This window comes from Lithobates pipiens, unplaced genomic scaffold, assembly GCF_037356315.1.
Source record: "Lithobates pipiens isolate NorthernLeopardFrog02 unplaced genomic scaffold, aLitPip1_a1.2 Scaffold_1, whole genome shotgun sequence".
In the NCBI taxonomy this organism is placed as follows: Eukaryota; Metazoa; Chordata; class Amphibia; order Anura; family Ranidae; genus Lithobates; species Lithobates pipiens.
Genome location: NW_027507685.1, coordinates 234,518,964 through 234,663,142, shown reverse-complemented (window position 1 = coordinate 234,663,142; position 144,179 = coordinate 234,518,964). Strand labels below are relative to the sequence as shown.

The window sequence follows — 144,179 nt, the reverse complement described above, 5'->3', positions numbered from 1 at the left end:
CAAGTCGCAAGCCGATTGGCCGATTTTCAAGTTGCAAGCCGATTGGCCGAACTTCAAGTCGCAAGCCGATTGGCCGAACTTGAAGTTGCAAGCCGATTGGCCGAACTTGAAGTTGCAAGCCGATTGGCCGATTTTCAAGTTGCAAGCCAATTGGCCGAACTTCAAGTCGCAAGCCGATTGGCCGAACTTCAAGTCGCAAGCCGATTGGCCGAACTTCAAGTCGCAAGCCGATTGGCCGATTTTCAAGTTGCAAGCCGATTGGCCGATTTTCAAGTCGCATGCCGATTGGCCGATTTTCAAGTTGCAAGCCGATTGGCCGAACTTCAAGTCACAAGCCGATTGGCCGATTTTCAAGTTGCAAGCCGATTGGCCGATTTTCAAGTTGCAAGCCGATTGGCCGATTTTCAAGTTGCAAGCCGATTGGCCGATTTTCAAGTTTCAGCCGATTGGCCGAACTTCAAGTCGCAAGCCGATTGGCTGAACATCAAGTCGAAAGCCGATTGGCTGAACATCAAGTTGCAAGCTGATTGGCTGATCATGTCGCAATGACTTGATCCGATGACTTGATGATCAGCCAATCAGCTTGTGACATGATCAGCCAATCGGCTTGCGACTTGATGTTCAGCCAATCAGCTTGCGACTTGACGATCAGCCAATCGGCTTGCGACCTGAGGATCAGCCAATCAGCTTGCGACTTGATGTTCAGCCAATCGGCTTGCGACTTGAAGTTCGGCCAATCGGCTTGCGACTTGAAGTTCGGCCAATCGGCTTGCGACTTGAAGTTCGGCCAATCGGCTTGTGACTTGATGATCAGCAAATCGACTTGCGACTTGAAGTTCGGCCAATCGGCTTGCGACTTGATGATCAGCCATTCGGCTTGCGACTTGATGATCAGCCAATCGGCTTGCGACTTGATGATCAGCCAATCGGCTTGGGACTTGAAGTTCAGCCAATCGGCTTGCGACTTGATGATCAGCCAATCGGCTTGCAACTTGAAGTTTGGTTAATCGCCTTGCGACTTGAAGTTCGGCCAATCGGCTTGCAACTTGATGTTCAGCCAATCGGCTTGCGACTTGAAGTTTCGGCCAATCGGCTTGCGACTTGTTTCGGCCAATTGGCTTGCGACTTGAAGTTTCGGCCAATCGGCTTGCGACTTGACGTTTTGCCCAATCGGCTTGCGACTTTGGCCAATCGGCTTGCGACTTGTTCGGCCAATGGGCTTGCGACTTGGAAGTTTCGGCCAATCGGCTTGCGGCTTGAAGTTTCGACCAATCGGCTTGCGGCTTGAAGTTTCGGCCAATCGGCTTGCGGCTTGACGTTTCGGCCAATCGGCTTGCGACTTGATGTTCAGCCAATCGGCTTGCGACTTGATGTTCAGCCAATCGGCTTGCGACTTGTTGTTCAGCCAATCGGCTTGCGACTTGATGATCAGCCAATCATGGCTGATCTTCAAGTCGCAAGCTGATTGGCTGATCATGTTTGCAAGCCGATTGGCTGATCATCAAGTCGCAAGATGATTGGCCGAACTTGAAGTTGCAAGCCGATTGGCCGATTTTCAAGTTGCAAGCCGATTGGCCGATTTTCAAGTCGCAAGCCGATTGGCCGATTTTCAAGTCGCAAGCCGATTGGCCGATTTTCAAGTTGCAAGCCAATTGGCCGAACTTCAAGTCGCAAGCCGATTGGCCGAACTTCAAGTCGCAAGCCGATTGGCCGATTTTCAAGTCGCATGCCGATTGGCCGATTTTCAAGTCGCAAGCCGATTGGCCGAACTTCAAGTCGCAAGCCGATTGGCCGAACTTGAAGTTGCAAGCCGATTGGCCGAACTTGAAGTTGCAAGCTGATTGGCCGAACTTGAAGTTGCAAGCCGATTGGCCGATTTTCAAGTTGCAAGCCGATTGGCCGATTTTCAAGTTGCAAGCCGATTGGCCGATTTTCAAGTTGCAAGCCGATTGGCCGAACTTGAAGTTGCAAGCCGATTGGCCGATTTTCAAGTTGCAAGCCGATTGGCCGATTTTCAAGTTGCAAGCCGATTGGCCGAACTTGAAGTTGCAAGCCGATTGGCCGAACTTGAAGTTGCAAGCCGATTGGCCGATTTTCAAGTTGCAAGCCGATTGGCCGATTTTCAAGTTGCAAGCCAATTGGCCGAACTTCAAGTCGCAAGCCGATTGGCCGAACTTCAAGTCGCAAGCCGATTGGCCGATTTTCAAGTTGCAAGCCGATTGGCCGATTTTCAAGTCGCATGCCGATTGGCCAATTTTCAAGTTGCAAGCCGATTGGCCGAACTTCAAGTCGCAAGCCGATTGGCCGAACTTGAAGTTGCAAGCCGATTGGCCGAACTTGAAGTTGCAAGCCGATTGGCCGATTTTCAAGTTGCAAGCCGATTGGCCGATTTTCAAGTTGCAAGCCGATTGGCCGATTTTCAAGTTGCAAGCCAATTGGCCGAACTTCAAGTCGCAAGCCGATTGGCCGAACTTCAAGTCGCAAGCCGATTGGCCGATTTTCAAGTTGCAAGCCGATTGGCCGATTTTCAAGTCGCATGCCGATTGGCCGATTTTCAAGTTGCAAGCCGATTGGCCGATTTTCAAGTTGCAAGCCGATTGGCCGAACTTGAAGTTGCAAGCCGATTGGCCGAACTTCAAGTCGCAAGCCGATTGGCCGATTTTCAAGTCGCATGCCGATTGGCCGATTTTCAAGTTGCAAGCCGATTGGCCGAATTTGAAGTCGCAAGCCGAATGGCTGAACATCAAGTTGCAAGCCGATTGGCCGATTTTCAAGTTGCAAGCCGATTGGCCGATTTTCAAGTTGCAAGCCGATTGGCCGAACTTGAAGTTGCAAGCCGATTGGCCGAACTTCAAGTCGCAAGCCGATTGGCCGAACTTCAAGTCGCAAGCCGATTGGCCGAACTTGAAGTTGCAAGCCGATTGGCCGAACTTCAAGTCGCAAGCCGATTGGCCGAACTTGAAGTTGCAAGCCGATTGGCCGATTTTCAAGTTGCAAGCCAATTGGCCGAACTTCAAGTCGCAAGCCGATTGGCCGATTTTCAAGTTGCAAGCCGATTGGCCGATTTTCAAGTCGTATGCCGATTGGCCGATTTTCAAGTTGCAAGCCGATTGGCCGAACTTCAAGTCACAAGCCGATTGGCCGATTTTCAAGTTGCAAGCCGATTGGCCGATTTTCAAGTTGCAAGCCGATTGCCTGATTTTCAAGTTTCAAGCCGATTGGCCGAACTTCAAGTCGCAAGCCGATTGGCCGAACTTGAAGTCGCAAGCCGATTGGCCGAACTTGAAGTCGCAAGCCGATTGGCCGATTTTCAAGTTGCAAGCCGATTGGCCGATTTTCAAGTTGCAAGCCGATTGGCCGATTTTCAAGTTGCAAGCCGATTTTCAAGTTGCAAGCCGATTGGCCGATTTTCAAGTTGCAAGCCGATTGGCCAAACTTGAAGTTGCAAGCCGATTGGCCCATTTTTTTTTGAATAATGTGAAAGATGAAGTTATGCCGAGTAAATAGATACCTAACATGTCACGTCGCAAGCCGACTGGCCAAACATCAAGTTGCAAGCCGATTGGCCGAACTTGAAGTTGCAAGCCGATTGGCCGAACTTGAAGTTGCAAGCCGATTGGCCGAACTTGAAGTCGCAAGCCGATTGGCCGAACTTGAAGTCGCAAGCCGATTGGCCGAACTTGAAGTCGCAAGCCGATTGGCCGAACTTCAAGTCGCAAGCCGATTGGCCGAACTTCAAGTCGCAAGCCGATTGGCCGAACTTGAAGTTGCAAGCCGATTGGCCGAACTTGAAGTTGCAAGCCGATTGGCCGATTTTCAAGTTGCAAGCCGATTGGCCGATTTTCAAGTCGCAAGCCGATTGGCCGATTTTCAAGTCGCAAGCCAATTGGCCGAACTTCAAGTCGCAAGCCGATTGGCCGAACTTCAAGTCGCAAGCCGATTGGCCGAACTTCAAGTCGCAAGCCGATTGGCCGATTTTCAAGTCGCATGCCGATTGGCCGATTTTCAAGTTGCAAGCCGATTGGCCGAACTTGAAGTCGCAAGCCGATTGGCTGAACATCAAGTCGCAAGCCGATTGGCTGATCATGTCGCAATGACTTGATCAGCCAATCAGCTTGTGACATGATCAGCCAATCGGCTTGCGACTTGATGTTCAGCCAATCAGCTTGCAACTTGATGATCATCTGTGAGTTAGAACATTTCCATTTTTATTATATTGTGCTCAACAATCAAAATCCCCAATAAAGAGGACCTGTCACAGCCCACCTGTCACAGCCCATCAGGACCTGTCACAGCCCACCTGTCACAGCCCACCTGTCACAGCCCATCAGAACCTGTCGCAAGCCCATCAGAACCTGTCGCAGCCCATCAGGACCTGTCGCAGCCCATCAGGACCTGTCACAGGCCAGCAGGACCTGTCGCAGGCCAGCAGGACCTGTCGCATCCCGCCATTAGCACCCCCATCGGTACCGCTATCAGCACAGCCACTGCCATCAGCACCACCACCGTTACCGCCATCAGCACAGCCACCGCCATTAGCACCGGCATCAGTATCATCTGAATCTGACAGCCCACCTGTCACAGCCCACCTGTCACAGCCCATCAGGACCTGTCGCAGCACATCAGAACCTGTCGCAGCCCATCAGAACCTGTCGCAGGCCAGCAGAACCTGTCACAGCCTAGCAGGACCTGTCACAGCCCAGCAGGACCTGTCACAGCCCAGCAGGACCTGTCACAGCCCGCCATCAGCACCCCCATCAGTACCGCCATCAGCACAGCCACCGCCAACAGCACAGTCACCGCCATCAGCACAGTCACCGCCATCAGCACAGCCACCGCCATTAGCACCGGCATCAGTATCATCTGAATCTGACAGCCCATCTGTCACAAAGCCCGCCATTGGTACCACCATCAGTACCATCTGGATCTGACAGCCCACCTGTCATACAGGCCACCATTAGTACCACTAACAGTACCGCTATCAGTGCCGCTATCAGTGCCGCTATTAGTACCGCCATCAGAACCATCTGGATCTGACAGCCCATCTTTCACACAGGCCCGACATCACTACCGCTTCACAGTCCCGCTATAAAGTACCATCACACAGGCCATCAGTAACCTGTCAGTACCATCACACAGGCCCGCCATCAGTGAGCTGTCAGTACCACCACCAGTTTTGTCACAGAAGCCCGTCAAAAGTACCACCATGTCCCAAAGAGTTTACACAGCTGAGGAGGCATATAACATCCTCACCATGTCGGATGATGAGAGCAGCGGGGAGCTCTCATTATTCAATTCTGGTTCGGAATACGAACCAGTGGAGGATAGTGGATCGGAGTCCGAGTCAGTGGAAGAAACCGCCCCTCCTACAAGAGTAAGGCAATCAGGACCAAGATCAGAACACCTGCCTACCACCAGCAGCGCCAGACCCCAAGAAGAGGAACCCAGTACAAGTACTGGAATTGCACATCGAGCCCAAAGAATCCAGGCCCAGTCCTACCTTCCCGATGCCCTGGCAAACCCCTTATGGTTGCCTGCCAACTCAGGATCGGCTACAATCCCCCCTTTCACTGCACAGCCAGGTGTGCAACCCAACACTTCAAATTTTTCACATTTGGACTATTTCTATTTGTTTTTCCCCGAAGGTTTGTTGCAGTACATGGTTGACCAAACAAATCTCTATGCAGAGCAATTTATTGCTGCCAACCCCAGTACATCCTACGCCCGTATGTTCCAATGGCGACGTCTAACACTAGACGAATTAAAATTGTTTTTGGGCCTTGCTTTTAATATGGGGCTTACAAAGAAAAACGAACTGCATGCCTACTGGTCCACCCACCCCATCCAACACATGCCCATATATTCTTCTGTTATGTCCAGGTCACGGTACGAGAAGATTATGCGCTTCCTACATTTCAATGACAATTCGCAGTGCTCTCCCCAAGATCATCCCAACCACGACAAATTATATAAGATTCGCCCCCTAATAAATTCTTTTACCAAACGATTTTCTGAAGTCTTTATCCCTGACCAAAATATTTGTGTAGACGAATCCCTTATCCACTTTACTGGCCGGCTACATATGAAGCAGTATATCCCAAGTAAGAGAGCCAGGTACGGTGTGAAATTGAATAAATAATGTGACCGAGCCACTGGATACGTGTACACATTTCGTATTTATGAGGGAAAAGACTCCCAGCTCCAGCCCCCTGAGTGCCCCACATATATAGGAACCAGTGGTAAAATTGTGTGGGACCTTGCATACCCCCTGTTCAAAAAAGGTTACCATTTATATGTAGATAATTACTACAGCAGCTTGCCCCTTTTCCGTCACCTGTATCATGAAAAAACCCTGGCCTGCGGTACCTTCCGAAAAAATAGGAAGGGCTTCCCACAAAATTTATTATCAAAACGGCTACAAAAGGGGGAAGCCGCATTCATGAGGAATGAGGAGGTGTTGGCCATGAAGTGGCGGGACAAGAAGGATGTTCATATGATGAGTACCATTCACAATGACACCTTGGTGGAGATTCGGAGAAGACGTGGCCCCATAGTAAAGCCTGAATGTGTCAATGACTACAATCTTTATATGGGGGGGTGGATTTAAATGATCAGATGCTGCAACCGTATTTATCAACCCGCAAGTCCAGATATTGGTATAAAAAAGTCGCATTTCATCTGTTTCATATGGCCATGTTCAATTCATTTGTCTGCTATCAAAAGTCACCCCAAAACCAACCCATCAGCTACCTCAAATATATTGAAAACATTATCACTGCCCTTATTTACCAGCAAGGACCCACCACAGGAAGCATTCGCTCTGACTGTGTGAGTCGCCTACATGAGCAACATTTTCCCTATAGCATTCCCCCCACAGAACCTGGAAGAAGACGCCAAAAGAGATGTCGTGTATGCTCAAATAGAGGAGTTAGAAGAGATACAAGTTATTATTGTCCTGATTGTCCCTCCCAACCTGGCCTGTGTATCGGTGATTGTTTCAAAAAGTATCACACATCCATCCGATATTAGTTCCCCTTATTAGTAACAGACTGCCATTTCCCCATTTCAATTACCTCTGTGCATCATTTTCCTGCCACCATGTTTACTGACCCAGGCCTGTTTACCGACAATGTCTTTGCCTGTCGTTTTGAAACCACGTTTCTGGACTTCCACGTGCACCAACCTCAGCCTGTTTACCAACGATGCCTTTGCCTGCTGTTTTAACCATGTTTCTGACTGCCACGTGCACCAACCTCAGCCTGTTTACCGACGATGCCTTTGACTGCCGTTTTAACCATGCTTCTGACTGCCACGTGCACCGACCTCGGCCTGTTTACCGACCATGCCTTTGCCTGAAGTTTTAACCACGTTTCTGATTTCCATGTGCACCGACCTCGGCCTGTTAAATCGACCATGTTTTTGCCTGCCACTTGGACTGATCTTTTGCCCTTCTACTTCAGTATGCAGGGGTCTCACATATGTGAGGGGCTTCAGAATAGCGTTCTGAGTAGGGAAAATCAGTTTTTGGTTTTCTGTGCTCCTAGAACAGGGTCTGGTTGCCCGGAGGCTTCAAAGAGAATTGGGTGGGAGAAGCCTCTACCCCTGCCCCCCTGGCCCTAAGCTTGATGGCCCTTCCTGCTGCCTGGACCAAAACTTTGGCTGTGCTGACCATATTGCTGCCTGTAATGACCCAGGACTTTATGGACTGTGTTTCTTTCTGCTGCCTGGACCAATAATTTGGCTGTGTTGACCATATCTCGGCCTGCTGCCTCTACTAACAATAGACAGTATTTCTGCCTGGACATCTCTGCCTGCTACCTGGACCAATGCTTTGGCTGTGCTGACAGTATCTCTGCCTGAACTAACTATGGACAGTATTCCTGCCTGCTGCCTGGATGATTGCTTTTGCTGTCGCTGACCACATCCCTGCCTGGTGCCTGGACCGATGCTCTCTTCTGTGGACCACTACACTACTAAAACCCAAGGTAATCTTTTGTTATTTGGTATGTACAGGTTATGTGTTAGAAATATGAAGAGCCTTCAAAAATTTGATTGGTAGTCAGGAAATTATATGTGTAATTTATGCTCCTAGGACGACTGGAGGTGCTATTTGGATGTTAGGCCTCTGTATGTGGCCAGGCTGTGTAAAAGTCTCACACATGTGGTATCGCCATACTCAGGAGGAGTAGCAGAATGTATTTTGGGGTGTCATTTTTGCTATGTACATGCTATGTGTTGGAAATATCTTATAAATGGACAACTTTGTGTAAAAAAAAATGCATTTTCATTTTTTTCCCACGTTTTCTGAAAACTTCTGGAAAAAAATGAACCGTTAAAAAGACTCATTATGCCTCATAGATTATACGTTGGGGTGTTTGCTTTCCAAAATGGGGTCATTTTGTGGGCGTTTCTATTGTCCTGGTGCTCCAGGGCCTTCAAAAATGAGCTAGGTCATCATGAAATTATATGTGTAATTTTGCTCCTAGAATGCCTGGAGGTGCTACTTGGATGTTAGGCCTCTGTATATGGCCAGGCTGTGTAAAAGTCTCACACATGTGGTATCGCCATACTCAGGAGGAGTAGCAGAATGTATTTTGGGGTGTCATTTTGGCTATGTACATGCTATGTGTTGGAAATATCTTATAAATGGACAACTTTGTGTAAAAAAAATGCATTTTCATTTTTTTCCCACGTTTTCTGAAAACTTCTGGAAAAAAATGAACCGTTAAAAAGACTCATTATGCCTCATAGATTATACGTTGGGGTGTTTGCTTTCCAAAATGGGGTCATTTTGTGGGCGTTTCTATTGTCCTGGTGCTCCAGGGCCTTCAAAACTGAGCTTGGTCATCATGAAATTATATGTGTAATTTTACTCCTAGAATGCCTGGAGGTGCTACTTGGATGTTAGGCCTCTGTATATGGCCAGGCTGTGTAAAAGTCTCACACATGTGGTATCGCCATACTCAGGAGGAGTAGCAGATTGTATTTTTGGGTGTTGTTGCAAGTATGCGCATGCTGTGTTCAAGAAATAACCTGTCAATACAATAAGTTTGTGTAAAAAAAAAAAAAAAAGTCTTAATTTTGCAAAGAATTGTGGGAAAAATGACAACTTCAAAAAACTCACCATGCCTCTTACTAAATACATTGGACTGTCTACTTTCCAAAAAGGGGTCATTTGGGGGGTATTTGTACTTTCCTTGATTGTTAGTGTCTCAAGAAATGAGATAGGCCTTCAGTACATCAGGTGTGATCAGATGTGATCAATTTTCAGTGATTTGCACCCAAAATTGTAGACTCTATAACTTTCACACAGACAAAATAATATCCACTAATTTGGGTTATTTTTACCAAAGATATGTAGCAGTATAAATTTTGACCCAAATTTATGAATAAAAATTACTTATTTGCAAAATTTTACAATAGAAACGAAAAAAAAGTGTTTTTTTTTCAAAATTTTTGCTCTTTTTCCGCTTATATCGCAAAAAATAAAAAACTCAGCGGTGATTAAATAGTATCAAAAGAAAGCTATAAGTGTAAGAAAAAAATGATACAAATTTTGTTTGGATACAGTGTAGCTTGAAAGAGTAATTGTCATTCAAAGTGTGAGAGTACTGAAAGCTGAAAATTGGTCTGGGAGGGAAGGTGTTTAAGTGCCCTGTATTGAAGTGGTTAATAAAACACACACACTCACCTGTCCCACGATCCAGCGATGTGGCTGCCCAAAACTTTGGTTCTCTCCCCCACCTCTCCCCAGCATCACTAGTTTGGGCACCTGGCTGTGATATCTTGCGGCTCTCTACAATCTTCTGGGACACATCACAGGTCCCAGAAGATTGCACAGCTACTCGGGACACGCAGAATGACTCACGCATGCGCACCACACTGCACATGCATGACTCGCGCTGCGCGTCCCACACATGTGCAGTGCACACCAACACTGCGCATGCGTGACTCACGCTGCGTGTCCCGAGTGGCTGTGCAATCTTCTAGGACCTGTGATGTGTCCCAGAAGGTTGCAGGTTGTTGCAGGGAGGGAGGGGGTGAGGAGAACTTCCGCTCGGGTTGCCAAGCGGTGAGCGGAAGTGGGAGCTGGGTACCTGTCAAAACTAGCTACCGCCCCCCCAAAAAATAAATAAAAAAAGACATGGCAAATATAATCATATATCAATTTTACAACATAATTCATAAGTATATAATAAATATATAGTGTGTGGGTTTCCTCCGGGTACTTTTTCTAGCACACTCCATGATTGGTCGGTTACTTGGCTCTTAACTAAGGTTGTACCAATACCTATTTTTTAAGTGTGAGTACCAATACTTGTGACCAAGTTCTCGCCCATACCAGTTACCTTCATGGTGCGATCTGAGCCCACAAACAATGAATGGGCTCAAATCGCACTGCATAGAATTGCATTCAATTTTATTATTATTCAGGATTTATATAGCGGCAGCAATTTACGCAGCGCTTTACAATATAAAAAGGAGACAATACAGTTACAATACAATAAAATACAAGAGGATTAAGAGGGCCCTGCTCAGAAGAGCTTACCATCTAATAGATTTGAAGAGGAATGCGCCTATTTATTTAGTATTAATGCAAATTGCACTGAAAAGTATCGGTACTCGGTATTGGCGAGTACCTGACCCAAAGTATTGAAATCCGTACTTGCCGATAAAAAAATAAATAAAAAAATTAAATTAAACAAAATTAAATAAAAAAGCGGTATTGGTGCTGCCCTAGGAATAAATAATAACGTTTTCTTTTTCTATTTATTATAATGGCTTTTATCCTTGGGTTACTATAGCGTGGTTCTCGTGGATCTTGGGCTATTTTTAGACATGACACTTGGTAACCCCCCCATATGACATATTAAAATTCCCGAAGAGCCAAACGCCAAAAGCAGGCAAAAGTATCAGAAGAATGTAAAGGGATTACAGAATGATGAACGGACACAAAGCAGGATGAGAGGCGCTAATTGTCTTGTAGCTGGGCTCTCGTCTCTGACCTCCGATGGTGAGAAGCTCTCCGGCTATAATCACCAATTAGCTGCAGCAACACAAACAGACATTTGTCATCTGACAATCCGCAGACTCCCAGCGCAGGATTCCTGTACACAACACACGGCCTTCCTAATGGGAAGAGAAAGTGAACTGGGACATAGTTATAAAATAATTAAAAATACAATTAACCACTTCAGCCCTGGATCAGTTAGCTGACAAAACACCAGAGCACTTTTTGCGATTCGGCACTGCGTCGCTTTAACTGACAACTGCGCGGTCGTGCGACATAGCAACCAAACAAAATTGACGTCCTTTTTTTTCCCCCACGTACAGAGATTTCTTTTGGTGGTATTTGATTACCTCTGTGGTTTTTATTTTTTTTGCGCTATAAACAAAAAAAAAAAATTTGCGACAATTTTGAAAAAAAACAAAACAACTCACTCTTTTTTTACTTTTTGCTATAATAAATATCCCCCAAAAATATATTTTAAAAAAATGTTCCCCTCAGTTTTGGCCGATACTATTCTTATTATTATTATTCAGGATTTATATAGCGCCAGCAATTTACGCAGCGCTTTACAATATAAAAGGGAGACAATACAGTTACAATACAATTAAATACAAAAGGATTAAGAGGACCCTGCTCAGAAGAGCTTACAATCTAAAAGGGTGGGGCAGGTGGTACAGAAGGTTATAAGTGTTGGGAATGAGTTTATGGAAGTGGTAGGAGATTAGTTGGAGGCGTGATAGGCTTCCCTGAATAGATGAGTTTTCAGGGATCGTCTGAAGGTAGCAAGAGTAGGGGATAGCCAGACCGGTGGAGGTAGCGAGTTCCAGAGGATTGGAGAGGCTCTGGAGAAATCCTGGAGACGAGTGTGGGAGGAGGAGACGAGAGAGCTTGAGAGTAGGAGGTCTTGAGAACGTATTCTTCTACATATTTTTGGTAAAAAAAATAAATAAAAAAATGCAATAAGCGTTGATTAGCTTGCGCAAAAGTTATTGCGTCTACAAAATAGGGCAGTGATGGTGAACCTTGGAACCCCAGATGTTTTGGAACTACATTTCCCATGATTCTCATGCACTCTGAAGTGTAGCTGAGCATCATGGGAAATGCAGATCCAAAACATCTGGGGTGCCAAGGTTCTCCATCACTGCAATAGTTTTATGGCATTTTTTTTTTAATTATTATTAGTAATGGCGGCAAACAGTGTTTTTTTTTTATCATGACTGCGACATTATGACAGACACATTGGACACTTTTGGCGCTATTTTGGGACCATTCACATTTATACAGCGATCAGAGCGATTAAAAATGCATTGATTACTGTGTAAATGTGACTAGCTGTGAAGGGGGTTAACCACTAGGTGGCACTGTAGGGGTTAAAGTAAAACATTGCATTTGCCTTAAGTAAATCATAGTTACATAGTAAGGTTGAATAAAGACACCAGTCCATCCAGTTCAACCTGAGTGAGTGTCTACAATTGTCCCTATCCCTGTACATTGCATCTCATTAAGATGCTCATTATATTATTATTTATTTATTTAACCGGTTCCCGCCCGCCCTATAGCCGAATGACGGCCGTAGAGCGGGTGCTTTCTTCCGGGTGGCCTTCCCTGGACGTCCTTGTGTTTACTTCCGCAATATACGCCGCCACGGGCTCGCATCGGGGAAGTTTTGTGTTCGCCTTGTCTCCCGGAGACAGGCAAACACAGATCGCTGTGAACGGCCAATCAAAGCTGCCGTTTACAGCGAGATCGCAGCTGCCAATGGGAGATGATCTCAAATGTAAACATATGAGATCATCTCCCATTGCCCTGTCTCTCTCTTCTCACACAGAGACAGCGAGTGAGGAGAGAGAGGATCTGTGAGTAGTAAAGCGATACAGTGTATCAAATACAGTCAGCCCCAGTGCCATCTGTCAGCCCCAATGCCATCTGCCAGTGCCACCTGCCAGTGCCAGCCCTAGTGCCATCTGCCAGCCCCAGTGCCATCTGCCAGCGACATCTGCCAGCGCCATCTGTCAGCGCCATCTGCCAGTGCCATCTGCCAGTGCCATCTGCCTCCAGTGCCATCTGCCAGTGCCACGTGTTGTCAGTGCCACCTGTCGTCAGTGCCACCTGCCACGTCAGTGTCACCTGCCACATCAGCGTCACCTGCCACATCAGCGTCACCTGTCAGTGTCATCTGCCAGATCAGCGTCACCTGTCAGTGCCATTTGTGATCAATAAAAATGTCAGAAAGATTGTATTCAGCTGAGGAGGCATATGATATTCTTGCAGCCGACGAGAGCAACGGGGAGGTTTCCGCTTCGGATTCCTCCTCATATTCAGATTGTGACTCTGACGTGGACTACGAGCCTGTCCTCAGCAGCGGTACCATGACAGCCTCAGAGGAGGAAGATGATAGTCCGCCCGTCAGACGAAGGCGCACTGGTGAGGAGGCGGTACCATCCACCAGCACCGCAGAGCCATCCACCGGCAACCCAGTGCCATCCACCGGCACCACAGTACCTCGGCAAAGGCCAAGTACCAGTGTGTCAACTCGGCCCCAAAGGGTTAGGTTCCATGCCAGCCTTCCCTATTCCCTCCAGAACCCCTTGTGGCTTCCTCCTAACTCAGGAGAAGCTAACGTTCCCCCTTTCACTGCCAACCCAGGAGTCCAGGTGGACACACACAATTTTTCCCTGATGGACTTTTTCCACTTAATTTTTACAGGGGACATGCTTGAATCGATTGTGTCCAGTCCAACCTATATGCCCAACAATTTATTGAAAGCAACCCAACGTCCTCTTATGCCCGTCCCTATGAGTAGAGAGCCCTAACAGTGGAGGGGTTTAAAATTTTTTTGGGCCTCACATTTTGTATGAGACTAAACAATAATAATGAAATATGTGCTTATTGGTCATCCCGCCCCATCTATCACATGCCCATCTTTTCCTCAATAATGCCCCGGACCAGATATCTAATGATAATGAGATTCCTACACTTTAACGACAATACCCAGTGCCTTCCCCGGAATGACCCAAATTTTGATAAACTTTACAAAATTTGGGCGCTAATAAATTATTTTTCTGAGATCTTCCCCCAGTTGTTTACCCCAGACCAACACATATTTATTCCCTCCAAAAGGGCCCGCTATGGGGTGAAAATGTATAAATTGTGTGATCGAGCCACAGGGTATACATATTCCTTCATGGTATACGAAGGGAAGGACACACCGCTACATCCCCCTAATTGCCCCGAATACATCGGATCGAGTGGGAAAGTTGTTTGGGAACTCAAAAACCAACTCCTGGAGAAAAGCTACCATCTTTATGTGGATAATTTTTACACAAGTTTACCCCTGTTCCACAACCTCCATAGAAAGCAAACTACAGCTTGTGGCACCGTAAGGACGAACCGGAAGGGCTTTCCTCAAAGCCTCATCAACAAAAGGTTAAGGCGAAGCGGCAAGTTTACGGAACGAGGAAATTTTGGCTGTGAAGTGGAGGGACAGAAGGGATGTCTACATGCTTTCTTCGATCCACAACAACACTTTTGTTGAGTTCACCAGGAGGGATGGCCCAATACAAAAACCCACTTGTATCCATGAGTACAACATGTTCATGGGAGGTGTCGACTTGAACGACCAGATGCTCGAACCCTACCTTGCCACGAGAAGAACATACAAGTGGTATAATAAAATTTCAATTTATTTCATATTTCTTTAATTTGGCCATATACAACACGTATGTAATCTATCGTAAATCCACAGAAAGACCCATACCCTTCCTTGGCTACCAGGAGGAAATCGTCACTGCCCTTTCTATACCCCAACGGCCCACCAGAAAACATTCGATCCGATGTAATTATCACTCTCTGAACGCCACTTTCCTGATAAAATCCCTCCCAGACCAACAGGTCGAAGACATCAGAAAAAAATGTCGGGTGTGCAGCAAACGAGGATTGAGAAAAGACACCACTTATCATTGTGCCCAATGCCCTTCCCAACCAGGCCTCTGCATAGGTGACTGTTTCCGCCATTACCATACTTCAGTGAATTATTAGTGAAGTATGGTAACCATAACCCTCACTTCCTGCCATTTACCTTCATACCCCTTATGACTCTGCTTGCTCTGTAACTGACCCTGGCTTGTTATTCGACCACGCTTCTGCCTACTCATTCTGTTTATGCCTCTGCCTGATCTGGAATGGACCCTGGACTGTTATTCGCCCACGCTTCTGCCTACTGATTCTGTACATACCTCTGCCTGATCTGGAACTGACCCTGGACTGTTTGACCATGCCTTTTGCCTGCCTCTTGGACTGATCTTGTACCCTCTCAGTGGACTAGTGGGATTCATAACAGGGGTCTCACATATGTGAGGGGCTCTTTTTGGATGAAGAAGACAATTTCATTTGTTTTCTCATTCCTAGATTAGGGTCTGGAGACTCGGAGGCTTCAAAGAGATTTGGGTGGGAGAAGCCTCTACCCCTATCCCCATTCTGTCCTGAACGAGGCCCTACTTCTGCCTGCTGCCTGTAGAACCTATACCAGTGATGGCGAACCTTGGCACCCCAGATGTTTTGGAACTACATTTCCCATGATGCTCAACTACACTTCAGAGTGCAGGAGCATCATGGGAAATGTAGTTCCAAAACATCTGGGGTGCCAAGGTTCGCCATCACTGACCTATACCATCATGCCTCTGCCTGTCGCATGAACTGACCACACCACATGGATGGACCATGTTCCTGCCTACTACCAGGACCAATATTTTGGCACTGCTGACAATCTCTGCTTGCACTGACCTTGGACCGTATATGGACAGTATCCCTGCCTGCTGCCTATATTGACTATGGACAGTATACCTGCCTGTTGCCTGGAAAATTGTGTTCACTTTTGCTGACCAAGTCCCTGCCTGCTGCCTGGACCAGTGCTATCATCCCGTGGACAACTGCGCTGCTAAAACCACAGGTAATCTTTTATTTACTCTTTTCTCAGCAGAATGTATTTTGGGGTGTAATTCTTGCTATGTGCATGCTATGTGTCCCTGGAACACCTGATGGTGTTCCTTGCATGTTGGGCCTCTGTATGTGGCCAAGCTGTGTAAAAGTCTCACACATTTGGTATTGCCATACTCAGGAGGAGTAGTAGAACGTATTTTGGGGTGTCATTTTTGCGATGTACATGCTATGTGTTGGAAATATCTTATAAATGGACAACTTTGCGTAAAAAAAAAAAGCGTTTTCATTTTTTTTCCACATTTTCCCAAAACTTCTGGAAAAAAAAATAACCATTCAAAAGACTCAATATGCCTCATAGATTATACATTGGGGTGTTAGCTTTCCAAAATGGGGTCACTTTGTGGGCATTTCCATTGTCCTGGTGCTCCAGGGCCTTCAAAAGTGTAATAGGTGGTTGAGAAATGAGATGTTTAATTTATGCTCCTAGAACGACTGATGGTGCTATTTCAATATTGGGCATCTGTATGTGGCCAGGCTGTGTAAAAGTCTCACACATTTGATATTGTAATACTCAGGAGGAGTAGCAGAACGTATTTTGGGGTGTCATTTGTGGTATACACATGCCATGTGAGAGAAATAACCTATTACATTGAAAATTTTGTGAGGAAAAAAAAAAATCTTCATTTTGCAAAGAATTGTGGGGAAAAGATGACAACATCAAAAACCTCACCATGCATCTTAGTAAATACCTTGGAATGTCTACTTTTAAAAAAGGGGTCATTTGGGGGGTATTTGTACTTTCCAGAAAAGCCCGGCGCCGCAGGGGTTAACAAAACCCCGTAGGCAGAGGGCTGGCATGACTGTGTGAACAGTGCATGTCAGCCCTGAATGATAGGGGGCGGGGGATTGGCCAAGGGGAGTAGGGTGGGAGTTACTCAGTGCAGAGAAGTTGATCCCGCCCCCTCCACGAGGCAGCATTCAAGAAAAAAAGTTTCCCACCTCCCCTCCCTAAGCTTGGGTTGTATATGTCGAGGTGTGTTTTTTTTTTTTTTCCTGTGTTGTGTTTTTCTCTTTCAGGACTAGAACGTGGACTGTCATGGCAGTGGCTGGTGTTTGGTCTTTGTGGGTGAGGAAGAGAGTTCTGAATGAAGAGTCAGGATCTGCCGGTGGTACGGATCCTGTGGGTGGTACTCCAGTTAACGGAGGTTATCTGGTAATTGGTTATGGGGGCATTGCGGTAGGTGGGTGTCTCTGAGTCAGCCTGTCGGCTTGAGGCCCAATAACCCACGTCAGAGGGACCGCAGTGTCATAATTTTTGGATATAACCTGAGGGTTATTGGTGTACCTGCAAAGACCAACACTAGGGGGAGCTGATGTTTTCGTCATAACTGATGTTATTGTTTTGTTACTGTTTTTATTATGGTTTATGTTATTTAAAGAGTTATATATTTTTGGATATTTTATACAGTTTAATAAATTAATGGCTGCTACAGCCTATTTTACTCCAAAAGTGGTATGGTCTTATTTATTATATAATGGGGAGGTAAATGGAGTATAGGTTGGTAGCAAAATGCATATATGTTATACACTAGTTATGGCTTGTTCTGGTCACAAGAAATGAGATAGGCCACCAGTACATCAGATGTGATCAATTTTTTATGATTTGCACCACAGCTTGTGGACTCTCTAACTTTCACAAAGACCAAATAATATCCACTAATTTGGGTTATTTTTACCAAAGATATGTAGCAGTATAAATTGTGGCCAAAATTTATGAAAAAAAATTAATAATTTGCAAAATTTTATCACAGAAACAAAAAAATATGCGTTTTTTTTTCAAAATTTTCTGTCTTTTTTCATTAATAGCGCAAAAAATAAAAACCCCAGAGGTGATCAAATACCACCAAAAGAAAGCTCTATTTGTGGGAAAAAAAGGACACAAAATTCATTTGGGTACAGTGTTGCATGACTGAGTAATTGTCATTCAAATTGTGAGAGCACCGAAAGCTGAAAATTGGTCTGGGCAGGAAGGGTGTTTAAGTGCCCAGTAAGCAAGTGGTTAAGGTACCCATATAGCACCATCAATTTACACATAGATCACACACTCACATCAGTCCCTACCCTCAAGGAGCCCACAATCCAAGGTCCCTAACTCACATTCATATACTAGGGGCAATTATGGACAGAAGCCAATTAACCTACCTGCATGTCTTTGGAGTGTGGGAGGAAACCCACGCAGGCACAGGGAGAACATGCAAACTCCAGGCAGGTAGTGTCGTGGTTGGGATTTGAACCAGCGACCCTTTTTACTGCTAGGAGAGAGTGCTACCCACTACACCACTGTGGTTGAGTGTGTCCTAGGGAGTGATTCTGGGGGGGGGGGGGGGCTGTGTGTGACATGACACTGATCACCCCCCCTGATTACAGGGAGCTGTGATCAGTGTACTGTCACTAGGCAGAACGGCGGAAATGCTTGTTTACATCAGCATTTCCCCGTTCTTCCTCTCCGTGAGACGATCGTGGGACTCCTGGCAGACATCGAGTCTGTGGGACCCATGATTACACTCACGGAGCTCGCAGCGGGTGCGCTTCTTAAAAGGACAACGTACAGGTACATTAATATGCCTGTACGTGCCCTTCTGCCGACGTATATTAGCGTGAGCCGGTCGGCAAGCGGTTATAGAGGAAGCAAGCCCTGCAACGTAAAAGCATAATGGGCTGGTATGCATTGCATACCAGCCCATTATGTGCCATTTACCTGCAATCAAAACCTGTAATGTCCCCACTGCGGGCTGCATCCATCTTCGCCCCTCTTCCACTCTGGTGTATGCGCTGCCAGTCACGGCACTCGCTCAGGAAGAAATGGCATGGAGGGCTGTTTTTTCACAGCACATGCACTGATGACATCATCGGCGCACTACAAGGTAAATATCTTTTAAACGGTGCATGGGTAGAAGATGTTTACAGTACCTATAGGTAAGCCTTATTATAGGCCTACAATTTCTGAAAAAAAAAAAAAAAAGGGGGGGGGTGAATACAATCACTTTAACCACTTGCCGACCGCCGCACGACGATATACGTCGGCAGAATGGCACGGGCAGGCATATTGGCGTATATATAAGTCCCTGCCTGCCCGCGGGTGGGGGGCCCGATCGGGCCCCCCCCCGGTGCCTGCGGCGGTCGGCATTCGTTCGGGAGAGATCAGGGATTAGGGGACGGCCATTCATTCATGGCCACCCCCTCGCGATCGCTCCCGACGAATGAAAATCCTCGGTGACATCACTTCCTCTCCTGTATTGTAAACACAGGCAGAGGAAATGATGTAATCTCTCCTCGTGTCGGTCTTTTTCGTTCCGGCACGGAGGAGAGAGGATCGGTGAGTTGCACCTAACACTACACTAACAGTAGAACACGCCAGGCACACTTTTCACCCCCCTGATCACCCCCCAATCACCCCCCCCAATCACCCCTGCCCCCCCAGTCACAGTGACACCAAGTGCATTTTTTATTATTTTTTTTTTTTTTTTTTGCATTGGTGTCATTTGTGACTGTAATAACTGTTAGGGCAGTTAGGGTTAGCCCCCTTTAGCTCTAGGGTGCCCCCCTAACCCCCCCAATAAAGGTTTAACCCCGTGATCACCCCCCGTCGCCAGTGTCACTAATAAGCGATTTTTTTCTGATCGCTGTATTAGTGTCACAGGTGACGCTAGTTAGGCAGGTAAGTATTTAGGTTCGCCGCAGCTTTTTATAGCGTCAGGGACCCCCATATACTACCGCATAGCCCCCTGATTGCCCCCCAGTTAACCCTTTCACCAGTGATCACCATATAACTGTTACAGGTGACGCTGGTTGGTTAGTTATTTTTTTTTTGTTTCAGGGCACCCGCCATTTATTACCTAATAAAGGTTTAACCCCCTGATCACCCGGCGGGTGATATAAGTTTGAGGGTCAGATAAGGCCTGCGTCGCCCCAGCGTCAGGTTAGTGCCAGTACCGCTAACACCCACGCGCAAAGCATACACCTCCCTTTAGTAATATAGTATCTGATCAGATCTATATTAGCGTTGCCTTCATTTTAGGTTTCCCAAAACGCATTGTTAGCGGGATCAGCCCAGATACCCGCTAGCACCTGCGTTTAGCCCCTCCGCCAAGCCCAGCCCAGCCCACCCAAGTGCAGTATCGATCGATCACTGTCACTTACAAAACACAACACACATAACTGCAGCGTTCGCAGAGTCAGGCTTGATCCCTGCGATCGCTAACAGTTTTTTTTGTAGCGTTTTGAAACAGTCGCTGACAGGCTAGGTGCTTTTTTACCTGTGAGTCTCACTAGTGTACCCCTAAATTTAGAGCCCAAAATGGCAAAGCGAAGGTACACTAGTGAAGAGGCCTACACGTTTCTGAGCATGACAGATAGTGAAGAGGACGTCACTCATCTGTCAGATTCAGGCTCAGAATACGATCCTGTAGAGGACAGCGGCTCCATGACAGATAGCTCTGACGACGGAGATGAGGCCGCTGCCAAGAACAGGTGTGCCCAATCCCGTATGTATTCTGTTGTTGAGGTGCAGGAACCGCAGGTCACTCGTATGGAGCAGAGACGTACTAGAGCCGCTCAACCTTCTGGTGAACTGGCAAGCACCAGCGGCCTAGTACACCCTGGACGTACATCCAGCACTGCAGTAACACGTGGTGACGTGGCGAGTCCCATAAGTGCAGTTCAAGCTGGCGAGGTGGCAAGTACAAGTAGTGTCCCGCTGCCACCAAGAAGAAGACAAAGACAGGCCCGTCGTACCCATAGTGCCCTTCCTGCAGAATTCGCCAATCCTATTTGGGTGCCCACATCTTCTGCAGAACCCGTACTTCCCCCATTCACTGGCCAACCTGGCATTAACGTGGAAACAGTTGATTTTACGACACTTGACTTTTACTCACTGTTTTTCACCGAAGATCTCTATAGATCTATTGTGGACCAAACCAATTTGTACGCTGCTCAACACATCGCCACTATTCCCCAGTCCGCCCTTGCCAAACAATGGAAACCAGTTACGGTTTCCGAATTTAAAATCTTTCTGGGCCTCTCCCTCAACATGGGCATAACCAAAAAGAGTGAATTGCGGTCATATTGGTCCACTGACCCAATTCACCATATGCGCGTGTTCTCTGCTTCCATGTCCAGGGCACGATACGAGATGATTTTGCGGTTCATGCACTTCAGCGACAATGAACTCTGTCGTCCTCGTGGAGACCCTGAATACGATCGGCTCTACAAAATTCGGCCCCTCATAAACCACTTCAACCAACGTTTTGCAGACATGTTTACTCCCCATCAAGTTGTCTGCGTTGATGAGTCCCTGATTAAGTTTTCTGGTCGCTTGTCATTCAAACAATACGTCCCCAACAAGCGTTCCAGATACGGGGTCAAGATGTATAAGCTCTGTGACAGGGCCACAGGCTATACACGTAGTTTCATGGTTTATGAGGGTAGAGATAGTCACGTAGAGCCGGAGAACTGCCCTGATTACATAGGAAGCGCTGGCAAGATAGTGTGGGACATGGTGTCACCCTTATTCGGAAAGGGGTACCACTTGTACGTGGACAATTATTACACCAGCGTGCCACTGTTTAGTCACTTGTTTGATCAGCAGATTGGAGCATGTGGCACCGTGCGACCTAATCGCCGGGGCTTTCCCCAGCGGCTTGTAGAGTCCCCTCTTAGGCTGGGGGAGAGAGCCTGCTTGCGCAGTAATAATTTGCTCGCTATGAAGTGGAGGGATAATAAGAATGTTTTCGTTCTTACCTCCCTTCATGCAGACACGACGGTCCAAATTCCTACGGCGACTGGTATTGTGGAGAAACCCCTCTGTGTCCACAAATATAACCTTAACATGGGAGGGGTGGACCTCAATGACCAGTTGTTGGCGCCGTATCTAGTTGCCCGTAAGGCCAGACGCTGGTACAAAAAAGTGTCTGTTTATTTATTCCAATTGGCTATACTGAATGCTTATGTACTACACAAAGCTTCAGGACGGACTGGATCCTTCCTCAAATTCCAGGAGGATATCGTCAGAGCCCTTCTGTATCCAGACGGTGCTCCACCTCACCTTCCCCTACCAGATGCAGTAAGCCGGCTGCATGAGAGGCATTATATTTATGTCCTCCCGAGTACCCCTACCCAACGAGCCCCCCAAAGAAAATGTCGTGTCTGCAGAAAGCGCGGATTTAGGCGTGACACCCGTTATTGTTGTCCCCGCTGTCCTGACAATCCTGGTCTTTGCATTGGTGAATATTTTGAACGCTACCATGAACTAGTTGAGTATTAGCGTAGGGTACAGCATTGCACAGGCTAGGCACACGTTCACAGGGTCTCCCAAGATGCCATCGCATTTTGAGAGACCCAAACCGCTGGAACCGTTACAACAGAAGTGTTAAAGTTACATAAAAAAGTGTTTAAAAAAAAAAAAAAAAAAGTAAAAAAAACAAAAAACCAAAAAAAATATAAAATAAAAAAACCAAAAATAGTTGTCGTTTTATTGTTCTCTCTCTCTCTATTCTCTCTCTATTGTTCTGCTCCTTTGTACTGTATTCTATTCTGCAATGTTTTATTGTTAACCATTTTTTGTTTTCAGGTACGCCATTCAGCTGTAGCGTGGATTTATTTACCTTGACAGCAACAGCGTTTGCTCCCACGATACGTAAAGCCACGACTCCAGCGCTGTCGGAGGTGATTTCACCACCACAGTTAAAAAAAGAGCATATATGCCGAAGCATGGGGGCATAAGGGGTGGAGGAGCGATCTGCTCCTACCTTTTGCGGGAGGATGCCCCCATGCTTCGGCATATATATATTTTAGGCACAGATTGTGTTAAATGTGTTATTTTTTGCGATTTTTTTTGTATTTGCTTTGCAGGTATGGTAAGTCCTACTGTTATACTGTAATGTTACTTTGTTTTATTGTTAACCATCATTTGCTTAGCAGGTACGCCATTCTGCTGCAGAGCGGATTTATTTATCTTGACAGCAACAGCGTTTGCTCCCATGATACATAAAGCCGCGACTCCAGCACTGTCGGGGGTGATTTCACCACCACAGTTAAAAAAGAGCATATATGCCGAAGCATGGGGGCATAAGGGGTGGAGGAGCGATCTGCTCCTACCTTTTGCGGGAGGATGCCCCCATGCTTCGGCATATATAAATGGTGCATGTATGCCCACCATTAGAAAGTGGGTGGATGAAGGGTGGTATCTAATGGTGGGCATACCCACCGATCAATATTTTTTTTTCGTTCAGCCCACAGGCTGCATGAAAAAAAAATTACAATATATGCCCAACCAGTTCCAGCAACATACTGGTATGTTGCGGGACTTTGAGTGCTTATACCAGAATGATGCCTGCAGGTTTAGGTATCATCTTGGTATCATTCTTTTCAGCCAGCGGTCGGCTTTTATGTAAAAGTAATCCTAGCGGCTAATTAGCCTCTAGACTACTTTTACAAGCAGTGGGAGGGAATGTCCCCCCCCCCGCACCATCTTCCATGGTTTTCTCAGGCTCTCCTGTCCCAACAGGGAACCTGAGAATGCAGCCGGTGGTTCCGCCAGCTGACCATAGAGCTGATCAGAGACCAGAATGGCTCCAATCATCTCTATGGCCTAAGACACCGGAAGCTACAAACATTTCATGACTTAGATTTTGCGGGATGTAAACAGCGCCATTGGGAAATTGGGAAAGCATTTTATCACACCGATCTTGGTGTGGTCAGATGCTTTGAGGACAGAGGAGAGATCTAGGGTCTGATAGACCCTAATTTTTAAAAAAAAGAGTACCTGTCACTATCTATTGCAATCATAGGGGATATTTACATTCCCTGAGATAACAATAAAAATCATAAAAAAATATATATAAATGAAAGGAACAGTTTAAAAATAAAATAAAAAAGCAAAATAAATAATAAAAAAAAAATTAATAAAAAAAAACACCCCTGTACCCCCCTGCTAAGGCGCAACGTGGAACGCAAGCGTTGGTCTGGTGGCATATGTAAACAGCAATTGCACCATGCATGTGAGGTATCACCACGAAGGTCAGATCGAGGGTACTAATATTAGCAGTAGACCTCCTCCGTAAATCTAAAGTGGTCACCTGTAAAGGCATTTAAAGGCTTTTAAAAATGTACGTAGTTTGTCGCCGCTGCACGTTTCTGCGCAATTTTAAAGCATGTCATGTTTGGTATCCATGTACTCGGCCTAAGATCATATTTTTTATTTCATCAAACATTTGGGCAATATAGTGATTTTTAGTGCATTAAAATAAAAAACAGTGTGTTTTTTCCCCAAAAAATGCGTTTGAAAAATCGCTGCGCAAATACCGTGTGAAAAAAAAAAATGAAACACCCACCATTTTAATCGGTAGGGCTTTTGCTTTAAAAAAACACTTCATGTTTGGGGGTTCAAAGTAATTTTCTTGCAAAAAAAAATATTTTTTCATGTAAACAAAAAGTGTCAGAAAGGGCTTTTTCTTCAAGTGGTTAGAAGAGTGGGTGATGTGTGACATAAGCTTCTAAATGTTGTGCATAAAATGCCAGGACAGTTCAAAACCCCCCCAAATGACCCCATTTTAGAAAGTAGACACCCCAAGCTATTTGCTGAGAGGCATGTCGAGTCCATGGAATATTTTATATTTTGACAAAAGTTGTGGAAAAAATACATTATTATTATTTTTTTTTTTTTTTTTGCACAAAGTTGTCATTAAATGATATATTGCTCAAACATGCCATGGTTATATGTAAAATTACACCCCAAAATACATTCTGTTGCTTCTCCTGAGTACGGGGATACCACAAGTGTGAGACCTTTTGGGAGCCTAACCGCGTACGGTACCCCAAAATCCAAGCACCACCTTCAGGATTTCTAAGGGTGTAAATTTTAGATTTCATTCCTCACTGCCTATCACAGTTTCGGAGGCCATGGAATGCCCAGATAGCACAAAATCCCCCCAAGTGACCCCATTTTGGAAAGGAGACACCCCAAGCTATTTGCCGAGAGGTATGGTTAGTATTTTGCAGACCTTCATTTTTGTCACAAAGTTTTGAAAATTGAAAAAAAGAAAAAAAATATACATTATTTTTTTTTCTTCATTTTCAAAAACAAATGAGAGCTGCAAAATACTCACCATGCCTCTCGGCAACAGTGACAACTTTGTGAAAAAAAAATAAAAAAAAATAAAAGTTTGTAATTTTCCCGCAACTTGTGGCAAAATATAAAATATTCCATGGACTCAACATGCCTCTCAGCAAATAGCTTGGGGTGTCTACTTTCTAAAATGGGGTCATTTGTGGGGGTTTTGTGCCATCTTGGCATTTTATGGCCTTCAAAACTGTAATAGGTAGTGAGGCGTGAAATCAAAGATTTACGCCCTTAGAAAGCCTGAAGGCGGTTCTTGGCTTTCGGGGCCCCGTACGCACCTAGGCTCCCAAAAAATCCCACACATGTGGTATCCCTGTACTCAGGAGAAGCAGCAGAATTTATTTTGGGGTGTCATTTTACATATGCCCATGGCATGCGTGAGCAATATATCATTTAGTGACAACTTTGTGAAAAAAAAAATAAAAAAAAAAAAGTTTGTAATTTTCCCGCAACTTGCGGCAAAATATAAAATATTCCATGGACTCAACATGCCTCTCAGCAAATAGCTTGGGGTGTCTACTTTCTAAAATGGGGTCATTTGTGGGGGTTTTGTGCCATCTTGGCATTTTATGGCCTTCAAAACTGTAATAGGTAGTGAGGCGTGAAATCAAAGATTTACGCCCTTAGAAAGCCTGAAGGCGGTTCTTGGCTTTTGGGGCCCCGTACGCAGCTAGGCTCCCAAAAAGTCCCACATATGTGGTATCCCCGTACTCAGGAGAAGCAGCAGAATTTATTTTGGGGTGTAATTTCACATATGCCCATGGCATGCGTGAGCAATATATCATTTAGTGACAACTTTTTGAAAAAAAAAAATAAAAAAAAAAAAGTTTGTAACTTTCCCGCAACTTGCGGCAAAATATAAAATATTCCATGGACTCAACATGCCTCTCAGCAAATAGCTTGGGGTGTCTACTTTCTAAAATGGGGTCATTTGTGGGGGTTTTGTGCCATCTTGGCATTTTATGGCCTTCAAAACTGTAATAGGTAGTGAGGCGTGAAATTAAAAATGTATGCCCTTAGAAAGCCTGAAGGCGGTGCTTGGTTTTCGGGGCCCCGTACGCGGCTAGGCTCCCAAAAAGTCCCACATATGTGGTATCCCCGTACTCAGGAGAAGCAGCAGAATTTATTTTGGGGTGTAATTTCACATATGCCCATAGCATGTGTGAGCAATATATCATTTAGTGACAACTTTGTGAAAAATTTATAAAGTTTGTCATTTTCCCGCAACTTGTGGCAAAATATAAAATATTCCATGGACTCAACATGCCTCTCAGCAAATAGCTTGGGGTGTCTACTTTCTAAAATGGGGTCATTTGTGGGGGTTTTGTGCCATCTTGGCATTTTATGGCCTTCAAAACTGTGATAGGTAGTGAGGAGTAAAATGACATATGTATGCCCTTAGAAATCCTGAAGGCGGTGCTTGGCTTTCGGGGCCCCGTACGCGACTAGGCTTCCAAAAAGTCGACCACATGTGGTATCCCCGTACTCAGGAGAAGCAGCAGAATGTATTTTGGGGTACAATTCCACATATAACCATGGCATGTGTGAGCAATATATCATTTAGTGACAACTTTGTGTAAAAAAAAAAAAAAATTTTTTTTTTGTCATTATTCAATCGCTTGCGGCAAAAAAATAAAATATTCAATGGGCTCAACATGCCTCTTATCAATTTCCTTAGGGTGTCTACTTTCCAAAATGGGGTCATTTGGGGGGGTTTTGTACTGCCCTGCCATTTTAGCACCTCAAGAAATGAGATAGGCAGTCATAAAATAAAAGCTGCGTAAATTCCAGAAAATGTACCTTAGTTTGTAGATGTGACAACTTTTGCGCAAACCAATAAATATACAATTATTGACTTTTTTTTTACCAAAGACATGTGGCTGAATACATTTTGGCCTAAATGTATGACTAAAATTGAGTTTATTGGATTTTTCTAATAACAAAAAGTAGAAAATATCATTTTTTTTCAAAATTTGCGGTCTTTTTACGTTTATATCGCAAAAAATAAAAATCGCAGAATCAGTCAAATACCTTTAAAAGAAAGCTCTATTTGTGGGAAGAAAAGGACGCAAATTTCGTTTGGGTACAACATTGCATGACCGCGCAATTACCAGTTAAAGCAGCGCAGTGCCAAAGTGTAAAAAGACCTCTGGTCATTTACCAGCAAAATGGTCCGGTCTGAAAGTGGTTAAATTATATACCCCCATCAAATCATTCCCTGCATCTGTTACCTCCGCCCTCCCTTTAGAATGTAAGCTCTACAAGCCGAGCCCTCCTGATCCTTCTATATTGAACTGTACTTGTGCTGCCCCCCTCTACATTGTAAAGCGCTGCGTAAACTGTTGGCGCTCCATAAGTGCTGAATAATATACTCACTATAATATTGTGTGTGTATATAATTATATATATACACTACCATTCAAAAGTTTGGGGTCACATTGAAATGTCCTTATTTTTGAAGGAAAAGCACTGTACTTTTCAATGAAGCTAACTTTAAACTAGTCCTAACTTTAAACAAATATACTCTATACATTGCTAATGTGGTAAATGACTATTCTAACTGCAAATGTCTAGTTTTTGGTGCAATATCTACATAGGTGTATAGAGGCCCATTTCCAGCAACTATCATTCCAGTGTTCTAATGGTACAATGTGTTTGCTCATTGGCTCAGAAGGCTAATTGATGATTATCAAACCCTTGTGCAATCATGTTCACACATCTAAAAACAGTCTAGCTCCTTCCAGAAGCTACAAAACTGACCTTCCTTTGAGCAGATTGAGTTTCTGGAGCATCACATTTGTGGGGTCAATTAAACGCTCAAAATGGCCAGAAAAAGAGAACTTTCATCTGAAACTCGACAGTCTATTCTTGTTCTTAGAAATGAAGGCTATTCCATGCGAGAAATTGCAAAGAAATTGAAGATTTCCTACAACAGTGTGTACTACTCCCTTCAGAGGACAGCACAAACAGGTTCTAACCAGAGTAGAAAAAGAAGTGGGAGGCCGCGTTGCACAACTAAGCAAGAAGATAAGCACATTAGAGTCTCTAGTTTGAGAAACAGACGCCTCACAGGTCCCCAACTGGCATCTTCATTAAATAGTACCCGCAAAACACCAGTGTCAACATCTACAGTGAAGAGGCGGCTGCGGGATTTTGGGCTTCAGGGCAGAATGGCAAAGAAAAAGCCATATCTGAGACTGGCCAATAAAAGAAAAAGATTAAGATGGGCAAAAGAACACAGACATTGGACAGAGGAAGACTGGAAAAAAGTGTTGTGGACGGATGAATCCAAGTTTGAGGTGTTTGGATCACAAAGAAGAACGTTTGTGAGACGCAGAACAAATGAAAAGATGCTGGAAGAATGCCTGACGCCACCTGTTAAGCATGGTGGAGGTAATGTGATGGTCTGGGGTTGCTTTGGTGCTGGTAAGGTGGGAGCTTTGTACAGGGTAAAAGGGATTCTGAATAAGGAAGGCTATCACTCCATTTTTCAACGCCATGCCATACCCAGTGGACAGCGCTTGATTGGAGCCAATTTCATCCTACAACAGGACAATGACCCTAAACACACCTCCAAATTGTGCAAGAACTATTTACAGCAGAAGCAGGCAGCTGGTATTCTATCGGTAATGGAGTGGCCAGCACAGTCACCAGATCTGAACCCCATTGAGCTGTTGTGGGAGCAGCTTGACCGTATGGTACGCCAGAAGTGCCCATCCAACCAATCCAACTTGTGGGAGCTGCTTCTAGAAGCGTGGGGTGCAATTTCTCCAGCTTACCTCAATAAATTAACAGCTAGAATGCCAAAGGTGTGCAATGCTGTAATTGCTGCAAAAGGAGGATTCTTTGACGAAAGCAAAGTTTGATGTAAAAACAATGTTATTTCAAATACAAATCATTATTTCTAACCTTGTCAATGTCTTGACTCTATTTTCTATTCATTTCACAACGTATGGTGGTGAATAAGTGTGACTTTTCATGGAAAACACAAAATTGTTTGGGTGACCCCAAACTTTTGAACAGTAGTGTGTGTGTATATATATATATATATATATAGCGCCCTGCTCCTGATGAGCAGATGCTATTGTTTTTTTTTCAAATTTAATTGTCTGAATCTGTAGTTTGGCTCTAAAAGTTCTGGTTTCTGTACCAGTCCAGTTGGGTTGCACCGATTCCCACCTGACCATAGGTGTCGCTGTCACAGTCGGTGGGTGTGGAACAGCAGCAGGCTGGATGCATTGAATGCCACCTCTTGCTCGGAAATGGTTCACTGGGTGTGGTTTCCCTGCTGTGCATTCTGGGAGAGGGAATTTAAGGTACCGGGGTCCGTGATCCTAACCCCAGGGCCCTCCTGGCCTGGGGTCTGTGTAGCATGGCCTTGCACCTTGGGGCCAGCTGGCCCGAGGCTTCGCAACTGAAAGTGTAGGCCCAGGAATGTCTTAGGGCCTACTAATCCAGGGGTGGTCCTGTGCTGTCTCGCCTGCGGGGAGAAAGAAAAGCTGGAGGATCCAGGGGAGGACTTTTCCAGTGGAGGACCGAGCGCAAGGCTGTTGTCTCTGGAGGAGCCTGGAAACTCAGTTTGAGGACGCAACCCGGATCAATATCCTTAGGCCGCGTACACACGGGCGGACTGTTCGCCCAACTAAGTTTGTCAAACAATCCGACAAACAGTCCGCTCAAAATTAGCATGAACAGACTTGACCACACACAATGAACGAACAGTCCGCTGAAAGCGTGCGCGATGACGTGAACGGCACGTACGACGGGACTAGAAAAACGACGTCCTATACACTGCAATGCAACCTTCGCCGTGTAAATCCTTTCTGAGCATGCGCGAAACTTAGTTTGTCGAACAAGCCTACACACGAGCGGACTGTCCGCTCAAACCAAGTTTCAGCGGACTGTCTTACGGAAATTCCGAAAAACTTTGTTCGTCAGACTGTCCGCTGAAACTGTCCGCTGAAGCCCACACACGAGCGGACTGTCCGCTGAAACACTGTTCAGCGGACAAAGTTGGGCGAACAGTCCGCCCGTGTGTACGCGGCCTCACAGTATCACTGGGTCGGCTGAAAGAATCTGGTACTGTATGGTAGTTCTTCCTAAAAACTCTCAAAAATCTCTAAGTTCAAGTAACAAGTCTGTAGCAGAGACTTTGTTGTGCATCTACTCTCAAAACCACTACGTTCAATGAACAAGTCTGTGGCAGAGACATGGTTTGGCATCTCATTGGGTGCTAGGTCAAGTGAGAGGGGCCTATCCGGTGACTGCTGGATCCAGTGTGTGGAGCTGTTTGTCCTCTGGATCTGACGAATACCTCTAACCCGTAATTACTAGGTGCCTGAACTCCCCCTTATCCTCTAACCCTCTATTGAAGGACGTTATCTTGTGTCTTTCTTTGGTGTTACCCCTAAATAAATCTTCAAAAAGGACCACGTGTCTGATCTATCATCATTTGGGCTACTTTCCACTGGACCCCCCTAAGATGAATAGGCGAGCAGGTGAGGTAACCGTACGCATTAATAAAACCGGCAGCTCCTTCGGGGGTTAGTGCTACATATATATATATATACATACATACATACACACATATATATATATATATATATATATATATATATATATATATATATATATAGATATATATATAGATATATATATATATATATATATATATATATATATATATAGCGCCTTTGTATCCCAACTGGTTGCTTCTTTATAGAGGACTAGAACTCTGGAAGCTGTGCCTAGAGACAAAGATCTAGCCACAAATATTGTCTGTGGCCTCCCTGAAGCTGATCTTTTCCCCATTGCTAATTTACGATACCTTGTTATACACTGTGTTCCTGGAAGGGGGTACTCCTCATGGTAGACGGGCAGGGCTTTGCTTCCTTGTTGGAGCTTCCTCCTTTTATGCTGGTTGAATTCCTGCCAGGAAAAGATTGAGAGCAGGTTCTCTATTTTTCCGACCGGAAATTCCGATTGTCTGTAACAATTCCAGCGCAAAATTCCTACGCATGCTCTGAAACAATTCGACGCATGCTCGGAAGCATTGAACTTAATTTTGTTGGCTCGTCGTTGTGCTGTATGCCATTGCGTTCTTGACGGTCGAAAGTTCCGAGAACTTTTGTGTGGCTGTGTGTATGCAAGGCAAGCTTAGCGGAATTCCGTCAGAAAAATCATCCAAGGATTTTCTGATGTAAAATCCGATCCAGTGTACAGGGCATTCGATGATTTCATATAGAAGATATACAGCTTTGAGTCTACAGAACATGAATCCTTAGGCACAATTAACATTTTCTAGATATCCCCTGTAACAAGGCAAAATTACATTCAGTTCAGGTCCAATATACTGTAAGTCAGGATAGCTGAAATCAAGCCCTGGGAGTTGGAGGAGCAATACAAGGAGCCAATAAGTTGTACAGCACAGCCATAAACATGATGATAGGGGAGAGAGCAAAGAGATAAACTCAGATGTGCTGCTTCTTCTTTCACTGCCCACTCACAGACTTGGTGAGGTGCAAGACCTGTAAGTGTTATTTAACTGAAAACAAAAAAAATCAAGTGTCAGGACTGGGATCTGGGCCACAACCTCGGCTGTCTCTGGTAATCACTCTTCTTGCTGAGCCACCTGGGATGTTGGACAGCTCCCTATCTGATCATTTGGACAATCTTGCCTTGTCTCTTTTTTCTGGTGAACCTCTTTGCTGTTCCCATGAACTTCTTGATTACTGTTTGCCAGATTATCGTGCTCTCTCCAGCCAATACCATACCATGCTCTTGTTGCTCGTGCTGCTGTCAGTATCTTCACTACTGCTCATTACCAACCTTTGGCTTGTTCCTCGACTACACTTCCGCTTGATCCTAACCTGCAACCACTTGTTACCGACCTTTGGCCTGTTTACTGACTACACTTCTGCTTGATCCCTACCATATCTGCTACTGAACCCCAGCTTGCCCACCTCCTGGGAGGGTGATCCTGAGGACCACAACCTGGCACTAAGTAGATAATGCACACACTGGGAGTCATGAAGATAATATACCATGAGGTCACCAACCCAAGTAAATAGCCAAGAATAATATGAAAAGAAACAAAGCAGATGTTCTAAGGGTTGGCCTGCTGGTATTTACAAAAAAACAACCTCATATATAAAAATACATAACCAGACATCTCAAGTCTCCCGGAAGGTGCGGGAGACTCCTGCATTTCTGCGGCGGCCCCCGCACACACGCAAGCGCCTCCCGATCGCCTGGGAATGATCGGTGCGGCAGGGATCAGCTGTGATCACCGATCTCCTCTGTATAGGTTTTTAGCTGATAGCCGCTTCTCCTTCTCTTCTTCCCATGGCTGTCAGCTAAAAAGCTATACAGGGAGATTGGTGAGCACTGCTGTCCCTCCAGCCACGCCAATCATCCCCAGCTGCGCCCCCGTTCTCCTCCAGCCCCCTCCATGTCCTTCTCCGCCCCCATTCTCCTCCGCCCCCCTCCATGTCCTCCTCCGCCCCCGTTCTCCTCCAGCCCCCTCCATGTCCTTCTCCGCCCCCATTCTCCTCCGACCCCCTCCATGTCCTTCTCTGCCCCCATTCTCCTCCGGCCCCCTCCGTGTCTTTCTTCGCCCCCATTCTCCTCAGGCCCCCTTCCACGTCCTTCTCCACCCCCATTCTCCTCCAGCCCCCTCCATGTCCTTCTCCACCCCCGTTTTCCTCCGGCCCCCTCCATGTCCTTCTCCACCCCCGTTTTCCTCCGGCCACCTCCATGTCCTTCTCCCCCCCGTTCTCCTCTGGCCCCCCTCATCCCCCGCAGCCGGCTCTGCTCCTCTCCTCTCCTGCCGGCTGCGAGGGGAACTAGTTAATGGACACAGCGAGCGAGATCGCTCCTGTGATAAATGAGCAGAGTAAACTGTGTTTACTCTGCTCAGTTTATGAATGAACAGGAGCCTCTGTCTCCTGTTCATTCATCTTTAGTGCCAAGAAAGGAACTAGGGAATGTGTGTCCTCAGTCCCTTTGTCTGTCTCAAAGGGGAGACCCCTGACATCTCACCAAAGCCCCCCAAAAAATATTTAAAAAAGATCGTAAAAAAATTCAGAAAAAATTAAAAAGTGTAAAAAAATAAAAATAAAAAAACTGCTGACACCACTCTCCCCTGCCCTGCCAACACTGTCCACTTCCCCAACCCCCTCCCCCCAAAAAGCATTGTGAATTTTTTTTTGAAACAAATTAAATTGTAAAAAAAAAAAATTATTTAAGAAGCCCGACCGGGTATTTTTTTTTTAAAGTAGTTGAAAAAGAATGAAAATAACATTTGAAATTACATCACCATGTTAAAGCTTATATGAGACTTCAGTAACTTCAGTAAGATTAGAGGAACCAAATATATTGAGGAGACTTAGTGATGAGTTATTCACTGTAAAGTCATCACAGAGGACAAGGGGACACTCTTTACATTTGGAGGAAATTAGATTTCATCTCCAAGTACAGAAAGGTTTCTTCACAGTAAGGAGAAGTTTGGCGTGTTGACGTCTCCACGTACCTGGTCTCTTGGATGGGCGTTCATATACAGCCAGTCGGCTACTTTGCTTTTTGTTTTACTTTTTATTGTAAGTGCAATTCTTTTTTTATTTTAATAAATGTCATTACGATATTATGCCATGGTGAGCTCTTTTGGGTTTCCCGTGACTGCTTTGGGGTCTACTTGTGTGCTCCGTTGAGCCGGCTGAATATTTCCCATTGCTGGAGAAAGGTGTTCAGTTGATTCCTATTGACTGTGTCCTGTCCCAGGGAGAGGAGGTCCGAATCAAAGGCACTTGATACAAAATTTAAGGCTGTAAGCCCCAAAGGCTTGTTAGTTGATAAGTCTCCATTTTTTTACGGTGGTCACATTGGTGGTGGATTCACATGGACACTTAATTCCTTTTTTTTCTTTTCACGATTGAAGGTGTTTTGGCATTATTACGGTTACTTAGAAGTCACTCTAATTGGACCTTTTCTTCACTTGAATTGGATTGTTTTCAATTGAATTGGACTTTTTTATGATTTTTTTTTATTTATTTATTTTCCATGTGATATATATATTGGACATTTTTATTCATATTTAATCTTAATTTGTGATACCCACTTACTAATTATTAATTTATATATTTTTTTTGTCATATTCACATATCATAACTTTGTTGGTTATATATTTATAGGGAGTAACACTTTTTCACACCAAATTATTTTTTTGGTATTACCGTATATACTCAAGTATAAGCCGAGATTTTCAGCCTCTTTTTTGAGGCTGAAAGTGCCCCCCTCGGCTTATACTCGAGTCGTCACCGTCTGCCTGCCCGATCAGCGTGTCGAGCAGACGGCGGCCATTCTACCTTTCAAAAGCCGCGCCTCCGTCTGTGATAGGTGGAACACTCAATTTCCCAGCAGTCAGTGGTCCGCCTATCACGGACATCCGCTCATCCTCATACTACGGACGAGGATGAGAGGATGTCCGTGATAGGCGGAACACAGACTGCTGGGAAATTGAGTGTTCCGCCTATCACAGACGGAGGCGCGGCTTTTGAACAGTGGAATGGCCGCCGAGGCGCCGACAAAGAGCGGAGATCCTGGCATGGCAGAAGGACGGAGGCTCGGGACGGGACGGAGGCTCGGGACACAGGTAGGCTGGACACACAAGGCTGGACACACAAGGCTGCACGGACACACACACAGGGATGGATGGATGGACACACACACAGGGATGGATGGACACACACACAGGGATGGATGGATGGACACACACACAGGGATGGACGGACACACACACAGGGATGGACGGACACACACACAGGGATGGACGGACACACAGGGATGGATGGACACACAGGGATGGACGGACACACAGGGATGGACAGGCATGTCTCACCCTCGGCTTATACATGAGTCAATAAGTTTCCCAGTTTTTTTGGGGTAAATTGGGGGCCTCGGCTTATATTCGGGTCGGCCTATACTCAAGTATATACGATATGTGATTTGACCATATTTTTACTATATGAGTTGATTTTTCATTTTTTATTCACTTTGGGTTCACATATAGTTTTTTGTTAGCGCTGCTGCACTTTGTTCATTTCTTCACAGTAAGAGCTGTGAAAATGTGAAATAGACTCCCTCAAGAGGTGGTTCTAGTCACCACAGTAGATTGCTTTAAAAAAAAGGCCTGGATTCTTTAATAATTGCACATAATATAACTTGAAATTAATATTTAAAGGTAAAGTTGATCCAGGGAACATCCAATTGGCTCTTGGGGGATCAAGAAGGAATTTCTTCCCTTGCTGGAGCAAATTGGACCATACTTTGCTAGGGCTTTTTGCTTTCCCCTGGATCAACTGTGGGTATGGGATTGTAAAATAAAAGTTTTTGTTTGTTTTCCCTTGACTATGTAACTACTGTAGGTTTAGGCCCCTTTCACACAGGTTGTCTGATCGGGTCCACCTATCCGTTTTTCAAGTGGACCTGATCAGACCCTCCATTCAGCCCTATGGAGCGGCAGATGTCAACAGTGGCATGTCGGCTGACATCCGCCGATATCCGATCCGGTGCGACAGATCCAGACGGATGGTGGTCCAATTTTCCATCCATCTGGCGGATCAAAATTAGATAAAAATGGACAGGCGGTCCATTTTCATCCAATCTCCCCATAGAAGAGATGTCATCCGAGATCAACGGAGTGATCTGTCAAAAATGCATCCCCTCCCTCGTGTGAAAGGGGCCTAATTGATTAAAGACGCATGTAATCCATTCCGTGTTTCCATTTCCATGTTTATGAGGTTTATATTATCTATCTCCAGAAGAACATGAACAAGGATGTAGAAACTGATATTAATAAGTTTCAAGGAACACTTTATTATTTGGTAATAGGCAACCATCAGACAATTTATCAAGTAGATAATCTAAGTAATAAAAGTTTCTTTGTTTCTTACACTGCCCAGCTGTCCTTGTGTAAATTAATAATTTGTTATCTTTTTGTAGAACTTAAAGTGGTTGTATACCCACTTTTTTAACTTTTACCTACAGGAAAGCCTATAATAAGGCTTACCTGTAGGTAAAAAAAATATCTCCTAAACCTGTACGGTTTAGGAGATATTCCCCTCGGTATGCGCCGCTGACTGCAGCGGCGCATGCGCACAAGGGGTTTCTCGCCGTCAAAATCCGGCAGCGGCCGAGCGGCCGGACTGAAATCTCCCGCGCGCATGCGAGGGAGTGACGATATCGCGGCTCCGGCCACTCACAGCGCCGGAGCAGCGATACCCGGAAGAAACGCAGAGGGAGCATGTCAGCTCCCTCGGCGTGGATCGGGCCGGATGTCGGGGCCTCGTTCTAAGGTAAGTATTTCATAATGAGCTAGTATGCGGTGCATACTAGCTCATTATGCCTTTTGCTTTGCAGGTCAGAAAAAAATAAATAAAAAATGTGCGGGTTAACTACCGCTTTAAGCAGAATCCATTGAGAGTGCCGCCCCACTTGGCACCATCTAAGCCCTGACTAAATGCATCACATTATTTTCCTCACAAAAGCCTTCTTCTCAGTTAATTCATGCTCTTTGTTCTTCTCAGGACCTCATGCTCTCTAGCTTCCTCGTCATCTTCTCCCATGTTTGCCTCCAGGACCTTTCCAGAGCCTCTCCAATCCCATAGCCCTTCCCCGACTATGTTGTACATGTGCAGGTAGGTGCGTCAGTGTCAGATGCACATCATTGGACTGGCTTCCTGATAGTGACAACAGTGAGCCATGCCTGTGAAATGCTATTTGCCATCTGGAACATGTGTGATAGAATGACAACACTGGAGAACAACTGGGACACAGTTTTCACCCTTTGACAGGAAATACCCGAACAAGGACCTTTAAGAAGCATGACCGGGTATTTTTTTTGATAGTAGTTGAAAAAGAATGAAAATAACATTTGAAATTACATCACCATGTTAAAGCTTAGATGAAACTTCAGTAAGCTGTAAAGTCATCACAGAGGACACGGGAACACTCTTTACATTTGGAGGAAACAAGATTTCATCTCCAAATACAGAAAAGGTTTCTTCACAGTAAGAGCTGTGAAAATGTGGAATAGACTCCCTCCCTGACTAAATACATCACATTATATTCCTCACAAAAGCCTTCTTCTCAGTAAATTTGTTCTCTTTGTTATTCTCAAGACCTCCTGCTCTCTAGCTCCCTTGTCACCTCCTCCCATGTTCACCTCCAGGACTTTTCCAGAGCCTCTCCAATCCTATGGAGCTCCTTACCCCAAACCGATTATCTCCTACTCTATTAGCTTTTAGACGATCCCTGAAAACCCTTCTCTTCAGAGAAGCCTACCCTACCCACACCTAAAAACTGTATTTTCATTTTCTCCATCTGATCATCCCCCACAGGTATTACCTATTGTTCTACTTGACCCTCCCTTGTAGACTGTAAGCTCTAACGAGCAAGGCCCTCTTATCCCTCCTGTATTGAATTATAACTGTACTATTTGCCCCCATGTTGTAAAGCGCTGCGCAAACTGTTGGCGCTATATAAACCCTATATAATAAAAATAATAAATTCTTGACTATTATACCTTAGGCAGTCCATAGATTATGGACCACGGGTGGAAGGAAAAAAAATTGCCGGATTCCCCCATCAACACAGTTAGTGCTGATAAGGGAATCCTTCCCATTCCCACAGCGCTCTTGTGTTCTGCTGGCGAGTAGCCTTCCCCACTATCAGAATACAATGATCAGTGTTACTGGCTATAGCCAGCAGAACTAATCCTTCAGGAAAAACCCAACATGTCAGTTGTACACAAGTTAATCGATAGAGTGACGTGTACATCCTGGGTGCCCATACATGGGTCAAAATTTGGCCAATCCCTGCTGAACTAGCTTAATTTCAATCCACAGGATTCTTCGCAGAATCAAGCAGGAGGGGAAGCCAGTAATTCTCGTAGCCCCAGCATGGTCCAAAAGATCATGGTATACAGAAATCATAAAGGTGGCAATAGGAGAAGCATGGTCTCTTCCACTGCGCCAAGACCTGCTCTTGCAGGGTCCAGTATTCCATCCTTCTTTACAAACGCTAAATTTAACGGTTTGGCTATTGAAGCTCATATTCTAAAGAATAAGGGGCTTTCAGGTTCAGTGATTTCTACCCTGATTAAATACTAGGAAGCCAGCTACCAGAGTAATTTACTATAGGATCTGGAAAGCCTATGTCTCTTGGTTGCGAATCCGAGAGATGGCATCCCCGAAAGTATGTCATAGATAGAATTCTTACCTTTCTACAGCTGGGAGTAGAAATGAAGCTGCCCTTGAGTACTATCAAGGGTCAAATCTCGTCCTTATCAGTGTTCTTTCAAAGGCCGCTTGCTTCACTTTCCTTAATTCTGCCCTTTATACAAGTGGTAATGCGTATAAATCCACCAGTTAGGTCCCCTCTGTGCCTATGGGATTTAAATCTAGTTTTATCAGTGTTACAAAATTAGACTTTTGAACCGATACATCATATTCCATTGGTCCTTTTGACAAGGAAATTGTTTTTTCTGGTGGCTAGCTCTTCGGCTAGAAGAGTATCAGAGTTGGCTGTTTTTTCTTGTAAAGAGCCATATTTGATTGTTCATAAGGACAGGGTGGTGTTGCGACCTCACCCATCCTTTCTACCTAAGGTAGTATCAGGTTTTCATCTGAATCAAAATGTTGTCCTACCTTCCTTTTTTCCAGAACCTAGTTCTGCGCAGGAAAAATCTTTTCACTCACTTGATGTAGTGATGGCAGTCAGAATCTATCTGAATACGACAACTCAGATACGTAAAACTGATGTTTTGTTTGTGCTGCCAGAAGGTCCCAGGAAGGGCCAGGCACCATCGAAGTCTACTATTTCTAAGTGGATTTGGCAGGTTATTATCCAGGCTTATGGTTTGAAAGGGAAAAATCCTCCCTTCCAGAGCGCACGCTACCAGAGCAGTCAGTGCTTACTGGGCAGTGCATCGCCAAGCATCCATGACTCAGATCTGCAAGGATGCAACTTGGTCTTCGGTCCATACATTCACCAGATTCTATCAGGTGGATTATCAGGAATTGGTAAAACCAGATTGTGTGGACTGCACAGAGAGAACCAAAAATGCATGTAAGTGAAATAGAAACGTTTATTAAGGTAAGTGAATAATATGAATACAACCACCTCCACCCACAGTCCCACAAATAAGAACAGACAGATATGTACCATAAATGGGAAATAACAGGATCATAAACGAGGCCAGCAATCATCAGCCGCTTATTTATGTGAATGCCTGTGATTGACTTCAAGTGACACCTGAACGTAGGAGGTGTTGTCTGCTCCACAGTGCCAGGATTCATCCGCTGGTGGACGCCAGTACTACGGCTCAACGATGACATAACGCCATCAGGGAAAAGCTCCCCTGACAGTTCTGAACTGCCAGGAGACACCTGCTGGTGGACTTCAGTAGTGCACACCAAATTATAGCTATTACCAGGGGATGGAACCTTTCCTGACATGGATGTAAAAGGATGCTGCCTTTGGGCTCAGTGTTCTGCAAGCAGCAGTATAAATCCTCATGTCTGATGGCAGCTGGCTTTTTTCTGTGTCTCCCTCCCCTCAAATGGCATTGCTTTGGGACATCCCATGTAGTAATTATTATGGCTCTGTGCTCCGTGATGTACGATTAAGAAATTAGGATTTTTATAACAGCTTACCTGTAAAATCCTTAACTTGAAGCGCATCATGGGACACAGAGGTCCCGCCCCTCATTCTGGGATATATGTATATTGCTTTGCTACAAAACCGAGGTGCTCCCTGTAATGGGAGGGGTTATATAGGGAGAGGGACTTCCTGTCTTGGGTGTGCCAGTGTCCATCACCTGAAGGTGGCCTATAACCCATGTAGTAATTATTATGGCTCTGTGTCCCCGTGATGTACTTCAAGAAAAGGATTTTACAGGTAAGCTGTGAAACGGATATTTTGTAGATAGGCAACTCCTATCCTAATATTGATTAGTGGCTCCAAATTAATAATAACTACTGCAGTAGGGAACAGACACAAAAGATACGCTCAGCATCTTTCCAATAACCGTTCTTCTTTATTATGACGCATTTGAAGGTTTTTATACACATGATTACGTAGGTATTACATTAATATTACAATTGTACGTTTATGGTAACAAAGGGCGTTACATAGGCAGGCTAATTCTAATCAGGACTTGGAAGAATGCAAAACATGTACTGAAAACATTGTTAGTGCCGTGTGCACAGTGAGGGCATTGTGCAATACATATAATACAATTAAATACAGAACCTACAAATTTCCATTACACTAAGTAACTATAGGTAGTTTAACTTCTATAGTCAGGAAGATACTGGAGAGTTTAATAGAAGACCATATTAGGGATGAGCCTAACACCCCCCGGTTCGGTTCGCACCAGAACCTTCGAACGGACCAGAAATTCGTACGAACTTTAGAACCCCATCAAAGTCTATGGGATTCAAACGTTGGAAATCAAAAAGTGCTAATTTTAAAGGCTAATATGCAAGTTATTGTCCTAAAAAGGGTTTAGGGACCCGGCTCCTGCCCCAGGGGACATGGATCAATGCAAACATTTTTTTTCAAAACTGCAGTTTTTTCGGAAGCACTGATTTTAATGACGCTTAAAGTGAAAAAAAGTGAAATATTCCTTTAAATATCGTGCCTGGGGGGTGTCTATAGTATACCTGTGAAGTGCCACGTGTTTCCAGTGTTTAGAACAGTCCCTGCACAAAATGACATTTAAAAAAATTCATTCAAAACTGCTTGCGGTTTTAATGTAATGTCTGGTTCCGGCAATATGGATGAAAATCAGTGATAAAAATAGCATGGGTAGCCCCTCCCCCCGCCCATTACCAGCCCCCTTGGGTCTTGTACGGATATTAAGGGGAACCCTGTACCAAAAAGTAAAACAAGGAAAGGCGTGGGGCCCCCAGGGCCTATATACTCCGAACAGCATTATACAGGCAGTGCAAACAAAACAGGGACTGTGCAGGTTTGTTGTGTTAAGTAGAATCTGTTTGTAATTTTGAACTGGAACATTTTTAAAGTGTAGCTCCAGTCCAAAAATCTATTTTTAAGCTTTTTGCAAAACATAGGGAAGGGTTATCACCCCTATATAATTTTTTTGGCTGTCCATTTTTTTTCATCTCACTTCATGTTGTCTCCTTCCGTTTCCAAGTAGGAGACATTTGTAAGTTGGATGTTTGAAAGTAGGGGCCTGCCCTATATGCTCTGCAGAAATGTAGCCCTAAGGTGTTGGTATTACCACTTTAACACTGTAAGCCCTCAAAGTGACTCTTGGTGGGCGCTGGAACGCCCTGCTGTGAACTATTATATCTAGAATTGTAATTACATGCCATTGTTGAACAGTGGTATAAAAATTGGGCCTTTGGTGGTTGTGGTGGGGCTGCTGCCACAACACTAAGTCCTCACAGTTACTCTCGGTGGGCGCAGGAATGGGCCCTGCTGTTAAATATTATATCAAGAATTGTAATTACATGCTGAAAAATTGGACCTTAGGCACTGGTGCCACAACACTAACACCTCACAGAAACTCTAGTTGGAGTGCAGGAATGAGCCCTGCTGCAAAGCATTGCATCAAAAATTGTAATTGGGTGCCCCAACAGGGGCTGAAAAATTGGGCCTTAGACACTGGTGACGGTGTCTAGAACCAAAAATGTGCTTCCAAGCTATCAGCAGGATCATTGAGGAGGAAAAGGATAGACAATCAACATAACAGGATAGTCACTCAGCATCAGCATAGGCAGTCTTGTTGTGGCAAGACTGCCTATGCCTAGGTCACAGGGATGTGACATTTCAAAAAAAATTATTTGGTTACATCAGCTTCAGGTGCTTGGTAGCTGGTGGTGATCCAAGACTGATTCATCTTTATGAAGGTCAGTCGATAAACCGAGTCGGTGGACAGGGGCACCCTGTGATCGGTTACAAAGCCACCAGCAGCACTGAAGGTGCATTCCGAAAGAACGCTGGATGCAGGACAGGCCAGTAGCTCAATTGCATACTGTGCAAGCTCTGGCCAGTGATCCATCCTCAAGACCCAGTAAGCCAGAGGATTTTAGGTGGGAAAGGTGTCCAAGTCTGACCTTGCCCCTAGATATTCCTGCACCATGTAAATCAGACGCTGACTATGGTTGCTGGAACCGATCATACCTTAGGGCTGCGGACTAAAAAATTGTCTGAACGCATCGGTCAGACGGCCACCTCCACCGCTCCTTCTGACCGAAGCCTCAGCAACACGTTGTCCAGGACCAGGAGTTTGTAACCTCCCAGTCTCTGGGAACGCGTTGCACAGAGCTTTCTGCAAGGCCTCCCGGAGATGTCTCATCCTCTGCTCCCTCTGCGATGGCAAGATAAGGTCGGCAACCTTACTCTTGTACTGTGGATCAAGGAGAGTGGCCAGCCAGTAATGGTCCCTCTCCTTGATCCGAAGAATACGAGAATCCTCCCGCAGGCTTTGCAGGATCAGGGACAAAAAACAAGAAAAATAGCCCTGGGACTTTAAATGAGGTGAGAGGCGTTTAGCCAATGTCCACAGCAAACACTGAGACAAAATCAATTTATTTGTTTTAAAGTGTTCTGTAACAGAGCGGCAATTGATTGTGAGTTACCTGGCATAATAGCCAATGTACACAACACAGATGAAAGTAAATCTACAAAGATTTATTACAAATGTTGTACATCCATGAGCGACATTAAAACTTAAAAATTGGCCTGGTGAGGAAGGGGGGGGGGGGTAAATCTTCCGGAGGTCGAGTGGTTAGAAGCAGTTGTCTTTACAACATTGCACAAAGGGTCAGATTACAATCTGGAATACGGAAAAAAAGCTTTTTACATTTCTTTTGTAAAATAAACATATCAGTGCCTATGACACCCCAACATAAGAAAGGCCCATCTGTCTGTATACGATGATATAACATTGATTGTATGGTGGAGTGATTGTCAATCCAACTATCAGATCCCTGTATGGTGAGAAATGGTTTGGTAATGGAGGAGGATTACAGACTGGTACTGGACATTTACTATATAACCAGAAATAGGACCCCCTCCCCCTAAATAACTGATATGTGTTTGTGAAATTTAACCCCTTCACGCCGACCATATGGAAATATGCCTTCTCGGCGTGAAGGGGTTATACCGGGGTGATATGCAGCTGCAGGCATCACCCCAGTACGGCTATTTAGAGCCATCAGTTGGCTTTCTAGTGATAACAACCGATGCGGCTCAAAGCCGCTTGGCTGTTATCCTAAGGAGCAGGAGGGGACGCCCCCCCCGCCATCTTCCGCGGCTCTCCCGTCCCACCGGGATGCCCAATCCATCAACCGATACGTCCGCCGGCTGGTCAAAGACCCAAAAAAAGCTAAAATCAGCTTTGGTTCTCCGATCTAGTAACCCGGAAGCAATGTAATGACAATGGCGTCCCCAGATCCCTCCATAAAGAGTACCAGTCACTGAATATTACTGTTTACATTTCTTGTGACAGCAATAAAAATTATCAGATATTTTTTTTTAAAGAGAAAAAAAAAAAAATGTAAAGCTCCCCGTCCCTCCGTGCTCGTGCGTAGAAGCGAATGCATACGTAAGTCACGCCCGCAAATGTAAACGGTGTTCAAACCACACATATTACATATCCCCGCAATCGTTAAAGTGAGAGCAATAATTCTAGCACAGGCCCTCCTCTGTAACTCTAAACCGGTAACCTGTAGACATTTTTACATTGTCTCCTATGGAGATTTTTAAGTACCGTAGTTTGTCAGCATTCCATGAGTATGTGCAAGCATGACATGTTAGGTATCTATTTACTCATTGTGAAAATGAAATATGAAGTACTTGTGCGCTGCTATGGACCACACAACCAACCAAAACTCATATACAAAATAAATACCAAAGAATAATATATCACCCTAAAAATACACATGAAAAACTTGCAACCATTAGAAAGTGACCTCAACACTCTAAAACAAATAATGATAATAAAAATGGTGCGCTAATTCAAGTAGCTATGCAGCAAAAAAAGACAAAGATGCTGTAATAAGCAACAATGTGCGATAATGTAAAACAATGATAAAGTACACTAATCAACAAGTTATGCAGCACAAATAAACAAATATGCATGAATGATTATCAATAATATAAAAAAAAATAATAAAAATGCAATAATATGCGATATTAAATGAAACAGTGATAAAGTACACTAATACAAGAAGATATGCAGAAAAAAATAGACAAAAATGCATCCCTAATTTAAATAATAAATAAATAAAAATGCAGCGATATGCAATAATATGTCATAATATGTGAAACGGTGAAAAAGTGCACTAATTCAAGAAGCTAAGTGGCAAAAGTAAAAATAATAAAAGAATGACTACCCCTAATTAAAAAAAAATACAATGTATAAGATAATATGCGATAATATATGAAACAATGATAAAGTACTCAGATAAAAAGCAGATATTCATCTGATTTTACATAATAATATTAGGATATGTCCCAAATATTAAGATGCATGTGCATCAAAAAAGTAATGCAATGTGAAGATCAAAAAAACAATATTTAAATAGTGTAACATCATCTTCCACATTATACAAATAATTGGGCTAACTACTGTTTTGTTTTTTTCATTCATGAAAGTGTCTTTTTCCCCCCCAAAAAATTGCGTTTGAAAGGCCACTGTGCAAATACCGTGTGACATAAAATATTGCAACAATCGCCATTTTATTCTCTAGGGTCACTAGTAAAAAAAAAAAAAAAAAAAAAAAAAAAATAATATATATATATATATATATATATATATAATGGTTAGGGGTTCTAAGTAATTTTCTAGCAAAAAATATGGAATTTATATTGTAAATAACAGATGTCAGAGAAAGGCTTAGGCATGAAAGGATTAAATAATTGAAAAAAAAATGTCAGTTATTTTTTTGGCACACAGCCAGAGGATTTGAATTCCAACTGCCAGAGAGCTAAAAATAGCTCAGCTCATACTGCTATGGCAGTTTTGTGAATGGAGGTCCATATGACAGTCTGTGGCTGGAGGTGAGGTGTATGTTGTCATGGCAACGCCAACTGCCTTGAGACGGCCCTATATAAAGGGATCTCCCGGCAGTTTCAGCTCAGACAGAATTTGGAGGTTGGAGTGAAAGGAGCTATTCTGTTTTCTCTGTGTTTTTTCAGTATTTTCTCTGGTTGCTAATCATTTGATAATGATGCGACTTTTTGGGAGAAATAAACTGTATGAGATGCGAGATTCCCTGAATACCATCACAGAGGAATCTGTTTTATTAATGAAAGTGGGACCTTTAATAGAGGATCACCCACTTACCATCCAGCCCATAATGCCCACCCCCCAGAAGGGTGGGTTTTGGGCCATTAGACAACTACTGAAGAAGTGGAAGGGAAGATACAATGTGAAGAATCCTCTGATCACCAACAAAGAGGACAACGTTGTACTTCTCAGCGTAAACCCCATAACAGAGGACCGCCAGCCTGAGGACACCGCCCCTCCAAGGGGTGAGGAGAGGGTAACTGGGCGGGGGGACGAGGAAGCTGCACCCAGACTGCAGCCCATTCCTCAACCAGAATCCACAGACAATGAGGTCATTGGTAAGTATTATAATAGAGAATTATAATCCAAGTACTACAGGAAATTATAATGTATATCACCTACATATAAAACAGTACACAGACACACATATATACTATATACACTGGGGTTACTGCAATATACACCAAGAGAGGTCACTACATAGAGTTTTTTTTTTTTAAATGATTTAAAAAAAAAAAAAAATTCCAAAATGATTTTTTTTTCCAAAATGATTTTTTTCCCCAAATTTTTTTTTCCAAAAATTTTTTTTTCAACATTTTTTTTTCATGGGGTGGTCATAAATTATTTGGCTGATCATGAGGGGGGTCATAATGTTTTGGCTGGTCATGGGGGGGTCATAAGGTTTTGGCTGATCATGGGGTTGTCAGCTTTTGTCACCTCCCACTCTAGTTTTGAACATTTCGGCATTCATTCCTATGGGACAAATTTTGCTGCAAAAATGACGATATTTCGTGAACCGTTCTACAAAGTAATAGCACACCAATCGTGCGTTTTTACTGCAATTTTGCTGCGATATTGCCGCGATTTGTGTTTTTAAATCTGCTCAACACATTTCCCCCCCCACAAAAAAAAGCATATAAAACGCAAAATGCAAATCACGTCAAAATCTTTTCAAAAAACATAGAAATTAGAGCAAAAAGCACTGCAGAAACGCTGAAAAGCCACATGCATAGATGTGAATGGAGCCTATGAGCCCTTTCAGACGGGGCGGATCCGCTGGATGGACTCCGCTAGCTCAGTGGGGGATGGCTCCATTGATCCCCGCTGAGCAGGTGGATCTTCACTCGCTGTGCAGAGACGGACCTGTCAGAGCCCCGCTGTTCTCTATGGGGAGATCGGATGAAAACAGACAGCCTGTCTGTTCTGATCCAATCCCATTCAATCGAATCCGCTGGACGGAGATCGAAGGTATCACCATCCATCTGTTTTGAGCGGATCTTGTTGGATGGGATGGCAGGCGGGTGTCAGTCATGTGGTCAGACGTGTTCTGGGCTCTGTATGGGGGCTGCAGGAGAAGATTCCTTCTATTTCATCATATAGTGTCCAGAACATAACTGCCCACAGGACTCCCCCCTCCCCCGCAGACCCCCCACTCTGTATTGTTCAATTGTAACATTTTAATGAGATCACTATATAGATTTCTGTCTATAGAGCATCACTAGAGTTCAGGTGGCCCCCTTGTTGTACAACTGCTGAGATAAAGCCAATATAGATTATTGTAATGATTATTAATTAGGATAAGCAGAATGATGTGATTGCAATGAGAGCAGGACCGGATAACATAGGGGCTATTGGAGCTGCGGCTCCAGGCCCCTTTCTCAAGACCCATCAAGGCCCATTTCCCCATGACCCCTGGTAGCTCCTCGCTGACCAGGGGTCACAGAGACCCCACATTTGGGGGGTAGGTAGCCAAAGACCTACCCCGCCACTGCTTAAAATGTGGGGCTGCTATCAGCTATGGTTGCGGAGATACGGAGCTGCTTGCACAGCTGGTCAGAAGCTACATTCAGAGCGGCCAGTTTACATACAAACTGACACCCTCTGCAGCAGACTGAGAGGATGAGCTCACAGGGCTTATAATAATTATTTGTATATTACTTATGGTAATTAACCCCTTGTCACCCAGGCCCATTCTGACACTTCTCTCCTACATGTAAAAATCATCTTTTTTTTGTTTTAGCAGACACCCTATGGAATAAAATGGTGGTCTTTGCAACTTTTTATGTTACACGGAATTTGCGCAGCATTTTTAAGCGTGTTTTTTTTTTTGGAAAGAAACTGTTTCATTCATTAAAAAAAAACTAAAGTTAGCACGATTCTTTTTGTATACTAAGCGATGCTTTACATTTTTTTACAGGTTACATGTTTAGAGTTACAGAGGAGTTCTAGTGCTAGAATTATTGCTCTCGCTCTAATGATAGTGGCATATGTAACCTGTGTGTCTCTGGCTCTGATACTAACCAGTGCCTTCCCAGGGACTGACTAGTATCTCTCCCCAGCCTGTCCCCACACACCCTCTCACCTGCTGGCCTGTGGATGGGGGAATCACTCCCGCAGTGTTATTGTGTTCTGCCTGTGAATACAATGATCATTGTTGCCAACTATAGCTGACAGCACTGATTGTTTTGGGAAAAACTTGACAGGCTGGTTGTACTCAAGTCGGTTAATAGATTAACTTGTGTAAAACCAGCTAGCCCATACATAGATCGACTATGGCTAGTCTCTACTTAATTGGCTTAATTTCAATCCATGTATGGCCCGCTTAACCACTACGCAGGACCTAAACATCCTTCCACAAACCTTTAAATTTTTCCATCCCAGATTCCTTCATCCTGCTCACCTGTACATAGTGCCCACTGTCATACTCTCCACACTCCTCTCCTGTACATATTGCTCACCGTCATACCCTCCACACTCCTCTCCTATACATAGTGCCCATCGTCATACCCTACACACCAGGGCTGGACTGGGACAGAAATTTGACCCTGGAATTCATCCAGACCGGCCCACTTACATCAAAGTGTCCCATGAGCAGCCCTTACATCAGTGTCTCATCACCAGCCACCTTACATCAGAGAATCCCATGAACAGCCAAATTACATCAGAGTGTCCCATGAGCAGCCTCCTTACATCACAGTGGCCCATTACCAGCCCCCTTACATCAGAGTGTCTCATGAGCAGCCCCCTTACATCAGAGTGTCCCATGAGCAGCCCCCTTACATCAGAGTGTCCCATCAGCAGCCCTTTTTACATCAGAGTGGCCCACTGAGCCATTGGCCCACCGGGAAACTCCCAGTAGTCCCGATGGCCAGTACATGCCTGCTACACACTCCTTTCCTGTATATAGTGCCCACTGTCGTACCCTCCACACTCCTCTCCTGTACATACTGCTCACTGTCATACCCTCCACACTCCTCTCCTATACATAGTGCCCACTGTCATACCCTCCACACTCCTCTCCTGTACATACTGCTCACTGTCATACCCTGCACACTCCTCTCCTATACATAGTGCCCACTGTCATACCCTCCACACTTCTCTCCTCTACATAGTGCCCACCTTCATACCCTCCATGCTCCTCTCGTATGCATAGTGCCCACTGTCATACCCTCCACACTTCTCTCTTATACCTGCTGCCCACCGTCATACCCTCCACACTCCTCTCCTGTACATAATGCCCACTGGCATACCCTCCACACTCCTCTGCTGTGCATACTGCCCACTGTAATACACTTCACACTCCTCTCCTGGCATTCTGCCATACCCTCTGCACTCATATCCTGTACATAGTGCCCGCTGTTAGACCCTCCACATTCCTCTACTTCGCCTGCACATACTTCCCACTTTTATACCATCCATACTCCTCCCCTATGCCTCTTACCCACAATAACAGTTCTTTAAAATTGTACTGAATATCTTCAATGTTACCAGCTCTAGAATGGGCACACTTGTTAGTTCAACTAAAGGAAATCTTCTCAGTCCTCACATTTGTTCGGCCCCATCATTAGTACTTATTTAATTTTGTGATTACTATTGTGATGTATAGAGGGATTTCAGCTACTCTAAATATAGCACTTGTAAAAAAAAGTGTCCCTGAAAATATTTTTGAAATGTTGGCAACTATGCACTTAGGCACTGCCCAAGGGCCACCGGGTCAGTAGGGGGCCCCATGAGAGGCTCCTGGGATCCTATGATATTAAAGCAGTAGTAAACTTTGCTAACATTACTACTTTTTAGAGGCCCTGAGGTAGGTTATGCCACAATGTACAAGAATGCACAGCATATTAGCACATTAGAGTACACTTAAATTGTCAGACTGAGCCTTCCAGTGCTGTGATCAATCCGGCGGGGCCCGGGTGCTCCCATCTCTACCCGGTCTTCCTACTGGGTTCTGTACCTTCAGTCACTTGCCTTGCCCAGGCTGCGTTGATGTTATTCCCACACATGCTCATGTGCATCCTCTCTCTCCCATCCCCCGCTTTCTCTCTCATCCTCTCTCCCTTACCCCTCACTCTTCCCCTTTCTCTCTCTCATCCTCCTTCTCTCATTTTAATTTAATTTGTTATAACAAAAAATTGTTTTCATTATTTATTTATTATTTATAAAAGGCCCCACCAAAATCCTCAGCACCAGGCCCATGATATCTTAATCTGGCCCTGAATGAGAGGAAGGAAGAGTAAATCACAATCATACTAAGCAGGAAGCACAGCCTGAGTATGTAATGTAGCAGATCGGTGGTCTTTATCACCAAGATCTCAGCGCAGTCAGAGATCACATTAGGAATTCTATCTCTTGGTGGCCACAAACTCTAAATATCGTTTGAGGTTCACAATCATTTTATGTCCACAGATTCTGTGTAACATCAATAAATGATGTGTAAATAGAAGGAATATAAATAATTGCTTTCTTTTTTCTCCCCAGAAGCAAAAAATGACCCAACTGCCACTGAAAGTGAGCACATAGTCCATGGGACTTTATCATCGGTCCAACCCAGCATGAAGGAGAAGCCCAACGATGAGATGTCCAGTGATGAGGAGACGTCCAGCGATGAGGAGTTGTCCAGTGATGAGGAGAAGCCCAGCGAATTTTCTATGGAAGATTTTACAATCCTTGATGAACTTGGAGAGGGGTCCTATGGGAAGGTGCTATTGGCCTCCCATCCCTCCTTTCAACAGAAGTTGGCGGTGAAGATGGTTAAACCAAGCAGATATCAAGGCTTCTATATTCCAGAGCGCTACATACTGGAATCAGTAAGGGACCATCCGTATATCACTCATCTGTTTGGAACATTCCAAACAGAGGTAAGTCTTTTTATCTCCGTCTTTTCATCCTATTCCTGTACTGCTCCCTCTACTGACCCAGACCCTCTAAAATCAATGTTATGCGAATTACAACTTTTTGGCAGTCAAAACTTTCATGAGGATAAGCCTCTCCCTTCCCCCAATGACAGTCTTTGGGTGTATCAATTGGTCCTTTGACCAATGACTGTTAAATTGTGAGAGGCAGAAGGGAGCCCCATTTGTATCCCACACCAGCTTTTTCTATGGGCTCTGACTGTAGTTGGGGAAGCATTATAGGTAAGAGGAGAACTCTAGAGTGCTTCCTGCGAGGCTGGAGGTTGGTGAAGTCATCTGTACAAAGTAGAGGTTTTCTTTATAGAAATGAGGCTGTCACTGTGAACCTACTTCTGAAATTGCTAGTTGCCTGGCTGCCTTTGGCCTCAAACATTGAAGCCACTGAGCCAGAACCAGCCTGCAGCTAGGGGGACTGGAGAAGTCAGGCCTCCTCATCTACATGAGACTTCCAGAATGGTGACCAAAGTAATGAAGTGACTGGATCACCCTAAGCCCCTGTACACACGGTCTGAGATTTCGACAACCAAATCCGTCGGATTTTGTCCGAAACTGTTGCATACACACGGTCGGACAAAGTTGTCGAAAAATCCGATCTTTCAGAACGTGATGACGTAATTTCGTTGGGACTACGATGGGACTACGTTCAGGCTAGTAACCAATAGCTTTGATGTAGGAATTTGATCTGAGCATGCGTGGCACTTTGTCCGATCGGAATTCTCTACACATGATCGGAGTATGTCCTATCGGACCAGTTGGTCGGAAAATATTTCCAACATGTTGGAAAATTTGGTCCGACGGATATTCCGACGGAATCAGTCTGATGCAGACCACACACAGTCGGATTATCCGACAACACGGTCCGATAGGACACATTCCGACGGATTCTCCGACCATGTGTACAAGGGCTAACAGACAGAAAAGACTAGTATTGTGATCAGGATAGTCCAGCCATGGTGGCCAGTGTATCTTCTCTTCTCTTGAAGGAAGATTCCACATTGCACAGTCTGCCGGTGTGTGTGCCTTCCTATATTCCCCCACAAAGTGAAATCTTACTTGTCTCTAATGTAACCTTTATCTCTTATTTTCACACAGACTGATCTCTTCCTCGTTATGGAATTCCTGAGTGGCGGCAATCTACGGGAACTTATAGAATCTTCAGCTCCATTTGGCTACGACATGATAAGGTAAGTCCAATGACAGGGTTGTGATGGAGTCGGGGGTGGGTGACCACGGAGAACAGTCTGTGACACAACCAGGCCCCTCCCACTGAGCCCTGCCCATCCACACCCCTATGTACTATAGGGGGAAGTCACTTTATCTTTACCTTTTATTGGTCTGTGATGATTTTATATGCTAATCCATATTTTTCTTTCTCCTTCAGGCGTATCACTTCTGAGATTGTTTGTGGCCTGCAATACATCCATGCTCAGGACGTCGCCCATTTGTAAGTATTGAATTTGCTGACTAACAATCACCCCTTGGCTTCTGGTATGTTTTATTGAATCAGGAAGACTTTCCGCCAGAGTTCCCAGTTGCGCTGTCTCCTTCCATCTGCTGCAGAAATCTCCCTGCTCATGCCATATTCTGCTTAATGTACAATTTATACAAAATCCAGCAAGAGGAGTGAGACCACCTCATGATGAATATAACAGGTGGGCGGAGCTGGAAACTCCGGAACAAAGATCTTCCTGTGGGCGGATATAAAAGAAGCCAATGTCCACCCATCAATCTTCATTCTTCTTTGTATAAATATTTATTGGTTCACTTCTTTTCTTCACAGAGATCTCAAACCAGAGAACATTCTGCTGGACAGCGAGGGTCACGTCAAGATTGCAGACTTCAGCGTCTCACGGAGTAGAATCAAAGACACCACAAGGATTTCAGGAACTGTGGGTACAGACGGTTACATTGCCCCAGAGGTAAGATTCCCGACATCCTGATATTAGACAGAATTGTAATATTTACTACGGATATAGAGAAGAGATAAGGGGGCTCCCCTTTCATTAAGGCCACATTCACACATGGGGGTTTTGAATCTTGTCTAACAAATACCCCGGTGTGAAGGACAAATCGCACAACGCACATTTCAGTTGGCATTCATTGGAATTGCACCTAAAAAAGCAGTGCGGTTCTACCGAGATTGTCACATGATCAACTGTGCTGCAATCGGGGTGAACCGCATTGCATGAAGCATGTTTCCTAAAAGAAGCTCCTGAACTGTTTTTTGGGGGGGGAGGACAAGCTTCAGGCAATGTGAAGCTCAAAACGGCCATGTGTGCATGCAGCCTAAATGGATAGGGTTAGACCCTCTGTCAGGTTTTTATTGGTGTCCTCATTAGGGAAATCACACTCTTTATGTGTATTGGTAATCATTGTGAGTGAGAAAGAAAATGCAGCAGGATGCAAAATGTTACAACTGTCCCCAGAACATTAATATAGGGAAAGTCTTCCAAGGGTGACACCTGTTTGGGGACAAGATCCTAAGAGTAGTTTCTCTCACTTTTGGGAGAATTCCTTTGACTTCCTCTTGAATCTCGGGGACAGGAAGTGAAGGCAAATTCCCCCGATGGCACATAGACAGCAAAAATAAGCTGGCAGGGGTCTCAACCCTTCCGTACTCTATCCAAAAACTTAGAAAACAAAAGTTTTGACTATATATAACATTCACAAGCTCCGCCTTAGTTTGATGTATTTTGAGCTCAATTTTAGGACTCTTGGGAGGCTTCATACATCACACATGTCAGCATGAAGTCATCTGTGTCCTCTGCCCGGTCTAGGAATGTTCTCATCCTTTTTTTATCTCCTTATGTTTCTACAGGCCATGGGTGCTGGCTCATACAACAAAACAGCAGACTATTACTCCTTGGGAGTTCTATTGTATGAGATGGCCGTTAGCCCGGATCAATTCAGAGAGATCAAGGAAAACCAGAGTGGAAGTTTGTTCATGACAGTCATTTCCCAGTTCAAAACATGTATGGACATAGAACTCTTTGAACTCATATCTATGGTGAGTATAAGCAGAGCTTTACCTTCTCTTTACAGACAAAACCCTTTCCAGGTTATACAGACCTTGTTAGGAGTTCAGAACACACAACCGTACATTACTGGTGTTGTCATCAGGAAGAAAACAATCATGGCAGTGGCAGATTTGATAGAAAGATTGTTTTATATATTCATCATAACGTATCATTGCAAAATATCCTTAGTTGTGTTTTTAGTTTTCCTTTAAATTGGTTGTAAACCCTTACAACACACTTTGACCTACAGGTAAGGCCTAGATTAAGGCTTACCTGTAGGTCCAAGCAATATCTCCTAAACCTACATGGTTTAGGAGATATTTGCTGAAAGACAGGCAACGCTGTCTATGGCACATGCGCCGTAGACAGCGGCGCGCAGGCACACTGAGCACGGCATCGTCAACGACGAAGATGCCGCGCGTGTCGGCTCCCGTATACATGAGTGGGAGTGACATCATCGCGGCTTCGCTGAATTACAGTGGCGGAGCAGCGAGACCCCACCGAGAAGATGGATGCGCCGGACTACAGGGGACAGCGGTGACATCGCTGGCTCCTGTGTCAGGTAAGTGACACATAATGGACTACTATGCATAGTAGTCCATTATGCTTTACCTTTGTAGGGAATGAAAGAGGAAGTAAACTCATCAGGGTTTACTTCCTCTTTAAAGCCTCTCATGAGAGAACATGACACAAATAAGGTACCACGCTCCGACCCGATCCAATCATCCCATAGTGGCGGGTTTACAAGCAAAATCAAGGAAGCTGAAATACGTCACTGTCAGAATCAAATATTACAATGGGGGGTTCTTTTGTTCACATATTGTTATTGTTCTCTCAATGTTTCTTATTATAATTCTTTCTTCTTTACAGCTCTTATGGGAAGAACAGGATACACGGGCATACCTGGTACGTGACATCAGACGGCACCCATTTTTCCAGTACTTGGACTGGTCTAAGGTAGAGAAAAGACTGTCACCCCCAGCATTTAAACCAAAACCGGTAAGTATATGAATAATGGAGGGGTCCATATATATTGGGGGAGGGGAGATTTTCAGCAACATCTAGGAAATATTTTTGTACAGAATTCTCCCATTTGTCATTTTGTGGTTATTGCACAATCACATTGTCTGGGGACTTGTCTAAAGGAATTTTGTTTATTATTGGTAATAATTATTGTGTATGTGTCAGGTGCACAGCTTAGACCTGCTTTATGCTGGAAATAACACCAGAAACACACTTCCTGTTATGAGGTGACAACCAGTGTTGGTCATCCTACTTTAAAAAAGTAATTAGATAAGTTACAAATTACTTTTCCCAAAAAGTAATTGTGTTAGTAACTCGGTTATTACATTGGAAAAGTAATTAATTATTCAGCAAAGTAACTGACTTTTTTTTAATATTCTAAGGGGCGGGTCTAGTATTACTGTAAGCAAGGGGCACGTTCCCCCCCTGCATGTCTATTTCCCCTCTGTACCCCCCCTGCACATCTGTTCCCCCCACACATATATCTGTTTCCCCTCTGTAACCCACTACACATCTGTTGTCCCCCATACACATATATCTGTACATCTGTCCCCCCCCAAACTCACAGGTCAGATCGTTCCTCGGATCAGAGTCACAGATCGGATCCTTTTTCGGATCAGCAAATAATAATTGAATTTGCAAAAACCTGTGAAAATTCCACCACCATATAGTCCCCACTGTAATATCCACAATCTCCCCCACTGTAATATTGGCCGAGTATGGCTGGGTACAGCTGAGCATGGCTGGGTATTACCGAGTATTGACAGAAAATTGCAGAGTATTGGCAGGATATTGCAGAGTATTGGCAGGGAATTGCAGAGTATTGGCAGGGAATTGCAGAGTATTGGCAGGGAATTGCAGAGTATTGGCAGGGTATGGAGGGGTGGCTGTGACTACAATTGTCACAGAGCAGCGCTGTGGGCACTACAGATGCAGCCCACAGCGCTGCTGCCATCCAATCTCTCCCCTCCACTGCACAGATCTCAAACGCCGGTTTGTTTACAAGTGATCGCTCCGTCATTTGACGAAGCAATCACATTGTAAATGGTCGGAGGCTGCACCAAGATTGCTGCCACTCCCAAGACAGGCCAAAGCCATGGCCTTCCCTAAGGCCAAGGCCACGGAGTGCTCCACGGATCGCGGCGGGGACTCCCCTAGTGGCGGTAGATGTAATTGCGGTAACACCGCCCAAGTAGTGGGAACGGCATTACCATGAGGGGGAAGAGTAATCATTTAGATTACTCGTTACCCTCTAAAGTAATGACGTTAAGTAATGCCGTTTACTTTAACTCCATTAGTTACATCACTGGTGACAACACAGACTCACTGAATTTATGGAGACATGTTGGCACCCTATTGTGATTAGAACTACAATCTCCTCCCCCTCTCCTTATCTCCATTACAAAGAGGGGTGTTGCTTTGTAGTACACTGACAGAAGCTGAGAAAGTGGATAACACTGAAATCTCAGCTCAGGCCACAGGAACTTACAAGGTCACTGGAATTCTGACAGGATTAATAGGTATTTTTCTGTACCTGCTGAAAATTTACTTACCGAAATGCAGCCTCCACATGTAAGAACCTTGCTGGAATAGATGACCTTTTTGTTCTTGGGTTTATATTTACATAAAGGTTGTGTTAATGCAGTGCTCCTTCTAACCACTAGAGGGAGCTAGGGTTGAAGGATCCCTCTTGGGGTAATCTTCTGCACATTGGGGGTTGGGTTCACCAAGCTTTGTCACCATTTTCTGTATCAATCAAACACTGACGAATGTCTTTTTTCTCTTACCAGACTCTCACAGAACCTGAATATTTCAATATGACGGTAGAGGAATATTTGGCTCATGAAAATGAGTATTCCGAAGATTCTTCCCTGATCAGCGAAGAAGGCTCTGTAAACTCAGAGGACCTGGAGGATTCTGAAGGTTCTTCCATAATATGCAAAGAAGCCTCTGTAAATCAAGAGGTCCTGGAGGATTGGGAAGAGTCTTCCACCACAAGCGAAGAAGTCAATGTAAATGTGGAGCCCATTCCTCATCTAAAATCCACAAAAGATGATGTCATTGGTAAGTATTATAATAGAGAGTTATAAGGCAAGCACAGCAGGGCAATATAATATATGTCACCTACATATATACTATATACACTGGGGTCACCACTATATACACAGACACTCACATATATACTATATACACTGGGGTCACTGCTATATACACCAAGAAGGGTAACTACATAGAGTAAGTAGGTGTTAGAACCCCTGGCAGGTTTCCATTAGGGAGATTCACCATCTCCATTTGATCACCAATGTCACCAGGATGGAAAGTGATGGAAGATCCACCAGGACAGAAATAAACCTTCTGATGGGGACAATGGTCTAGGAGGGGACTCAGATATTTCTTCCTAAGTCTTTCTGTGTTTACAGAACAGAAAATAATTAAAGGGAAATCTCTCCATTGGGACCCTTCCTGTAGCAGTATAGGAACTACAATAGGCAATAGCTTGGGCAGCCAATCAGATGGTGTCCGGTGTGAGGCGACAGGTATCAGGTATGAAGGAGATGCATAGACCTGCCAGGCAACCTGGTTGTAAACTAAAGGATTGCACATAACAGACTGACAGAGCTGCTGCCATTATCCCCATCATTGCCACTGGGAGTAGTCATGCGGACAGACGTGTTCTGGGCTCTGTATGGGGGCTGCAGGAGAAGATTCCTTCTATTTTAACATATAGTGTCCAGAACATAACTGCTCACAGGAATCATTCCCCTGCTCCTGTAGAGCCCCCCCCCCCCCCCCCACTATGTATTGTTCTATTATATCATTTAAATGAGTGCACTATATAGATTTCTGTCTATAGAGCATCACTAGAGTTCAGGTGGCACACTTGTACAACTGCTGAGATAAAACCATTATAGAATACTGGAATGATTGTTATTTAGGATAAGCAGAATGATGGGATTGCAATGAGAGGAAGGAAGAGTAAATCACAAACATACTAAGCAGGAAGCACAGCCTGCATATGTAATGTAGCAGATCGGTGGTCTTTATCACCAAGATCTCAGCGCAGTCAGAGATCACATTAGGATTTCTATCTCTAGGTGGCCACAAACTCTAAATATCGTTCGAGGTTCACAATCATTTTATGTCCACATATTCTGTGTAACATCAATAAATGATGTGTAAATAGTAGAAATATAAATAATTGCTTTCTTTTTTCTCCCCAGAAGCAAAAAATGACCCAACTGCCACTGAAAGTGCGCACATAGTCCATGGGACTTTATCACCAGTCCCATCCAGCATAGAGGAGAAGCCCAGCGATGAGGAGATATCCAGTGATGAGATGTCCAGCGAGGAGGAGATGTCCAGCGATGATGAGATGTCCAGCGATGATGAGATGTCCAGCGATGAGATGTCCAGCGATGAGATGTCCAGCGATTAGGAGAAGCCCAGTGAGGAGGAGAAGCCCAGCAAATTTTCAATAGAAGATTTAACAATCCTTGATTAACTCGGAGAGGGGTACTATGGGAAGGTGCTATTGGCCTCCCATCCCTCCTATCAACAGAAGTTGGCGGTGACGATGGTTAAACCAGACAGATATCAAGGCTTCGATATTCCAGAGCGCTACATACTGGAATCAATAAGGGACCGTCCGTATATAACTCATATATTTGGAACGTTCCAAACAGAGGTAAGTCTTTTTATCTCCCAGTCTTTTCATCCTATTCCTGTACTGCTCCCTCTACTGACCCAGACCCTCTAAAATCAATGTTATGCGAATAACAACTTTTTGGCAGTCAAAACTTTCATGAGGATAAGCCTCTCCCTTCCCCCAATGACAGTCTTTGGGTGTATCAATCAGTCCTTTGACCAATGACTGTTAAATTGTGAGAGGCAGAAGGGAGCCCCATTTGTATCCCACACCAGCTTTTTCTATGGGCTCCGACTGTAGTTGGGGAAGCATTATAGGTAAGAAGAGAACTCTAGAGTGCTTCCTGCAAGGCTGGAGGTTGGTGAAGTCATCTGTATTCATATGCGAGTACAAGACTTTACATGGCCCCAGAGGTAAGATCCCTGATATTAGACTGAATTTTATTGTTTATTATGGGATATAGAGAAGACATAAAGGGGCTCCCCTTTCATTAAATGGAGAATTCCTCCACTGGGGCCCCGGTTGTTTTCAGTGGATCTCCAGGCCAGAACTATATCCAACAAAATGAGGGATTCTGAGAGTTGCAGCAGTGTTGGAGCTTCTTTGTGGAGGACATTGAGTCCGGGGTGTAGATGGCGGGATCTGTCCGCTCCGATTCACACATACAAATGGGATAAAAGTTTCAGGCTCACCTGCTGAACTCCTACTCTATGCCATGGTGAGAGCTTGTGAACATTGAGCTATTGGGGTCCATATTCCTTTATCTATCCCCTTTAATATGAACAATTAAAGTGTACCTCAAGGAAAAATGGTCTTCTTTTAGTTTTGGATAGAATAAGGAAGATTTAGACCCTCTCTCTGGTTTTTATTGGTGTCCTCATTAAGGAAGTCACACTCTTTATGTGTACTGGTGACTGTTGCTCATGAGAGAGAAAATAAATGAAATGCAAAATGTTACAGCTGTCCCCAGATCAGGAATAGAGGGAAAGTCTTCCAATGGTGACACCTGTTGCAGGGACAAAACTCTAAAAGAAGAATTATTTTCACTTTGGGAATTGTCATTTGACTTCCTCTTGAGTCTCTGGGACAGGAAGTGAAGGGAAGTTTCCCCAACAGCACACAGACAGCAGAAATAAATTGGCAAGGGCCTTAACCCTTCCATACTCTATTCAGGACCTGTAGGCGGCATTAGAATTATCTGGAATAGATGTTATTGGGATTAGATATACATCAATGGTGTGTTAATGCAGTGCTTCTTCTGACCATTAGAGGGAGCTAGAGGTTGAAGGATTCCCCTTGGGGTAATCTTCTGCACATTGGGGGTTGGGTTCACCAAGCTTTGTCACCATTTTCTGTATCAATCAGAAACACTAATGAATGTCTTTTTCTCTTTCCAGATTCTCAACAAACAGGAATATTTTAAAAACGGATATGGAGACATTTATGGCCTGTGAATACCGACACATTGCGATAAAGAAGCCAGAACAGGAGAACTTCAAAAACTTTTCCTACATCTGCAATAGTCTGAAGCCGAAACTATCGCCATTTCTCCCCAAAAGGGAAAAAAATGTCCACCTGCAAGGTGATTCTATAATGTGCTAGTATCCATCGCATGGCACATTATGAAGTACTTACTATAAAACCAAGCCCTCCAGAGGCACATTGTCACCGCTAACAGGGCTTCCATCTTCACCCACTCTTCCTTCGGGTTCACAGACTCCGGCCATTTGAATGGCCTAGCCACGATGATGTCACTCCCACGTATGCACATGGAAGTCACGGCTGTGACACAAAGCTCTAGAGGGACGCCACGAGTATGTGTTCCTTTCAAAGCACATGTGCCGGTGACGTCACCAGCTGCAGCAACATCGAATATCTCTTAAGGGCCGGTTCACACAGCGAGGCGAGGCGACACGGCTCGCCTCGCCTCGCTCCCGCAAGTCGCCCCCGTTCTGTACTATGGAACCGTTCTGAGAGGAGCGACTCGAGTCGCTCCGACTCAGAAAAAAGGTTCCTGTACTACTTCGGGGCGACTTCGGGGGCGACTTGCATTGACTTCTATACAGAAGTCCTCTGCAAGTCGCCGCTGAGCTCCCCGCAAGTCGCGGCGAGGTAAGTCGGAGACGCCTCGCCGCGGCTCGCTGTGTGAACCGGCCCTAACCGATTCACTGTACCTATAGGTAAGCCTTATTATAGGCTGGAGGTACAACTGAAAAAGCTGACTTTACTACCACTTTACACCACTGATACACCCTGTGTAGTGTCAATATTAGCCTTTACTATTAGCACTTTAGATTGTGAACGTCCCATAGACTTTAATAGGGTTCTAAAGTTCACATGAAGTTTAGGTCTGTTCGCAGGTTCTGGTTTGAACCGAACAGGGGGGTGTTCGGCTCATCCTTAAACCTGTGTAAATGTGGCCTAAATGCTAAACAAAATATCGAATTTACGGTCTTGATTTGTGAACCTTAGAAACCCAAAACTGATGATTCAGGGACAATCCGATCGCCTTAGGGGGTCAGGAAGGAATTTTTCCCCCTTTGGAGACCATCTTACCAAGGGGGGTTTTTGCCTTCCTCTGAATCATCGTAAGGTTTCGGGGTCTGAAAAGGCATCATTTCTGAGGAATCACTGACCGATCTCCAATTGATAGATAGACAGATAGCTCAGGATTGCACTACGCACAGAGCTCAGGGTTCAGGATTGCACTAAGCACAGAGCTCAGGGTTCAGGATTGCACTACGCACAGAGCTCAGGGTTCAGGATTGCACTAAGCACAGAGCTCAGGGTTCAATAGTCTGAAGCCGAAACTATCGCCATCTCCCCAAAAGGGAAAAAAATGTCCACCTGCAAGGTGATGCTATAATGTGCTAGTATCCATCGCATGGCACATTATGAAGTACTTACTATAAAACCAAGCCCTCCAGAGGCACATTGTCACCGCTAACAGGGCTTCCATCTTCACCCACTCTTCCTTCGGCTTCACAGACTCCGGCCATTTGAATGGCCTAGCCACGATGATGTCACTCCCACGTATGCACATGGAAGTCACGGCTGTGACACAGAGCTCTAGGGGGACGCCATGAGTATGTGTTCCTTTCAAAGCACATGTGCCGGTGACGTCACCAGCTGCAGCAACATCAAATATCTCTTAACCGATTCACTGTACCTATAGGTAAGCCTTATTATAGGCTGGAGGTACAACTGAAAAAGCTGACTTTACTACCACTTTACACCACTGATACACCCTGTGTAGTGTCAATATTAGCCTTTACTATTAGCACTTTAGATTGTGAACGTCCCATAGACTTTAATAGGGTTCTAAAGTTCACATGAAGTTTAGGTCTGTTCGCAGGTTCTGGTTTGAACCGAACAGGGGGGTGTTCGGCTCATCCTTAAACCTGTGTAAATGTGGCCTAAATGCTAAACAAAATATCGAATTTACGGTCTTGATTTGTGAACCTTAGAAACCCCAAACTGATGATTCAGGGACAATCCGATCGCCTTAGGGGGTCAGGAAGGAATTTTTCCCCCTTTGGAGACCATCTTACCAAGGGGGGTTTTTGCCTTCCTCTGAATCATCGTAAGGTTTCGGGGTCTGAAAAGGCATCATTTCTGAGGAATCACTGACCGATCTCCAATTGATAGACAGACAGATAGCTCAGGATTGCACTACGCACAGAGCTCAGGGTTCAGGACACATACTCTCTCCCAGGGTTGCAGCAAATGGTGGCACATGTGTTTTGGGATTTGTAAACATCAATATTGGGAGTAGCTTTTTAATTTAATAAATTGGATGTTTTAAATATACTACACTATGGATACGCCTCTTTCTTATTTATCATCTGAATAACGCATTCACATTGAGGAAAGTAAAGTACCTGGAAAAGCATCATAAAGCGACACAGGGGCTCACACTGTGAAGGCGTTTTCACCCCTGCAGGGGCAGGGGATCTGGTGAGTGCAAAACCATCACGTGCACAAAAAAACGCACCGGGGTTTTCATTTTCAGGGATTAAGAAATTAACCAACTGTGCACAAGTCACCTTTATCACGTTTTTGGACTATTATATTTTTTATTATTTTATTTTTTATTATTTATATTATTATTATTTTTTTTATATATTTTTCATATATTTCCATTTTTCATATATATTTTTTATATATTTAATGCTGGGCACCAGTCACTTATATTGGAGTTACAACCATTTACTTATTTATTCACTGCCACTTTTGCTTCTCTGTTGTGCGTTTTTTTTTCTAACATATATGCAAGTGTAGAGATATATATATATATATATATATATATATATATATATATATATATATACACATACACACACACATATATGTATGGTTTTTTGTATTAAGACTTTACTGAATTTCTAACACAGATTGGTGGACCCAACACTACACAGAGGTTCTAACACTTAATCAATTTTTCACTTCTATTTTTATCCAATTTTTCACTAATTTTATTTATTCCAATGACCGATCTCACCGAACACCCTTTCTATGTTTTTTATATAATTCTTATAGTTTATTATCAAATTAGGATAAAATTCATTTCTGGTGGTCAAGGCACTACACAGATTCTGATGTAGTTGGCCTTACAAGATTTTGGATAAAGTCACCAACAAATATATCTTAAGGCCCAACGGTTCTTTCTTCCTTAATATTAGTGGATAAAACGTAGCTTTTTGGTTTGGGTTTATATTCTGCACTTTTTGAGGTATAGCGCCACGTCTACCTACACCTTTCCCATTTCAGGATTGCACTAAGCACAGAGCTCAGGGTTCAGGATTGCACTAAGCACAGAGCTCAGGGTTCAGGATTGCACTATGCACAGAGCTCAGGGTTCAAGATTGCACTATGCACAGAGCTCAGGGTTCAAGATTGCACTACGCACAGAGCTTAGGATTCAGGATTGCACTACACACAGAGCTCAGGGTTCAGGATTGCACTACACACAGAGCTCAGGGTTCAGGATTGCACTAAGCACAGAGCTCAGGGTTCAAGATGGCACTAAACACAGAGCTCAGGGTTCAAGATGGCACTAAACACAGAGCTCAGTGTCCAAGATTGCACTAAGCGCAGAGCTCAGGGTTCAGGATTGCACTAAGCACAGAGCTCAGGGTTCAGGATTACACTAAGCGCAGAGCTCAGGGTTCAGGATTGCACTAAGCGCAGAGCTCAGGGTTCAGGATTACACTAAGCACAGAGCTCAGGGTTCAGCCCCTTCTCAGCTCTGTAAGTGAAAAAAAGTTGTGCTACTAATAAAATGTGATAGACAGAATGACTCAGCAGCTAGCATCAACAATCTATTGAAATTCTATAGAAAAAGCGAAAAATAAATAAAATGCAGCGCTAGTGAAAAAATGTAGTGATCTCCAAAACCATATCACAGTCATATGAGTTAAAATAATCCCCAATAATTTTAAACCACTTTAAAGAAACACCATAAACAGCGGAAATGTGCGGTGACACAATGTAACTAGTTCCAAACTGAGGGGAGAGGCAAAACTTAAACCGGACCTTTGAAGGCCCGTAATAGCAAACTGCTTCTCCAAAGTGTGAAAGAAATATATATATATTTTAAGATAATAAAAGCTGACTTCAAACAATTAAAGGAATAGTCCGTGAGTATATATAAAGAATGAACTTGCTCCCTCGGGAGGGCTGTAGTCCTATTAAATAAGTAAGGAGTACTGTCTCTTCAGACTGCTGCTACACCATAAAGCCTGTATACATCCATACGTCACCAATAATAATCCATATGTAGGTAATAAACAGATAAGGTAAGCTTACCCCATAAGATGGACACACAATATATAGCGGTGAGTCAAATGAGCGTTTGGACCGCCAGATTCAGCAGGTCTTTCAACGGAGACGCTGGCAATATGGAGACGTATTCTAACTACTTCCAAGAGGAACAAGCAGTGGATGGCCAGTACTGCAATCACTCCAAAAGGTAATCGAACCCATGAAGCAAGCCAATCTCTGGATCTCTGGATGTATGCAACTCTCAATGGTATGCAATGGTCGATTCCCACTCATAAAAAAGGGGAGAAAAAAAGGCTTCCACATAACCCTCCAGTAAGTCCATATAAAAATCATAAAAAACACATAACGCGGTAACAAAAAAGAGTGAGTTAAAAACCCGACATGTTTTGAAGGTCCTTCTATTGGGGCATCTGACTCACTGTTGGCCACCACTCTGAATATATTACCCTTTCAATTACCCAGAAAAGAATCAGCTGTGCTTTGCTGACAAGCAAATCCCTCATTCACCAAATCTCAAGTGTTTCCCACAGGTTTACGCCTCCCGCCACATATAATTAACCAATCTACACCACTGAGAACATGACTCCTCATGACTCTTTAATCACCTGACCAAACCTCAGCCGCCAGCGTCATTGCGCTCCAGCTCTGTGCGATCCAAGCCTCAAATGCGCTGTTAACCAGTCAGATCGGAGATGCAAATTACACATCTCCCTTCCGGAAATTCTCATTGCGCTTCCGGAAACGCGCTCCAAGCCTTGCGGTGATTCCGGCAAAAAACAGAAGTCCCCCGCAATAGGCTGGACGGCCGGTCAGGGAGAGTCACCACAATGAATAACGCGGCCAGGTCAGGAGGAAAGGGGAGATCACTGCAGTGGGTTAAACGGCCAAATCGGGGGGGGGAATTTAAACCAAAAAATTGTTATATATAACAAAAATAAAAGAAGGTGGGCATGCCCTAATCCACCTTTCAAATATATAAAAGGCGACCAAGGATGAGTGCAATACCCCAGCTCACAAAATGAGAATGGCATTACACCTAAAGTGCAAGCTTAGCCAAAAAAAAAAACTTTTAAAAAAATTTTGCATACAAAAACTTCATTCATGAAAAATACAGATCCAAACATGACAATATCATGATTACTAGAGACCACCTACAATTACTAAACTTACAAAGACTGGAAGAAAAAAAAAAAATAACCACTTCAAGATTTGTTAATAAATTCATTTATGTCCCACTCAATGTTTATCCCATGGGGAGAGTACAACTTGAGCTGGTATATCCAGAATGTTTCAAGTTTTAAGACTCCCCTAACACGGGACCCCCCTCTCCAATGAGGGACCAATTTATCTGTAGCACTGACCCCCCCGAAGGAGTGGATGATTTTATTGGGCTTACCGTTACCTTCTTTACATCGTGCGTGTTTAGGGGTTTCCCGAGGTAGATGACCCAAGAACTGTAGAGACTGACGCCAGATCCACTTAAAGCAGGGCTTGACAAATTTTCTTGGAATCTAGGAGCCAGCTAAAAAAGTTAGGAGCCAGGTCCGTAACGGCAATCCGGACTTGTCCCTGGCCTGACATGGAGACAAGTGAGGGGAAGATAGCGCAGCCCCCCCACCTGTCTCCAAGTCATTGCCCATAGCTCTTAGATTACATTTTATTTTTTATTTTTTTTAAATGACAATTGATTGTTTTTGTTTTTTAAATTGCATTTTAGTGTAAATATGAGATCTGAGGTCTCTCTGACCCCGGATCTCATATTTAAGAGGACCTGTCATGCTTTTTTCTATTACGAGGGATTTTTACATTCCTTGTAATAGGAATAAAAGTGACATTTTTTTAAAAAAAGAACAGTGAAAAAATAAAAAGTTAAAATAAGAAATACAATAAAAATTTAAATGTGCCCTGTCCCGCCAAGCTTGCGTGCAGAAGCGAACGCATATGTGAGTAGCGCCTGCATAGGAAAGTGGTGTTCAAACCACACATGAGGTATCGCCCCGATCTATAGAGCGAGAGCAATAATTCTAGCCCTAGGCCTCCTCTGTAACTCAAAACATGCAACCTGTAGAATTTTTTAAACGTCGCCTATGGAGATTTTAATGGACAAAAGTTTGTCGCCATTCCATGAGCGGACGCAATTTTGAAGTGTGACATGTTGGGTATCAATTTACTCAGCGTAATATTATTTTTCACAATATAAAAAAAATTGGGCTAACTTTATTGTTGTCTTTTTTTTTTTATTATTAAATAATTAATTTTCCCCCAAAAAAGTGCGCTTGTAAGTCCGCTGCACAAATACGGTGTGACAGACAGTATTGCAACGACCACCATTTTATTCTCTAGGTTGTTAGAATAAAAAATATAATGTTTAGCAGTTCTTAGTAAAGGGGAGGAGATGGGCGGGCAGTGAAAGCTCCATTAGCATTGCTGGCTGTCATACTAACAGCCACCACTAGAGGGCGCGGGATTCCAAAAGGAAACATAGGACCGCAGAAGGCCTCAAAGCCGTGGCCTCAATTACCGGCCAGCGGCGGCGCGGCCCGACGCGATCACGCCGGGGGGGTGCACGGAGACAGGATACCCCCAGCTGTGCTGCCCATGTGCCAGGTTGCTAATTCTAGTTGCAAATGTTACCTGGCGCCCGGGTTTTGTCGAGCCCTGACTTAAAGGGATTTTTATCTGCGAAAAATAGTTAACAACACAGTCTCTAAACGTAGGGTTAGAGGGTTTGGGTAGAAAAGTCATTCACAACTGGATCCTCACCCTTATTTGATAGTCCTTCTCTCACCAGGCCTAGCAGCCAACAGGGTGTTTAAATCAAGAACAAGTCTCTGCCACAGACTGTGCTATAGAACACTTGAGTGAAAGTTTGTAGAACCCTTGTATGGTACCAGTATCCGGCAGCCGGTCTGGCGATACCAATCAGTGTCTGCCAACCCTCTCCTCCAATCCCTACACTGGCTCCCATTCAGCGTCTGCCAACCCTCTCCTCCAAACCCTACACTGGTCTCCATTCAGTGTCCTCCAACCCTATCCTCCAATCCCTATACTGGCCACCATTCAGTGTCTGCCAATCCTCTCCTCCAATCCTTACACTGGCTCCCAATCAGTGTCTGCCAACTCTCTACTCCAATCCCTACACTGGCTCCCAATCAGTGTCTGCCAACCCTCTCCTCCAATCCCTACACTGGCTCCCAATCAGTGTCTGCCACCCCTCTCCTCCAATCCCTACACTGGCGCCCAGTGTCCACCAACCCTCTCCTCCAATCCCTACACTGGCTCCCAATCGCCCAGCAAATTAAATTTAAAATACTAACCGCAACATACAAAGCCATTCACAGCTCTGCCCCTGAGCTACATCACCAATCTCATCTCCAAACATCACCCAAACCGTCCTCTCCGCTCTTCTCAAGACCTCCTACTCTCAAGCTCTCTCATCTCCTCCTCCCATGCTCGTCTCCAGGATTTATCCAGAGCCTCTCCCATCCTCTGGAACTCGCTACTTCCACTGGTCCGGCTATCCCCTACTCTTGCTACCGTCAGGCGATCCCTGAAAACTCATCTCTTCAGGGAAGCCTATCACCTCTCCAACTGATCTCCTACCACTTCCATCAACTCATCCCCCACAGTTATAACCTTTTGTACCACCTGCCCCACCCTATTAGATTGTAAGCTCTTCTGAGCAGGGCCCTCTTAATACTCTTGTATTTTATTGTATTGTAACTGTATTGTCTCCATTTTATATTGTAAAGCGCTGTGTACATTATTGCCGCTATATAAATCCTGTATAATAATAATAATAATCATTTTCCTTCTACTTCACAATTATGTGGCACTTTGTGTTGGACTATCACATAAAATCCAATCCCAATAAAATACATCTATGTTTTTGGCTGTAACATGACAAGATGTGGAACATTTCAATGGGTATGAATACTTATTCAAAGCACTGTATATATATATATATATATATATATATATATATATATATATATATATATATATATATATATATATATTAGTTTACATCACGCAACGGTCTATGCCTTGTGAGATGGTGGAGGAGGAATGCTGGATCAGTAATCTGTATATGAGGTGAACATGCTGCTTTTCCCCTCATTTTCTATCCAAACAGGTTTTGTTTAGAGGGAATATTCAAGGAGGAATTATGGTCAAAAACAGAATTCTTATAAAGAACTATGAAATGTTTGCCATTTTTTCTGTAGAATGGTAGGATAACTGTGCAATAGAAAGTGCAGACAACCCCCTGCTCTAAAATCTACTGAGATTAAATAAATTACAGGATATGTGTGAGGAGTTTGGTGTCCACTTTCTCAGGTTTGTTGAATGTTGCTGTGGCACTATTCAACTTTAGTATCCACCTTTCCGGAGAGGAAGAAGAAGGGGACTGGTACATGAAGATGAAGGGCCTGCAACAAGAAGAGGAATACGTGCTTCCATTGTGAAGAAAAAATAAGGGCTTGCAACATGAAGAAGAAGAGGGACTTGCAACATGAAGAGGAAGAGTGACCTGCAACATGACGAAGGAGAAAGGCCTAGAACATGACAAAGAAGAAAGGTCTGCAACAGGAAGAAGAAGAGGGACTTGCAACATGATGAAAAAGAAAGGCCTGGAACATGAAGAAGAAGAAATGTCTGCAACATGAAGATGAAAGGCCTGCAACATGAAAAAAGAGAAAGGCCTGCAACATGACGAAGAAGAAAGGCCTGCAACATTAAGAGCAAGAGGGACCTGCAACATAAAGAAGAAGAACTGCAACGTAAAGGAGAAAGGTCTGCAACATGAAGAAGAAAGGCCTGGAACATGGTGAAAAAGAAAGGCCTGGAACATGAGGAACAAAAGGGACCTGCAACATAAAGAAGAAAGGTCTGCAACACGAAGAAGAAGAGGGACCTGCAACGTAAAGAAAAAGAAAGGCCTGAAACATTACAAAAAAGAAAGGCCTGGAACATGAGGAACAAGAGGGACCTGCAACATGAAGAAAAGCGAACTGCAACATGAAGAAGAGGAGCGGCCTGCAACATGAAAAAGAAGAAAGGCCTGGAACATGAAGAAGAAGAGGGACCTGCTACATGAAGAAGAGGGACCTGCTACATGAAGAAGAAGAGGGACCTGCTACATGACGAAGAAGAGGGACCTGCTACATGACGAAGAAGAGGGACCTGCTACATGAAGAAGAAGGGCCTGTAAAAAAAAAAAAATAAAGTCCTGCAACATGAAGGAGAATAAGGACCTGCAGTTTGATGTAGAAAAGGGCCAGATAAAAGAAGGTAGAAGCATGCTGTCAGGAAATGTTCCATCCGCTGATAATATCTGTCTCTTGGCGTGCAGTACTGAGGTCCACCAGCAGGTGTCTCCTGTCAGTTTTGAGCTGTCAGGAGAGCTTTTCCCTGCTGATGCTATATCATCTTTGGGCCGCAGTACTGGCGTCCACCAGCGGATGGATCCTGGCAGTATGGAGCAGGCAGCACCTCCTGCAATCAGGTGTCACTTGAGGCCAATCACAGGCCTATAAATAGCTGGCAAGCAGTCATATGTTTGCCTCGGTATTGTTCCTTGTGCCCTGACCTGCTGCTTGCGATCCTGAACCTGTTCCTGTACCCTGAACCTGTGACCCGTGGCTCTGATCCTGTTTCCCTGTCCTGGTCCCAACCCTGTCCCACCTGTTACCATTATTCCTGTCCTGAAGTCTGATCCATCCATCCTCTCCCTGTCCTGTGTTCCTTACCCCATTTGCTGATCCTCTGTGTATGACCCTGGCCTGCCTATCGTTTACGGTACTTGCATTTCCCATTTATTGTACATATCTGTCTGTTGTTGTTTGGGGGTCTTTGTTGGTTGGTTTATTGCACTGTGTGGTTGTATTCATATTATTCACTTCCTTAAATAAATCATATTTCACTTATACACGTTTGGGTTCCCTCTGTTGCAGTCCACACAGTTCTGGTCTTATCTGATACGTGACACATGCCTTCCAACCATCTCTGATTCAGCGGGACATTCCCGCAATTGGTAACTCTGTCCCGGGTCTCGGGCACCCTCATTCCAGGACAATACAGTGTCCCAGAATTGCTCCTTGGCCCTGGACCGATCTGATGCCCCCTAAAATATCCCTCATATCGCTGATGTCACTCACTGACAGCCTGTGGTGGACCCCCTGGCTGGCGAGACCCCCTTTTACATGAGCCACCGGCTGAGTGCCCAAATGGTTGCTAGCCGCTGTCCGCCTGGTGTCTAGCAACCAGTGACATCATGAGGAGGAGAGAGGCAGAGACCCCAGCATTCACAGCGGGGGGGGATTTAACTTCCTCCTTCTCCACGTCTACTGATTAGCTCCACCCACCTCCTCCCTGCATCGTCCAGCCAGCAGCATGCAGAAGTGCACAAAGGAGAGATGAGTTTTATAGAAAGGCAAGTAAATCCAAAGCACTCACCATGGACAGATCAGGCTAAAATCCACAGTCAGATCTCCCCCAGCCATTCTGTGCTGAACTGCCAGCACTTTACAGGAGCTCCCAGTAGCTTGGAGCTGGGACTGATAAGGGGAAGGTAGGCAGATAAGGGGTCCACAGAAGAGGAGAGGACACTGACAGATGAGATTACACCCTCCAAAGGATGGAAGAGGACACATTCTTAGATTTAAGGGCAGGGTTCATGCTGGGATGTGACCCCACCCAAAAGATGACGGACTACAGGTCCCAGAAGATGTGACCCCCACTAATTACTGGAGAACTACAGGTCCCAGGATTAGCATGAGAAATCTATGGGGTCACACCCTTAATTCTCATTGGTCCATGCTGGGACCTATAGTCCTTCAATTTGGGGGGGAATCACGTCCTTAGATATGAGGGGTTTATGGTGGGACTTGTAGTCCTTCACTTTTGGGGGATGTAACCCCCCCAAAGTGAAGGACTACTAGTCCCAGCATGAACCCCTCAGAGCTGAAGTGACATTCACTGGCCCCTGTGTGGGAGGAGTCACATCAGGAGCCAGCGGCGGGAGGGGCATTCACTTTCCCGGGGCTCCGGTGTGTCGGACTGGTCTGCAGGGCTACATGCCCTTTATTATCCATTATGTTACAGGCCCTTGTTCTTTTTCACCAGTTAGTCTACAGCAGGGCCAAACAGACACGCAGAGGAGAAATGGTGGTGAAGCCTGCTTTCAAACTGGTCCGCAGGTGCAGAGAAGTGCACCTAAGGGTTACCTGCACTGAGCCATAGGGCCCCCTTTTCACACGGTCTGTCCGACCCAATTGAAACCTCCATTCACCTCTAAAGAGTAGCAGATGTAAATGGACTTGTGTCTGTTTACAAACGCCTAACTCCAATCCGATCCACGAAAAAAGTAAGTAGAGTTGGCTGTCATGCACCCGCTCTGCTCATTGCGGCCCGCAGCCGGTTACCAAGTCGCTTAGGTGGCCCTCGCTCTTCAAAAGGTTGGGCAACCCTGCTATAAATAGTCCACTTAACGGCATAGTGCGCCAATGCACATGGTATGTGTAGCGCCGGCTCCTGAAGAGCACGCGCTACGTGTTTTTCAAAATTAAGGTTACACCTGAAATGCAGTTTGGTTTGGGTACAATTGTCTAAATTTGGATTTCAGCATCAGTCTGACTGGACTGTGAGATGTTCAGCCTGGCCACATGGGGCACTGTCTCTTCTGGCAGGCATTGAACTATGGTCTGGTTGGGTGCCTAAGTTAATCTCTTGGAGCCCACCCAGTGGGAGTGACGCTCTCGCTGTGCTTTCTGGGAGAGGGTATTTAAGATGCGGACGTCACGTGGTTCGGGGTTCCGGTCCAGAAGGATGCACTGACTTCATGGTCCTCCTGACCAGCCCCCGGGAAGGCTATGGCCTGGGGTGCAGATCCACCCGATCTTGTTGTCTCGGGGCTGGCTAGCCCGAGGCAAGGAAATTAAAGGAGGATTCTGAGGTGTTTGGGTGCCGTCTCCAGTTTGGGAGAGACCCAGTGACTTCAAGCATTCCAGGGGAGGACTCTTCCGAAGAAGGCCATGTACAGGTTGGTTTCTTAGTAAGAGCCTGGAAGGGCTGAAGTACCCAAGAGAATCCGGTCTTGTGGATTTTGCCAAGCTGGCCGAAAGATCCAGGTATCCTACTAGTGTTCTACAAGTTTAGTTTCCCTACGTGTTCTACAACAACGTCTGTGGCAGAGACTTGTTCCTAAGTTAAGCACCTTGTTGGCTGCTAGGCCTTGTGAGAGAGGGGCTGTCCAACCTGAGTGATCATCCAGCTGCGAATGGCTATTCTCTGGATGCAGTGAAAGTAAGCAAGTTCTTCAATATTGACTTTGACACTAATGCCGCGTACACACATAGCAGACTATCCGGCGGACTGTCCGCTGAACTTTGCAAACGAGCTACCTGCCCACACATGGTACTTTTACGGCGGACTAATACGCCGTACTTTTGAAATGAACGGACTCACCCACACACGCAGAGGAAAGTCCGCTCATTTTGTCTCCAGGTAGCCGGGACCAGCGAAGGAGGCGTCGCTGGCCTCGTCACCTGGTATGGACTTAAAGGGGAATCCCTACGGTGAAAAATCGGCATGGGGGTCCCCCCCGGTCCATATCAGACCCTTATCCGAGCACGCTACCCGGCCGGCCAGGAAAGGGGGTGGGGATGAGCGAGCCCCCTCTCCTGAGCCGTACCAGGCTCAACATGGAGGGTGCCTTGGGGAAGGGGGGCACGCAGCCCCCTCACCCCAAAGCACCTTGTCCCCATATTGATGAGGACAAGGGCCTCTTCCTGACAACCCCGGCTGTTGGTTGTCTGGGTCTGCGGGCAGGGGGCTTATCGGAATCCATGAGCCCCCTTATAAGGGGGCCCACGGATCCTGGCCCCCCACCCTATGTGAATGAGTATGGGGTAAAATGTACCCCTACCCATTCACCTGTGAAAAAAGTAAGACCCAGACCCCGACAACCAATGGCCAGGGTAAGAAAATAAGAATAACCCGAATAACTGAATAAGAAAAATCCGGGGGGGGGGGGGGGGGGGGGTATGGGGAAAATGGGGAAGAGGGATTGGCCAATTTATCCTCCTGCAGGGTAGTCATGTGACTACAAAAGCAAAGATGGGGGGAGGTTGCGCTATGGAGCAAATTGGTATATTTATGGTATGAGCAGCCTCTATTTAATTTCCCACCCTATTGTGGGTGGAAATGCTTGGCGCTATACCTTTAAATTGTAATATTAAATGGTGAAAGGCAAAATTTAGGTTTTATAAAAAAATATATAATTTATATAAATTTTCCAGCGTGCTGGTAAGTGATAAAAAAATATAAACAATTCTATTTATGACAACCAGTAATCTCTAGTGGTTTTTTAAAAAGGAAAACCACATGCACCTGTGTAAATACCGTGAAAGTGCTAACCTTATTATACAAAACAAACCATCAATAAACATACAGTTACTATGATTGGTAATGAAATGCAAGTGACAACCATGCAAAGTCCCAAGTGAAATTTGAGCATAAAATATAAAAAGCAATTGGAAAAAGTATTCCTAAAAATTAATTTATATCAAACTAATATCAAATTCAGAAAATATTGATTAGTGAAAATCCCACTTTTTCATAAGCAGTGTACTGAGTGCCACATCCTAAATAGCATGTGAATAATAACAAGTGAGAAATAATAATATGATGAACAGTGAAAAATCTTCTGTGAGTGTCTTCAAAACTGTGTCTGCAAACGCTGCTCCCAGTGCACAGTGAATGCGAATGTGATTGCTCTCACCAGAGGTTTTACCCCATCCGGGGTGGATCAGCCTCCACAGTATAAGCCACTGTGCTGCTCTCTGGCTTTAATCAGCTGTTGTCCTGGGAGACCCCCGTTCCTCCGTTGGTGTAGCGTGCCACGTTATATGTAACAAGGAAGAAGCATATCGATGGTATAGCATGTATGGAAAGAGGTTTTATTCGAAAAACAAATGAAATTACTCACAAACGTTCGGTGATCAATCGCATTGTTGTGGTAACAGAGTTTTTAATACTTTAATACCGCACGAGATACAAAGTTGCAATGACCACCATTGTATTCTCTAGGGTCTTTGCTAAAAAAAAACATATATGATGTTTGGCGACTTGATGTTCAGCCAATCGGCTTGCGACTTGAAATTTGGCCAATCGGCTTGCGACTTGATGTTCGGCTAATCGGCTTGCTTGGCCAATCGGCTTGCGACTTGAAGTTCGGCCAATCGGCTTGCGACTTGAAGTTCGGCCAATCGGCTTGCGACGTGACATGTTAGGTATCTATTTACTCAGCATAACTTCATCTTTACATTATGCGGAAAAAAATGGGCTAACTTTATTGTTTTTTTTGTTTGTATTTTGTTTAGCAAAAAACTGTTTAAAAAAGAAAACTTGTTTGAAAAATTGATGCGCAAATACCGCACGAGATACAAAGTTGCAACGACCGCCACTGTATTCTCTAGGGTCTTTGCTAAAAAAACATATATAACATTAGGGGACTTGATGATCAGTCAATCAGCTTGCGACTTGATGTTCGGCCAATCGGCTTGCGACTTGATGTTCGGCCAATCGGCTTGCGACTTGATGTTCGGCCAATCGGCTTGCGGCTTGAAGTTCGGCCAATCGGCTTGCGACTTGAAGTTCGGCCAATCGGCTTGCGACTTGAAGTTTGGCCAATCGGCTTGCGACTTGAAGTTTGGCCAATCGGCTTGCGACTTGAAGTTCGGCCAATTGGCTTGCGACTTGATGTTCGGCCAATCGGCTTGCGACTTGATGTTCGGCCAATCGGCTTGAAGTTCGGCCAATCGGCTTGAAGTTCGGCCAATCGGCTTGAAGTTCAGCCAATCGGCTTGCGGCTCCGACGGCCAGAGCTACAATGGAATGGTTTACATCAAAGCATATTCCTGTGTTAGAATGGCCCAGTCACAGTCCAGACCTAAATCCCATTGAGAATCTGTGGCAAGACTTGTAAATCGCTGATCACAGACGCTCTCCATCCAATCTGACAGAGCTTGAGATATTTTACAAAGAAGAATGGGCAGAAATGTCCTCTCTAGATGTGCAAAGCTGGTAGAGACACCCCCAAAAAGACTTGTAGAGAAAGGGGGTTCTACAAAGTATTGACCCCAGGGGGCGCCATACAAATGCCCCCCCCCCCCCACACTTTTCACATATTTATTTGTATCATTTACCATTTTCCTTCCACTTCACAATTATGTGACACTTTGTTTTGGTCCATCACAGAAAATCCCAATAAAATACATTTATGGTTTTGGTTGTAACATGACAAGATGTGGGGAATGTCAAGGGGTATGAATACTTTTTCAAGGCTCTGTATCCCAATACAATCATGTCGGCTGTAAAACCATGCCGATCTCACACAAAAAATAAATAAAATCACCAGCAAGGGAGACGTCACTTACATTATATACATACAGAATAATCAAACGTATCCATCCGTTTACACAAAACCTCCGGGGGGTTCCGGCAGGACATGGTGTATAATAAAATGAAGTCTGTAATATTAACCATCTGCCACTAGATGGCGCCGAGACCCCTTCTATACAGAATCCCCATTAGGAGTACAGGAGACAGCCTGCAGGTCCCCAACACCTGGCAAAGATCCTGCGCAATGGGGCCAGTGCTACATTTTTTGGGGGGGAGGGGCGTCAATCAACCCCCCGCCAATCCGGTGTTAAGACCCACCTCCTGTCCTGATTGGCCGGGAGGAGAAGCCGGAAGACAGTAGCGAATATTATTATTGATTACGCAAGTGGGTGGGCTCTGCGCCCCGAGCCCACCCTTCTTTGAAGCCAATTACAGTCTCGGGCTTTAATCGTGTGCTTCAAAAAAAAAAAAACAGTAGTAGAAATCGAAGTGTCCAGCACCATACATGGAGATTAGGGGGAGCGGAATATGGAGATTGGGGGGCAGAATATGGAGATTAGGGGGGGCGGCGGCATATGGAGATTGGAGGGGTGGCATATGGAGATTGGGGGGGTGGCGGCATATGGAGATGGGGGGGTGGCGGCATATGGAGATGGGGGGGTGGCGGCATATGGAGATGGGGGGGCGGCGCCCCTACGGCACCTCTCTGCATGTGCGGGATATTTAAAAATGGCTGCTCAGAAGAGGAAAGATGGGTGGGGGGTTTTGGCGAGGTGATGTTGCTCCTTAAGGCTTCATTCACACAAATGGTGGATCACTTTTCAGAGGTGGTTTTGAGCCAGTTTACAGATGTTCAGAGGGCAGTAATGCCACCTCCTGAATTTACTTTTTTTTATTTTTCTTACAATCCTGAGGATTTTCTATTGAAGCCACGACTGCCAGCCAAGCCTATGGCATGTGGTTGCGGAACGGTCCCATTGACTCCAAAGGATGTCCTTGGTAAGCGGCACCGCCTGCCAAATGTAGGGACCGCCTCAAGGTTTATAATCCCGAGTGGCTGCTGGTAAGAAAATGAGAATGGACAGCCTGTTTTTACCAACCCCTTGCCACACATGTGTGAATGAGGCCTGAGATCGGGACTGGAATAAAGGAGGTTGTATGGTAGACGTGTCTGTGGTACTTATCACACGTTTTATGGCCTCGCTTAAGTCCCAATGCAAGACAAAGCAAAAATGCCTTTTTTCTTATAGGGCCACTTCACCACCACTGCCAACAGTGGTTACAGCTTGGACTGGCGCGTTTCATCTGTTTTTTGGCCACAAGAATTACACTAGTTGCAGAAAGAAGTAAACATGGCAAATAACACAGGATAGCATTGTATATATTGTTTTTAGTAATGTAACATTTTATTTATTATTATTATTATTATTATTATACACGATTTATTTAGCGCCAACAGTTTACACAGCGATTTACAGTGTAAAGGGGAGGGGACAGAATAATTACAGTATAGTTCAATACAGAAAGGACAGAAGGGCCCTTTATATTTATAGTTTATTTATTATTATTATATTAATAACATATAATTTTTAAATATATATATATATATATATATATATATATATATATATATAAATGATATTAATAATAATAGTAATAATAATAATATATATATATATATATATATATATATATATAGTTTATTATTAATAATCTATATATATATATATATATATTTATTTATTTTTTTTATTAATAATAATAATTTAAATAATAAATATATTATTATATTATTATTACTTATTAATATATTATTTATTATTATTTATTTATAGAAATGTATAGTTTCTCATTAGTCTGCATATGGGGAAAGGTGCACATGGGGTGTTGGTAAGTAAACAGTCTGGGGGGTGGGGATCTGCTAAGCACTGGACCCCATTTATATATATAATATTGATTTCTGGTCACATCAATCTATACATTGGGATTGACTTATTAAAACTGAGAAGTGCAAAATCTGGTGAAGCTCTGCATGGAAACCAGTCATCTTCCAGGTTTATTTTTGTCAAAGCTTAACCACTTCAGCCCCAGAAGGTTTTAGCCCCCCCATGACCAGATAATTTTTTTGCGATATGGCGCTCTGACAATTGCGCGGTCGTGCAACATTGCACCCGAATAAAATGAATGTCCTTTGTTTTTTTCCCCACAAATCAAGATTTATTTTGGTGGTATTTGATCACCTCTGCGGTTTTTATATTTTGCACTATAAACAAAAAACACCCACAATTTTGAAAAAAAAAAAACAATAATTTTTTTACTTTCTGGTATAAAATATCCAATAAAAAAAACAGGAAAAAAAATCTAATTTCTTTATCAATCATTTCAGTGTATATTGATTGGTTTGCACAAATGTTTTGGCGTCTATAGACTATGGGATATTTTTATGGCCTTTTTATTGAGTTTTTGTTTTTACTAGTAATGGCAGCGATCAGCAATTCATAGCGGGACTGCGACATTGTGGAGGACAAATTAGACACTAACTGACACTTTTTGGGAACCAATGACACCAAAATCCTTGTATGAAGTTTGAGGGGGCGGGGCTGAACTTTGGGAGGGGAGGGGCCTCTCATGGACCGGCCACCACTGTATTGTGCACTGTCCAGTCTTAGTAAATCAGCCCCCCCCCCGTATACTGTTGTCTGTCTCTTGCCTGTTCCATGCAGACGTTGCCGTTCTCATCTATGGTCCCCGTTTCATCTTCTTGCAGAGATCTGCAGCTGTTCCTTTTCCTCAGGCTGACTACGGACAGGGCGCCAACGACGGCCCCAACCCCCGGCTGGGGGAACCGGTCCTTCACCTTCAGGCGTCCGCAAGTCAACTACGGCTATGAATGAGAAAATAAGAAACGGTCATCTCTGGGACCTCGGCCAGTGTACTAGGACCCCTGGCACAATGGGAATGAACTACTGATTTACAGATCTCAAACCATCGCTAAAAATATCCGAGAAGGACGATTGTTATAAAGAAAATATTTTATGACTGATAAATCCAAATCTAAAAGTTTATTTGTAATGAAATGTGGGGACCCAATTCTGAAAAATAAAAATTGTGGTAAAAATCCGGCATTGAATTATAAACGTCCAAACCTGTTTTTGGAGAAATCCCCGAGCAGCGGGCACCCAAAACAATCACTGGAGGACACAATGCACACTACATTTATGGGGGTCACCGGGTGACACAGGGGGCTCAGAGTCATAGGGTGACAAAGGGTTTTCTGGGGTCACAGGGTTACACAGGATACTCTGGGGTCATAGGGGTTACACAGGATGTTCTGGAGTCATAGGGGTCACAGGGTGACAAAGGACACTCTGGTTTCACAAGGTGACACAGGATACTCTGGGGTCATAGGGCTCGCAGGGTGGCATAGGATGCTTAGGGGTCACAGGGTGACACATGATACTCTGGGGTCACAGGACGACAGGATGCTCTGGGTCATAGGGGTGACACGGGCTGTTCTGCAGTCATAGGGGTCACAGGGTGACAGGATGCTCTGGGTCATAGGGGTCATAGGGCTTGTGTAAAAAAAAAAAAAAAAATCCCACAAAATTGTCTCTGGTAGCGAAAGGGTTAAAGGATAAGTTCACCTTCGGGAACGTCTCACATCTTCTACCCGGAAGCTTTGTTAGTTAAAAAAAATGTATTCATTATATTAATATAGTAAAAAATGCCCCCTCCTCCACCCCCATACGAGAGCTCCATCTGTCTATAAAATGATATAAACTTCATTGTTGCATGGCCGAGTGATTGTCAGTCCAACTATCAGAGCCCTGTATAGGCACTTCCAGGAACGCCCACTGTATATATACCGCATTACCGCAATACCGAGGGGGGGAGGTTACAGCAACAGCTAGCCGTCATAACCCCGGTATTAATTTTAAACAGAAGCCAATCCGGTGTCCAATAAAAGTGGCCCCAGCGCGGCGGATTTGCCACTGGATCATTTTTATGGGCAGCAAGAGAGTTGCCCCCCCTGCCGCTTTCTGGTTGTTTGCCCGTTTACAGGAGACATCGGTAATGGGGGAAACGATCCGATCCTCTAAATCAGGAATATGCAATTAGCGGACCTCCAGCTGTTGCAGAACTACAATTCCCATAAAGCATAGAAAGACTCTGACAGCCACAAGCATGACACCCAGAGGCAGAGGCATGATGGGATTTGTAGTTTTGCAACAGCTGGAGGTCCGCTAATTGCAGAACCCTGCTCTAAATAATGGGCAGGAAGTCGAGGGAGGGCAAGATGCACCTGCTTTGCCAGGAGGCCGTCAATAGACGTCCTCCCCTTTCCACCTGCAGGGCGCGCTGTGATCACAGAGTCAATGAGACTCGGCTGATCACAGATCGGAGTAAGGGGTCGATCTTGGCCCCCTACCATGTGATCAGCTGTCAGCCAATGACATCTGATCATGTGATGTAATCAGAAGATCGGTAATCGTTTTTTTTTCTCCTCACGCTGACAGCCGATCACCGGCTTCTGTGCAAGGGACATCGGTCCCGAAGAGGAAGAAGCAAAGCCGCCTCATCTGTGCCAACCAGTGCCACCTGCCAGTGCCATGAATCAGTGCCAGCAATCAGTGCCACCTATCAATGCCCACATTGGTGCCAATCAGTGCCTCATGAGTGCCACCTAGCAGTGCTGCCTATCAGTGTCACCTACCAGTGCCGATTCGTGCTCATCACTGTCACCCATCAGTGCCCATCACTGCCACCTATCAGTGCCAGCTATCTGTGCCACCGATCAATGCCCTTCAGTGTCAGTCATCAGTGCCACCTCTCAGTGCCCACCAATGCCACCTATAACTACCCACCAGTGCCACCTCATCTGTGCCACCTATTAGTGCCCTTTAGTGCCACCTATCAATGCCCTTCAGTGTCACCCATTAGTGCCACCTCTCAGTGCCCACCAATGCCACCTATAAGTACTAGAGGTCGACCGATATGGGTTTTTCTCTGGCCGATGCCGATATTTAGAAATCATGGCGGCCGATAGCCGATATATGATGCCGATTTTTTTGGGCCGACATGTTAGGCCGATTTTATTTTATTTATTTATTTTTAATCCCCCTTGATCTAACACACCTTTCCCACTGGGGCGTTTTTTTTAGGCGCTTTTGGGCTAAAAATAGTGCCTGTAAAGTGCCTGCAAAATGGCTCCCCTGCAGTCTGTGTGAAAGACAGAGTGCTTTCACACTGAGGCGATGCGCTGGCAGGATCTTAAAAAAAAAGTCCTGCAAGCAGCACGTTTGGAGTGGTGTATACCGCTCCTCCACCACTCCTGCCCATTGATATGAATGGGCACCACTGCCAAAGCACATGCAATGCGATTTGGCAGCGGTGCTTCATGGGCGCATTTAACCTCTTCCTTGGCCGCTAGCTGGGTTATATGTGCCCCACTAGCAGCCAAATAGCACCGCTAAAATGATGGTAAAGAGCCGCTAAAACTTGCGTTTTACCATCAACGCCTGTCCGCTCCAGTGTGAAAGCAGCCTTCATAAGTGATACAGAAAATTTCTTACACTTAAACATTTATTAAACAAAACAAACCTCCAATCAATCATGTATGTATGATCTAGATAAAAAAAAAAAAAAAAAAAAAAAACTATATATTAAATAAAAACGGGTAGTCAAAACTTTTGGACAAAAATATAAAAAATAAAAAAATGGGCTAACTTTACTGTTTTTATTTTATTTTTATTTTTTAAATGGTGTATTTTTTTCCCAAAAAAATGCATTTGAAAGACCTCTGTGCAAATGCCGTGTGACATAAAATATTGCAACAACCGCTATTTTATTCCCTAGGATCTCTGCTAAAAAATATATATAATTTTTGGGGGGTCTAAGTGATTTTCTGGCAGAAAATACAGGATTTTTACTTGTAAGCAACAAGTGTCAGAAAAGATTTAGTCTTTAAATGGTTAAACTGAGAACTTCTACACACAGAGATGATTTCATTCATTGAAGTGTAAACATTGTATCATTTAGTTCTTTTCTTGGCAGTCTGCCCAGAGAGGAGGAAAGTGTTGCTATGACGACTCAGGCAACTTACACTGACTTCTAAGAGCCGGTTCACACTGCGGCGATGCGAGGCGACACAACTTGCCTCGCCTCGACCTGACAAGTCGCCCCCATTCTGTACAATGGAACCGTTCTGAGAGGAGCGACTCGAGTCGCTCCGACTCAGAAAAAAGGTTCCTGTACTACTTTTGGGCGACCTCGGGGCGACTTGCATTGACTTCTATACAGAAGTCATCTGCAAGTCGCCGCTGAGGTCACCGCAGGTCGCGGCGAGGCAAGTCGGTGTCGCCTCGCATCGCCTGCAGTGTGAACCGGTACTTACAGAAGTCATTTCAAAGTCCCGCTGTAGAATCGGCTTTTTATCAGCACAATCGGCCGATGCCGATTATTTAAAAAACGGCAAATATCGGCCGATATATCGGTCGACCTCTACCCATAACCCATCAATGGGACTGCGTGCAAGGGGGGGGGGGGGCATGGAACGTCTAGGTTATCCTAGGGGAGGTGGAAGTGGGCACCTATCACAACTAGGTACCTGCCCCTCCCCCCAACAAAAAAAACACCAAGAGGAAGGGAAGGGAAGTCAATGGCTGTCAGCACAATGTTCTACTTTATGTGATTTCCTCTGTAAATGATAAAATGGATGTTATATTGTATTGTCTTGACGCGGGAACAATAAATGTTCCGACTTCTTCGCATTTCTGGATGGGGACTCCCCTTTGATATCGGGGTCCCGGCTCTACATTCTGCACAGGGAGATGAATGGGGCACTCTAGACTGATGATTCAGGGACAATCCGATCGCCTTCGTGGGGTCAGGAAGGAATTTTGTCCCCCGCCCCCCTTTGGAGACAATCTGACCAAGGAAGGAAGGGGGGGGTTTTCGCCTTCCTCTGAATCATCGTAAGGTTTAGGGGTCCGAAAAAAGGCCCCGTCTATGGGGAGCCGCAGAGGATAACAGTGACCAATCCTCTGATTTATCAAGGCCTTAGAATCATTTCCTTCTATTGATTTATTTACAATAAAAAATAAACAATTGGACAATATTAACCCTTTCATGACTAAGCCCATTTTTGGCATTTGGTATTTAAGGTTAAAATCCATATTTTTTGCTAGAAAATTACTTGGAACCCCCAAACATTATATATATTATATATATATTTTTAGCAGAGACTCTAGAGAATAAAAAGGCGATTGTTGCAATATTTTATGTCACACGGTATTTGCGCAGTGGTGTTTTAAACGCAACTTTATGGGAAAAGGGACACTTTCATGAATTTAAAAAAAACGAAACAGGAAAATTAGCCCAATTTTTGCATAATGTGAAAGATAATGTTACGCCGAGTAAATAGATACCAAACATGTCACACTTTATAATTGCACGCACTCGTGGAATGATGACAAACTTCGGTACCTAAAAATCTCAATAGGCGACGCTTTAAAAAATTGTTACGGTTACCAGGTTAGCGTTACAGAGGAGGTCTAGTGCTAGAATTATTGCTCTCACTCTGACGATCGCGGCGATACCTCACATGTGTGATTTGAACACCGTTTACATATGCGGGCGCGACTTCCGTATGAGTTTCCTTTGCTTTGCGAGCTCGCGGGGACGGCGGGCGCTTTCAATTTTTTTTTTTTTTAATTTTAAAATTAATAAATTGTTTTTTAAAAAAAATAAAAAATTCGATTTTATTGCTGTCACAAGGAATGTAAACACCCCTTGTGACAGTAATAGGTGGTGACAGGTACTCTTTATGGAGTTTATTTATCCCTCCTTTACACTTCAAAGTATTCAGATCGCCGAAAACAGCGATTCTGAATACTGTACATTTTTTTTAAACTGGTGCCATTGGCAGCCGTGTAAACGGGAAGTGACGTCATGACGTGGCTTCCGTGTTTACCATTAGGAGACTGGAATGCGCCATCATTTCAGTTCCTCCCCAGCACCCGGAAGCATCCGATTGTGAATCGGTGCTCCCGATCGAGCGGGAGCACCGGTAACAGCGGCGAGAGGTGGCGGGAGGGGGTGGGACGTCCCCTCCCGCTCCTCCGGCATAACAGCCGAGCGGCTTTTAGCCACTTCGGTTGTTATGGCTGGATAGCCGATCGCCTGCTGTAAAAAACGGTACCAAGATGATACCTGCAGGTGCGGGCATCATCCTGGTATACCCCCCGGAAGCCGAGTACGCAGATATGCGTACGCTCGGCAGGAAGGGGTTAAATAAAGACTGTATTTAAAAAAAAAAAAAAAAAAAAACCCAGAAAAAACAAAACAAAAAAATAAAGAAACACAAAAGAACTGAAAAAAAAAAAACAAAGACAAAAAAAGAAAACACAAAAAAAACTGAACAAAAACCCAAAGTGGCCTAATGGAGTGCGATCGTTTCAAACGGCTCAAACGGCACCGCTTTTGGGGTGTTGTTAACGTTTTAACTGGCACTCGCAGCAGATCGCATAAACGCAGTGCGATTTCTCTGTTGTTACATTCGGCACCTTTTTTGGGGGGACACTTGGTTTCGCCACAGCAAACTGATCCGGAAGTCCGCCCACCCTTACTTTCTCCCATTTCCATTCACAGAGTGCAGCGTGCTCCACGCATGTTCGGTAGCAAACCGCCTGTGAAGCCGCAAGGCTTTACTGCAGGTTTCCCTTAGTCATAATGGCGGCGCCAGCACCTGCCTGGGTGAGGGCACCGCGGGATCCCTGGACGGGTAAGCGACCAGAAATATACCGGGATGATATGCAGCTGCGGGCATCGCCCCGGCCCCGGCGGGCGGTCAGCTTTTTAGTGATAACAACCAATGTGGCTAAAAGCCGATCGGCTGTCATTCTGAAGGAGCGAGAGGGACCCCCCCCTACACTACCGCCCCGCCTTCCGCCGCTCTTCCCGTTCCACCTAGGGTGACCCGGATTGCCCGGGTCTTTCCCGGGTACCTTCATTCTAGGACAATACAGTGCCCTGGATTGAAACTGACACAGCCACCCACCCCCAGGGCTGATCTGATGCCCCCCAAAAAAAGGCCGCCACATCGCTGCTTTACTCACTGACAGTACTTGTCCTGGCCGGGAATGTCTAGAGAGCCACAATCCCCACCCCCTCCAGCATTGGAACGAGGTAAAGCGGGTCTGGGCCGGCCAGGACAAGTACTGTCAGTGAGTAAAGTGGCGATGCGGTGGCCATTTTTTGAGGGGAGTGATCGGTGCTTCTGGGTAAAGCTCGCACCCACCACCCCAGCTGTGCCGTGATTGGTTACAGCACAAGCTGATTTTTAGGAAGGGAGTGGGGGGTGGGTCCCTAAATGGCAGTTTGGAAATGTGGTCACCCTAGTCCCACCGGGAGACCCGAGCCACCATTCGGCGCCCATCAGCCGGCTAGGCTAAGACCCTAAGGAAGCCGTATTCGGCTCTGATCGGGTCTGCGATGTAAAATCCCGGAAGTGATGTCACTTCCGGATTACTCGGCCACCAATGGCGCCAATTAAAATATAATAAAAAATGACTGCATTCAGAATCGCCGTGAGGCATCGCCTCGATCATCAGAGTGAGAGCAATAATTCTACCCCTATAGACCTCCTCTGTAACACTAAAAAAGGATCGCCTATGGACATGTTTTAGGTACTGTAGTTTGTCGCCATTCCACGAGGGTGCGCAATTTCAAAGCTTTAAGGTGGACTCCACCCCCTCCCCCCCATGCAGCTCCACATTTCAATATAAAAACATTGTTTCCTTTCACTTACAATTACTGGTATTCTGAGTGTTGCTCCCCCCGGCCTCATTCTTCCGGGGTACTTCCCGTCACATGTTCCAGGAGTAAAAATGGCCGCTGTGATACGACTATAGAGAAAAAAAAGAGAAAAAAAAGCAATTACTAATCACGTCTCCAGAGGCCTTTGTTGCCTTATTTATAATAAGGGAGGAATTTCTCTTTAACCCCTTCCTAATGGATAGACGTCCTGGACTTTCAGTGGTCATACCGGGATGATGGGCGGAGCTACAGGCTTCATACCGGGATTTACTTTTTTCAAGATGTGACTTCCTGTGTTGTAAAAGCCATCCTAGTGACTGATTAACTGCTGGATGTCTTTTACAGGCACTGGGAGGGAACATTCCCCACCTCCCCCCTCCCAATGGCAACTTTTGAGCTCTCCCATGCCATCGGGAAGCCAGATTTATATAATATAGAGCTGGTCGTGGACCAGATGGTTCCCAGGCATCTCTATGATTCTGGGAGGCTGGAAGCAACGCCATGACATCACTTCCAGTTCTGGCAAATGTACTGACATTTTTTATTTTTGGGAAATCATCAGATCATTTTTTATTCTTTATTATCTCATGTTTTCCAAGGCAAAGGAGAGATTTGGGGGTCTTATAGACCACCCCCCCCCCCCCGATGTCTCCCTAAAGAGTACCTGTCATCCCTTATTTCTATCACAAGGGATGTGTACATATTTTGTGATTTAAATAAAAGTGATAATCTGATGGGGACCCTCATAATAGAATCTGATGCAGACCCTCATAATAATAGAATCTGATGGAGACCCTCGGGCCTGTTCTATAGTTGTATTGTACTGTATGGAGGTGTCTCCGGGACAGGAAGGGAGGTGTATTCTCCTCAGGGGGTCACAGATGGTGATAAACACCCGGCAGAGACAACATACACATACACAGGAATGGGCGGAGGGGGAGGGTACTATATGGGATGAGGACCACCATAACCCCCCCCCCCCCCACACACACACACACACACACACAGCATAAACCCTGAGAGGGTCACACTGAGCCCCTCTAGCAACCAATCACCGGATTTGTCCCGCACAGCAGACTACAGAGCGGACTACAACTCCCAGAATCGGCGGCCTGTACCCCGTCTCCATGGTGACAGGTCTTCTATCAGAAAGCCGTTGATTCGTCAGGTTAGATGTTACATCGCCGCCCCATCTTGCTACACCCTACACTCGCCCACAGGCAGGATAGAGTGAGAAGGGGGCAAGCGAACATCTTGTTACACCCACCAGTTTTGCCTCTTACACTTTTTTGTAACTGTAATCTGAGTTTATATAGGGAAATACAGGACTTAGAGCTCCGTCTGACTGTTTAGATTTGAGTTTTAAAAGCAGCGGCGAGCCTGCTGATCTCACAGGTTTCCTAATCTGACAGAAGTTCGCTGCTTTTAAAATTCGACATCTAAACAGTCAGACGGAGTTCTAAGTCCTGTATTTTACTATAAAACTTCAGATTGCAGTTAAAAATAAGTGTAAGATGGAAAACTCCGATGGGCGTACCTAAATGTCCGCTTTCCCCTTCTCAGTGCATCCTTACTGTGGAGGAGTGTGGGGTGTAGAAAGATGGCGGCGACGCAACGTCACTTCCGTTATACACCGCAGCGTTCTTCAGTTCAGAAAGTGCAATGGAAGTAACGTTCCATCGCGGCCATCTTGCTACACCCCGCACTCGTCCGCAGACTCTGGACCTCACCATACAACACAACAAGCCGCTTCCCCAGGGAGAGAGGGGGGGGAGGAGCTCCGGGGACAGCCCACCTCCGTCACCGGGACCTTCATACACCCCAATATCACCCCTCCCCCCATATCTCTACCGACATCACCGAAACCTGGATAATACCCCCCTCCCCCATCACATACACCCCCCATCACCTCCAACTATTACCCCCTCCCCCATCACCTCCAACTATTACCCCCTCCCCCATCACCGCCAAATACCCCGTCTTCCTCATCACCTTCAAATACCCCCTCTCTTCCCCCCATCACCTCCAAATACCCCCCTCTCTTCCACCTATCACCGCCAAATACCCCCTCCCCCATCCCCTCCAAATACCCCCCTCTCTTCCACCTATCACCGCCAAATACCCCCCTCCCCCATCACCCCCAAATACCCCCTCTCTTCCCCTCCCCCATCACCTCCAAATACCCCCCTCTCCTCCCCCATCACCTCCAAATACCGCCCTCCCCCATCACTTCCAAGTACCCCCTCTCTTCCCCCATCACCGCCAAATACCCCCTTCTCTTGCCCCCATCACCTCCAAATACCCCCTCTCTTCCCCATCACCCCAAAATACTCCCCTCCCCCATCACCTCCAAGTACCCCCTCTTCTCCCCCCCCCATCACAGCCAAATACCCCCTCCCCCATCACCTCCCCCTATCACCCTAAATACCCCCCTCCCCCATCACCTCCAAATTCCCCCTCCCCCGTTATCGCCAAATACCCCCTCCCACTATCACCTCAAATATTACCCCCTCCCCCCTCACTGAAACCCGGATAATACAACAACTACCCCCCATAACCTCCAAATTATACCCACAATATAACACCCCTCCCCCATATCACTGACACCTGAATGTATATCACCTCCCATCCCCCCAAATCACCGACCCCCCCACTGACCCCTGTATGAATAGGATGATCCATTATATGGGGCAGGGAATCAATAACCAATCTATATCACATCACCCCCACCACTGATCAATAATCACCCTATACTCTGTTTTTATATTCACCTATTGTAACCAGCCAATATCATGACTAATAATCAATATCTCATCATTGCCAATACTTGGTGATCACTGTCTGATAATTCATTGTTATTGATCTACGACAGTGATGGTGAACCTTGGCACCCCAGATGTTTTTGAACTACATTTCCCATGATGCTCCTGCACTCTGCAGTGTAGTTGAGCATCATGGGAAATGTAGTTCCAAAACATCTGGGGTGCCAAGGTTCGCCATCACTGATCTACGATATACTGATATCCCAGCATTTATCACTGATCAATAAGCAGCCCGTATCTCATGATTTTCACCCCTCCCCCCCGATCAGTGATCAATAACCAGCGCATATCTCATGATTATCACCCCCCGATCAGTGATCAATAACCAGCCCGTATTTCATGATTATCACCCCCCCATCAGTAATCAATAAGCAGCCCGCATCTCATGATTATCACCCCTTCCTCCGATCAGTGAGCAATAACCAGCTCGTATCTCATGAATATCACCCCTCCCCCCTGATCAGTGATCAATAACCAGCTTGTATTTCATGATTATCACCCCCCCCCGATCAGTGATCAATAAGCAGCAATCACCTCTGATTTCTATAATACCTCTTTGTCTTCCATTATAACCTCCTCATTATCAATACTCGGCATTGCTGGTTATCAGTAATCACCAATCTTCATTCTTTTATCAATAACCGCCCATTGATATTCATTCCTTATAGATATCACCTATCAATATATTTACCAATAAACTGAATTTTCTTTTCCTGTACCCAACACCCGTCTGTCAGTAATTATCCACCTATCAGGTGTCAGTATCTGGTCACCTGATCACACGACACCCAACTATCACCAATCATTTCTCTGATCATACCTCTGTTAGGCCGATCAATAATTATTATCCACAATCACCCCCCCCCCCCCCGTATACTGTATATTCATTGTTCTCTGAGCCGACACTCACTGTATAGAGGGAGGAGAGATACAATCTGTATGCTGTATGTGTAAACAGTGTTTATAAACATTGATCAGACAGAGATACAAAGTAACATTGTTTATAAACAATGCTCAGACAGGAGATAGAGAAAACAATGTAACATTGTTTATAAAAATTGATAAGACTAGGAAGTACAAGATACAAAGTGACATTGTTTATAAACATTGCTCAGAGAGGAGATAGAGCAATACAAAGTAACATTGTTTATAAACATTGATCAGATGGGAGATAGACCTTTTTTCAGATTTTCCATTTTTCCAAAAGCAGCTGAAACAACTGTTTAAAATGGTGGATAAAAGAAGAATAAAAAACAAATTTCCCGGATAAATGAACCCGATTTTAACAATATGCTTTATCTTCCTGTGGGGTATTATGGGGTGTATTACACTTTGTGTACACTAGGTGGAGCCATTATACCATTTATTGATAAAGCCAGCTCTGCCCAATAAGGGTGAAGAACCAGAAATGGACAGCAGGGGGCGAGCGTGTGTTCTGGAATACACTGACTGTCCATTCCATACATTCCACTTCATCCCGACAGTCAGATGGAGTTTTGTGGTTTTGCTTCTCTAAAGACCTCTGGGGGGTAAAATAGACCAAAGGCCGTTTCCTCGTCTGTAGATCTGCTGTTACCAGAGTACCCTTACCCACTCCGGGAAGATTTACCCCCATTCCCGACCAGGTCATTTTTTGCGATGTGGCACTGTGTTGCTTTAACTGACAATTGTGCTGAACCCAAATATAATTCACAGTATCTGACAAAAGTAAGTACACCCCTCAGTCACATTTATGTAAATATTTTCTTCTCTCTTTTCATGTGACAACACTGAAGAAATGACACTTGTCTACAATGTAAAGTAGTGAGTGTACAGCTTGTATAACAGTGTACATTTCCTGTCCCCTCAAAATAACTCAACACACAGCCATTAATGTCTAAACCACTGGCAACAAAAGTCAGTACGCCCCCTAAGTGAAAATGTCCAAATTGGGCCCAATTAGCCATTTTCCCTCCCCCGGTGTCATGTGACTCGTTAGTGCTACAAGGTCTCAGGTGTGAATGGGGAGCAGGTGTGTTACATTTGGTGTTATCGCTCTCACTCTCTCATACTGGTCACTGGAAGTACAACATGGCACCTCATGGCAAAGAACTCTCTGAGGATCTGAAGATAAGAATTGTTGCTCCACATAAAGATGGCCTAGGCCAGGGATCCACAAACCCCAGGCGCCAGGTCGCCAATGCGACCAGAAATCGCAACCTGGCGCCTAAGCTGTCACCAGCCCACTCACTATTGATGCCCCAGACATGCAGCAGCATTAACACCGACTGCCGTCCTCCTCCCTCCTCCACACTCTGCCGCACCGCACTAAGTCTGTGAAACTGACAAGCAATGGAGAGAGGAGGATCTGTCAGATTTCAGCTCGATGTCGGGGTGGGCGGGAACCGGCCGGTATGGGCGGGACCCAGCAACTATCAAACACCAGCTAATGAAATCTGGGCGGGCCGCTACGTGTATGTGGCCCCGCCCCTTTTCTTAAAGCGGGGTACCACCCTAAAGTGGAACCTCCGCTGATCAGAACCCTCCCCCCCTCCGGTGTCACAATTGGCACCTTTCAGGGGGGAGGGGGGTGGGGATACCTGTCAAAGACAGGTATTTACACCCACTTCTGGGCATAGACTCCCGTGGGAGTCTATGCCTCTTCCTGTCCTGCCGCGCTGTCTGCTGGGACACACACGGGTCCCAGTGACAGCGCGGACAATTCCTACTGCACTGCGCGACTCGCGCATGCGCAGTAGGGAACCGGGAAGTGAAGCCGATTCGCTTCACTTCCTGATTCCCTCATCTAGAATGGTGACGGCAGCAGCCGAGAGCCGAGTGATCGATCGGCCTCGGCATAGCTGGACCCCGGGACAGGTGAGTGTCCATTTATTAAAAGTCAGCAGCTGTAGTATTTATAGCTGCTGGCTTTTAATATTTTTTTTTTTGGTGAAATCCCTCTTTAAGCAGCCATATTGTTGGCTGGCGTTTGATAGCTGCTGAGTCCCACTCACCCGGGACCCGCCCACCCCAACATTAAGCTCAATTCTGACAGCTCCTCTGTTACGTTTCAGTAACAGCGTGCTCCCTGTGAAACCTGCCAGTGCCACCTGCCAGCGCCAACCAGTGGCATCTGCCAGTGCCAACCACTGGCACCACCAATCAGTGCCACCTGCCAGTGTCAGTGCCACCACCAATCAGTGCCACCTGCTAGTGCCAACCAGTGCCACCGCCAATCAATACCACCTGCAACCACCAACCAGTGCCACCGCCAATCAGTGCCACCTGCCAGTGACAATCAGTGCCACCTGCCAATCAGTGCCAACCAGTGCCACCTGCCAACACCAACCAGTGCCATCACCAGTGTCATCTGCCAGTGACAACTAGTGCCACCGCCAACCAGGGCCACCTGCCACTTCCAAACCAGTGCCACCTGCCAATCAGTGCCACCACCAGTGCCACCTGCCAGTTCCAAACCAGTGTCACCTGCCAGTTCCAAACTAGTGTCACCTGCCAGTTCCAAACTAGTGTCACCTGCCAGGTCCAAACCAGTGCCACCTGCCAGTGCCAGCCAGTTCCATCTGTTGCCAGCCTTACTCTCTTTCTGGTCAGCCCATAACCCTGATATAACAGCGTTTCAATGGAGTGATTGACAGGGTGCTCCATTGTGAGTTAGGGATAGGGGGTGAAAATGAGTGGCCTTACCCCGGGAGCTGACAATCAATACCACTCTTAAAAAAAAAAAAAAAAAAAAACTGGCTCCTAACTTTTTTAACTGGCTCCTAAATTCAAAGCAAATTTGTCAACCCCTGTATTATAATTAAACCTCATTATTAAATTCTAGTATTATAATTAACCACTTCAATACAGGGCACTTTCACCCCCTTCCTTCCCAGCCCAATTTTCAGCTTTCAGCGCTCTAGCGCTTTCAGTGACAATTGCGCGGTCATGCTACACTGTACCCAAATGAAATTGTTATCATTTTGTTCGCACAAATAGAGCTTTATTTTGGTGTTATTTATTCACGACTCCGTTTTTTTTTTTTTTTGCGATATAAGCGCAAAAAAAGCGGAAATTTGGGAAAAAAAACAATATTTTCTTTTTTCTATTTGAAAAGAAATCCAATAAAATCAAATTTTGTCATAAATTTAAGCCAAAATGTATTCTGCTACATGTTTTTGGTAAAAAAAATTCCGTTAAGTGTTGTAGACATGTCACTGGAGAAGTGATCGAGGGGGTGTACATCTCACCTAGGTTGCTACACAGTGTGAGATGGTAAATCCAGGATGGATCAGTTTCTCAGCAGCGATATGCTGCTGAGTTGTTATTTAATTTTGCCGGGCCTGGGTTTATATGGAATGGCAGGTAGGTTTGGTAGAGGGACCTGTCATTCCACATCCCCCGATCCAGTTCTGGGTTTGGGATCAGGTGAGCTTTGATCCTAATTAGCCTGGGAAGCTAAAGGCTCTGCAGGGTCTGCAGGTGATTGCTCTCAGCCAGGGAAACGAACAGTCTGTGTGTTTGAGGAAGCTGCAAGCACAGCCACTGCTGGAGCTAAAACTCACCCTGCGATATCCAGGTGAAAGACGCTGTGTTTGTAAGTGTCAGATAGGTGAGCAGAACCTGTTAGTAAGCGCCCAGCCGGGCTAGGACTTTTATTTTTGTTGTACTTAGAAAGCACGGTGTTGCTGTATATTTTGTTTGCTGGACTGTTTGTACCACGAATAAACGCCAAGATCTGCTTTATAAATTCCAAGTCTGCTGTGAACTGTGTCCAAACACACCCTACCCCGGGAAGATCCCTTACAATTGGTGGAGGTAGCGGGCAACACGGTTGCTAGGGGCAACGGTGTGGACAGACTTGGCTACAGCTGCTGATGTCCTGGGTGAAAGCTGCAACTACACTCCAAGAACAGTCCAGCAACATGGAGGAGATGCTGAAGCAGTTTATGCAAGTGAGTTTGCAACAACAGCAGGCTCAGACAGAGGCCAATAGACGACATGAACAGTCCATGGCTGCACAACAACAACTTATCGAGCACCTGATAGCAATTCGAGAGGCGCCTGTGGTTGCTAATCCACCCACAGTGATGGGAGCCGCTCCAGAGATTTTTTTTGGGAGAAGGACTGTGCAGAAAGCGCTGCAAAAGATGACTGCTGAGGACGATGTTGAGGCCTTTCTAACAGTATTTGAGCGCGTGGCTGAGCGAGAGAAGTTACCAGCCGCTGAGTGGGCAGAGGTAATTGCGCCCTATTTAACAGGTGAACCCCAAAAGGCCTACTATGACCTCAGTGAGCAAGAGGTTAAGGACTATACTCGGCTAAAAGAGGAGATACTTGCCCGACTAGGAGTTACTACTGCAGTCCGTGCCCGGAGGGTACGCAACTGGAGCTACAGTCTGGACAAATCAGCGAGGTCCCAGATGTATGACCTAATCCATTTGGCAAGAAAGTGGTTGGAGCCAGATACTTCTACTCCTGCACAAATCCTAGAGAAGGTCGTGATGGATCGCTACCTCCGAGCGCTTCCTACTGACCTGCAACGCTGGGTGGGACAAGGTGATCCTAAGAATGCAAACGAACTTGTCAACCTTGTGGAGAGGTTCCAGGCGACTGAGGACTACCTCCGTGATGTTCCTGCAGCATCTTCACCTCCCCGGAGCGCCAGATCTGTGCCGTCAGCTGGTAAGAGACTTCCATCTATTGGGGGAGTGTGGAGGGGTGCTGATGGAGGGAAAAGGGCTCAAGTGGTGTCTCAGGGACAAAAGACTGGTGATGGTCCCGGGTGGCTAAGGGGCTCTGAAAAGGACTCCTTGCCAAAGAGACCAGGCCCTATCCAGTGTTGGAGATGCCATGAGGCGGGACACGTGTCGGCCCATTGCCCTCTTACCTCTGAACCCATGGAATGTGACGCTAGCCGGCGTCAGTCGCTATTTGCGGAACCATCTTGTGCTGCAGTTCCTGGACTAGAGACTGAACCGCAAATCTGCAACATCACAATCAATGACTTTCCTGTTAAAGCGTTAATGGACTCAGGAAGCCTTGTAACCTTGGTGCATGCTAGCCTGGTGACTGGGGACTTAGAGTCTAAAAAGCATATGAGCGTTGTGTGTATACATGGTGATACACAAGTGTACCCTATAGTGCTGGCTAAAGTCGGGACTGAACAAGGCACAGTACAATATGAAGTGGGTGTGGTTAAAAACCTCATGCATAATGTAATATTGGGGCGCGATTTTCCTTTATTCTGGGCTCTCTGGGAAAAAAGAAAAATCCCCAAAAGGAGTGAGGATACCTCTAAGGTGGTTGCCTTGTCCACTGTGAATGATAAAAGTGTACAGGATGAAAATGATTGTTTTCCTTTGCAGGTCCTGGCTGGGGAGGAGGAGGCTCCTCCCACTGAGCAAAATATACTAGACTTAGAGGTGTCTAGCGATAATTTTGGGGCTGCACAATTACAGGACCCCACTCTCAAAAATGCGAGAGAGCAGGTTGCTGTTATGAATGGGGTACCTCAGGAACCAGATGCTGAAAAAAGATTTCCACATTTTTCGGTGACTAATGATCTTTTCTATAGAGTCAATAAGGTTAAGGATGAGATTGTGGAACAGCTTCTGGTACCTAAGCCGTACCGGCGTCAGGTGCTTGACATGGCACATAACCATGTTCTTGGGGGACACTTGGGGACTGACAAAACGCGAGAGAGGGTTCTCCAGAGGTTTTTTTGGCCGGCCATATATGATGACATTAAAAAATACCGTGAGTCGTGCCCCACATGTCAGGTTAGTGCCCCAGTGTCACATTTTCGCAGTCCTTTGGTTTCGCTCCCTATTATAGAGGTGCCTTTTGAGCGTATTGCCATGGATTTAGTGGGTCCCATTGTAAAGTCAGCTAGAGGACACCAGTATATTTTGGTAGTCCTGGATTATGCGACCCGCTATCCTGAGGCTGTACCCTTAAGAAACACTGCATCTAAAACAATTGCACGTGAGTTGTTTTATATGTTCTCTAGGACTGGGATCCCCAAAGAAATCCTAACTGACCAAGGTACGCCATTTATGTCGAAAGTAATGAAGGAATTATGCAGACTATTTAAAATCTCACACATCCGTACCTCTGTATACCACCCCCAGACGGACGGATTGGTGGAGAGATTTAATAAAACTTTGAAACATATGTTGAAGAAAGTGGTGGCAAAAGATGGTCGTGACTGGGATCATTTATTACCCTACCTCATGTTTGCTATTAGGGAGGTGCCCCAAGCGTCCACAGGGTTCTCACCATTCGAGTTGGTCTATGGTCATCACCCTAGGGGTCTACTAGACATTGCAAAAGAGACATGGGAGAATGAGTCCACCCCATACAAGAGTGTTATTGAGCATGTAGCACAAATGCAGGACCGTATAGCCACTGTAATGCCCCTGGTAAGGGAACACCTCCAGAGGGCTCAAGAGGCCCAAAGTAGAATTTACAACCGGTCCGCAAGAATCAGGACATTCAACCCAGGCGATAGGGTCCTTATACTAGTCCCCACTGTTGAGAGTAAATTCTTGGCGAAGTGGCAAGGTCCCTATGAAATTGTTGAAAAGGTCAGTGAGGTGAACTACAAGGTGCACCAACCAGGTAGAAGGAAGCCTTTCCAAGTTTATCACATAAACTTGATCAAGCCCTGGAAAGACAGGGAATCCTTGGTGGCGACAAATACTGTTAATAATTTGTCACCACCAATCCCTCCAGTCAAGGTAGGTGATACTCTATCAGTGTCACAGAAACAGGAGGCTTAGGAATTTTTACAGAAAAACAAAAACAAGTTCTCTGACCTCCCAGGGCGTACACACCTCATCCATCATCACATTGAAACTGAGCCTAGAAGCAGAGTAAACCTTAAGCCCTATAGGATACCCGAGGCACGTAGGGAAGCCGTATCTGCCGAGGTAAAACGTATGCTTGCTCTGGGGGTAATTGAGGTGTCACAGAGTGAATGGTCCAGCCCAATTGTGCTAATCCCAAAGCCCAATGGAACTTGGAGGTTCTGTAACGATTTCAGAAAGTTGAATGAGATCTCCAAGTTCGATGCGTATCCTATGCCCAGGGTAGATGAGTTGATTGAGAAGTTGGGTAACGCCAGGTACATAACCACCCTCGATCTCACAAAGGGCTACTGGCAGATTCCACTTTCTGGTGAGGCTAAAGAGAAAACTGCATTCTCCACCCCTGATGGGCTATTCCAGTATGTAGTGATGCCATTCGGGTTACATGGAGCGCCTGCAACTTTCCAGAGGTTGATGGACTTGATTCTGCGACCACATCGTGATTACTCAGCTGCCTACCTCGATGATGTGGTCATTTTTAGCCCTGATTGGGAAAGTCACCTCTGTAAGGTACAGGCCGTGTTGATTGCCATAAGTGATGCGGGGTTGACCATAAATGCCGAGAAGTGTGCTCTAGCCCTAGAAGAGGCCAAATATCTAGGCTACATTATTGGGAGAGGGTTGATTAAGCCACAGCTAAATAAAATTGAGGCAATACAGAATTGGCCTAGACCCCTGACAAAGAAACAGGTTAGAGCTTTCCTGGGTATTACGGGGTATTACCGTAGATTTGTGCCGAACTTTGCCTCAGTTGCTGCTCCACTAACTGACTTGACAAAGGGCGGAAAGACAGCAATGGTCACGTGGACCCCAGAGGCCGAGAAGGCTTTCCAAAGCCTTAAGTCTGCCTTGTGCCAACCACCTGTCTTAGTTACCCCCGATTTCAGGCGAGAATTTCTGGTCCAGACAGATGCCTCTAACACAGGCTTAGGTGCAGTACTCTCACAAGTAGTGAATGGTGAGGAGCATCCAGTGACGTACTTGAGTAGAAAACTAACCCCGGCCGAGAAAAATTATGCCATTGTGGAGCGAGAATGTTTGGCAGTGAAGTGGGCCCTAGAATCGTTAAAGTATTACTTGCTAGGCAGGAAATTCAAGTTGGTGACAGACCATGCCCCCCTAACATGGATGAAGTTAAACAAGGAGAGAAATGCAAGAGTGACTAGATGGTTTCTCTCCCTACAAAACTTTAATTTCACTGTGGAACACAGGCCAGGGAAATTACAGGCAAATGCTGACGCATTGTCAAGGGTAAGTTGTCTGTGGGGACAAAAGGCTCAGCCCTCCGGTCTGAAAAAGAGGGGGGGGATATGTAGACATGTCACTGGAGAAGTGGTTGAGGGGGTGTACATCTCACCTAGGTTGCTACACAGTGTGAGATGGTAAGTCCAGGATGGATCAGTTTCTCAGCAGCAATATGCTGCTGAGTTGTTATTTAATTTTGCCGGGCCTGGGTTTATATGGAATGGCAGGTAGGTTTGGTAGAGGGACCTGTCATTCCACATCCCCCGATCCAGTTCTGGGTTTGGGATCAGGTGAGCTTTGATCCTAATTAGCCTGGGAAGCTAAAGGCTCTGCAGGGTCTGCAGGTGATTGCTCTCAGCCAGGGAAACGAACAGTCTGTGTGTTTGAGGAAGCTGCAAGCACAGCCACTGCTGGAGCTAAAACTCACCCTGCGATATCCAGGCGAAAGACGCTGTGTTTGTAAGTGTCAGATAGGTGAGCAGAACCTGTTAGTAAGCGCCCAGCCGGGCTAGGACTTTTATTTTTGTTGTACTTAGATAGCACGGTGTTGCTGTATATTTTGTTTGCTGGACTGTTTGTACCACGAATAAACGCCAAGATCTGCTTTATAAATTCCAAGTCTGCTGTGAACTGTGTCCAAACACACCCTACCCCGGGAAGATCCCTTACAGTGTATAATAATTGGTTTGTGTGATCACGGACATATGTACGCAAATGATCATGTACATATGTATGCAGGTGATCACGTACATATGTGTGCAGATAATCATTGGGACATGTGATTTTAGTGGGACATATGTGGGGGACATGTTTTTATTATTAGGGACATGTGTTTTTATTATTTGGGGACATGTATGTTTTGGGACATGTGTGTTTTGGGGACATATGTGGGGACTGTGTTTGTACTGTGTGGTGTGTTGTGTGTTGACACTACACTGGTGATCAGTGAGTAAAAAGCTGTGAAAAGCAGCCCATACTCACTGATCATCAGCCGGCTGCAGCGATCCGCTCTCCTCTCCTCTGCGATGACTTCCGTGTGAGGAGAGGAGAGCCGATTGCCTAGCAACCGGCTGTTTGTTTACATCACATGACGGCCGTGATTGGACACGGCCGTCATGTGATCAGGAGGGCCAATCACAGAGCCCTCCTGCCGATCTGAGATGTGCCGTGTCCGGGTGACACGAGCACATCGGGATCGTGCCGCTGCGCGGGCGCGCGCGCGCGCGATCCCGCTACTCCTGAAGGACGTTCCTGAACGTCCTATCAGGAGCAGGCGGCTCCCACCCGGCCGTATATATACATTGGCCGGGTGGGAAGTGGTAAACATCATTGTTGCGCGTTATCCATTATAATTAAAAATTAAATGAATACATAATATTACAATTAGAGGTGCGCTGGAATTTCGGCCAAAAATTTTTTTTTTTACATTCGGCTGAATGAAAAAAACAGCAGATACAGAAAGGGGGCGTGGTCTTCTTCACGGAGCTGAATTGCCAGACCACAGTAACAATGTCCCTGTGATAGACGGCACACTGAATCAGTGTGACTTGATTACAGGAGGCGGGACATTCTTACTGCAGCCGGGGCATTCTTACTGCAGCCGGGGCAATTCAAATCCAGCTGCGTGACACACGGAGATCGCAGCTGATGTGGGCACTGGTAAAGCTGCTGGGCACTGGCAAGCTGCATATGATGGACACTGTTAGGGCTGCATATGATGGGCGCTGGTGAGCTGCATATGATGGACACTGTTAGGGCTGCATATGATGGGCGCTGGTGAGCTGCATATGATGGACACTGTTAGGGCTGCATATGATGGGCGCTGGTGAGCTGCATATGATGGGCGCTGGTGAGCTGCATATGATGGGCACTGGTGAGGCTGCATTGATCTCCTGTATCAAGTCTGCAGTCCCTGACCATCTCTTGTATAGCGTCTGCAGTCGCTGACCATCTCTTGTATCGCGTCTGCAGTCTCTGACCATCTCTTGTATCGCGTCTGCAGTCTCTGACCATCTCTTGTATCACGTCTGCAGTCCCTGACCATCTCTTGTATCGCGTCTGCAGTCTCTGACCATCTCTTGTATCGCGTCTGCAGTCCCTGACCATCTCTTGTATCACGTCTGCAGTCCCTGACCATCTCTTGTATCACGTCTGCAGTCCCTGACCATCTCTTGTATCACGTCTGCAGTCCCTGACCATCTCTTGTATCGCGTCTGCAGTCTCTGACCATCTCTTGTATCGCGTCTGCAGTCCCTGACCATCTCTTGTATCACGTCTGCAGTCCCTGACCATCTCTTGTATCACGTCTGCAGTCCCTGACCATCTCTTGTATCACGTCTGCAGTCCCTGACCATCTCTTGTATCACGTCTGCAGTCCCTGACCATCTCTTGTATCGCGTCTGCAGTCTCTGACCATCTCTTGTATCACGTCTGCAGTCTCTGACCATCTCTTGTATCACGTCTGCAGTCTCTGACCATCTTCTGTATGATGTCAGTAAGAGATTGCAGACATGATACAAGAGATGGTCAGAGACTGCAGACTGCATTTCTCTTGACCTTTCTTGTAGTAAAGGCATTGGCAAGCTGCATATGATGGGCACTGGTGAGGCTGCATATGATGGGCACTGGTGAGGCTGCATTGATCTCCTGTATCAAGTCTGCTGTCTCTGACCATCTCCTGTATCGCGTCTGCAGTCCCTGACCATCTCTTGTATCGCGTCTGCAGTCCCTGACCATCTCTTGTATCGCGTCTGCAGTCCCTGACCATCTCTTGTATCGCGTCTGCAGTCCCTGACCATCTCTTGTATCGCGTCTGCAGTCCCTGACCATCTCTTGTATCGCGTCTGCAGTCCCTGACCATCTCTTGTATCGCGTCTGCAGTCCCTGACCATCTCTTGTATCGCGTCTGCAGTCCCTGACCATCTCTTGTATCGCGTCTGCAGTCCCTGACCATCTCTTGTATCGCGTCTGCAGTCCCTGACCATCTCTTGTATCGCGTCTGCAGTCCCTGACCATCTCTTGTATCGCGTCTGCAGTCCCTGACCATCTCTTGTATCGCGTCTGCAGTCCCTGACCATCTCTTGTATCGCGTCTGCAGTCCCTGACCATCTCTTGTATCGCGTCTGCAGTCCCTGACCATCTCTTGTATCGCGTCTGCAGTCCCTGACCATCTCTTGTATCGCGTCTGCAGTCCCTGACCATCTCTTGTATCGCGTCTGCAGTCCCTGACCATCTCTTGTATCGCGTCTGCAGTCTCTGACCATCTCCTGTATCGCGTCTGCAGTCTCTGACCATCTCCTGTATCGCGTCTGCAGTCCCTGACCATCTCTTGTATCGCGTCTGCAGTCTCTGACCATCTCTTGTATGATGTCAGTAAGAGATTGCAGACATGATACAAGAGATGGTCAGAGACTGCAGACTGCATTTCTCTTGACCTTTCTTGTAGTAAAGGTGCCAATAATGGCAAACAATAAATTCATATTAATTTAAATTGATGATATTAATTAAAAAGTTAAATATAATAAAATTATATATAAAAATAATTTAAATATTTATTAAAAACTGTCATTTTCGGTATCGGTTTTTCGTCCTAGTGCATCCTTCATTTTCAGTATCGGTTTCAGCACCAAAATTTCCATTCAATGCACCCCTAATTACAATTAGTTTTTAGTTACCCTTTCATTCATTTGTTACACTTAGCACAGCAAAGGATCATATTCCTGTGAGGTGTCCTGGGTGTCCCTATGATCTCGGTGGAAGGACTGTGATGTCATCCTTGCCTAGGCACTGACCTCCGGCCTTCCCTTCAGTCTTGCAGTTATAGAGACTTCTTTCCTGGACTGAAATGACTTATTCTGATTCCACTTCACACTGTGAGCGTCCCACAATGTGCATTACAAGATGCAACAAGTTATTTAGAACCCACCTCATTTTCTGGCTAGAGGACGCCAAGCATCATCTAGTACTTCCCTCCCCAGCTGGATTGTCCCTAGCCCGCTCCTTTGACTTTGGATTTGGTTTTTCCCATGGAGGATCAGCGTCACATGTGCGCCTCATGTATTACAGCCCCGGACTAACACCCACCCATTAAAGTGGAGGTCCTCTCCAAATTTTTTTTTAAATAATTAAAAACCAGCAGCTACACATACTGCAGCTGTTGGCTTTTAATAATCGGGCACTTACCTGTCCTGGAGTCCAGCGATGTCGGCACCACAGGTGATGTTTCCATCAGCTGTCGGGTGCTGCCGCCTCCATTGCTGTTAAGGGAACCCGTCAGTGTAGCCTTTCGGCTTCACTCTGGGAACTCTACTGCCAGATGGGTCAGATGAGCGGAGGTTCCACTTTTGGATGGCAGCTTTAAGAGCTCGTTCACATGTAGTCCCTACCTCCCCTCTGAAAAGCAATCCCCGGGGAATCTCCTTTCAGAAGCAGTTTGCATGCCTTCAGAAAATCACGCCTCCTGAATGCCTTTTTTTGGGAGGACTGTTTTTTTTTTAATTTTTCATCTGAAGGGGTATTTTGCATTGAAATAAGGGCACCGCCAAGGGCTTTGTAAGAGAGTGCAGCACCATCCCACTGACTCCAGTGGGTGAGATCTTCAGGATTTACCACTCTGTTGAACTTGCCATGCTCAGGTATATTTGCAGCAGCTGCAAAGCACAGATGCCGTGGCACATGTACAAATCCATCTGGCCGCTTTGTGGCGGGTGGTAAAAACGTAGCTCAACCTCCTATTTTTACTAAAGATGTGAAGGTAACCTAGGGCAGTGATGGCCAACTTTGGCACCCCATATGATTTGGATCTACATTTACCATGATCAGGGCCAATCCTAGTGTCACAGGCAACTGGGTGCAGAAATATTTCTGGTGCCCCCATATAGGCGTGGTCCTCTTACTAACTCCTTCCCTTTGGTGGGGGGGTCACAGTGGCACTATTTGATGGGCACAGCGACAACATTTGATGTGGCACTATTTGATGGGCACAGTGGCATTTAATGGAGCGCAGGGGCTGCGTTTGATGGGGCACAGGGCCTGCGTGTGATGGGGCACAGGGGCTGCGTGTGATGGGGCACAGGGGCTGCGTGTGATGGGGCACAGGGGCTAAATTTGATGGCACAGGGCCTGCGTGTGATGGGGCACAGGGGCTGCGTGTGATGGGGCACAGTGGCTGCGTGTGATGGGGCACAGTGGCTGCGTGTGATGGGGCACAGTGGCTGCGTGTGATGGGGCACAGTGGCTGCGTGTGATGGGGCACAGTGGCTGCGTTTGATGGGGCACAGGGCCTGCGTTTGATGGTACAACTTACTTGTAGAAGAGCCTGGTGGCAGAATGGACAGGGTGAGGCCGAAGGTCAATTCCGAGCCTCCAGAACAGACACAGTGTCAGGCTGCAACACCAGGCTCAGACAGCGGCAGCCGACAGGTGCTATGCTGGTGCAGTGCAGGTGGGCAGTGTGCTCAGCTCAGTCACTCACAGGCAGGCGGCTCTCCTCTCTCTTGCTCTGAGCCACGCTGTCTGAAGAACATGGAAGAGGTGGGTGGAGCTAGTTTACTAGGCGCGGAGTGCTCTGAATGCTGGGGTGGCCGCGGCCTCTGTCACTGGTTGCTAGACGCCGGGCGGCAGGCGATTCTAGCTACAGCCAGGGCAGGCATGGCAGTGTGGACAGGACGACTGGGTCTCGGGGTCAAGTGAGTGCCACAGCTTTGGCGCCCCTCCTCTGCAGCAGTTTGCAGAGCAGGGGCGCAGTGCACCCACCCAGGATCGGCCCTGCCCATGATGCTTATGCACTCTGTGGTGTAGTGGAGCATCATGGGAAATGCAGTTCCAAAACATCTGAGGTGCCATCTTACTGCTCTAGGGCATTCTGTGATTTGCATAGCCCCTCCCAGGGTCCAGCCCACATCCATGCGGATGAGGCCCACCCCCAGCTCTGCCTTTCAGCACCCCTCCCCCCCATGAAGGGTTTTCTTCAGAAATCATCCACCGCTGCCATCTGGGTGATCAGGAGCTGGCTGTCTCTTCCAGGTTCTTGCAGCCAGTCCCTGATGATACTTCACCAGCTCCCGACTCCTGCAGCCTCCTGGGATGTCCTCGTCACATAACCCCCAGAAATGTGCAGGAGTGGGGACACATCATCCTCACCTAGAAGAAAATGGAGGCGGGGCAGTGAAAGTAAAGAATAAATAAAATTGTGATTTGGTGGGGTTGGATACAGGAAATAAGGGCTTGTGCACACATGAGGTGGGGGGGGGGTAAATCCCACAGCTGAGCCAAGCTTTTTTTTTGTCCCCCTCCCGACCGCTGCAGAGGCTGGGGATGTACGCATGCCATGGCTGCGATGCTGTGATTTGCGGCAGGAATTATGCTCCCAGTGAATGGGGCCGCTCTGCAATTGTGGCAATCGAGGGGTTAAAGCGGGTGGTGGAGAAGCGCTACATCTCACCGCCTGTCACATGCTCTCTGAAAAACGATCAGAAGACAGATCGCTCTTCAAAGAGCAAAGCCCATGTGATCAAGCCCTAAGGCTGCATTCACACAAGATCGTGGGTGGAAACGCCGCAATTCCAAATGGCTGCAAAATGCGGGACGCTATTGCGATGCCGTTACTTGTCAACGGCGCCCTAAACATTGTGCGATTTTGTCGCAATTGTCGCATTACAGATCTCTGCAAAATCGCGGGACACCCCAAAAGAAGATCCGGAACTTTATTTGGGGGGGGGACACACTTCCCGCAATTTTCGAAGTATTGGCAGCGCAATTGCGGCCCACATTTTGCAGCCACTTGGAATTGCTGCGATTCCGCCTGGGATCGCGTGTGAACGCAGCCTAAAAGTCCATTTAGATTTTAAGTTGCCGTTTTCTTTTTTTTTTCCATATATCACTCCATTTTCTTATATACTTGAAAAATATCAATAAAACATGATGTGGGGGGGGGGGGGGGAGGAGTCCATGTTGGGAGAGAAGGTTTGCTTTAAGAGGCGTACTGAGGGATTGTCGCATGACAGATCGCAGTAAAATCACAGGATGCACGTTGCCCCAAAAGAAGTTTAAGAACTTTATTTTGCGGTGTGGGACACACTTCACACAAATTTTGTTTGCAATCTGTCGTGTGACAATCGTGGCAAAAATCGCACCGCGTTTGGGGGGCGCCATTGAGAAGTAATGCCATTGCAAGCGCGTTTTTGCCGCAATTCTGAGTGCCACAGGTGTGAATGGAGCCCAAATCGCCCCGCAGTGTCGGTAAATCTCTGTCGCCCCAAAAAGAAGCGACAAGCATCACGTGTTTCTATTAACTGCCCAACGATCGGATAACATTTAGAAGTAATGGCAGCGCAATCGCAGGACCCGCATTTTACAGCAACTTGAAATCGGTGCAATTCCGCCCGGACTGGGACAAAAAATAGGCCCGGGCATTTTAGACTGAGCAGCCGGGGGGGGGGGGGGGCGCGGCCTCTGGACCCCTTACAGTGCAGATGCCCTCTCTACAGTGCGGACCCCCTCCCTACAATACAGAACCCCCCTACATTACAGACCCCCTAGACTGCAGCCCCCTACACTACAGAACTCCCCACACTACAGACACCCCCCTACAATACAGACACCTACAATACAGAACCCCCCCACATTACAGACACCCCCCCACATTACAGACCTCCCCTACATTACAGAACCCCCCCTACACTACAATACAGAACCCCCCCTACACTACAATACAGAACCCCCCTACACGACAGACCTCCCCCAACACTACAGACCCCCCCTACATTACAGACCCCCTTAGACTTCAGCCCCCTACACTACAGAACTCCCCACACTACAGACCTCCCCCTACATTACAGAACCCCCCACTACAGACCTCTCCTACAATACAGACCCCCATTAGACTGCAGCCCCCCTACACTACAGAACTCCCCACACTACAGAACCCCCCCCCCCCCTACACTACAGAACACCCCTACATTACAGACCCCCACAATACAGAACCCCCCTACATTACAGAACCCCCCCCCCACATTACAGACCCCCCCTACAATACAGGCCTCCCCTACAATACAGAACCCCCCCTACATTACAGGCCCCCCCCCCCCACATTACAGACCCCCCTACACTACAGAACCCCCCCTACAATACAGGCCTCCCCTGCATTGCAGAACCCCCCCTACATTACAGGCCCCCCTACACTACAGGGGGAGGCGGCTTCACTCTGCTAGGCTGTGTGAGACAGCCGAACCGAGACGGATCAGAGCCGCTTCCACCGTACCAGAGAGAAGGGGAATCATTGCGGGTTCCGCCCCCCATGTGACTACGTGTGGTATGATCCTAAACAGACAGACAGACATAAAAGCAGATCAGTACTGACGGTCCCCGCAATCTGAAGATGGCGATCAGCCCTCCGCACTCTCCGATCTCCTCCTAACGGATCTTCCAGCAACCAGCCGCCGAGGAGCCCTGTCACCATCTGTCATTGGCTACTTCGTGATCGAAGGAGGTAAAGCGGAAGCTCTGATTGGTTGTATGTTGAGCGGGTCGGTCTGACCAATCAGGAAGAGCAGTTTCGATATTTGACTAGAGAGCGAGGCTGTTTATTGGGGGATGGACTGGCAGGAACCATGCTGTGCTAGGAAGGGGGCGATTGCTGTAGTTGTTGTCATTCGTCATTATAAAGTGAACCAGTCCTGTCTGTGCACATAGAGGGCCAAGTAGTTGAGCTTTGGACATCATATTTTTTTTTGGTACGTTTTCAGGTTTCAGCTTTTTAATTGTAGCCAATGGAAGGCTAGTTAGTAGGAGGAGAGGGCTGTTACATGCAAAACAGAGTGCGTTTTTCAGGCGCTCCCATTGAAGTTGATGGGGGCCAAAAACATGACAATAATGCGCTGTACACACGGTCGGATTTTCCTATGGAAAATGTTCAATGGGAGCTTGTCGGAAATTCCATTTAGCGATTTCCGTCACACGAATTTTGAGATCCGGATCTCAAATTTTCCCGACAACAAAATCCGTTGTGGGAAATTCCGATCGTGTGTACACAATTCCGATGCACAAAGTTACACGCATGCTCGGAATCAAGCAGAAGAGCCACACTGGCTATTGAACTTCAACTTCAAGTTTGAGCCAACATCCGTCGAAAAAAAAGAAAAAAAAAAAACATAGATTTTGTTGTCGGAAAATCCTATCGTGTGTACGCGGACATTGATCGCACATTTCGACAACAAAAGCCGTGGTATTTTTTCATAACTTCATAACTTTGGGCATAACTTCAAGCCGCCTTTGGCTGATCAAGTCGCCAAACATGTGTTTTTAGCAAAGACCCTAGAGAATACAATGGCAGTCGTTGCAACTTTGTATCTCGTGCGGTATTTGCGCATCAATTTTTCAAACAAGTTTTTTTTTTTAAACAGTTTTGTGCTAAAAAAAACCCCAAAAAAACAGTAAAGTTAGCCCATTATTTCGCATAATGTGAAAGATGAAGTTATGCCGAGTAAATAGATAACTAGCATGTCCCGTCGCAAGCCGATTGGCCGAAACTTCAAGTCGCAAGCCAATTGGCCGAAACTTCAAGGCGATTGGCCGAAACTTCAAGCCGATTGGCCGAAACTTCAAGTCGCAAGCCGATTGGCCGAAACTTCAAGCCGCAAGCCGATTGGGCGTAACTTCAAGCCGCCATTGGCTAATCAAGTCGCCAAACATATGTGTTTTTAGCAAAGACCCTAGAGAATACAGTGGCGGTCGTTGCAACTTTGTATCTCGTGCGGTATTTGCGCATCAATTTTTCAAACAAGTTTTCTTTTTTAAACAGTTTTGTGCTAAAAAAACAAAAAAACAGTAAAGTTAGCCCATTTTTTTGCATAATGTGAAAGATGAAGTTATGCCGAGTAAATAGATAACTAGCATGTCCCGTCGCAAGCTAATTGGCCGAAACTTCAAGTCGCAAGCCGATTGGCCGAAACTTCAAGTCGCAAGCTGATTGGCCGAAACTTCAAGTCGCAAGCTGATTGGCCGAAACTTCAAGCCGCAAGCCGATTGGCTGAAACTTTAAGCCGCAAGCCGATTGGCCGAAACTAGAATCTGCAAGCCGATTGGCTGAAACTCCAAGCCTCAAGCCGATTGACCGAAACTTCAAGCCGTAAGCCGATTGGCCGAAACTTCAAGCCAATTGGCCGAAACTTCAAGTCTCAAGCCGATTGGCCGAAACTTAAAGCCGCAAGCCGATTGGCCGAAACTCCAATCTGCAAGCCGATTGGCCGAAACTCCAATCTGCAAGCCGATTGGCCGAAACTCCAAGCCTCAAGCCGATTGGCCGAAACTTCAAACCGTAAGCCGATTGGCCGAAACTTCAAACCGTAAGCCGATTGGCCGAAACTTCAAGCCGAAAGCCGATTGGCCGAAACTGCAAGCCGCAAGCCAATTGGCCGAAACTTCAAGCCGCCATTGGCTGATCAAGTCGCCAAACATGTGTTTATAGCAAAGATCCTAGAGAATACAATGGCGGTCGTTGCAACTTTGCATCTCGTGCGGTATTTGCGCATCAATTTTTCAAACAAGTTTTCTTTATTAAACAGTTTTGTGCTAAAAAAAAAAAAAAACAGTAAAGTTAGCCCATTATTTCGCATAATGTGAAAGATGAAGTTATGCAGAGTAAATAGATAACTAGCATGTCACATCGCAAGCTGATTGGCCAAACAAGTTACAAGCCGATTGGCCGAAACTTCAATCCGCAAGCCAATTGGCCGAACAAGTCGCAAGCCGATTGGCCCAAACTTCAAGCCGCAAGACGAATGGCTGAAACTTCAAGCCGCAAGCCGATTGGCCGAAACTTCAAGCCGCAAGCCGATTGGCCGAAACTCCAAGCCTCAAGCCGATTGGCCAAAACTTCAAGCCGTAAGCCGATTGGCCGAAACTTCAAGCCGCAAGCCGATTGGCCGAAACTTCAAGCCGCAAGCCGATTGGGCATAACTTCAAGCCGCCATTGGCTGATCAAGTCGACAAACATATGTGTTTTTAGCAAAGACCCTAGAGAATACAATGGCGGTCGTTGCAACTTTGTATCTCGTGCGGTATTTGCGCATCAATTTTTCAAACAAGTTTTCTTTTTTAAACAGTTTTGTGCTAAAAAAACAAAAAAACAGTAAAGTTAGCCCATTTTTTTTTGCATAATGTGAAAGATGAAGTTATGCTGAGTAAATAGATAACTAGCATGTCACGTCGAAAGCTGATTGGCTGAAAAAGTCACAAGCTGATTGGCCAAAACTTCAAGCCGCAAGCCGATTGGCGGAAAATTCAAGCCGATTGGCCGAAACTTCAAGCCGCAAGCCGATTGGCCGAAACTTCAAGCCGCAAGCCGATTTGCCGAAACTTCAAGCCGCAAGCCGATTTGCCGAAACTTCAAGCCGCAAGCCGATTGGCCGAAACTTCAAGTCGGCCGAAACTTCAAGCCGCAAGTCGATTGGCCGAAACTTCAAGCCACAAGCCGATTGGCCGAAACTTCAATCCGCAAGCCGATTGGCCGAAACTTCAAGCCGCAAGCCGATTGGCCGAAACTTCAAGCCGCAAGCCGATTGGCTGAAACTTCAAGCCGCAAGCCGATTGGCTGAAACTTCAAGCCGCAAGCCGATTGGCCGAAACTTCAAGTCGGCCGAAACTTCAAGCCGATTGGCCGAAACTTCAAGCCGCAAGCCGATTGGCCGAAACATCAAGTCGGCCGAAACTTCAAGCCGCAAGCCGATTGGCCGAAACTTCAAGCCACAAGCCGATTGGCCAAAACTTCAATCCGCAAGCCGATTGGCCAAAACTTCAAGCCGCAAGCTGATTGGCCGAAACTTCAAGCCGCAAGCCGATTGGCCGAAACTTCAAGCCGCAAGCCGATTGGCCGAAACTTCAAGTCGCAAGCCGATTGGCCGAAACTTCAAGCCGCAAGCCGATTGGGCGTAACTTCAAGCCGCCATTGGCTAATCAAGTCGCCAAATATATGTGTTTTTATTAAAGACCCTAGAGAATACAATGGCGGTCGTTGCAACTTTGTATCTCATGCGGTATTTGCGCATTAATTTTTCAAACAAGCTTTCTTTTTTAAACAATTTTTTCCTAAAAAAACAAAAAAAAGTAAAGTTAGACCATTTTTTCGCATAATGTGAAAGATGAAGTTATGCCGAGTAAATAGATACCTAACATGTCACGTCGAAAGCTGACTGGCCGAACAAGTCGCAAGCCGATTGGCCCAAACTTCAAGTCGCAAGCCGATTGGCCGAAACTTCAAGCCGCAAGCCGATTGGCCGAAACTTCAAGCCGCAAGCCGATTGGCTGAAACTTCAAGCCGCAAGCCGATTGGCCGAAACTTCATGCCGCAAGCCGATTGGCCGAAACTTCATGCCGCAAGCCGATTGGCCGAAACTTCAAGCTGCAAGCCGATTGGCCGAAACTTCAAGTCGCAAGCCGATTGGCCGAAACTTCAAGCCGCAAGCCGATTGCCCGAAACTTCAAGCCGCAAGCCCATTGGCCGAAACTTCAAGCCGCAAGCCCATTGGCCGAACAAGTCGCAAGCCCATTGGTCGAACATCAAGTCGCAAGCCCATTGGCTGAATATCAAAACGCAAGCCCATTGGCTGATCATCAAGTCGCCAAACATATGTTTTTTTTAGAAAAGACCCTAGAGAATACAATGGCGGTCGTTGCAACTTTGTATCTCGTGCGGTATTTGCGCATTAATTTTTGAAACAAGTTTTCTTTTTAAAACAGTTTTGTGCTAAAAAATAACAAAAAAAACAGTAAAGTTAGCCCATTTTTTTCGCACAATGTGAAAGATGAAGTTATGCCGAGTAAATAGATAACTAGCATGTCCCGTCACAAGCTAATTGGCCGAACAAGTCGCAAGCCGATTGGCCGAAACTTTAAGCCGCAAGCCGATTGGCCGAAACTTCAAGCCGCAAGCCGATTGGCCGAAACTTCAAGCCGCAAGCCGATTGGCCGAAACTTCAAGCTGCAAGCCGATTGGCCGAAACATCAAGTCTCAAGCCGATTGGCCGAAACTTCAAGTCTCAAGCCAATTGGCTGAAACTTCAAGCCGCAGGCCGATTGGCCGAAACTTCAAGCCGCATGCCAATTGGCTGAAACTTCAAGCCGCAAGCCGATTGGCCGAAACTTCAAGCCGCAAGCCGATTGTCCGAAACTTCAAGCTGCAAGCCGATTGGGCGTAACTTCAAGCCGCCATTGGCTGATCAAGTCGCCAAACATATGTGTTTTTAGCAAAGACCCTAGAGAATACAGTGGCGGTCGTTGCAACTTTGTATCTCGTGCGGTATTTGCGCATCAATTTTTCAAACAAGTTTTCTTTTTTAAACAGTTTTGTGCTAAAAAAACAAAAAAACAGTAAAGTTAGCCCATTTTTTTGCATAATGTGAAAGATGAAGTTATGCCGAGTAAATAGATAACTAGCATGTCCCGTCGCAAGCTAATTGGCCGAACAAGTCGCAAGCCGATTGGCCGAAACTTCAAGTCGCAAGCTGATTGGCCGAAACTTCAAGCCGATTGGCTGAAACTTTAAGCCGCAAGCCGATTGGCCGAAACTCCAATCTGCAAGCCGATTGGCTGAAACTCCAATCTGCAAGCCGATTGGCCAAAACTTCAAGCTGCAAGCCGATTGGTCGAAACTTCAAGTCACAAGCTGATTGGCCGAACAAGTCGCAAGCCCATTGGCCGAACATCAAGTCGCAAGCCCATTGGCTGAATATCAAGTCGCAAGCCCATTGGCTGATCATCAAGTCGCCAAACATGTTTTATTAGCAAAGACCCTGGAGAATACAATGGTGGTCATTGCAAATTTGTATCTCGTGCGGTATTTGCGCATCAATTTTTCAAACAAGTTTTCTTTTTTAAACTGTTTTGTACTAAAAAAAACAAACAAAAAAAAGGAAAAGTTAGCCTATTTTTTTCACATAATGTGAAAGATGAAATTATGCCGAGTAAATAGATACCTAACATGTCACGTCGCAAGCCGATTGGCCAAAACATCAAGTCGCAAGCCGATTGGCCGGAACTTCAAGCCGCAAGCCGATTGGCCGAAACTTCAAGCCGCAAGCCGATTGGCCGAAACTTCAAGCCGCAAGCCGATTGGCCGAAACATCAAGTCGCAAGCCGATTGGCCGAAACTTCAAGCCGCAAGCCGATTGGCCGAACTTCAAGTCGCAAGCCGATTGGCCGAACTTCAAGTCGCAAGCCGATTGGCCGAAACATCAAGCCGATTGGCCAAAACTTCAAGTCGCAAGCCGATTGGCCAAAACTTCAAGCCGCAATCCGATTGGCCGAAACGTCAAGTCGCAAGCCGATTGGCCGAAACGTCAAGCCGCAAGTCGATTAGCCGAAACTTCAAGCCGCAAGCCGATTGGCCGAACTTCAAGTTCTCAAGCCGATTGGCCGAACTTCAAGTCGCAAGCCAATTGGCCAAAACATCAAGCCGCAAGCCGTTTGGCCAAAACTTCAAGCCGCAAGCCGATTGGTCGAACATCAAGTCGCAAGCCCATTGGCTGAATATCAAGTCGCAAGCCCATTGGCTGATCATCAAGTCGCCAAACATGTTTTATTAGCAAAGACCCTAGAGAATACAATGGTGGTCATTGCAAATTTGTATCTCGTGCGGTATTTGCGCATTAATTTTTCAAACAAGTTTTCTTTTTTAAACTGTTTTGTGCTAAAAAAAAAAAAAAAAAAAGTAAAGTTAGCCTATTTTTTTCGCATAATGTGAAAGATGAAATTATGCCGAGTAAATAGATACCTAAAATGTCACGTCGCCAGCCGATTGGCCAAAACATCAAGTCGCAAGCCGATTGGCCGGAACTTCAAGCCGCAAGCCGATTGGCCGAACAAGTCGCAAACCCATTGGTTGAATATCAAGTCGCAAGCCCATTGGCTGATCAAGTTGCAAGCCCATTGGCTGATCATCAAGTCGCCAAACATATGTGTTTTTAGCAAAGACCCTAGAGAATACAATGGCGGTCGTTGCAATTTTGTATCTTGTGCGGTATTTGCGCATCAATTTTTCAAACAAGTTTTCTTTTTTAAACAGTTTTGTGCTAAAAAAAACAAAAAACCAGTAAAGTTAGCCCATTTTTTTCGCATAATGTGAAAGATGAAATTATGCCGAGTAAATAGATACCTAAAATGTCACGTCGCCAGCCGATTGGCCAAAACATCAAGTCGCAAGCCGATTGGCCGGAACTTCAAGCCGCAAGCCGATTGGCCGAACAAGTCGCAAACCCATTGGTTGAATATCAAGTCGCAAGCCCATTGGCTGATCAAGTTGCAAGCCCATTGGCTGATCATCAAGTCGCCAAACATATGTGTTTTTAGCAAAGACCCTAGAGAATACAATGGCGGTCGTTGCAATTTTGTATCTTGTGCGGTATTTGCGCATCAATTTTTCAAACAAGTTTTCTTTTTTAAACAGTTTTGTGCTAAAAAAAACAAAAAACCAGTAAAGTTAGCCCATTTTTTTCGCATAATGTGAAAGATGACGTTATGCCGAGTAAATAGATACCTAACATGTCAGGTCGCAAGCTGATTGGCCGAACAAGCCGCAAGCCGATCGGACAAAACTTCAAGCCGCAAGACGATTGCCCAAACTTCATGCCGCAATCCGATTGGCCGAAACGTCAAGTCGCAAGCCGATTGGCCGAAAATTCAAGTCGCAAGCCGATTGGCCGAAACTTCAAGCCGCAAGCCGATTGGCCGAAACTTCAAGCCGCAAGCCAATTGGCCGAACTTCAAGCCGCAAGCCAATTGGCCGAACTTCAAGTCGCAAGCCGATTGGCCGAAACAAGTCGCAAGCCGATTGGCCGAAAATTCAAGTCGCAAGCAGACTGGCCGAAACATCAAGTCGCAAGCCGATTGGCCGAAACTTCAAGTCGCAAGCCGATTGGCCGAAACTTCAAGTCGCAAGCCGATTGGCCAAAACTTCAAGTCGCAAGCCGATTGGCCAAAACTTCAAGTCGCAAGCCGATTGGCAAAAAACAAGTCGCAAGCCGATTGGCCGAACAAGTCGCAAGCCGATTGGCCGAACAAGTCGCAAGCCGATTGGCCGAACAACTCGCAAGCCGATTGGCCGAACAACTCGCAAGCCGATTGGCCGAACATCAAGTCGCAAGCCCATTGGCTGATCAAGTCGCCAAACATATATTTTTTTTAGCAAAGACCTTCAGAATACAATGGCGGTCGTTGCAAATTTGTATCTCGTGTGGTATTTGCGCATCAATTTTTCAAACAAGCTTTCTTTTTTAAACAGCCCATTTTTTTCGCATAATGTGAAAGATGAAGTTATGCCGAGTAAATAGATACCTAACATGTCAGGTTGCAAGCTGATTGGCCGAACAAGCCGCAAGCCGATTGGCCGAAACTTCAAGCCGCAATCCGATTGTTCGTAACTTCAAGTCGCAAGCCGATTGGCCGAAACGTCAAGTCGCAAGCCGATTGGCCGAAACGTCAAGTCGCAAGCCGATTGGTCGAAACTTCAAGTCGCAAGCCGATTGGCCGAAACTTCAAGTCACAAGCCGATTGGCCGAAACTTCAAGTCGCAAGCCGATTGGCCAAAACAAGTCGCAAGCCGATTGGCCGAAAATTCAAGTCGCAAGCCGATTGGCCGAAACTTCAAGTCGCAAGCCGATTGGCCAAAGTCGCAAGCCAATTGGCTGATCATCAAGTCGCCAAACATATGTTTTTTAGCAAAAACCCTAGAGAATACAATGGCGGTTGTTGCAACTTTGTATCTCGTGTGGTATTTGCGCATCAATTTTTCAAACAAGCTTTCTTTTTTAAACATAGTTACATAGTTAGTAAGGTTGAATAAAGACACCAGTCCATCCAGTTCAAACAGTTTTGTGCTAAAAAAACAAACAAAAAAACAGTAAAGTTAGCCCATTTTTTCCGCATAATGTGAAAGATGAAGTTATGCCGAGTAAATAGATACCGAACATGTCACGTCGCAAGCCAATTGGCCGAACAAGCCGATTGGCCGAAGTCGCAAGCCGATTGGCCGAAACGTCAAGTCGCAAGCCGATTGGCCGAAACGTCAAGTCGCAAGCCGATTGGCCGAAACGTCAAGTCGCAAGCCGATTGGCCGAAACGTCGTCGCAAGCCAATTGGCCGAAACTTCAAGTCGCAAGCTGATTGGCCGAAACTTCAAGCCCCAAGCCGATTGGCTGAAACTTCAAGTCGCAGGCGAGGCGAGGCCGCTCCACAGGAGTGTGCCCCAGGCGAGGCCGCTCCACAGGAGTGTGCCCCAGGCGAGGCTGCTCCACCAGAGGGCGCCCCACACGGGGCCACTCCATCAGAGTGCGACCTAGACATGGCCACTCCACCAGAGTGTGACCTAGACATGGCCAGAGTGTGACTTCTACATAGAGAAACCAAAATATCATTTTGGCTTTACACTTCCTCAAGGGCATGAAGATGATAATCAACCAAGACGAAGCCACTTCTACATAAAAAAAAAATAAAACGTTGTGTTCGCTTTATGCTTCCTCCAGAGCATGAAACTGATGCGACGAAAAAGTGGCGCTCGATGTCTGAAAGATAAAAAGAAAGAAATTCAAAGACCACGAAGATTGGGGGGGAAAGAGGGGGCAGATGTTGAACATGTTATACCATAAATATGGATGTTCAGAAAGGTGAACTTATCCCTTAAAGTTCTGCTTTTTCAGAATATCTAATATACTTTAGTGTTCATGAACTGGGTATTGGCTCACTTAAACTGTATTAAACCCCAAAACAAAAAATGTAATATATTGCAGCTTACCAATCATTAGATGCTGTAGCTGCAATCATTTTTTGATAGGCTTTTCTCCCTTTGTTTTAACCTAGTGATCTGGCCAGTAACACACTTCCTTTATTAGAGCACCCCTACTCTGGATGAAGGAGCACAGGGGGGCACATTTGGACAGCTGCACTGTCAATCCTGGGAAGGGGAGTGTTAGATGGACTAGGAGATTTAGATACACTAACCATTTGAAGCCAAACTCCTGCTAATACATTAGAAGATGATTAGCCCAGTTTAAGGTGACGCAGGCCACAGGAGGTTCGAGGATGGGATTTTTGTTGTTTTTCTGGAATAATAAAGCTTCACTTGCATTGGATTTTATGCTGTGCCACCGGCTTATTTGTTTTGAATATACAAAGAGATGTACAAAGAATATACAAAGAGATGTTTTAGATCCTTGTAGATTTTTAAAAGCTGTGCTCCACTTTAACCAATTGCAGACCACCCACCATACATACACTATCTCACAAAAGTGAGTACACCCCTCACATTTTTGTAAATATTTTATTATATCTTTTCATGTGACAAACTTGAAAAAAAATCACACTTTACTACAGTGTAAATTTAGGGTCCCCTCAAAATAACTCAGCACACAGCAATTAATGTCTAAACCGCTGGAAACAAAAGTGAGTACACCCCTAAGTGAAAATGTCCACAATTGGGCCCAATTAGCCATTTTCAATCCCCGGTGTCTTGTGACTCGTTAATGTTACAAGGTCTCAGGTGTGAATGGGGAGCAGGTGTGTTAAATCTGGTGTTATCGCTCTCACTCTCTCATACTGGTCACTGGAAGTTGAACATGGCACCTCATGGCAAAGAACTCTCCGAGGGTATGAAAAAAAGAATTGTTGCTCTACATAAAGATTGCGCAGGGTGGCCAAGACCATACAGCGGTTTAACAGGACAGGTTTCACTCAGAACAGGCCTCACCGTCGACCAAATAAGTTGAGTGCATGCGCTCAGCATCATATCCAGGGGTTGCATGGCTGTCGTCTCGGAAGCCTCTTCTAAAGATGATGGGCCGAAACTTCAAGCCGCAAGACGATTAGCTGAACATCAAGTCCCCAAACATTATATATATTTTTTTAGCAAAGATCCTAGAGAATACAATGGCGGTCGTTGCAACTTTGTATCTCGTGTGGTATTTGTGCATCAATTTTTCAAACAAGTTTTCTTTTTTAAACAGTTTTGTGCTAAAAAAACAAAAAAACAGTAAAGTTAGCCCATTTTTTCGCATAATGTGAAAGATGAAGTTATGCCGAGTAAACAGATACCTAACATGTCACGTCGCAAGATGATTGACCGGAACTTCAAGTCGCAAGCCGATTGGCCGAACTTCAAGTCGCAAGCCGATTGGCCGAACTTCAAGTCGCAAGCCGATTGGCCGAACTTCAAGTCGCAAGCCGATTGGCCGAAACTTCAAGCCGCAAGCCGATTGGCCGAAACTTCAAGCCGCAAGCCGATTGGCCAACACGTCAAGCTGCAAGCCGATTGGCCGAAACGTCAAGCTGCAAGCCGATTGGCCGAAACGTCAAGCTGCAAGCCGATTGGCCGAACAAGTCGCAAGCCCATTGGCCGAACAAGTCGCAAGCCCATTGGCCGAACAAGTCGCAAGCCCATTGGCTGAATATCAAGTCGCAAGCCCATTGGCTGATCATCAAGTCGCCAAACATATTTTTTTTTAGCAAAGACCCTAGAGAATACAATGGTGGTCATTGCAACTTTGTATCTCGTGTGGTATTTGCGCATTAATTTTTCAAACAAGTTTTCCTTTTTAAACAGTTTTGTGCTAAAAAAACAAACAAAAAAAGTAAAGTTAGGCTATTTTTTTCGCATAATGTGAAAGATGAAGTTATGCCGAGTAAATAGATACCTAACACGTCACGTCGCAAGCCGATTGGCCGAAACAAGTCGCAAGCCGATTGGCCAAAACATCAAGTCGCAAGCCAATTGGTTGGCACTTCAAGTCGCAAGCCGATTGGCTGAAACTTCAAGTTGCAAGCCGATTGGCCGACACAAGTCGCAAGCCGATTGGCCAAAACAACAAGTCGCAAGCCGATTGGTCGGAACTTCAAGTCGCAAGCCGATTGGCCGAAACTTCAAGTCGCAAGCCGATTGGCCGAAACTTCAAGTCGCAAGCCGAAAAAATGAATGATATAGTGTATACAATTACGACACAAATCCTATTGTTATTGAATGTTATTAACCTGTTGCCGCCCGCACTATAGCTGAATGACGGCTACAGCATGGGGGTTCCTTTGCCGGGAGGGCATCTATTGACGTTCTTCTGTAATCACACTTCCAGCACGCAGGCGGTGCACTGTGATTGCAGAGTCCGAAGGACGCAGCTGATCATGGTAAAAGGGCCAATCACAGCGGCCCTTTACCATGTGATCAGCTGTGTCCACTGACAGCTGATCACGGCTGTGAACACAAGCCGGTTATCGAATTTGTACTCCTCACGCTGTTAGCACGAGAAGAAAAGAATAAAGCCGATAACCGGCTCGTGCTAAAAGGGACATCAGCACTGATTATCAGTGCAGTCCCACCAGTGCCCTCCTATCGGTGAAGTAAAAAAATTGTTTGCAAAATTTTATAACAAAACTATGAAAAAATAAATAAAAAAAAATTCTTTTTCCCAATTTTCGATCTTTTTTCGTTTGTTTAGCAAAAAATAAAAACCCAGTGTTGATCAGATATCACCAAAAGAAAGCTTTATTTGTGTGAAAAAACAAAACAAAAAAACAACTTGCTTAGGGTGCAGTGTTGCATGACCGTGCAATTGTAAAGACTGCGCAAGCTGAAAATTGGCCTGGGCAGGAAGTGAGTAAATGTGCCCAGTAAGCAAGAGGGTAAAATTACCTTTCCTTTGCAGCGCTGTCATTTTCTGTAAATGCAAAATGGCAACATTCCCCATTAGAGACCTGCAGGTGCAGCAGCTGATTGATAATAATGAAACCACTACCATTAGAATAATTTTCCACATGGACACAAACAAGGATTTCTTCAGAATACCAAAAAGGTATGAATCTGCAACAGTTTGTTTAAATCCTTGCAATGTACAGAGATCACCCACATGGGAATTTTTTTTCTCAACAAAAGTAGAGTTACGTGACTTTTGATATCAATGCTTTGTGTACGGATTTGTTACTCTTCTAATTGATCTAAGATAAGCTCCGGTAAAAAAGTTACATCTTTTTGTCTTATTTTTGGATCCATATATTTGGCTTACTTTCTCTGTACCCAAAATGCGAACTGTTTGATCTGTACCAAATGCTTATACCAACATAAATAATAAACGCATTGAAATAAAATGTGGAGTTACTCTTTAAAAAGGAGTTATGAACCCTTAACCACTTCAGCCTCGGCCCATAGACATATGACGCCCACAGATGGGATCCCCCATCCTGGGTGGGCGTCATATGACGTCCTCTGATTCCCAGCCATCTAGGCGGCACACGCACCCGCGGCATTGCTCGGAACCCGGTGCGTGTGCCCCGCGGCCACGATGTCCGCCGGGCACCCGCGATTGCCCGGGAACACAGCAGGACCGTGGATCTGTGTATGTAAACACACAGATCCACAGGCTGTGAGAGGAGAGAAGACCAATGGTGTGTTCCCAGTACAGAGGAACACTGATCGGTCTCCTCCCCTTGTGAGTCCCCCCCAGTTAGAATCACTCCCATAGGGAACATATTAACCCCTGCAGCGCCCCCTGGTGTTAACCCCTTCCCTGCCAGTCGCATTTACACAGTAATCAGTGCAATTTTATAGCACCGATCTCTGTGTAAATGTGAATGGTCCCAAAAATGTGTCAAAAGTGTCCGACGTGTCCTCCATAAGTTCACATATGTATGGTGCCCTTTCCAAGGCGATATTTCAAAAGGAGTCCGATGCGTTGTTGTCCACAAATTCAGGTGCAAATTTTTTAAGTCTAGGACACTTCAAATAACACCTGAACCAGACTGAAAATGGCACCGGATCCTTTTTAAAAACACACTTCGGCTGCTCTGCACATATGTGAACTGATAAGCAAAAAATTTGGACTAAATGGGAACCCCACCTAATGTAAATATGTAGTACTCGCTGAATAAATATCAGGAGGGGGGTTTAGTTGCAGCCCTAAAAAGGTGTCTGCTTTACTACTTCATCCAGAATGCAGACACTTCAAGAAAGGAAGTGTGTTACTGGCCAGATCACCAGGTGAGATAAAAAGGAGAAAAGCCAAGAAAAAAAAAAAAAAATAACTCACATTCAGCCACCACATCTAAGGTTTGGTAAGCTGCAATATATTACATTTTTGGTTTTGGGTTTAATACCGCTTTACATTTTTATGAAGAAAAAAAAAAACTTGCATCACGACGTTTCAATGATTAGGGAATTTTGAAGCTTGCTGCTGTGTGCACTCGGGAAGTGTTTCTATACACTGCCTGCAGGTGGCACTGTCCTCTCTGAGAAAAATGGGGATTTGAAAATGATGCCCAAATCATTTATTACAGCGATTTCTACAGCAATGACAATTTAGGCTCCATTCACACCTGAGCATATAGATTTACTGGCTTTTCAACTTTTTACAAACTTATTTTTAAAGCGTTTTAGAAGCATACTACAGTACAAGCATTTTACAGCTTCAGGCATTTTGTTTAGCTAATAGAAAGCAGTAGGGAGAGGAGAGGGAGAGGAGATCAGGGGCGGGGAGCTGCTTTTTTGAGTGTTTTTCTGCCCAAGTGAGGAGTTTCTATTGAAGTCTATGAGGCTAAAAATGCTTGTAATATGCCAAAAAAGAAAGCTCCTGAACTTTGAGCAACAGGCATTTTGCTTTAGATGACAGAACGCTCAGATGTGAACAGGGGACATTCATTGAATTGATTACGATTTTAATTGTTGGGCATTTTGGAGCTTCAGAGCTGAGCATTTTACAAGCTGGAAAAAAACCTCTCAGGTGTGAACAGGGACTTCTGCATTATAAAAGATTGTACAGTGGAACCTTGGATCACAAGCATAATCCCAGGAGAATGCTTGTAATCCAAAGCGCTCTCATATCAAAGCGAATTTCCCAATAGAAGTCAATGGAAACTAAGATAAATCATTCTGCATTGACTTCAATTTCATGTAATACCGCATGTGGCCAGGAAGGAGGGGGGGGGGCGCAACGGAGAGCCTTGGAAATACTCAGGAACGGACTATGTACATCTGCCCTCATCTTCTTTATCTTCCATACATACACATACTAGGGGGCCAGAGGTGCCAGCAGGGGCCCCCGAGAAGAGGAGGATTGGGGCGGAAGGTAAGTATGACGTGTTTATTATTTTAAAAAATAAAACTTGAACCTTTACAATCACTTTCAATGTGTTACTGGCAACAAAAGCAGGGAGGGCTTGCTGACACTTGTAGTTCCTCAAGGCTGCCGTGATCTAGAAGCTTTGACGCCGACTTACCGTGGGTGTGACCGTGGCTATGGCCATGTCCATCCTCTCCTTTAAGGTGGCGCACAAACTTCTCTACGACCAGGAAGGCGATGATTCCTGCCAGCACCCAGAGGCCGACGGACATCATATGGGCGTGGCTGTGATCTGCCAGAAGAGCACACAGAAACATGGAGAGTCAATACTGAGAAAATACATCACAGCTAGGTTTTGTGTTTTTTTTCTTCTTTGGGGTAAATCTGTAACCCACCATTGCTGACCTCCTTCTGAACCGAGCTTGTAGCCTGGCTGTGCTGCTGATCCCTGACCAACAAGCATGCAGCAAGTGAAGTCAAATCTCCTGATTTCCATATTTCTCCTGGGTCAGCGACTCAAAGTACTGAAGCCAAAAGGACCAACATGACAGTCAGGCAACTAGTGTTTTCAGGTGGTCATATGTATTTTAGTACAGGTCATATTTCATTCTTACATTTATTTCGACTGCAACTGACAAACCATATTTCTTGTGACAATTAAAGCAGAAATAAAGTGTTACTAAACCCCCAAGTAAAATCAGACTGTTTATTGCAGTGAAGCTCACTTACTATACTCACTGTGGAACCTAAGGGGTTAATCCTCTGCATTGTGTAAAAAAGGCTGTTTGGTCCTGTCTTCTCTGATCCTCCCCTTCTTCCACTGTTCCAAATCCATCTCCTGATAAGACAGAGCTATGGGGGCACTCTGCACATGATCAGTTTGGTGCATCTTGCTAGAGTTTTTTTTTTCTTGGGCGAGTGTGATCAGCACAGGGCCAATCAGCACTGTCCAGACAGAGGGTCAGGGGTCCCACATCCTCATAGGACAGTCAGAGGAGAATGAAAACTCCTCCTACCAGCTTTAACCAGACACTGATAGAAGTTACAAGACTGCTATATACTGCAGAAGAGAAAAGGCATTTAGCAGTTTATATTTAAAATATTATATTTTATAATATTAATATTTTATATTTAAAATATTTAAAATAACTGCATTTGCATGTTCTGTGACAGACCAGATATAGTGAATGCAGAGTCCTGGGTTTAGTAACACTCTCACAATCAACATTGAGAGCCGGTTCACACAGGGGCGACTCGTATCCGACTTCAGGTCGCCCCTAGTCCCGCCACATGTAAAAATCAATGTAAGTGAATGAGAGCCGTCTTAATGCACACTACTGAAGTCGCTCCGACTTCAGAAAAGGTTCCTGTACTACTTCAATCTGACTTGTAGGCGACTGGTACCCATTGATTTCAATGGAGGTCGCCTCCAAGTCGGATCTCCGTCTATGCGGAGGCGACTCTCACAGAATTATCAGCTCTCAAGAGGGAACTCCACACCAAATTTATTTAAAAAAATTGGCGTGAGTTCCCCCTCCGAGAGCATAGCAGGCCCTTAAGTCTGCTATGGATTTTAAGGGGAACCCTCTACGCCGAAAGAACGGCGTGGGGGTCCCCCCCCAGATCCATACCAGACCCTTATCCGAGCACGCTACCCGGCCGGCCAGGAAAGGGGGTGGGGACTCTCACAATCAACATTAAAGAGGATCTTCACCCTCCATGACAAGTTTACTCCCATCCAACCCTCCTCCCTTCCGCTGCACAGTATGGGACTTCTTTTGTTTTTCCTAATATTAAAAGCTCTGGTCCGCTCAGAGTAAAGATCAGCTTTAACCAATTTTTAAACCTAAAGCAGGGGCTGGGGGAAAAAAAACTATTTAAATCTTGAATCGAGTTGAGAGGTCAAATCAATTAAAAATTTAAGCAAAACTAATTTAGATTTTTTTTTTTCACCACCGTGCCGGTCCTGATGTGCTGCGGGCAGGAGTTTTTAGGCGAGGCCGCGGCTTCGGCCTAGTCCGCGAGGCTGGACGCCGCGGACTTGCCTAAAGACTCCTCAGGACCGGCAACGGTGTCCATAAAAAAATAATAATAAAAAAACCCTCGATTAGAATCGTGAATCAAGTTTTTTTTTTTCAAAATCGCCCAGCTCGTCCTAAAGCTCCATACACACTATCAGATTTTCTGCTGATTGTTGTCTTCAGATTTACCAAAACCATGTAGTAGAAGGGCCTGCCCGATTGCATACATATTGAAACTTCTAAGGTTTGACCTCATATTATATGGTTTTATTAAATCTGAAGGGGAAAAAAAAAATCAGCAGAAAATCTGATAGTGTGTATGGAGCTTTATTCTGCTAGTCTTAGTAAATAGATATAGTAAGGTATTTTATAGGGATTGACTGATTATTGGCGGCTGATATTCACTTTAGAAGTATCGGTAAAAATACGGACTGATATTTGCAATATTGCTTCAAGGGGTTGTAGCGGGTTTGATGCCCGCAGCTGCATGCATCACCCCCCGGGACCGTTCTTTAGAGCGCACGGTCGGCTTTATAGTAATAACCAAAGTGGCTCAACAGAGCAAGGGGACTTAAAAATATATATTTTTTTTAATGTACAAAATATCGGCTATCGGCAGGAGAGGTGGTCGAAATATCGGTATCGTATCAGCACCAAAAAAGTTAATCGGTCGATCGCTAGTATTTTATATTTACTTTTTTAACTTATTTTTTTTTTCCTCCCGTTGCTTCCTCATTTCGGGCCTAGGCCAAAATTATCTTCAATTATTAAATTGTTATTTATACACCGAATTTCTGCAGCTTTTTAGCAGCTCAGACTTTTTGAATGATAACATTTGAGGCGCTAAAAGTCCAGGACAGTACAAATACCCCCCAAATGACCCCTTTCTGGTAAGTAGATATCCCAAGGGATTTGCTGAGAGAGGCATGTTGAGTCCATGAAGATGTTTTTTATGCCATACATTTTTAAAAATGACAAGTTATTTTAATCACATACAAAGATGTCACGTTACTGAGATATTTCTCACACAGGCCAAGTGTATACACTATATTACCAAAAGTATTGGGACACGTGTCTTTACACACTCATGAACTTTAATGGCATCCCAGTCTTAGTCCGTAGGGTTCAGTATTGAGTTGACCCTCCCTTTACAGCTATAACAGCATCAACTCTTCTGGGAAGGCCGTCCACAAGGTTTAGGAGTGTGTCTATGGGAAGGTTTGACCATTCTTCCAGAAGAGCATTTGTGAGGTCAGGCACTTATGTTGGATGAGAAGACCTGGCTCCCAGCCTCCGCTCTATTTAATCCCAAAAGTGTTCTAATGGGTTGAGGTCAGGAATCTGTGCAGGCCCAAAACTCGCTCATCCGTGTCTTTGTGGACCTTGCTTTGTGCATTGGCCCAAATCATTTGGTGGAGGGGGGATTATGGTGTGGGGTTGTTTTTCAGGGGTTGGGCTTGGCCACTCAGTTCCAGCGAAGGGAATTCTGAAGGCATCAGAATACCAAGACATTTTGGACAATTTCAGGCTCCCAACTTTGTGGGAACAGTTTAGTGATGGTCCCTTCCCAACATGACTGCCCACCAAAGAACAAAGCAAGGTCCATAAAGACATGGATGAGAGAGTTTGGGGTGGAGGAACTTGACTGGCCTTCACTGACCTGAACCTGATAGAACAGTTTCCGAGGCCCTCCACTACCAGGCTACTACAGACCAAAATGACCCCTTTTTGAAAAGTAGACACTGCAAGGTATTTGAAAATAGGGCGTGCTGACGTCACCGTGTTCTACGCCTAACCCGAAAGTGCGGGCGGCATACGAGAGCCGGCCGGCTCGTTTTCTATTTACACGATTGTTTCCTTCTTTATACATGTGAGTGCAATATTATTTATTTTATTATTTATTAAAGTAAGAGGTTTTACGCTATGCGAGTGCCTTTCTGCTTCTTTATATGATATATGACACCTTCGTTCCGAGTCTGGAGGCTTACATCAAGGATAAAGTTTACTGTGGCTCATGTGACGGCTCATCCAGAACCCCTGTGCTTTTGCCTTGTTGATCTCACTGATACTGAGATCTTAAATTCTGGTAAGCGGCCCCCTTTCACTGGTGGAGGTGATTTCTTGGATTTCTTTCAACACAGAATATTGAGGGTGCCCACTCCATATCTTCACTTTGGACGAATCCTCACCATCTTTTGATTGTTTTCTCTGGGACTTTTATTGACTTTATTTCTATTCATTTTTTTAAGTCTTTTGTACATTCATTATAATCAGTTGGTGTTTTGTGCTTTATTAACAATTTATGCAATTTTTATGCACAAGGGACATATAATTTATGCTAATTATATTATTGGCACTGGTGATTTTTAATTCTCACCTATGCATTTAAGATATTATTCACTGATATAATTATATTTATTTAATATTTTTAAGTAATATTTTTAAGCTATCTTTGCATCTTTTTTGTCACTAGTTTCCTTTTGGGATTATAGATTTTTCAATATGCGTGTGATTTAAGTTTTTTGAGTTGAGGTTAGTTTTTTTTTTTGTTTTTGTTTTTTAGCGCAGCTTACCTTTTTCACTTATTTCGTTTATTATATCGGAGTATTACGATTGGAGTTGCTGCTTGTAGGGAACCTATATACATTTTTGAAAAAAAAATATTATTTTTTCTGAATAGCGCGGTTTACTTTTTATATCTTATTTGAAAATAGGCCTGGTGAGTATTTTGTAGATCTCATTTTTTTGTCACGCAATTTTTTCGTTTTCAGTTTATGTGGCAATAGGGGGTGTTTCAACTGTCCCGGCATTTTAAGGCCTCAAAAAAAATAAAAATGACGTTTAGGCCCCAGTCACACCTGAGCGTTTTGTAGCTTGAAGCCTGAATTCTCTATGGAGAAGGTTCACATCTCCACTCCAAAATGCCTGAAACTTAAACAAGTTCTGGAACTTTTTTTTCTTTTAAAGGCAGATATGGGAGTTTTTCTGCTTTTTACATTGGTGTCCTTTTGACCTACAAAAAATCACGGCAAAAACACAGCAAAATAGCGTGACTTTCTGCTGAAAATGCTACACTCAGGTGTGAATGGAGCCCTATGCCCAGCATTAGGAGTTTCTGCCACACTCCTGATGTTGGGCATACATGTAATGTTCTTTTTTTTGTGAAACGAAAAAAAACAAAAAAAATAAAAGGAAGAGCATAACAGATTCCTCCTTTCACATCGATGTGAATGAAGAGAGCTTTACCAGAAAAGCCGTATGCACAACATTGGAGGAGCCTGTGTATTACCCCTGCAATACAATGATCCCGGTTACAATGCTCTGCAGGCTTTAAACACAAAAATGTATTACATTTTTTAAAAAGGTGGACTATGCCTTTTAAAGCCCAATTGTCGTTTATTTTCTTATTTCATTTTTTCAGATTGTGTGCAGTATTATACATGGACATTAGTCTCTGGGGAATGCCCACACCTGTTACTGCTCAGGGTTCCTCAGTGAAGAGGATCACACCTCAAGGATTACTCTTGGTCACGGCAAGGCTGGCAGATACGTCAATCTGGAGCTGAAACCAAGACCGGTAGCCTGAGGCCGCGTACACACGAGAGGATTGTCCGTCCAACTTAGTCCGCTGAACCGTGTTTCAGCGGACAATCCGCTTGTGTGTGGGCTTCAGCGGACTTTTTCAGCGGACAGTCTGACGGACTTAGTCTTTCGGAATTTCCGTAATTTTGTCCGTCCAAACTTGGTTTCAGCGGACAATCCGCTCGTGAGTAGGTTAGTTCGACGGACTAAGTATGGAGCATGCTCAGAAAGGATTTACACGGCGAAGGTTGCATTGCAGTGTATTGGACGTCGAATTTCTAGTCCCGTCGTACGTGCTGTACACGTCATCGCGCAAGCTTTCGGCGGACTGTCTGTTCATCGTGTGTGGTCAAGTCCGTTCATTCGAAAGTTGGACGGACTGTCTGTCGGATTGTCTGACGAACTTAGATGGGCAGACAATCCGCCCGTGTGTACGCGGCCTTAGGGCTCATTCACTGCGTTTTGTGTGAATCTAAATGCAGCACTATAGTAATCAAGGAGCCCATACTACACACAGCTGAGCCTATCTACAAAAATATGTGCTGTGAAAAAAAAAAAAGAAAAAAGTAGGCCACCTCTGAGTCCAGGGACGCACAGATCCGCTGATTTTTTGTGTACATGCATACATGCATAAATGTGTATCCATTAAATTGAATGGAATTAGAACTGTACATATCTAAATGCAAGTACTTTAGATACGTGTTGCAGGATTTCCTGCCAATGCGAACCTGCACTCATGTGGAAAAATACGCATATACCCGTGTGAATGGACCCTAGTTGTCGGTTACCCCTGAATATGAAAATGGAGTTGGGATGGGTCAAAAAGGAAAATAACTAGTTGTCTTTTTTTTAACCCGCATGCCAACCGTCTGCCAAAGTTGTACTACGACAGCATGGTTCGGCTGCGCAAATCGCCGTTATGCTACGTCGGTAGCATAAACAGCCACTAGGGAGCGCTTGCGAAGCCGGAGGCGCATGCCCCCCCATGGTGATGAAAGTGCCCAGCGGTCTCAATCGCCACTGGGCTCTTGCGATTGCCCGGGGGACATGGAGTACCAGGAGCTGTGTGTGTAAACCGTCTGTCAGTTCACTGCACAGTCCTATCCCCCTTCAGATAGAACACTCCCTAGGATACATAGTAACCCCTTCATAAATAAATATATATCTATATATATTTTCCTATTACCCCCCCTTGAGTTATGCTCATAAAAAAAGGGGGGGGGGGGTCACACTTACATAGGTCCAGAGTGTCACAGGATCCAGCTTCTCTTTTAACCACTGTGGTGGAGAAGGTGGGGATGGTGGAGAGTCTACGTTGGCCTCACTTTTAGCAGGCTGTTAAGCGGCCTCCTGGGGTAGTGCATCTTCAAACTGCCAGCAGGTTCTGAATGCATCAAGATCATCGTGACCATGACCGTGGTGATCGTGCCCGTGATGGTCCTTGTGGCCGTGCGCATGTCCATGCTCGTGGCAGTGGGCACGTCCGTAGCTGTGCCCATGATGACCTTCATGACTGTGGCCATGGTGAACATCTCCGTGGCTGTGCCCGTGGTGATTCTGAGCCAATGTTGTACACAGCAGATTTACCAGCACCAAGGCCAGCAATGTGGCACAGGACACTCGCTCTCCTTTCTTCCAGATGCGACCCATCTCACCTAAAGGGACAAAAAAAAGAAACGGTGAGGATAGAAGAGAGAACCTCATAGGAAGAGCAAAAACTTTGTTTCATCTGGGTTCTAAAGCATGACCACTGTGTGAGGGCCTCACTTCACCACCAGACTTTCTAATAAATGTACATGACTGGAGGAATGAGAGAGTCCGTGGGAATGCTGGCTCAATGACCTCAACTGGGAGATTTCACCACTCGAGTCCCTCAAGAGACACAAAGTTCCAATGAGTGAATAATCTACCTGCATCCACCCAACAAATAATTTTGGGTTGACTGGCATATAATTAACCACTTCAGTACTGGGTACTTTCCCCTCTTCCTGCCCAGGCCAATTTTCAGCTTTCAGCTTTGTCGTACTTTAAATGACAATTGCGCGGTCATGCAACGATGTACCCAAAACATTTTTCTCATTTTCTTCCCACAGATAGAGCTTTCTTTTGGTTGTATTTAATCACTTCTGTGTTTTTTTTTTTTGCTAAACAAACTAAAAAATAAAAAAAGACAGAAATTTGGGGGAGGGGGAATTTTTCTTAGTTTCTCCTTCACCGAGGGCACTTATGAGGAGGCACCGATATGTATAATTAATGGGCACTGATAGGCTACACTGATATGCTGCACTGATGGGCACTAATAGATGGCATTGATGAGAAGGTACTAACAGGCGTTACTGATGGGCACCAATTGACATTGTGGTGGGCACCTCTGATGGGGCTGCGCTGATAATCAATGTGTTGATTACCAGTGCTCACCCCACTTTGACAGGAGACCCCGCCGATCGGCATTCCCTGTCCGACCAGAAACTTATCTGTCTTTAAACTTTAAAGCAGAGTTCCACTTTTTTAGTTTATTAAAAGTCAGCAGCTACAAAAAGCAGAACGCTGCTGACTTTGAACGGTCCAGCGATGCGGCCGCATGGAGCCTCGTTCCTCTCCATGGCACCATTATAGGAACTGTGGGCACCCCACCGTGACAGCTGGCGGCTGCTCGGCCAGGCACGCACTACGCATGCGCGAGTTGTGCTGTACTCTGCTAGTGGCCGGGCATTCTTCTGGGACCTGTGATGTGATCCAACAGGATGCCCTTCCCGTTGGATGACAGAAGTGACACCAAACGTCACTTCTGCCCAATGGTCTTAAAATTGACATTTTTTTTTGTTTATTGAAAAAAAAAAAACATTTTTGTATGATCAATAAAAAAGTTTGACAAGGAGAAAAAAAAAAAAATATATTTTAAACATAAACAATATAAATATATATGACCGGCCGCGTCCAATCACAGCCGGTCACATGTACTGTGCACATTCACGTTGCCTAGGGCGCGTGCAGAGCGGCGATCAGGGATGCCGCTTGTCACCCTGACACAGCCCAAACACGATCGCAGTAAAGAGCCAATGAAATTGGCTCTTTACCACGTGTCCGGCTGTGTCCAATCACAGCCGGTCACAGAATGTAAACAAACCGCGGTAACTAGGGGTGCAACGGATCGTCACCACGTTCGGATCGGTACAAGCCGCGATCCACGGAGCGCTCCACGGTCTCGGCCTTAGGAAAGGCCGCTGCTTCAGCCTAGTTACGAAGTGGCAGCCATCTTGGTGCACCTGTTGGGATTTACAATGTGATCGCTCCGTCCAATGACGGAGCGATCACTTGTAAACAAACCAGTGTGATGACGCCGGTTCCTCTCTCCCCTCTGTGTACAGATCTGTACAGTGGAGGGGAGAGATCATATGGAAGCAGCGATGTGGGCTGCTCTGTGACAAGCGCAGTCACAGCCATCCCTCAATACCCTGCCAATACTCTGCAATGCAATACCCTGCCAATACTCTGCAATGCAATACCCTGCCAATACTCTGCAATGCAATACTCTGCCAATACTCTGCCAACGGTACTCTGCAATGCAATACCCTGCCAATGAAATACTCTTCCAATACTCTGCAATAACCTGCAATGCAATACCCAGCAATAAGCTGCCAATACTCTGCAATACCCTGCAATACTCGGTAATACCCAGCCATACTCAGTGATAGCCAGCCGTACCCAGCCATCATGCTCAGCCAATATTACAATGGGGGAGATGACGTGGATATTACAGTGGGGAGATTGTGGATATTACAGTATGGGACTATATGGTGGTGGAATTTTCACAGGTTTTTGCAAATTCAGTTATTTGCTGATCCGAAAAATGATCCGATCCATGACTCTGATCCGAGGAATGATCCGATCCGTGAGTTTTTTGATCTGTTGCACCCTTAGCGGTAACGAGATGTTACCGGGTTCTCCTCCTCACACACTTTCTTGACTACGCTGCTATGGGCTCTAGCCCCAGATCTTTTGCAGACCTAGCAATGCCCCTGGTCAGGAGTAAAGGAGACAAAGAACTTTACTCCAACATTTCCATCCAAAGAAAACATGCGCACTTTACACGTCTGCCCGCTACTGAAAAAAAAGTTTTTGTATGGTGGTCACCGATAGAAAATGGAAATATGGCGGAACACGGCATGCCGCGGTGACAACTTTCCACCATATCAGTCTCCGGTCACAGCTGCGTGTTCCGGTAATGCGCACAGAAATGGACGTTTCCACGCAATCCTGGAACATGCAAAAATACGAGCCTTGCGCTTGTAGTGCCATTTATTGTAAATGCCCCCCCAAAACGTGAGACCCCAAAACAAGAAATGTGGGCAAAATGCGTGGGATATAAATCAAAGTGAAACGCGCCATCAGATACTTGTGGGGCACAGGAAAACACACTGAAATCAATTGTGGGGCGCTATGCTTGTTGGGTGTTTGTGAAATTAAGAAAGGTCCCGGTCACACCTCTGACATACACCTTGATGGCAAACTATGGAATGCTGGGAGAGCAGGAATCAGCAAAAATCACCAACACTGAAAGGGTTCAAATGACTAGCTGAGCGCTCACCCCTCCCCCCCATAGCCCCCCATGTGTAATGTGTTTCACTCTTGATTATACCAAGTCCCCACCATCCCCCGCATACCAGATAAAAGATAAAATAGGAATAAAGACCAACTTTTTTTTTCCCATTTACAATAGAGGTGAGGGGGACTATAACCCCTGTCAGGTTTTATTTGCCATCTGTGTCCCCATTGGGGGGGATTTCCCTTCACTTCCTTTCCCATAGACAAAAAAAGAAGTGAGAGAAATCCTCCCAAAGTGACATCACCCCTGGGTGTCACCAGAACTAGTGTCCACATTGGAAGATTTCCCCTCTAATTCCTGTTCCGTGACAACCCAACACCTGGCATTTTCTTTCACTTTTGTTGGTAAATAGAGAGACTGAATCTCCCTAAAGGGGTGCAGACAGCAATAAAAACCTGACAGGGGATCTAACCCCTCTCCACTCCATCCAACACTAACAATAAACGGGATTTCCTTTAGTTATACTGAAAAGCCGAGTTCTGAGCAAAATTTTACTTTTAGATAAAAATCCCCCTATAATCCTCATGCTTGATGTATTCTAGTAAAGGAATGCTGCAAACGAAGGTCTGTTTTGTATTTTTGCACCATTGATTTCTTACTTTTGTAAGTCCCAGCAGGCCGCAGCCATCTCATGTGTGGGCATCTGAAGCCAGACTGTATCTCTTCCTGTATTCCATGCATGCTGGTTACCCAGAATGCACCTCCAGATCTCGCACATGCTCAGAGCAGCACGAGCAGTGTAATAGGTTGTCGGTTGGGTTTCCATAGCAACAGCAGTCTCAGACGAAGTTGTCAGTTATTTTGCAATTCACAAAGTTGACAAATAAGGACGTGGCCCCTTTAAGAAAAATTGTCAGTTATTTTTTCAAAAAAAAAAAAAAAAAAACTCTGCCGATGATGTCATCGACTGGGCCACTATATATATGCAGACGCACGGACGTCAGACAGCAGAATCTCATAGGAGACTGAGCGTTGAGGACGTGCCTCTGATCTCTCCTGAGATTTTTCTTGCAATTTGATTGGATTTGATTTAATTCAATTCAATTTCTTTGCGATTTCTATAGTACATTTAAAGCGTGTTTCTTTATTCTTAATAATGAACCGATTTAAATGTAATCAGCTTCTTTCTCTGAAAAACACCAAAGAGAAACCCAGCGAAGGAAGGTCAGCTATTGTAGGAGGTATCGGTGACCAGCCTGCAGATACTCCAATCACAATGAAGAGGACCCGGACGTTTGTACGCCGCTGTCTCAGAGCCCTTGTTGGATGTTTCGGATTCGGCTGCAAAACCAATGGACATCACCAGGAGACCGACACAGAGACTGGTGAGTAATATTGATAGTGATAGATACAAAAAGTACACTGAAGAAGTCACCTACACTCATGGGGCAGAGCAGTGCTGCCAACCTACCAGATTGAGATTTACTGACACAACACCCAAAATGTACTGGCACAGACACGTGTTTACTGACATTTCCAAAAGTTACAAAATGACAAAATGGCAGTTTTAAGTGCAAACTAGAAAATGCATTTCCTGGAGAAAATGGGTGGGAATGCTGAATAGCATGAAAACTGCCCATCATATTCCTCTATTATAAATCAGTACATGGTGTGTCTGTGCCCTCCCCCACTGCCCATCACTGTGTATAAGACGTGTTGGTAACCATGGAAACAAAGCAGACAACAAAAGCCTGGCTGCCCTAAATTTAACCACTAGGCGTCCGCTCTATAGCCGAAAGGCCGTCCCTGGACATCTTCCTGTTTACTTCCGCAATGCGCGCTCCCGCGAACGCACATCGGGGAAGTTCTGTGCTGGCCGTGTCCCCCGGACACAGCCAGTCACAGATCGCTGTAAACGGCCAATCACAGCAGCCGTTTACAGAGCGATCGGCGTGCCCAATGAGAGATGATCTCATATGTTTACATAGCATGGCATACATGGCATGGCTTACATAGCATGTTTACATGTTTACTAGCAGCTGCAGCGGCCGTAAGTATTGTCCCCAGTGTGCCATCTGTCCCCAGTGTGCCACCTGTCAGTGCCCTCTGTCCCCAGTGCCACCTGTCAGTGCCATCTGTCCCCAGTTTCATTTGCCCCAGTGCCACCTGTCAGTGCCATCTGTCCCCAGTGCCACGTATAAGTGCCATCTGTGATCAGTGCCACATGTCATCAGTGCCACATAGTGGCATCTTTCATCAGTGCCATATCACTGTCATCAGTGCCACATATTAGTGCCATCTGTCATCAGTGTCATGTGTCAACAGTGCCACGTATCAGTCGCATCTGTCATCAGTGCAGTGTCAAAGAATTGTGGGGAAAAAATGACAACACCAAAAAGCTCCCCATGCCTCTTACTAAATACCTTGGAATGTCTACTTTCAAAAAAGTGGTCACTTAGGGGGTATTTGTACTTTCCTGGCTTGTTCGGGTCACAAGAAATGTGACCAGTACATGAGATCTGATTAATTTTGTATGATTTGCACCATAGCTTGTAGACTCTCTAACTTTCACAAAGACCAAATAATATCCACTAATTTGGGTTATTTTTACCAAAGATATGTAGCAGTATAAATTGTGGCCAAAAATCATGGAAAAAAATATCATTTGCAAAATTTTATTACAGAAACAAAGAAAAATGCGTATTTTTTTCAAAATTTCGGTCTTTTTTCTTCATTTATAGCGCAAAAATTAAAAAACCCAGAGGTGATTAAATACCACCAAAAGAAAGCTCTATTTGTAGGGAAAAAAGGGCAAAAAATTCATTTGGGTACAATGTTACATGACTGTCATTCAAAGTGTGAGAGCACCAAAAGCTGAAAATTGGTCTGGGTACGAGGGGTGTTTAAGTGCCCAGTTGTCAAGTGGTTGACGTCATTTTCTGCCGCGATATTGCGGCGGACAGATCAGACACTTTTGACACCATTTTTGGGACCAGTGACATTTATACAGCAATCCGTGCTATAAAATGTACTGATTACTAGGGGTGCAACGGATCAAAAAACTCACGGATCGGATCGTTCCTCGGATCAGAGTCACGGATCGGATCATTTTTCGGATCAGCAAATAATAATTTAATTTGCAAAAACCTGTGAAAATTCCACCACCATATAGTCACCACTGTAATATCCACAATCTCCCCCGCTGTAATATTGGCTGAGTATGGCTGGGTACGGCTGAGCATAGCTGAGCATAGCGGAGTACGGCTGAGTATGGCTGGGTACGGCTGGGTACGGCTGAGTATGGCTGGGTACGGCTGAGCATGGCTGAGTACGGCTGGGTACGGCTGAGCATAGCTGAGTATGGCTGGGTATGGCTGGGTATGGCTCAGTATGGCTGGGCACAACAGAGTATGGCTGAGTACGGCTGAGTACAGCTGAGTATGGCTGGGTACCGCAGGGTATCGCTGTGTATTGGCAGGCAGGGTATCGCAGAGTATTACTAGAGTGTTGGCAGGGTATCGCAGAGTATTACTAGAGTGTTGGCAGGGTATCGCAGAGTATTGCTAGAGTATAGGCAGGGTATCGCAGAGTATTGCTAGAGTATTGCCAGGGTATCGCAGAGTATTGCTGGAGTATTGGGGTATCGCAGAGTATTGCTAGAGTATTGGGGTATTCCAGAGTATTGCTAGAGTATTGGCAGGGAATCGCAGAGTATTGGGATATTGCAGAGTATTGGCAGGGATGGCTGCTTCCATCTCAGGATCTCTCCCCTCCACTGTACAGATTAATACAGAGAGGGAAGAGAGGAACCGGCGTCATGACGTCGGAGCAAACACAGTGTAAACAGCATGGGTGTAGAAAGATGGCTGCCGCTTCGGAGCTAGGCTGAAGCCGCGGCCTTTCCTAAGGCCGAGACCGCGGAGCGCTCTGTGGATCGCAGCATGTGCCGATCCGAGCGGGGTGGCCCGTTCCGATCACGGATCAGTGACGATCCGTTGCACCCCTACTTATCACTGTATAAATGTCACTGCCAGGGAATGGGGTTAACTACTAGGGGGTGATCAAAGGGTTAAAGCGAGAGTTTCGCCAAAGAATTATTGCTCTCGCTCTAACGATCGTGGCGATACCTCCCATGTGTGTGAACACCGGTTTCATATGCGGGCGCTGCTCACGTATGCGGTCGCTTCTGCACGCGAGCTCGGCTGGATGGGCGCGTTTTTTTTTTTATATTTATTTTAGCTTTTATTCTTAATTTTCCCACTGTGCTCTAAAAAAATTAAAAAAAAATTGTGTCACTTTTATTCCTATTACAAGGAATGTAAACATCCCCTGTAATAGGAAAAAAAAAAAAGCATGACAGGGCCTCTTAAATATGAGATCCGGGCTCACATCTCATATTTACACAAAATGCAATAAAAAATAAAAAAAAAAGTTGTTTGAAAAAAACTAAATAAATAAAAAAAGTTTCTTTAAGAGCTATGGGGGGGAAGAGACGTTTTGATGTCACTTCTGCCCTCCAGTGGTATGGAGACGGGTGGGGGCCATCTTCCCCTCACTCAGCTCCATACCACACACGGTAGCAGAAGCTGCCGGCGGCTCCGGTAAGCGGCGGAGGGCATCGGAGCATGGCAGGAGGGGGGGTCCTCTCCCGCAGCCAATAAAAGGGATCTCATGGCAAATCCGCCGCAGAGACCACTTTTATCTGACCGCCCGCTAAAGAAAAAAAAATAGCGGGGTTATGGTAGCTAGCTCTGCCATAACAACGATATTCCTCTTCAAAGTACTGGCGTATAACGACGGCCGGCGGTCCGTAATTGGTTAAAGACAGAGATAACAGCAGAAATAACCCCTTGCCAATAGTGATGGAGTTCAGGACATCTCCATAACATATGTATTAAATTAGCCAGCCCAATATTACATCTACGACAAAGAGGGGTATCTTTACGCTGCCATTTAAACAAATATCTTAGAGGTATTATAAGTCCTGTGTGAAATGAATAGTTGGTTTACTTTCTGTGTGGAAGATAAAGAGACTATGGGCAGTGTGGGCAATGCCGCCTCCCAATCACCATCCGATATGGACCCAGATCTCTTTTACATGGAGGAAGTGGCTGCGACTGTGCAGCTGTACGTTCTAATCATTTTCAATGGACTGCCTGCATGTAGCACCTGAAAGTTACAGATGCTGCAAAAACGCTCCGTTCATGCTATATGGGCGTCATCACCCTTATATTCACGGCCAGACAGACAGACAAAACGAATGCAAATAAAACAGTGCTAATTAATTATCCATGAGCGTTTTATTATGCACTATCCCTTTCACCTAAGTGTCTGTGCTCCTAAAGCCGGCGATACACAGTTAGAATTTTGGCCAGTTCAGCAGGGACCAGCCGAGATTCTAAACATGTGCAGGCTGATTACATCAGATGTTTCATGCGATTATTGCCAGCTAGTGGGTCGGGATGAGTGGCAGGCAACCAGCATCTTTATAGGAAGGCCAACAATAGTGATCCTTGTGTCCCTGTCATGTCAAGTTTATTCATTGTCCCTGGCACAAGATTTTTGAACTGTTCTCTCTATAATTTGAAGTTAAAAAAATATATGAAATGTAGGTGAAGGTGCTAAATCTAATTCTTCTTTTTTTTTATTGAAGATGTATGCGGTATTAACTGCAGACAAGGCTCACACAGCATGCCTGTCGTCTATTACATTCAGACTCCACCAGAGTGCGCCGCAGGCGATGCCGCTCCACCAGAGCGCGCCCCAAGCGAGGCCGCTCCACCAGAGCGCGCCCCAAGCGAGGCCGCTCCACCAGAGCGCGCCGCAGGCGATGCCGCTCCACCAGAGCGTGCCCGAAGCGAGGCCGCTCCACCAGAGCGCGCCCCAAGCGAGGCCGCTCGACCAGAGTGCGCCCCAAGCGAGGCCGCTCCACCAGAGCGCGCCCCAAGCGAGGCCGCTCCACCAGAGCGCGCCCCAAGCGAGGCCGCTCCACCAGAGCGCGCCCCAAGCGAGGCCGCTCCACCAGAGCGCGCCGCAGGCGATGCCGCTCCACCAGAGCGCGCCCCAAGCGAGGCCGCTCCACCAGAGCGCGCCCCAAGCGAGGCCGCTCCACCAGAGCGCGCCCCAAGCGAGGCCGCTCCACCAGAGCGCGCCCCAGACGAGGCCGCTCCACCAGAGCGCGCCCCAAGCGAGGCCGCTCCACCAGAGCGCGCCCCAGACGAGGCCGCTCCACCAGAGCGCGCCCCAGACGAGGCCGCTCCACCAGAGCGCGCCCCAAGCGAGGCCGCTCCACCAGAGCGCGCCCCAAGCGAGGCCGCTCCACCAGAGCGCGCCCCAGACGAGGCCGCTCCACCAGAGCGCGCCCCAAGCGAGGCCGCTCCACCAGAGCGCGCCCCAAGCGAGGCCGCTCCACCAGAGCGCGCCCCAAGCGAGGCCGCTCCACCAGAGCGCGCCCCAAGCGAGGCCGCTCCACCAGAGCGCGCCCCAAGCGAGGCCGCTCCACCAGAGCGCGCCCCAAGCGAGGCCGCTCCACCAGAGCGCGCCCCAAGCGAGGCCGCTCCACCAGAGTGTGCCCCAGGCGAGGCCGCTCCACCAGAGTGTGCCCCAGGCGAGGCCGCTCCACCAGAGTGTGCCCCAGGCGAGGCCGCTCCACCAGAGTGTGCCCCAGGCGAGGCCGCTCCACCAGAGTGTGCCCCAGGCGAGGCCGCTCCACCAGTGTGCGCCCCAGGCGAGGCCGCTCCACCAGAGTGCGCCCCAAGCGAGGCCGCTCCACCAGAGTGTGCCCCAAGCGAGGCCGCTCCACCAGAGTGTGCCCCAAGCGAGGCCGCTCCACCAGAGTGTGCCCCAGACGAGGCCGCTCCACCAGAGTGTGCCCCAGACGGGGCCGCTCCACCAGAATGCGCCGCAGACGAGGCCGCTCCACCAGAGTGCGCCCCAGACATAGAGAACCCAAAACGTCATGTTCGCTTTACGCTTCCTCCAGGTCATGAAGATGATAATAGACCAAGGCGAAAGCACTTCTACATAAAAAAAGTAAAAGGTCATGTTCACTTTTTGCTTCCCCCAGAGCCACGAAAAAGCCAGAAAGACATACAGAAAAAAATGGAAAGACCACGAAAGCTATCACCCCCCCCTCCCTCCCTGCAGGACTACCCTCGATGATTATGAACCAAAGAAAAAGAACCAAAACAACAAAAAGAGAAAAATAAATAAAAGACAGTACGAGTTGGAGTAGCTGTGAGAGGAGGATGGAAGCCAATACATTTTTTCTTTCCTGCAGTCATGTGTTGGACCAGCTTTGAGAGGAGGTTGGACACAAGAAGACTTATTATTTTCTACAGGCGTGTGTTGGATCGGCTAAGGGGAGGTTGGAGGCCGATAGACCTTTTCTTCACGAGAGTGTGCCCCAGGCGAGGCCGCTCCACCAGAGTGTGCCCCAGGCGAGGCCGCTCCACCAGAGTGTGCCCCAGGCGAGGCCGCTCCACCAGAGTGTGCCCCAGGCGAGGCCGCTCCACCAGAGTGTGCCCCAAGCGAGGCCGCTCCACCAGAGTGCGCCCCAGACGAGGCCGCTCCACCAGAGTGTGCCCCAGGCGAGGCCACTTCACCAGAGTGTGCCCCAGACGAGGCCACTCCACCAGAATGTGCCGCAGATGAGGCCACTCCACCAGAGTGCGCCCCAGACTTAGAGAAACCAGGCATGTGTTGGATCGGCTAAGGGGAGGTTGGAGGCCGGTAGACTTTTTCTTCATGAGAGTGTGCCCCAGGCGAGGCCGCTCCACAGGAATGTGCCCCAGGCGAGGCCACTCCGCCAGAGTGTGCTCCAGGCGAAGCCACTCCACCAGAGTGCGCCCCAGGCGAGGCCACTTCACCAGAGTGCGCCCCAGGCGAGGCCACTCCACCAGAGTGCGCCCCAGGCGAGGCCACTCCACCAGAGTGCGCCCCAGGCGAGGCCACTCCACCAGAGTGCGCCCCAGGCGAGGCCACTCCACCAGAGTGCGCCCCAGACGAGGCCACTACACCAGAGTGCGCCCTGGAAGACTTTTCTTTTTCTGCAGGCGTGTGTTGGATCGGCTGTTAGGGGAGGTTGGAGGCCGATAGACTTTTTCTTCACCAGAGTGCGCCCCAGGTGAGGCCACTCCACCAGAGTGTGCCCCAGGCGAGGCCACTCCACCAGAGTGCGCCCCAGGTGAGGCCAGTACACCAGAGTGCGCCCCAGACGAGGCCAGTACACCAGAGTGCGCCCCAGACGAGGCCAGTACACCAGAGTGCGCCCCAGACGAGGCCACTACACCAGAGTGTGCCCTGGAAGACTTTTCTTTTTCTGCAGGCGTGTGTTGGATCGGCTGTTAGGGGAGGTTGGAGGCCGATAGACTTTTTCTTCACCAGAGTGTGCCCCAGGTGAGGCCACTCCACCAGAGTGTGCCCCAGGCGAAGCCACTCCACCAGAGTGCGCCCCAAGCGAGGCCACTACACCAGAGTGCGCCCCAGGCGAGGACACTACACCAGAGTGCGCCCCAGGCGAGGACACTACACCAGAGTGCGCCCCAGGCGAGGACACTACACCAGAGTGCGCCCCAGACGAGGCAACTGCACCAGAGGGCGCCCCAGACAATGCCACTCCACCAGAGTGCGCCCCAGACGAGGCCACTCCACCAGAGTGCGCCCCACACGGGGCCACTCCATCAGAGTGCGACCTAGACATGGCCACTCCACCAGAGTGTGACTTCTACATAGAGAAACCAAAATGTCATTTTGGCTTTACACTTCCTCCAGGGCATGAAGATGATAATCAACCAAGACGAAGCCACTTCTACATAAAAAAATAAAACGTTGTGTTCGCTTTATGCTTCCTCCACAGCATGAAACTGATACGACGAAAAAATGGCGCTCGCTGTCAGAAAGATAAAAAGAAAGAAATTCAAAGACCACGAAGATCACCCCCTCCCCCGCAGGGAGATCCCCTGCTTTCTGTCACAAGGAGGGGGTGGATTGGGGGGAAAGAGGGGGCAGATATTGAACATGTTATACCCTAAATATGGATGTTCAGAAAGGTGAACTTATCCCTTAAAGTTCTGCTTTTTCAGAATATCTAATATACTTTAGTGTTCATGAACTGGGTATTGGCTCACTTAAACTGTATTAAACCCCAAAACAAAAAATTTAATATATTGCAGCTTACCAATCATTAGATGTTGTAGCTGCAATCATTTTTGGATAGGCTTTCCTCCCTTTGTTTTAACCTAGTGATCTGGCCAGTAACACACTTCCTGTATTAGAGCACCCCTACTCTGGATGAAGGAGAACAGGGGGGCACATTTGGACAGCTGCACTGTCAATCCTGGGAAGGCGAATGTTAAGCCGCGTACACACGGGCGGACTGTCTGGCCAACTTAGTCCGTCGAAACACATTTCAGCAGACAGTCCGCTCGTGTGTGGGCTTCAGCTGACTTTTTCAGCGTGCAGTCTGGCGGACTAAGTATTTCGGAATTTCCGTAATATTGTCCGTCGTACTTTGGTTTCAGCGGACAATCCGCTCGTGAGTAGGCTAGTTCGATGGCCTAAGTATGGCGCATGCTCAGCAAGGATTTACACGGTGAAAGGTTGCATTGCTGTGTATTGGACTTCCTATTTCTAGTCCCGTTGTACGTGCTGTACACGTCATCGCGCAAACTTTCGACGGACAGTTTTGCATCCGTGTGTGGTCAAGTCCGTTCATTCGAAAGTAGGACGGACTGTCCGTTGGATTGTCTGACGGACTAAGTTGGCCATACAGTCCGCCCGTGTGTACGCGGCTTTAGATGGACTAGGCCAGTTTAAGGTGGTGCAGGCCACAGGAGGTTCGAGGATGGGATTTTTGTTGTTTTTCTGGAATAATAAAGCTTCCCTTGCATTGGATTTTATGGTGTGCCACCGGCTTATTTGTTTTGATTATACAAAGAGATGTTTTGGATCCTTGTAGATTTTTAAAAGCTGTGCTCCACTTTAACCAATTGCAGACCACCCACCATACATACAGTATCTCACAAAAGTGAGTACACCCCTCACATTTTTGTAAATATTTTATTATAACTTTTCATGTGACAAACTTGAAAAAATCACACTTTGCTACAGTGTAAAGTAGCGAGTGTACAGCTGATATAACAGTGTCAATTTAGGGTCCCCTCAAAATAACTCAGCACACAGCCATTAATGTCTAAACCGCTGGCAACAAAAGTGAGTACACCCCTAAGTAAAAATGTCCAATTTGGGCCCAATTAGCCATTTTCTATCCCCGATGTCTTGTGACTCGTTAATGTTACAAGGTCTCAGGTGTGAATGGGGAGCAGGTGTGTTAAATTTGGTGTTATCGGTCTCACCCTCTCATAGTATTGAATAGGAATAGTCAGAGCACATTGAGATAACCGCCATTTCCTTTGAGAAAAATTCCTAAAACAATTTTTTTTCAGTTAACCCTTGACAACTCTTTAAACAAATGTCAGTGGAGCCCAAATGCATACATTTTAATACTTTAAGGCTGGTTGCACACGGGAGTAAAAAAAAAAAAATATATGTTTTTACTGAGATACATTGTGGTCTATGGGACAATGCACACAGTAAAGATCAGCAATACAGCGTTGAGTACAGAGCAGTAAAACAAAAATAAAATGTTACATTTGAGTGCAGTAATATACTCGTGTGTTTACTCATTCCATGTTTTTTTATTTTTTTTATTTTTTTATTTAAGTATAAATTGTTTTCAATCAAAATGTATTATTAAGGTTTTCTGATGTAGAAAAGACAGGGCTTAAAGTGATTGTAAATGATCTCCTTGTAAAACAACTCATTCACTTGAAAATAGAAATGAAAGGCAAAACATTTGTGTGTAGATATAAAAAATACATTACACAGTGCCTTGAAAAAGTATTCGCACCCCTTGACATTTTCCACATTTTGTTATGTTACAACCAAAAACATAAATGTATTTTATTGGGATTTTATGTGATCGACCAACACAAAGTGGCACATGATTGGGAAGTGGAAGGAAAATGATAAATGGTTTTGAACATTTTTTTACAAATAAATATGTGAAAAGTGTGGGGTGCATTTGTATTCAGCCCCCCTGAGTCAATACTTTGTAAAACCCCCTTTCGCTGCAATTACAGCTGCAAGTCTTTTTGGGGGTGTCTCTACCAGCTTTGCACATCTAGAGAGTGACATTTTTGCCCATTCTTCTTTGCAAAATAGCTCAAGCTCTGTCAGATTGGATGTTGAACGTCCGTGAACAGTAATTTTCAAGTCTTTTACAGATTCTCAAGTGGATTTAGGTCTGGGCTTTGACTGGGCCATTCTAACCTATGAATATGCTTTGCTCTAAACCATTCCATTGTAGCTCTGGCTGTATGTTTTGGGTCATTGTCCTGCTGGAAGGTGAACCTCCGCCCCAGTCTTAAGTCTTTTGCAGACTCTAATGCTGCGTACACACGAGCGGAATGTCCGTCAGAAAAAGTTAGACGGAAGCTTTTCATCGTATATTCCGATCGTGTGTATGCCTCATCTGACTTTTTTTTCCGAAAAATCTGATGGACCTATAAATAGAACATGTTTTAAATCTTTCCGACAGAACCAATTCCTATTGGGAAAACCGCTCGTCTGTATGCTGTTCCGACGGACCAAAAATGACACATGCTCTGAAGCAAGTACGAGACGGAGGCTATTGGCTACTGGCTATTGAACTTCCTTTTTCTAGTCCCATCGTACGTGTTCTAAACGTTCGGACTTTGGTGTGATCTTGTGTAGACAGAGTTTATTCCGACGGGGAAAACCGGTTGTGTGTACGCGGCATAACAGGTTTTCTTCCAAGATTGCCCTGTATTTGGCTCCATCCATCTTCCCATCAAATATGACCAGCTTCCCTGTCGCTGCTGAAGATAAGCATCCCCACATGATGCTGCCACCACCATGTTCCACGGTGGGGGTGATGTATTCAAGGCCCTCTGAGGGCTTCACAGAACAGCTGTATTTATACTGAGATGAAATTACACACAAGTGGACTCAATTTACTAATGTAGCACTGACCCCCAAAGGAGCTCCTGAGTTTGTTTGGGCCTGTACTCTGCTATTAAACCCCCACTGAATTCGCTCAATCCCCTTGACACAGCTATGGTGCGATGTTGGTGTGAAGCGAATAACCCCACAATCTGCAGTATAAACACAATATACCTTTGTTATTACCTGGGTATCACCTGCTGTAAAGGGAACAACACTCCACACCAATGTTACTTAAAGGAGAACATATGTTTACTGAAACCAGTGTAACTTTCTGAGAAAGAGTCCACAGGGGAATCTCCCTGATGTTTTAAAATGGCGGATTTTGAAGCGCCGACAACACCAGGTTCAAATCCCATGGGGGTAATGGTGGACACACCGGAGGGACTACGTGTCGTACCCCCTGAACGAAGGTACTCACTAAGGCATCACGAGTGTGATGCCAGGGGTCATTGAAAAAAAAGACAGCCAAAGCTGAAATTTGCCATTGATGGTGCTTAATGCCAATCTCTTGCTGGAGAAACAGCAGGATCCTGGATATGGAAAAGGAGCGTGGATGCCATCCTTTCTCCTCACACATGGAGATGTAGGCTTTCCAGGTACGATGCTATTTCTTCCGAGAAGATTTCCGTGCCCTCAACATAGTTGGAATCACCAAGTCCGACAGACCCCGGTTCCTCAACACCTGGCTCTTAATAGCCATGCCGTTAAAGCCAGCGATGGTAAAGCAGGATAAAAGATTTGACCTTAAGATAGAAGGTCCTTTCGCAACGGCAGTCGTCAGGGAACATCTGCCACCAGACGCACCAGGGCCGCTGAGGCCAATCTGGGGCAACCAGGATTAGTGGAATCCCCTCGGCTTCCCCTCTGCGAAGCAGACGTGACAACAGTTTTAGTGGAGGTAAGGCGTAGATCAGCTGGTACTGATCCCACGGAGCCACCAGCGCATCTGACGCATCTGCCCACGGATCTCTTGTCCTGGACACGAATCTTGGCACCTTCCGATTGAGACGGGAGGCTAATAGATCCACATCTGGTGTGCCCCACTTCAGGCACAGCAGCCTGAATATCTCCGGATGCAACGCTCATTCTCCTGGGTCCAGCATCTGTCGACTCAGATCGTCCGCCTGCCAATTTTCTACCCCTGGGATGTAAATGGCCGACAGGGCCGACAGGGCCAGTAAGTGCCGCTCTGCCCACCGAAGTATGTGAGCGACCTCCCGAGCAGCGGCTGAGCTTCTGGTTCCCCCTTGGTGATTTATATATGCCACAGCCATGGCGTTGTCCGACTGGATCCTGATCGGACGCCCTTGAAGACTCATCGACCATGTGTGGAGGCACAGCTTGATCACTCTCAATTCGAGCAGATTGATCGACAACTCGGATTCCTCCGTCGACCAGAGTCCCTGAGCCGACTGAATCCCCATCACTCTACCCCAGCCGGATAGACTGGCGTCCGTAGTGATCACCGTCCATTTCAGAGAAAGGAACGATTTTCCGGACTGAATCACCGGGGACCTCAACCACCAGATCAGAGAGTCCCTGACTGGCTGGCTCACCTGGATCTGTTGATCCAGGGACAACTGAGATTTGTCCCATTTCAACAAGATCTCCTTCTGCAGTACTCTGGTGTGGAACTGAGCATAAGGTACTGCCTCGAAGGAGGCTACCATG

The 144,179-nt window shown here is 45.8% G+C and overlaps 1 protein-coding gene, 1 long non-coding RNA gene and 1 other non-coding gene across 3 annotated transcripts; 1 reads left to right on the top strand and 2 right to left on the bottom strand.

Moving 5' to 3' along the window:
* The first annotated feature begins 56,477 nt into the window (after positions 1 to 56,477).
* LOC143979670 (uncharacterized) lies at positions 56,478 to 58,361 on the top strand. Its single transcript, XM_077481932.1, has 2 exons — positions 56,478 to 56,746; positions 57,904 to 58,361. Exons 1-2 carry the CDS (start codon positions 56,500 to 56,502, stop codon positions 58,116 to 58,118), a joined length of 462 nt encoding a protein of 153 aa, XP_077338058.1. The 5' UTR covers positions 56,478 to 56,499; the 3' UTR covers positions 58,119 to 58,361.
* Positions 58,362 to 77,365: 19,004 nt separating this feature from the next.
* LOC143984980 (uncharacterized) lies at positions 77,366 to 127,593 on the bottom strand. Its single transcript, XR_013275307.1, has 4 exons — positions 127,172 to 127,593; positions 120,490 to 120,624; positions 85,324 to 85,420; positions 77,366 to 78,399 (listed from the first exon to the last, which is right to left on the bottom strand). It is a non-coding gene; the product is annotated as an uncharacterized LOC143984980 (long non-coding RNA).
* Positions 125,774 to 125,931, bottom strand: LOC143989842 (small Cajal body-specific RNA 16). Its single transcript, XR_013277086.1, has one exon.
* Positions 127,594 to 144,179: the final 16,586 nt, after the last annotated feature.

Coding starts and splice junctions, on each gene's coding strand:
- LOC143979670 (XM_077481932.1), top strand. CDS start 56,500: ATGACGGTAGAGGAATATTTGGCTCATGAAAATGAGTATTCCGAAGAT. Junction 56,747..57,903: donor CACAAAAGATGATGTCATTG/GTAAGTATTATA, acceptor TTTTCTCCCCAG/AAGCAAAAAATGACCCAACT.